The sequence below is a fragment of the Oryctolagus cuniculus genome, chromosome X (assembly GCF_964237555.1).
Source record: "Oryctolagus cuniculus chromosome X, mOryCun1.1, whole genome shotgun sequence".
Lineage (NCBI taxonomy): Eukaryota > Metazoa > Chordata > Mammalia > Lagomorpha > Leporidae > Oryctolagus > Oryctolagus cuniculus.
In genome coordinates, this window is record NC_091453.1 from 71686502 (window position 1) to 71809711 (window position 123210).

Here is a 123210-nt window from a genome sequence, read left to right on the forward strand (position 1 = left end):
ATAAGACTCACATAGATTCCTGACAACTCTCAAGGTAATTGGCACAATGAGAGAGAGAGAGAGAGAGAGAGAGAGAGAGAGCGCTAATTACCACAGTGTGATAGTTCTCAGTTCCAATTTTACACAATAAAGAGAGAAAACAAGAATCCACATCTCACATTAGATTGAAACCTCCATCATAATATGTGAAATATGTGGCTAATTTTTTTCTTTGTCAAAGTAAAGTCTCAGCCAAAGAGGAAGAGACACCTCACAATGACCAGAGACTGACTGTTGTTTTCAACATCCTTCTTCCTTTTCCTTCCCAGAATCTAAGAGCCTTTGCAAGAACTAGAGTTGACCCCAGCCCAACTCAGTGTCTCTTAAGGCTCCAGACCAAGCTTGTCTTGTTCAAGCAGGTAGGTTTGAATGGTATGTGCAGGAGATTGACTATTTTTTCTTGTCAGGCTTTACAACAGAGATGATCTTAAATGGGCAAAAAGGATCTTCTTTTTTTTAAATTTATTTTAACTTTTATTTAATGAATATAAATTTCCAAAGTACAGAATATGGTTTACAATAGCTTCCCCCCCATAACGTCCCTCCCACCCGCAACCCTCCCCTTCTCCACTCCCTCTCTCCTTCCATTCACATCAAGATTCATTTTCGATTCCCTTTATATACAGAAGATCAGTTTAGCATACATTAAGTAAAGATTTCAACAGTTTGCTCCCACACAGAAACATAAAGTGAAAAATACTGTTTGAGTACTAGTTATAGCATTAAATCTCAATGTACAGCACACTAAGGACAGAGATCCTACATGAGGAGTAAGTGCACAGTGACTCCTGTTGTTGACTTAACAACTTGACACTCTTGTTTATGGCATCAGTAATCACCCTAGGCTCTTGTCATGAGCTGCTAAGGTTATGGAAGCCTTTTGAGTTCGCCAACTCTGATCATATTTATACAAGGCCATGGTCAAAGTGGAAGTTCTCTCCTCCCTTCAGAGAAAGGTACCTCCTTCTTTGATGACCCATTCTTTCCACTGGGATCTCACTCGCAGAGATCTTTCATTTAGGTTTTATTTTCCACAGAGTGTCTTGGCTTTCCATGCCTGAAATACTCTCATGAGCATTTCAGCCGGATCCACATGCCTTAAGGGCTGATTATGAGGCCAGAGTGCTGTTAGGACATTTGCCATTCTATGGGTCTGCTGTGTATCTCACTTCCCATGTTGGATCATTCTCTCCCTTTTTGATTCTATCAGCTAGTATTTGCAGACACTAGTCTTGTTTATGTGATCCCTTTGGTTCTTAGTCCTATCATTATGATCAATTGTGAACAGAAATTGATCACTGGGACTAGTGAGATGGCATTGGTACATGCCACCTCAATGGGATTGAATTCGAATACCCTGGTATGTTTCTAACTCTACCATTTGAGGTAAGTCAGCTTGAGCATGTCCCGAATTGCACATCTCTTCCCTCTCTTATTCCCACTCTTATATTTAACAGCGATCATGATGAAAACTCTAAGCAAACTGGGTTTGGAAGGAACATTCCTCAATACAATCAAAGCAATCTATGAAAAACCCACAGCCAACATCCTATTGAATGGGGAAAAGTTGGAAGCATTTCCACTGAGATCTGGTACCAGACAGGGATGCCCACTCTCACCACTGCTATTCAATATAGTTCTGGAAGTTCTAGCCAGAGCTATTAGGCAAGAAAAAGAAATTAAAGGGATACAAATTGGGAAGGAAGAACTCAAACTATCCCTCTTGGCAGATGATATGATTCTTTATTTAGGGGACCCAAAGAACTCTACTAAGAGACTATTGGAACTCATAGAAGAGTTTGGCAAAGTAGCAGGGTATAAAATCAATGCACAAAAATCAACAGCCTTTGTATACACAGACAATGCCATGGCTGAGGAAGAACTTCTAAGATCAATCCCATTCACAATAGCTACAAAAACAATCAAATACCTTGGAATAAACTTAACCAAGGACGTTAAAGATCTCTATGATGAAAATTACAAAACCTTACAGAAAGAAATAGAAGAGGATACCAAGAAATGGAAAAATCTTCCATGCTCATGGATTGGAAGAATCAATATCATCAAAATGTCCATTCTCCCAAAAGCAATTTATAGATTCAATGCGATACCAATCAAGATACCGAAGACCTTCTTCTCAGATCTGGAAAAAATGATGCTGAAATTTATATGGAGACACAGGAGACCTCGAATAGCTAAAGCAATCTTGTACAACAAAAACAAAGCTGGAGGCATCACAATACCAGATTTCAGGACATACTACAGGGCAGTTGTAATCAAAACAGCATGGTTACTGGTACAGAAACAGATGGATAGACCAATGGAACAGAATTGAAACACCAGAAATCAATCCAAACATCTACAGCCAACTCATATTTGATCAAGGATCCAAAACCAATCCCTGGAGTAAGGACAGTCTATTCAATAAATGGTGCTGGGAAAATTGGATTTCCACATGCAGAATCATGAAGCAAGACCCCTTCCTTTCACCTTACACAAAAATTCACTCAACATGGATTAAAGACTTAAATCTACGACCTGACACCATCAAATTATTAGAGAGCATTGGAAAAACCCTGAAAGATATAGGTACCGGCAATGACTTCTTGGAAAACACCCCAGAAGCACAGGCAGTCAAAGCCAAAATTAACATTTGGGATTGCATCAAATTGAGAAGTTTCTGTACTGCAAAAGAAACAGTCAGGAAAGTGAAGAGACAACCGACAGAATGGGAAAATATATTTGCAAACTATGCTACTGATAAAGGGTTGATAACCAGAATCTACAAAGAAATCAAGAAACTCCACAAAAACAAAACAAACAACCCACTTAAGAGATGGGCCAAGGACCTCAATAGACGTTTTACAAAAGAGGAAATCCAAAGGGCCAACAGACACATGAAAAAATGTTCAAGGTCACTAGCAATCAGGGAAATGCAAATCAAAACCACAATGAGGTTCCACCTCACTCCAGTTAGAATGGCTCACATTCAGAAATCTACCAACAATAGATGCTGGAGAGGATGTGGGGAAAAAGGGACACTAACCCACTGTTTGTGGGAATGCAAACTGGTCAAGCCACTATGGAAGTCAGTCTGGAGATTCCTCAGAAACCTGAAGATAACCCTACCATTCGACCCAGCCATCCCACTCCTTGGAATTTACCCAAAGGAAATTAAATTGGCAAACAAAAAAGCTGTCTGAACCTTAATGTTTATTGCAGCTCAATTCACAATAGCTAAGACCTGGAACCAACCCAAATGCCCATCAACAGTAGACTGGATAAAGAAATTATGGGACATGTACTCTATAGAATACTATACAGCAGTCAAAAACAACGAAACCCAGTCATTTGCAACAAGATGAAGGAATTTGGAAAACATCATGCTGAGTGAATTAAGCCGGTCCCAAAGGGACAAATATCATATGTTCTCCCTGATCGGCGACAACTAACTGAGCACCAAAGGGGAAACTTGTTGAAGTGAAATGGACACTATGAGAAACATTGACTTGAAAAAGGATCTTCTTTTAATTTCAGGTTTGGGGAGAGATGGATCCTTGTGCTTACTATATATATTTTTTTCTTCCTCATTCACCAAGACTCTTCAAAGAGATAGAATGCCAGAATAGAAACCCCTTCCCCTGCATATTTTTATCATAAGATCACTAAAAGGTTACTTTCACTGGAGGGTCAAACTTCACCTATGACTGTGTAAAGGGGCAGGAACGAGGGTCTGGGATTATGGGAAGACTGAAGGGGAGAGGGAAGAGGGCTACAAGGGGTGGCAGAGAATCTGGTATAGTCATAAAAGATAGGACAAATCCTTTCTATGATTCCTTTATCTGTCCATTTAAAGAGAGGTTATGGGGCAGGAGGTTATTTGGCACAGTAGTTAAGATGCCACTTGGTATGCCTGCATCCAATATCAGAGTGTCTGGCTTCATGTCCCAGCTCCTCTGCTTCTGATCCAGCTTCCTGCTGGTGTGCACCCTGGGAGGTAACAGATGATGACTCAAGTATTTGGGCCCCTGCCACCCATATGGAAGTTCCTTGACTGAGTTCCAGACTGAGTTTCAGACTGAGTTCCTTGATCCTGGCTTTGACCTGGGTCAGCCCTGGCTGTTGCAGGTATTTTGGGAGTGAGATAGCAGATGCTTGAACAAGACAAGCTTGGTCTTGGAGCCTTGAGAGACACTGAGTTGGGCTGGGGTCAACTCTAGGTCTTGAAAAGGCTCTTAGATTCTAGGAAGGAAAAGGAAGAAGGATGTTGAAAACAGCAGTCAGTCTCTGGTCATTGTGAGGTGTCTCTTTCTCTCTCTCTCTCTCTCTCTCTCTCTCTCTCATTGCCTTTCAAATAAAATGAAAGTATTTTTTAAATAAGGCATTTTTCCTTTCAGTAATAAAATAAAGTGAGACTACACTTGGGAGCTGATGATATGACAAAAACACCATAACAACTAAGCTTCCAGGACTATTAGGCAAACACATATCAGAAATGGCTGCTGGAGGCCAATAGTGTAAAGCCACTGCCTGCAGCGCTGGCATTCCATGTGATCATGGCCACTTCAGATCCAGCTCCCTGCTAATAGCGTGGGAAAAGCAGTGGAACACAGCCCAATTGTTTGGACCCCTGCCACCCATGTGAGAGACCCTGATGAAGCTTTTGGCTTCGGCCTGGCCCAGACCTGGCTTTTGCGGCCATCTGGCAAGTGAACCAGCAGATGGAAGATCTTTGTGTGTATGTGTGTTTGTCTCCCTCTCTCTCTGTAACTCTGTCAAATAAATAAATACATCTTTAAAAAATGGCTGCTGAAGTCCAGGAACTGAAGAGACATTCCCAAATGGGGTCTACATCACAGTTGCTTCCATTTCTATGTGTAACACAGATACATAGGAAGTATCAACATCCAACATAACTATGAGGGCAGGAGGAATGCGTCTTCTCACACTTCTCCCCAGCTCCTCTGTGTGCTTCTCCTGGCATGTTACCAATGGCTTCCCTTTCCATTACATGTACAGTAGTCAGACACGCATACATGTGCACACACATATACAGCTCTCCTGTGTGCTATGGTGTGTGTCTTACATTCACTGACTTGTTGCCCATAAGTTGGCAGTGAATCCCTCATTGAAGCAGTAGTTCAACATAACTTATGATATGCCCTCTTTCAGAAGTCATTTGATAGGTATCTTGGGAAGACTAAAATGGCTTTGTAGCTTTGCCAGGAATAACTCTCTAATGATACACTGAAAGGCACTGGACGGCATAATCTGACACAAGCTAAAAATAAAAATAGACTTAAAGAAGACCTAGAATCTCTGATGCACCAAAGCCACATTAGGCAAGTAAGAAGACTATCATAAGCTTCTGTTTCATCACTGAGAGAATGGGGATAATAATAATTGCACTTTGTAATATAAAGCACTGTTGATTATTTTTCTGCCAAGGGTCAAGGATTTTGCTGAAAGATCCTTCAGACATATCACTTACCTATCTCCCTAGCTAAGACATTGAACTCATTCTTCTCTGCTGAATAGGCTGAGGGATCCTTCACTTGTACATAGGAAACAACACAAGAGACATCTCAAGATTCATTTCAGAATGTAAGAGCCAAAACCTTTTTGTTTTCTAGCATAAAGTAATATTGTGTAGGATGGGGCATGGAATGAAGGTGCTTCAGTGGTGGGGAAGGCCAAGAAAACATAATGAATATCAAAGGATTGATCCAACAAGAAAATCCAACCATAGAAGTTTGCTTTAGTAAATTATAGTATACCTTATACTATGTTGTCATGAAATACTGTTAAGTTTCAAAAACAGAAAAATAAAGTTACATGCTAATATTTGCTTGTTTCTACATTAAGAAACAGTGACACATGAGAAACTAATAAAAGTGGCACATCTGAGGGGTAGTGAGAACTGAACAAAGGTAGAATCAAAAGTTTTCCCTACATGCGTTAACATGTACATACACATGTACATATTAAATGTTCAATGTTGACTACATCACCTATTCAAAACGTTAAATACAATTATTTTTTAAAGCTAGTAGTAATTTTTGTCCCCCTCTAAGTGGCTTTTATTTTCTTCTTTACATCTTTATGCGACCTGTATTTCCCAAATCTTCTATAATAAGTTCATATGTTGCTTATATTAAACAGAAAACAAGTATTAAAAGTAAGGTTAAGCAAGCATGTGGAGACAACGTCTGAAGAAGAGAGGCCTAGGGGGATGAGGCAAAGAGGAGACAGGCTTTATCAATCTTACCTAGGGATGGTCCATGGCTTAGCTCCTTGGAATAATTTACCTCTGGCATACAGGAAGAGATCCATGTAGGTAGGTTCCCTAGCCCCACAACACCCCATATCACTTTTTTTTAACACTCCATTCATTAGCCATCAAAATTTTATCAGATACAGCATCAAATTAAGCAATGGTCACAGGATTAGCAGATTAAACAGAGGATTCCAAGTTAAATTTGAACTTCACAAAAATAATTTGACTATAAAATTACCAAAAATTATTTTGATTCATCTTAAATTCAAATTTAACCATTTTGCTATTGGGTTTCAGTTGTACTGTTTTTACTAAATCTAATTACCCCAGAAGTAGACCCATTGAGCCAGGGATATCAGCCCATAAAGAGCCCTAGAAAGTCATTAGAAATGAAGGAAATACGATTAGAAGGCATTCTTCAATATGCTGCTTGACATGAGAATGAAGATGAAGACAGTGCTCAAGTAGTAAAAATTGAGAGTCAAACTGCCCTCTAAAGAAAGTGGGACCTGTTACTTCTTGAGATTTTTTTTCTTAAGTTTTTAATTCAGTGAGATAAATGCACAGGAAAGTGAGGGCTTTAAATGTGGGAGAAAGAAGTCTAGAAGCTAAATTGGGTCCATACCAGGTAGCGAGCAGGCCAGGAGCCATGTGGAGCAAGCATGCAGGCAGGAAAACAGAGGCAGGGCAGAGGCCAAAAGGCCTCCTGCCTGGAGGCTCAATGCAACAAGGCACAACAAATGTACGCAACTAGGGCAGAGCCCACCGTGTTCCAGGTCTTTTCTTTACTCCCCAAAGGGAGTGGTTATGTAGTCTGATTGGCAGGTGGGCATAAAATTGGGGTCAGGTAGGGGCATAAGATTACACAAGGGGCATGGTGGAGGGCATGGTCATCCAGCTCACAAATATAATCAATTTGATCCTATCTGCCTGCCTATGTCATTCTCCCCTCAGAGACTCCAGACCTTAATCTTAAGGGATGCTGAAGGGTGTAGAATCATCACATCTTCTATAGCTGCTTCCTGCTTATTAGGGGCATAGCGCAGTACCTGCCTGTCCTGGGTCTGGAAGTCTCTGCCTATCTCACCTAACAAACTCATTTTATGAGCTGGAGAATTTATAGTAACCACCAATAGCTGTGTCCCCTGCATGGTCAGTTATTACTCTGAAAAGTCGTTGATCTCTGAAACATATAAGCTTGTCAATCAGCATATGTAAAACTGGAACAAAACCAATTGCACGTGGGGCGTGCCCCTTAAGATAGAAAGAACTTATCTCACTGACTCCCAGATAGTGGTTGGTGATAGGCTAACCTCATGCAGATCATAAACCTATTTGCTTGAGCATGGAGAATTATAATAGAGGAAACCATTAAGGAGTTTCTTGTCAATAATAGTTCCCAGAGAGAATCAAAAGAGGCAGGTACAGCATGTCTGCCTTAAGGTGCAGCAGTCTTGATGTGGTGAAAGCAAATGCTTTACTTATTTTTTTTTTTTTTTTTTGCTTTTGAAGAGGTACTTAAGGTCTCCATTGGCTTACAAGAATAATCAGGTGTCTCTTTTGAGTTTGCCTGTGAAGACTTAACAGGTAGACATTTAATCCTAATTTCACTGAGCTAGCCGTGCTCAGTAGCACCTGGTAAAGTCCCTTCCATTTAAGCTACAACTGATCTGAAGAGGATCTTTTTATTAATGGCTTGCTCAGGAATTCCTAATGTTGGAGCTTTTGTTACTTTAATTCTTTGGAACACCTTTTGTTGCTCCCCTGTCCAGCACAGTGTGTCTGTGACAGAGCCTTTTAAAGCTTCATACAAAAGCTTGAAATCCAAGTCCTAGAATCCGTATTCCACAGAATCCTGCCATTCCCAGAAATATCCTTAGCTGTTTTTTTAGTCTGTAGTGACCCTATAAATAGAATAGCTTCCTTTCTCTTGACTCAGAGAGTACACTCTCCTGGGGTTAGAATATATCCCAAATAATCTACCTCTTGTTTAGAAATCTGAGCTTTTTTTGGAAAGTCCTGTGTCCTCACTTTCCCAGATTCTGGGTTTAGTGGGATGCAGAAGAAATTATCCCTTAAAGGTTTAGCACGCAGTAAGATACACTGAAGCAACTGTCTCATTAGTAGCCCTGAGGCCTGTAACCATTCTGTACTCTCCATTTGACCTTGTATTAAAACATACAAGATGACCGGCGCCGTGGCTCACTAGGCTAATCCTCCGCCTTGCGGCGCTGGCACACCGGATTCTAGTCCCGGTTGGGGCGCCAGATTCTGTCCCGGTTGCCCCTCTTCCAGGCCAGCTCTCTGCTAAGAAACACCTAAGAATGCAGGCAATGGAGTTTGACATTTAGACATAACTAAAACTTATGATACATAAGAATATAACACACTAGAACAAGGTAAATATTTGGGAACAAGTTTTACCATTAATTCTTATACTGTAACTCTTTGAGGACAGAGGTCCTGTATGGGAAGTTAATGCACAGTGACTCCTGTTGTTAATTTAACAATTCACACTCTTATGTATGACATCAATGATCACCTGAGGCTCTTAACATGAACTGCCTAAGCTATGGAAGCCTTTTGAATCCACAAACTTAACCTGTATTAGGACAAGGCCATGAGCAAAGTGGAAGTTCTTTCCTCCCTTCAGAGAAAAGTACCTCCTTCTTTGATGAGCACTTCTTTCCACTGGGGGCTCGCTCAAGGAGTTCCTCCATGTAGGGGCACTTTTCTCATGAGTGTCCTGGCTTTCCACGCCTGAAATGCTCTATGGGCTTTTTATCCAGACCAGAATTTCTTATGGGCTGATTCTGAGATCAGAGTGCTACTTAATGCATATGCCATTCTATGAGTCTGCTGTATGGACTGCTTCCCATGTTGGAGCATTTACTCCTCTTTAATCCTACTTATTATTATTACTAAGCACTTAATCCTAATTATATGATTGCTTTAACACTTATTCCTCCATCTACGCGATCATTTTTAACACTTAATCCTATCTATATGATCACTTTAACCAAACATTCAATAATGACATTTCTCTTTTTAAATTAATTAACAAGATTGTAGGCATATATTTTAAATCCCAAACACCAAATATCAACAGAGATCACCAGATTCTGAAAGCTATTTTCTAGACATATGTTAAGATATTCAGTAGATCTGAAATCATAAAAAATATCCTTCAGACATTTATCTAAGGAAGATATATTGGGGCCGGCGCCATGGCTCACTTGGCTAGTACTCCACCTGCAGCGCCGGCATCCCATATGGGCACTGAGTTCTACTCCTGGTTGCTCCTCTTCCAGTCCAGCTCTTTGCTGTGACCCAGGAGGGCAGTGGAGGATGGCCCAAGTGCTTGGGCCCCTGCACCTGCAGGGGAGACCAGGAGGAAGCACCTGGCTCCTGGCTTCAGGCCAGCGCAGCACTGGCCGTAGCGGCTATTTGGGGAGTGAATCAACAGAAGGAAGACCGTTTTCTCTGTCTCTGTCTCACTGTCTATAACTCTACCTGTAAAAATAAAACTAATAAAAAAGAAGATATACCAATGTCAATAAATGTATAAAATGCTCAACATAATGAATCATCAGGGAAATGCAAATCAAAATCACAATGAGATGTTATTGAGGTGGCTATAATAAAAAGGACATTAAGTAGAACAATAAAATACTAAAAGGGATAAAGTATTAAGTTGTTCATCAACAGACAGGACAAGGGCTGATCAAGTCACTGTTTCTCATAGTGTCCATTTCACTTCAACAGGTTTCCTTTTTGGTGCTCAGTTAGTTGTCACCGATCAGGGAGAACATATGGTATTTCTCCCTTTGGGACTGGTTTATTTCACTCAGCATTAAGTTTTCCAGATTCCTCCATTTTGTTGCAAATGACCGGATTTCATTGTTTTTGACTGCTGTATAGTATTCTATAGAGTACATGTCCCATAATTTCTTTATCCAGTCTACTGTTGATGGGCATTTAGGTTGATTACAGGTCTTAGTTATTGCGAATTGAGCTGCTATAAACATTAAGGTGCAGACAGTTTTTTTGTTTGCCAATTTAATTTGTAATTAATACAAAATTATTCTTAAGTGTTGAAATTTAACTGAAAAGTGATCTCTGTTAAATATAAGAGTGGGAATAAGAGAAGGAGGAGATGTACAATTTGGGACATGCTCAAGCTGACTTGCCCCAAATGGTAGAGTTAGAAACATGCCAGGGGATTCCAATTCAATCCCATCAAGGTGGCATGTACCAATGCCATCTCACTAGTCCAAGCGATCAATTTCTGTTCACAATTGATCATAATGATAGGTCTAAGAGTCAAATGGATCACATAAACAAGACTAGTATCTGCAAATACTAACTGATAGAATAAAAAAGGGAGAGAATGATACAACATGGGAAGTGGGATACACAGCAGACTCATAGAATGACAGATGTCCTAAACAGCACTCTGGCCTCAGAATCAGCCCTTAAGGCATTCGGATCTGGCTGAAGAGCCCATGAGAGTATTTTAGGCAAGGAAAGCAAAGACGCTCTGGCAAAAAATAAATAAATAAATAAATAAATGAAAGATCTCTGCAAGTGAGATCCCAGTGGAAAGAATGGCCCATGAAAGAAGGAGGTACCTTTCTCTGAAGGGAGAAGAGAACTTCCACTTTGACTATGACCTTGTCTAAATATGATCAGAGTCAGTGAACTCAAAAGGCTTCCATAGCCTTGGCAGCTCATGAAAAGAGCCTCGGGTGATTACTGACATTATAAATAAGAGTGTCAATTGTTTTTTTTTTTTTTTTGACAGGCAGAGTTAGACAGTGGTCAACCCCCAAGTGGCCGCCAAGGCCAGAGCATTGTGGTCGGTGCACTGCACCGATCTGAAGCCAGGAGCCAGGTGCCTCCTCCTGGTCTCCCATGCGGGTGCAGGGCCCAAAGAACTGGGCCATCCTCCACTGCACTCCCAGGCCACAGCAGAGAGCTGGACTGGAAGAGCAGCAACTGGGACACAATCTGGCACCCCAACTGGGACTAGAACCCGGGGTGCCAGCGCCGCAGGCAGAGGATTAGCCTATTGAGCTATGGCACCAGCTGTCAATTGTTAAATCAACAACGGGAGTCACTGTGCACTTACTCCCCATGTAGGATTTCTGTCCTTACTGTGTTGTACTATGTGAATTAACGGCATAACTAGTACTCAAACAGTGCTTTATACTTTGTGCTTCTGTGTGGGTGTAAACTCTTGAAATCTTTACTTAGTACATACTAAATTGATCTTCTGTGTATAAAAATAATTGAAAATGAATTTTGATGTGAATGGAATGGGAGAGGGATTGGGAGACGGGATGGTTGTGGGTGGGAGGGAGGTTATTGGGGGGGAAAAAGCCTCTCTAATCCAAAAGTTGTACTTTGGAAATTTATATTTATTAAATAAAGTTTATATATATATAAAAGTTTATATTTATCTATATATAAACTTTTATTTAATAAATATATATTTATATATATATGTCTTTGCCCAGACCAATGTTATAAAGCATTTGCCCTATATTTTCTTCTAATATTTTTAATATCTCAGGTCTCACATTAGCTCTTTGATCTCTTTTGAGGTCCTCTTGTATATGGTTAGATAAAGTTGTCTAGTTCCTTCTGCTTTTGGATACTTAGTTTTCCTAGCACTTTTTCTTAAAGAGACTTTCCTTCTCCCAGTAAGTGTACTTGTTGCCTTTGTCAAAAATTAGTTGGTTGTAAATACATAGGTTTATTTCTTGCATTTCTATTATGTTCCTTTGATCTGTGTGTCTGTTTTAATGCAAGTATCATGCTTTGTGTCTCTACAGCATAATAGTATGTTTTGAAGTAAGGCAACTTTATTATTGTTGTTAAGGATTTCTTTGGCTATTAGAAGTTTTGTGTGTGTGTGTGATTCAGAAAGTAACAGCTCATGGGAGTCTAAGATGGTGGAATAGGGAACATCCTGTGCTAGGCCAGGGATAAATAGGAAAAAAATGTATAGGAAGAGCACTCTCAGGGAGAAATTAGAGAGAAAACTCTATGGAAGGAAGAGAATCGCTGTGGACCTTTGTGGAAGGTGCAGACACACAGCACGAACACAGACATGATGCAGACATGATACAGACACGAATCCAGTAGCCAAGAGCCGGAGAGGATGCCAACTTGGAGACGAAAGTGAAACTAGACTGCATCGACTTCCGGTAATATAGCCAGAGGGGGAGTCTGGTGTGAGTCTGGCCTAGAGTCCTAGGACCTAGAGGGTACCCAAAGACCCAGTGGAAGTAAAACGAGCACGCTTCTCTCACCCCATCCTCACCACAACTGTACCCAGTGCCTACCTGAGCGAGGGTGGGCACCATTTTGAGAACAAGTGGCAGCTGTGGAAGCCCTGGTGTATACACACAGCAACTAACTGAGACAGGATGCCATCTTCTCAGCAGTACTGCAGGCAGCGCCAGGGAGAGGGCAACATTTGGCCAGTGGCTCTTCTGTACATACGTGATCCAGAGTATCTAGCAGAGGGAAATATCTGCATTCCCACACTGATTTTGAGCCTGCCTGAAAGGATTCACAGGAAGTTAGGTACCCATGTAAGACTGTCAGGTGCCCCCAGCCTCCCAGCATACTACAGGCTCCGGTGTTCAAGCAGCCCGGGCAGAGAACCCACAGACAACTAGCATGGGAACCATCTGCCTCTCTGTAGAACAGACAGGCTGGCAATGTGGAGTGGATCCTCTGCACCCAGTGACTGTGGGAGCCTTGTGTGCTGAGACTCTGGGGACTCTATGGCTGTAAGAGAGGGTGCAGGGTGTAGCTGGGTCTCTGGGCAATCATTGTGTGTAGCTCCACACATTTGGAGAACCCTGGTTGCCTTGTGCAGGTCATTGCACCAGGATCTGTGCTCTGAGTGAGGACTGTGCAGATCAATTGTGCAGTTCATATGGCAGTGCAAATGAGTGTTTTACCCACTGGAAGCTAACATAAAAACATTGGTCACCTTGGAGGAGAGGAGGTAAGGGTGTGACCACACGAACAGAGGTGACTATTCCCCATCTTCTGTTAACAAGAGGAGATCTACCATGCCCAACTTGGATGTTACCCTAAATATTGACCCCACCCTGGAGCACTTTGGTTTTTTTTTGTTGTTGGTGGTGGTGGTGGTGGTGTTGTTTTTTTTTTCACTTTTATTTAATAAATATAAATGTCCAAAGTACAGCTTATGGATTACAATGGCATTTCCCCACCATAGCTTCCCTCCCACCTGCAACCCTCCCATCTCCCGCTCCCTCTCCCATTCCATTCACATCAAGATTCATTTTCAATTCTCTTTATATACAGAAGATCAATTTAGTATATATTAAGTAAAGATTTCAACAGTTTGCACCCACACAGAAACACAAAGTCTAAAATACTGTTTGAGTACTAGTTATAGCATTAATTCACATTGAACAACACATTAAGGACAGAGATCCTACATGAGGAGTAAGTGCACAGTGACTCCTGCTGTTGATTTAACAAATTGACACTCTTGTTTATGGCATCAGTAATCACCCTAGGCTCTTGTCATGAGTTGCCAAGGCTATGGGAGCCTTCTGAGTTCTCCAACTCCTATCTTATTTAGACAAGGCCATAGACAAAGTGGAAGTTTTCTCCTCACTTCAGAGAAAGGTACCTCCTCCTTTGATGGCCCATACTTTCCACTGGGATCTCACTCACAGAGATCTTTCATTTAGTTGTGTTTTTTTTGTTTTTGTTTTTGCTTTTTTGCTAGAGCGTCTTGGTTTTCCTTGCCTAAAATACTCTCATAGGCTCTTCAGCCAGATCTGAATGCCTTAAGGGCTGATTCTGAGGCCAGAGTGCTGTTTAGGACATCTGCCCTTCTATGATTCTGTTGTATATCCCGCTTCCCATGTTGGAATTTCTCTCCCTTTTTAATTATATCAGTTAGTATTTGCAGACACTAGTCTTGTTTATGTGATCCCTTTGACTCTTAGACCTATCATTATGATCAAATGTGAACTGAAATTGATCATTTGGACTAGTGAGATGGCATTGGTACATGCCACCTTGATGGGATTGAATTGGAATCCCAGGCATCTTTCTAACTCTACCATTTGGGGCAAGTCAGCTTGAGCATGTCCCGAATTGTACATCTTCTCCCTCTCTTATTCCCACTCTTATATTTAACAGAGATTACTTTTCAGTTAAATTTAAATACCTAAGAATAATTGTGTGTTAATTACAGAGTTCAACCAATAGTATTAAGTAGAACAAAAAAATACTAAAAGGAATAAAGTATTAAGTTGTACACCAACAGTCAGGACAAGGGCTGATCAAGTCATTGTTTCTCATAGTGTCCATTTCACTTCAACAGGTTTCCTTTTTGGTGCTTGGTTAGTTGTCACCAATCAGGGAGAACATATGATATTTGTCCCTTTGGGACTGGCTTATTTCACTCAGCATGATGTTTTCCAGATTCCTCCATTATTTTTTATGTATTTTTATTTTTTCCAAGATTTATTTTTTTCGACTTTTATTTAACACATATAAATTTTCTAAGTACAACTTTTGCATTACAGCGGCTTTTCCCCCCATAACCTCCCTCTCACCGCAACCATCCCATCTCCCATTCCCTCTCTCACCCCATTCTTCATCAAGATTCATTTTCAATTATCTTTATGTACAGAAGATCAATTTAGTATATACTAAGTAAAGATTTCAAGAGTTTGCACCCACACAGATACACAAAATATAAAGTGTTGTTTGAGTAGTAGTTTTACCGTTAATTCACATAGTACAACACATTAAGAACAGAGATCCTACATGGGGAGTAAGTGCACAGTGACTCCAGTTGTTGATTTAACAACTGACACACTTATTTATGATGTCAGTAATCATCCAAGGCTCTTGTCAGTAGCAGGTATTTTTCAAAAAAGGCAATCCAAATGGCCAATAGACACACGAAAAAATGATCAGGATTACTAGCCATTAGGGAAATGCAAATCAAAAGCACAATGCTGTTTCATCTCACCCGCATTAGAATGGTTTTCATACAGAAATCAACAAACAAATGATGGTGAGGATGTGGTGGGAAAGGTACCCTAATCCAGTGTTGGTGGGAATGTAAACTGGTAAAGCCATTGTGAAAGACAGTATAAAATACTTCAGAAAACTGAATACAGATATACCATATGATCCAGCCATCCCACTCCTGGGAATTTACCCAAGGGAAATAAAATCAGCATATGAAAGAGATAACTGTACCTCCATGTTTATTGCAGCTCAATTCACGATAGCTGAGATATGGAATCAATCCAAATGCCCATCAACTGAAGACTATATAAAGAAATTTTGGGGGCTACCGGTGCTGTGGCATAGCTGATAAAGCTGCTGCCTGCACCACTGGCATCCCATATAGGCGCCAGTTCGAATCCCAGCTGCACCTCTTCTGATCCAGCTCTCTCTTATGGCCTGAAAAAGCAGTGGAGGATGTACCAAGTTCTTGGGCCCCTGCACCCACCTGGGATTCCCAGAAGAGGCTCCTCATTCCTGGCTTTGGATTGCTGCAGCTCCAGCCATTGCAGCCATTTTGGGAGTGAACCATCAGATGGAAGACCTCTCTCTCTCTCTCTCTCTCTCTCTGCCTGTGCCTCTGCCTCTCTGTAACTCTGCCTTTCAAATAAATAAATAAATCTTTAAAAAAAGAAATTATGGAATATGTACACCATGGAATACTACATAGCAGTTAAAAAACAAAGATGAAACCTGATCATTTGCAACAAAATGATGAAACTGGGAAACTTCATATTTAGTGAAATAAGCCAGTCCCAAAAGGACCAATACAATATGTTCTCCCTGACCTGTGATAACTTATAGAGCACTTAAAAGGTAATCTATAGCAGTGAATTTGAGAAGCAATGACTTTGAACAGCCCTTGTCTTGACTGCTGAGGAACAGTTTTTTCTCCCATACTATTTGTTGAACTCTTAACATAGAGTTAATGATTTGTGTATAAAGTTAATTGAAAATAGATCTTAGTAAAATATAAGAATGGGAATAGGGGCCAGCGCTGTGGCAGAGCAGATAAAGCTGCCGATTGCAATGCTGGCATCCTATATGGACGCCAGTTCGAGTCCCAGCTGCTCCACTTCCAATCCAGCTCTCTGCTATGGCCTGGGGAAGCAGAAGATCAACTAAGTCCTTGGTCCCCTGCACCCACGTAGGAGACCTGCAAGAAGCTCCTGACTCCTGGCTTCAGATCTGTGCAGCTAAGGATGTTGCGGCCATCTGGGGAGTGACCCAGCAGATGGAAGACCTCTCTCTCTCTCTCTCTCTGCTTCTCTTTAAATCTGTCTTTCAAATAAATAAATAAATATTAAAAATAGGAATAGAAGAGGGAGGAGGTAGAAGGGTGGGAGAGTGGGTAGGAGGGTGGGTACAGTGGGAAAAATCATTGTGTTCCTAAAGTTGTAATTATGAAATTTATGAAGTTTGTATTCCTTAAACAAAAGATTTCTGGAGGGAAAATGCATGTGTTTATGTGTGTGTGATTATGTTCAAAAAGACAAATGTTAACAGTGGTAACTTTCTTAAGTTTTATTAGTTAAGAAATAATTGTTTATGTAATGTGAAAAGAAAATTAATATTATTTGAAAAATAATCCCAGGAAAATTCAGTGTAAAAAATAAACTATTGAGCCACAAAAAGCCACCACAGAAACTTAAATGTATATTACTAATTAAAATAAGCCAATATGTATGAGCCCAAATATACAATATTCTAGAAAGAAGAAACTGTGAATATAACAAGAAGGTTGCCAGGGGTGAGTAGGAATGAAAGGCTGAAGCACAGAGAATTTTTAAGACAATGAAAAAACTCTCAGGGCCAGTGCTCTGGCATAGCAGATAAAGCAGCCACCTGAATCACCAGAATTCCATATGGGCGCCGGTTCAAATCCAGGCTGCTCTACTTCTGATCCAGCCCTTTGTTGTGGCCTGCAAGAGCAGTGGAAGATGGTCCAAGCACTTGTGCCCCTGCACCCATGTGGGAGACCCAGAAGAAGCTCCTAGTTCCTGGCTTTGGGTCAGCACAGCTCTGGCCATTGCAGCCATCTGGAGAGTGAACCAGCAGATGGAAGACTGATCTCTGTCTCTTTCTCTCTCTCTCTCTCTCTCTCTCTCTCTCTCTGTAACTCTGCCTTTCAAATAAATAAAAATAAATAAATCATTTTTAAAAAAAAAGAAAAACTCTCAATGGCACTATTATGATAGATACATACATATCGTTATACATTTGCCCAAATCGATAGAAGATGTATCTCCTAGAGTAAACACTAACGTAAACTATGGACTCAGGGTAATAATCAAGTGCAAATGTAAATACACTGAAAAGAAGAAATGAATCATCCTGTGTTAAGATGCTGACAACTGGCAATGCTATGTATCTCTGGAGGCAGAAAGTATATAGGTTATCTCTATGTTTTCTCAATTTTTCTGTGAACCTAAAACTGCTCTAAAAATAAAGTCTTATGAAAAATAATCCCAGACAGGGGCTGGCACAGTGGCATAATAGTCTAAGCCTCTACCTAAAATGCTGGCATCCTATATGGGTGCCAGGTCTTCCAAGATGCTCCTCTTCTGATCCAACTCTCTTCTAGGGCGTGGAAAAGCAATGGAACATGACCCAAGAGCTTGGGCCCTTGCACATACTTGGGAGACCCAGAAGAAGCTCCTGGCTCTTGGCTTCAGATCAGCTCAGTCCTGGCTGTTGCAGCCATTTAGGTAGTAAACCAACAGATGGAAGACCTGTGTGCGTGTGTGTCTGTGTCTGTGTGTGTGTGTCTCCCTCTCTGTATCTGTAACTCTACCTCACAAATAAACAAATAAAATCTTTTTAAAAGGATTAACTCATATCACTTATAAAAATATAATCCCAGATATAAAAAGAAAGATAATTTATAGTAGTAAAGGAGTTAATGCACCAAATAGACATAAATATTTTAAATGTATGTAATAATATACGTTCAAAATACAAGAAACAAGGGGCCGACACCATGGCTCACTTGGTTAATCCTCTGCTTGTGGCGCCAGCATCCCATATGGGCACCAGGTTCTAGTCCCAGTTGCTCCTCTTCCAGTCCACCTCTCTGCTGTGGCCCAGGAAGGCAGTGGAGGATAGCCCAAGTGCTTGGGTCCCTGCACCCGTATGGGAGACCAGGAGGAAGCTCCTGGCTCCTGCCTTCAGATCGGCACAGCTTCGGCCATAGCGGCCATTTGAGGGGTGAACCAACGGAGGGAAGACCTTTCTCTCTGTCTCTCTTTCTCTCTCTCTCTCTCTGTCTCTCACTAACTCTGTCAACTAAAAAAAAAATCCAAAAAACAAAAAGACAAGAAACAAAACAAGATAAAAGTGAAAAAACAAATCTACTTCATAATTAGACATTTCCACAATCTTCTCTCATAGTAAGTTCAATGAATAGATATAAATTAATTAATGATATATGACATTATCAACATTATTTTCCAGCTTATTCTATTTCACACTTATAGAACACTCAATAAGGGACAAAAAAAGAGCAGAACATGAACTCTTTTCAAGTTCTATGAACTACTGACCAAAGACAAATCATATTAAATCATATTCTGGATCATGGGAAAAATTTTAACAAAGTTAAAGGCACTGAAATAATATAAAGGATGGCTCTGACCATAATGTAATTAACCTAGAAATCAATAGATTGAATGGGGAAAAGCTAGAAGCATTTCCACTAAGATCTGAAGGCTGACAAGTATGTCTATTCTCATGACTTTTAATCAATATAGTTCTGCAAGTATTAGCAAGAGCCATTAAGCAAGAGAAAGAAATTAAAGGCATACAAATAGGAAAAGAGGAAGTCATATTATCACTATTTGCAGATGAAAAGATTATTATATATATGCATATACATACACAAATATATGAACCAAAAGATTCTACCAAGAGAATATTATAACTGCTAAATAAATTCAGCAAAGTAGCAAGATAAAAAAAAACACAAAAAATACACCAACAATGATATTGCTGAGAAAGACCAACAGAGCAATCTGATTCATAATAACAATAAAAAATTAAATGCCTTGGGATAAATTTATTTAAGGATATGAAAAACGTCTATAATAAAAATGACAAAATACAAATGAAAACAACTGAAATAGACACAAAACACTGGAATGGCCTCCAATGTTTATGGATTGGAAAAGTTAATATTATTAAAATGTTGATACTACTCAAAGAAATTTAGAGATTCAGTGCAATGTCCTTCACAGAACTAGAAAAAAATCAAAAAGTTCAAATAGAATCCCAAAGATTCTGAATAACCAAAGCAATCTTGAAAAACAAAAACAAAGCTGTGGTTATCATAATATAAGATGTCAAGACATACTATGGGACATTGTAACCAAAACACCATGGTACTGGCATAAAAATGGGCACACAGACCAATGAAACAGAACAGAAACCCCATAAATAAATCCACGCATCTACAACCAATTTCTCTTCAACAAAGATGCTAACAACACTCCCTGGAGAAAGGACAATCTTCGACAAATGGTGTTGGGAAAAACTCCTTATGCAAAAATCAGCTCAAAATGTATTAAAGATCTAAATGGAAGACCTGAAACTATGAAATACTAGAGGAAAACATACAGCAAGTTCTACTAGATAATGGCATAGGCACTGCTTTTACAGCTATGATCAAAAATCACAGGCAATAAAAGAAAAAATTAGACAAATGGGATTATATCAAACTAGTAAGCTTCTGCACAACAAAGAAAACCATGAACAGAGTGAAGAGATAGCAAATAGAATGGGAGAAAATATTTGCAATCTATACATCTGATAAAGAATTAATATCCACAGCACACAAAAAGCTCAAGAAATTCAACAAAACAGTCCAGCTAAGAAGTGTGCAAAAGATCTGAACAGACAATTTTCCAAAAGAAGAAATACTACGGACCAACAAACACATGAAAAAATATTCACTAGCCAACAGGGATATGTAAATCAAAATTGCAATGAAGTATTGCTTCATGTCAGTTAGAATGGGTATTATTAAAAAGTCAAGAAATATAAATTCTGATGACAATGTGAAGAAAATGGAATCCTAATATACTGCTGGTGAGAGTGCAAATTAGTACACCCATTATGGAAAAAAGTATGGAGATTTCTCTTACCATTTGACCCAGTTATTCTATATCGGGAAATATATCCAAAGAAAATGAAGTCCGCATATGAAGGAAATATCTGAACTCCCATGTTTATCACAGAACTAATCACAATAGCCATGATATGAAGTCAATCTAGATAGCCATCAATGGATGAATGGATACAAAATATGTGTCATATAAACACAAAGGAATATTACTCAACTATAAAAATTGAAATCCTGACATCTACAACAAGATGAATGGAATCGGAGATTATTATAAGTGAAATAAACTAAGCACAAACAAAAAATTGCATGTTTTCTTTCAAATATGGAAATATATAACATCCATGTATATATGATGCTGTATTTGGTATATAGATATTTATAAAAGTTGTCTTCATTGGATTATACCCTTTATATTATAATACATCCTTTCTGTCATTTTATGATCTTTTTCCTGAATCCAATATTATGTTATATATCCACTCCTGAATTTTAAAATAAGTACACGTGTATGAATATAATTTTATATAAATGGCAAATATGCAAAATGTTTAAAATTATTAAATCTTAATGTATTCATTTAATTCTTCTTTATAATTTTCTATATTATTTGAAATGTTTTAAAATAAACCAAACAAAAAAGAAATGAACTCTTATATCAATGAAGCAAAAAGTTTTAAAAAATGCTTAGCAGTTAGATAACAATTGCTAATTTCCCCTGTTCAATTCTAAAACTATGTTTTCTTTTTTTTAACTTTTATTTAATGAATATAAATTTACAAAGTACAGCTTATGGATTACAATGGCTTCCCCCCCACCATAACTCCCTCCCACCCTCAACCCTCCCCTTTCCCACTCCCTCTCCCCTTCCATTCACATCTAGATTCATTTTCGATTCTCTTTATATACAGATCAGTTTAGCATACATTAAGTAAAGATTTCAACAGTTTGCACCCACACAGAAACACAAAGTGAAAAATACTGTTTGAGTACTAGTTATAGCATTAAATCACAATGTACAGCACACTAAGGACAGAGATCCTACATGAGGAGTAAGTGCACAGTGACTCCTGTTGTTGACTTATCAAATTGACACTCTTGTTTATGGCATCAGTAATCACCCTAGGCACTTGTCATGAGTTGCCAAGGCTATGGAAGCCTTTTGAGTTCACTGACTGATCATATTTAGACAAGGCCATGGTCAAAGTGGAAATTCTCTCCTCCCTTCAGAGAAAGGTACCTCCTTCTTTGATGACCTGTTCTTTCCACTGGGATCTCACTCGCAGAGATCTTTCATGTAGGTCATTTTTGTTTTCCAGAGTGTCTTGGCTTTCCATGCCTGAAATACTCTCATGAGCATTTCAGCCGGATCCACATGCCTTAAGGGCTGATTATGAGGCCAGAGTGCTGTTTAGGACATCTGCCATTCTATGATTCTGCTGTGTATCCTGCTTCCCATGTTGGATCATTCTCTCACTTTTTTTATTCTCAGTTAGTATTTTCAAACACTAGTCTTGTTTATGTGATCCCTTTGACTCTTAGTCCTATCATTAGGATCAATTGTGAACAGAAATCGATCACTTGGACTAGTGAGATGGCATTGGTACATGCCACCTTGATGGGATTGAATCCCCTGTAAAACCATGTTTTCTGATGGGCTTCAGGTGCACATCACTAACTACAGTTACATTATGCAGCCCAAACCCTATAATCTGCAAAGATTAAATGGAATTTATCCATTTATCCAAGAAATGTAAGAATGGCTCATCATTTACAAATCAAGAAAGGTAAAAAATTACATCAACAGAATGAACAAAAACAGTATGATCATCTCAAAATTTGTTGAAAAGCATTTTAAAAAGATTTATTTATTTGACAGAGTGACAGGGAGAGGAGAAGAGAGAAAGAGAGAGATTTTCCATCTGCTGGTTCACTCCCCAAATGCCACCAACAGCCAGAGCTTGGCTAGGCTGAAATCAGCTGCCAGGAAATCCATCCAGGTCTCCCACATGGGCCTTCCCAGCTGCCTTCCCAGCTACATTAGCAGGAAGCTGAATTGGAAGCAGAGCAGGCAAGACTTGAACCAGCATTCCAATATGAGATGCCAGTCCACACAGAGCAATAACCCTCTGTAGCACAACGCCAGTTCCCAAAAAAAGCATTTGCTAAGATTCAATATCCCTTCATGATACAAACTCTCAACAAACTAGGTATAGAAGAAACATACCTCAAAATAATAAAGGTTATATGCAACAAACCAACAGCCAATATCATTCCAAATGGGGAAAGGCTCAAGTGTTTTCTCTGAGATCTGGAACAAGACAAAGATGTTCACTTTTCTACTCTTATTCAATACAGATTCGAAGTATTAGCAAGAGCAATTAGGGAAGAAAAATTAATAAAGGACATCAAAATTTTAAAAGAGGAAGTTAAAATATCCACATGTGTAAATGACATGACTTTTTAAAAATTTTCTTTAATTGAGAGGCAGAGAGGCAGAGAGAAAGACGGAGAAGGAAAGCTCCCATCTTCTCACTCACTCTCAAACACTCTCAGAGGGCCTGGGAAGCGCTGAAGCCTGGAGCCTGCAAGGTAACTCAGGTCTTCCAATTGGTGACAGGGGCCCAATCACTTGAGACATCACTGCTACCTCCCAGAATTTGCAGCAGGAAGCTGGAGTCAGGAGAAGAGCTGGTACTCAAACCCAGGCACCCTGATACAGAACATGGGAATCCCAACTGCTTTCTGAACTTAGGTCAAACTCCCATCTTGAAATTATTTTATATATGGAAAAACCTAAACACTGCATCAAAAAGCTGTTAGTATGAATAAATAAGCTTAATAAAGTTGAAGGATGTAAAATCAACATACACTCATAACAATCTTACTGAAATAGAAATCAAGAAAGTAATCATATTTATCAGAAAACAAGAAATTAAATGATCAGAAATAAAAGTGAATAGAGATAAAATATCTTTATAACAAAAATTATTAAGCACTGATGAAAGCACAGAAGACACAAAAATGGAAAGATATCCCACGTTTGTAGATTCAAAGGATTAATATTGTTAAAATGTCTATACTACCCAAAGCAGTACACAGATTCAGTGCATTCCTCATCAAAATAAAAATGACATTCTTTACAAAATTAAAAAAAAAGTATCATTAGATATACATAGAATCACAAAAGACTCAGAATAGCTAAGGAAATCCTGAGGGGAAAAAACTGGATACTTCATGATCCCTGACTTCAAAGCACACTGCAAAACTATAGTAATTAAACAACTATGATTCCTTCATAAAACTGACATACAGATCAAGGGAACATAATAGAGAACTCAAAAATCATGTAGTATACCTATACAACTGAATATTATGCATTCATAAAATAGAATGAAGTCTTGTCATTGCAGGAAAATATATGAAACTGAAGGTGACTGTGAAAACTCAGACAGAATAGTATTATTAGAGGCTGAGAGAGTAGGTGGAAACGAGGCAGAGTTATATAGAAGGAACAAGTTTCTAGTGTTACATAGCATAGTCAGGTGACTATAATTCATAAGTCTTATATATTTTATGAGCAAATAAAGGTAAAGCTGAATAATTTGAAAACAATTCAATTTTTAAGTTGTCAAAAGATGTGGACATTTAACCAGATACTATAAATCTACTTCAGAAAGGTTCATGGACCGTGAAAATAAAACATACTTACTTTGCTGCAAAAATGTTTTTAGATCCATACGTAATCTTTCTTTTTTCTTTTTTCTTTCATTTTTTTGACAGGCAGAGTGGACAGTGAGAGAGAGAGAGACAGACAGAGAGAAAGGTCTTCCTTTGCCGTTGGTTCATCCTCCAATGGCCGCCACGGCGGGCGCATGGCACTGATCCAAAGCCAGGAGCCAGGTGCTTCTCCTGGTCTCCCATGCAGGTGCAGGGCGCAAGGACTTGGGCCATCCTCCACTGCACTCCCTGGCCACAGCAGAGAGCTGGCCTGGAAGAGGGGCAACCGGGACAGAATCCGGCGCCCCTACCGGGACTAGAACCCGGTGTGCCAGCACCACAGGCGGAGGATTAGCCTATTGAGCCACGGTGCTGGCCCATACATAATTTTTCAAATATGCATTTCCTATGAACTTTTTGAAGACATCTCATATATGGGTGAAAAATGAGTACATGAAAATATGATCCACATCATTAGTCATTAGGGAAGTGCAAATTAAAACCAGTGAGATCGATCACTGTACATCTGAAAACAGAAAATACTAGCAAGGACGTGGAACAACTGAAACAATTCTACAATGCTAGTGGGAATGTAAAATGTTATAGGTACTTTACAAGCAGTTTAGCAGGCCGGCACCATGGCTCAATAGGCTAATCCTCCAACTAGCGGCGCCGGCACACCGGGTTCTAGTCCCAGTCGGGGCGCCGGATTCTGCCCTGGTTGCCCCTCTTCCAGGTCAGCTCTCTGCTGTGGCCCGGGAAGGTAGTGGAGGATGGCCCAAGTCCTTGGGCCCTGCACCCCATGGGAGACCAGGAGAAGCACCTGGCTCCTGCCTTCGGATCAGCACGGTGCGCCGGCTGCAGCGCGCCAGCCATGGCGGCCATTGGAGGGTGAACCAAAGGCAAAAGGAAGACCTTTCTCTCTGTCTCTCTCTCTCACTGTCCACTCTGCCTGTCAAAAAAAAAAAAAAAAGAAGTTTAGCAGTTTTCAACATAGCTGAATATATATTGGCCCTATGTCTCACCCCATACCACCTGTAGATATTTACCTAAGTGAAATGCAAACATAAGTTTAGGGGCTGGCGCTGTGGTGTAGTGGGTAAAGCTGCCACCTGCAGTGCTGGCATCCCATATGGGCACCTGTTCAAGTCCCAGCTGCTCCACTTCCAATCCAGCTTTCTGCTATGGCCTGGGAAAGCAAAACAAGATGGCCCAAGGCCTTGGGTCCCTGCACCCGTGTGGGAGACCTGGAAGAAGCTCCTGGCTCCTGGCTTCGGATCAGCACAGCTCTGGCCATTGCAGTTATCTGTGGAGTGAACCAGCGAATGGAAGACCTTCCTCTCTCTCTCTCTCTCTCTCTCTCTCTCTCTCTCTCTCTGTAACTCTGACTTTCAAATAAAAAAATCTTTAAAAAAGAGAAAACATAGGTTTAAATAAAAATTGTACATGAGCTTTAACAGTGGTTTTTATTGATAATCACAATAAACTGGAAACAATCCAAATGTCTTTTAACTAGTAAATGGATTTAAAAAAAAAAAACTAAATAACCACACAATGGAGTACTACAGAAAAATTAAAAGGGCAAACTACTGAACTACTATGATTCTCGAATACTTATGCTGAGTGAAATAAATTATACTCAAAAGGCTGTGTACTCTATGATTCCATTAAAAATTTGACATCAATGTCTGCCAGAAACTGGCGGTGGAAACAGCACAAGGGAATGTAGTAAGGGGAATCGTAAGATTTTTCTGTATCATGATTTTGATGGTATTTACAATACTACATTGTTTTGTTCAAAACAGATCGCATTCATAGAACTTGGTAGGAAATATTAGCCTCAAAATTATGCTTCAAAATTAAAGTTACAAAATATCAGTTAGGTTATTCTTAAAAATTATCAGTAGTATATTTGAAACACCAAAGTTACATGTTAAGATTTTGAGTATTACAGAAAAAAAGGAATGCAATATCAATGAATCTTAGAGAACTGTTTTGACCTCTTTGTTTTGCCACACAAATGCAGTCACTTCTCTACTTGCAGGCATTTACTATTTTGTTTAGTCACCTCTTCCCTCATTTCTCCATTGGTTCAAACTGAACTATCTGTGAACTTCCATGATCAGCAAGAAGCTATGGATCTTTACCTCTCCCCTCAATTCAGGAAGAGAGAAATAGACACACACACACACACACACACACAGAGAGAGAGAGAGAGAGAGAGAGAGAGAGAGAAATAGTAAGAGAGAGAGAGAGCACTTCAGACTCAGTTCCTAGCAAAATGTCTTACAACAGATATTTAATATTCTTGATAATAATCCTGGGCTTCACCAACCCTGCTATCCTTTGCTTACAGAGCAGTATACTGCATCCTCCCCCTTTACTCTTAACCCCATTTTGGTTTGTACACACTCCAAAACCAGGAGATATTCTTACCCATTAGCACTTTTATTATTTAGCATTCTTAATATTTAGCAGCAATAATGAACATTTCCAAACACCAAATTAGCATATATTCGATAAAAGTACACCAGAATACTACCTAGAAAAATATGAAAAGAAAAATACATGTCTTACTAGTATAGCAAAAATAGTAAGGGTTTAATTGTGTAATATTTTCTTTTTTATTTGTAATATTTTACATCTATGAATGCCTGTGAACTAGACAGTTGTGGGAGTATACATGAATGAGCCTATATACCTTAATAATTTAGTTATTATGGAGAGAGGCACTAAGATGCTAGAATACAGAGGGAGCTTACTGCTTTAGTCTAGTGAAAGATAGTTTTAAACATGTGGAAAGTGTGCAATCTTGGGGAAGAGTTAGGGAGAAGACAGGAAAGGAAACTCCACCCAAACTAGAGGGACACTGTGTATCTACATGGAGAAAATGAACATGCACAAGTCAGGACCCCAGCAGCCGAGAGCCTCAGGACCAGCTTTGGAGAGTGGAGGTGAGACCACACTACAGCAGCCCAAGCTACTGGCAATAAAGCTGCAGGAAGAGCCTAGCATGTGTCCAGCTTGGAGCCCTGTGGGGGACAGTATAACTGCCAACCTGGAGGGAATGGGGGCACAGTTCTATCCCCCCAGCCAGCCAGCACTGGTGTCCTGTAACTAGCCAAGAGTGGGCAGTTGCTATTTTGGACAAATGTAACAGACACACCAGCCCATGGCCACGAACCCAGCAAACAGCCAAGAGGAGATGCTGGAGTCAGGTTGGGAGAAATGATAGGGAGCTGTGTGCTCATAACTGTGGGGGACTTATGTATTGGGACTGTGAAAACACTGTGGCTGCATGTGAGGATGCAGGGTGTGGGTGGGTTTTTGGGCAGTCACTGTAGGCAGCTCCACATGCTCAGGGCTCCCTGATTACCTGGTGAAGGTCATTGCTGGGGGACCAGTGCTCACACCAAAGATTGCACAGATCCTTTGTATGGTTCTTAAGGCAGCACAAATGAATATTGTCCACATGGGAGCTAGTGACCAGGCATTGGTCTCCTTGGAGGAGAGGAGGTAAGCATGATCTTATGCCAACAGAGCTGAACAAACCTGCCCTCTGATTAAAAAAAAAAAAAAGGAGCTACACCACACCCAATTTGGGAGTCACCTTGGACACTCCCTTCACTCTGGAGCACTGACCAGAGATCCCTGGTTACACCACGATGTGCCTCCAGGTATTCACTGAAAATGCAGACACTCCACTAAGCCACAGAGGCATAGTCCAAAGATAAAAGCTATCAAGGGGCGGGAGGGGTGGGTAGAATATAAGCCAACTAGTACCTCTACAAATTCCTAAAAATAAATGCAGCAATGCAAGAAACAAGAAAAAGGAAGACAACATGATGCCCCCAAAGGAACACAGCAACACTTCAGTACTAGAATGTGAAAATGAAGAGATTGAAAAAAATGCCAGAAATGGAATTTTAAAAATTGATTGTAGGGCACTCTGGCCTCACAATCAGCCCTTAAGGAATTCATTCTGGCTAAAAAAACCCATGAGATTATTTCAGGCATAGAAAGCAAGACACTCTGGCAAAAAAAATGACCTAAATGAAAGATCTCTGTGAGTGAGATCCCAGCAGAAAGAATGGGTCATCAAAGAAGGAGGTACCTTTCTCTGAAGGGAGGAGAGAACTTCCACTTTGACTATGGCCTTGTCTAGATAAGATCAGAGTTTGCAAACTCAAGAGGCTTCCATAGCCTTGGGAGCTCATGACAAGAGCCTCTGGTGATTACTAATATCATAAATAAGAATGTCAATTGTTAAATCAACAACAGGAGTCACTGCACCTACTCCCCATGTAGAATCTCTGTCCTTAATGTGTTGTACTATGCGAATTAACAGTAAAACTAATACCCAAACAGTACTCTACACTTTGTGTGTCTTTGTGGGTGCAGTCTGTTGAAATCTTTACTTAGTATGTAGTAAGTTGATCTTCTGTATATAAAGATAATTGAAAATGAATCGTGATGAAGAATGGTATGGGAAAGGGAGTGGGAGATGGTATGGTTGCAGGTGGGAGGGAGGTTATGGGGGGAAAAGCCACTATAATTGAAAAGTTGTACTTTGGAAATTTATATTTATTAAATAAAAGTTGAAATAATTGATCGTAGGATTACTTAGAAACAATCAGAGGCAAATCCATGAACTAAAGAAATCTGTACATGATATGAAAGAAAATTTTTCTCATGAAATTGAAATTTTAAGAGAAATCAAAATGAAATATTAAAAATGAAGAATTCAATAGAACAAATAAAAATGTGGTGGAAAGCCTTAACAAACTTGGTGAGGCAGAAGAAAGACTATCTGAGTTAGAAGACAAATCTCTGGAAATTTTATAGTCAGACAAAAAAAGGAGGGAGAAGGAGAAGAAAAAGAAGAAATTAGAAAACTAAAAAACAGTGTTGGAAATTTATGGGATACCATCAAATGACCCAACATACAAGTATTAGGAATTCCTGAAGATGTGGAAAGAGAGGATGGACAAGAAGACCTTTTAATGAAATAATTACAGAAAATTTCCACAATTTGGAGAAAGAAAGAGGCATCTAAGTACAGGAATCACATAGAACTTCTAACAGAAATGTCCAGAAAAGATCTTCAACATCACACATTGTAGTCAAACTCTCCACAGTAAAACATAAAGAGAAGATTCTAAAATGTGCATGAGAGAAATACCGGATTCATTTCAGAGGCTCTCCAATTAGATTCACAGTTAATTTCTCCTGAGAAACCCTACAAGGCTAGGATAGAAAGGTGAGATATATTCCAAGTCTTAAGAGAAAAAAGCTGTCAACCCAGAATATTGTACCCTGCAAAGCTCTCATTTATTCAATTTTTTCAATTATTCCAAAATTCAAATATTTCAAAAAGAAATTGAAATAATTTGTCACCACTCACCCAGCCTTATAAAAGATGTTTAAGGATGTGCTACACACAGAAACAGGGTCATCACTATGAAAGACAGTGAAGGCAGAAGATCGCCCAGTAAAGATACAAAGGAAATCCAAAGTAAACAATAGTAATATTTATGGAAAAATGGCAGAGCCAAGTCGTTACTTCTCAATGAATGTAAATGGCCTCAATTCTCTAGTTAAAATATAGACTTCAAGAGCCTTGGGTGATCACTGATGTCATAAATAAGAGTGTCAGTTGTTGAATCAACAACAGGAGTCACTGTGCACTTGCTCCCCATGTAAGACCTCTGTCCTTAATGTGTTGTACTACAAGAATTAATGGTAAAACTTGTCTTCAAACTGTGCTTTATACTTTATGGTCTGTGTGGGTGCAAATAGTTAAAATCTCTCCTTAGTAAAGAGTTGGTTTTCTGTATATAAAGTCAATTGAAAATGAATCTTAATGGAAAATGGAATGGGAGAGGGAGTGGGAGGTAGGATGGGAGTATGGGTGGGAGGGCAGGAATGAGGGGAAGAAACACTATATCCCTAAAAGCTGTACATATGAAAATTTGTATTCATTAAATAAAAACCTTCAAAAAATATACAGACTGGCTGAATGGATTGTAAAACAAAACCCATCTATTTGCTACATACAGGAAATACATCTCACCAACAAAGATATACACAGACTGAAAGTGAAAGGATGGAAGAAAATATTCCATGCTAACAGAAACCAAAAAAAAGAGCTTGTGTAGCCATCCTAATATCAGACAAAATAGATTTTTAATGCAAAAACTGTTAAAAGAGACAAAGAAGGGCACTATGTAATGATTAGGGGATCAATTCAATAGGAGGATGTAACTATTATAAATACATATGAACCTAATTATAGGGTGCCTGGCTATTTAAAAGAAATGCTAATGGATCTAAAGAGAGAAATAGACTCCAATACAATAGCAGTAGACAGATCAACAAGACAGAAAATTAGCAAGGGAACAACAATTAATCAACACTAGAGACCAAATGGACCTAACGGATATCTACAAAACTTTTCATCCTACAGTTGCAAAAGACACATTCTTCTCACCAGTGCAGGGAACTTTCATTGGGATAGACCACAGGCCAGGCCATAAAGCAAGTCTCAACAAATTCAAAAAAAAATCATGCCATGCATCTTCTCTGACCACAATGGAATGAAGCTGGAAATCAACAACTCAAGAATCTCTAGAACATATGCAAACACATGGAGACTGAACAACATGCTCCTGAATGAAGAAATCAAAAGAGAAATCAAAAAACTATTGAGGAACATTTTTTCATACTATTTGTTGAACTATTTATTTAGTATAGAGTTAATCTTCTGTGTATAAAGTTAATTAAAAATAGATCTTAGTAAAAATAAGAATTTGAATAGGAGAAGTAGTAAGAAGGGTGGGAGTGGGGGTTGGAGGCTGAGTACGGTGGGAAGAATCACTATCATTATGTTCCCAAAGTTGTATTTATGAAATGCATGAAGTTTGTATACCTAAAATAAAAAGTTTCTGGGAGAAAAATAAACCACAACTTGGATCAAACCTAAAAAAATATTTCAATTATTATTTTATTTTTCTCTAATGCCTTACTGCAAGTAATATTAAAATAACAATAAAACTCAGAAATTGTAGACCATTTTTTTTTACTTATCAGACATTCACTTACCAGGAAGTGATAAGATCTCCCTCTTGAGCTACCATGAAGTAGCAAAACAACAATTAAAGAGAACAAGAAAGAAGATACCTACAGAATATTAAGCAAAGAAACTTAAAGACAAATTTAAATGAAAGATTAAACTGGGATTTGATCCACAGTAGCACATACTCTCAATCTATTTCTCTCTATGGACAGATTCCTCAAATAATTATATGAATACAGAATATGACCCTCTAAAAAATCAAGTTATAAGATGGGTAGAGACAAGGGCTACGATAAATTCTTCTTATTTTTACTTCCCTTCACAATAATGGAAGCATTTATTTGTAAATCTAACACAAGACATTAAAAAATGTTTTTTTCTTAAAACACATGTAAAAAGGAGAGAAATAACCTCTTTATGTGCAATAACTGTAAATAAGTGTTGACAATGAAGGTGCTTCAAAGAGCTCATGGAAACTGAAATTTAAAAGTAAGATTATCAGGGCCGGTGCTGTGGCATACCATGTAAAGCTGCAGCCTGCAGTGCTGGCATCCCATAGGCGCTGATTCAAGACCCAGCTGCTCCACTTCTGGTCTAGCTCTCTGCTATGGCCTGGGAAGGCAGTAGAAGATGGCCCAAAGCCTTGGGCCCTTGCACCCGTGTGGGATACTAGAGGAGGCTCCTGGTTCCTGGCTTCAGATCAGCACAGCTCAGGCCGTTGTGGCCATCTGGGGAGTAAGCCAGCAGATGGAAGACACTCTCTCTCTCTCTCTCTCTCTCAATCTCTCTCTCTGCCTCTCCTTCTCTCTGTGTGTAACTGTGACTTTCAAGTAAAATAAATAAATCTTTAAAAAGAAAAGATTATTTACAGGGGCCAGCGCTGTGGCGTAGCAGGCTAATCCTCAGGCTGTGGTGCCAGTACACCATATGGGTGCTGGTTCACATCCCAGCTGCTCCTCTTCCAATCCAGCTCTCTGCTATAGCCTGGGAAAGCAGTAGAAGATGGCCCAAGTCCTTGGGCCTCTGCACTCAAGTGGGAGACCCTGAAGAAGCTCCCAGCTTCTGGCTTCAGATCATCTCAGCTGTGGCAGTTGCGGCCATCTAGGGAGTGAACCAGTGGATGGAAGACCTTTCTCTCTGTCTCTCTTTCTCTCTGTAACTCTACCTCTCAAATAAATTTTTAAAAAGTAAGATAATTTTGATGTATAAATTTTTGAAATCCATGCATGCATGATTTTTTCATTCATGAACATTTTGAATACCCCTTATATTTATTAAAATGTAAGTTGAGAGCAAACAAAAACAAAGTGGCATCTCTTCCATTCCTGCTAAAATATATTGATAGTGTTAAGTATGAAACATTTTAAAATTTTTATTTTGTTTGAGAGGCAGAGAATTGGTGAGAACGAAAGAGCAAGAGAGAGAGAGAGAGAGAGAGAGAGAACAGAGAGTTCCCATTTTCTGGCTAGACCAGAGCAGAAGCAATGACATGGGTTTATAACCCGGGTCTCATATGTGCATGGAAAGAATCTAATCATTCGAGCCACCACCACTGCCTCCCAAGTCCACATTACTAGGACTCTAGAGTCAGCAGCCAGAACAAGAAATCATACCCAGGTAAGAATAATGGCTATTGTTCTTACAGTAGAACCCCGGAATTCCAATTTTCTCAAATCACTAAATAAAACTTGAAATTAGAGTGAGTGCAACTGGAAAAACAAAAGTGGAAACTCCTTACGCATTCTTCCTAAGTAATCCAGAATTAACTCTCCAATATTATATTGATTTAATTTTAATTTGTTCTAAAATAAAATTTAGAGTCAGAGTTATCAGTTCTGTTTTATTAGAAGTATAATATCCTGTGGGATTTCTGGCAAGATGGTGGAATAGGAAGGGAGCACACTGATAGTCCAGAAAGAGACAGTTAATAAAAGTGGAGATACTGCAGGTTCAAGGAAGAGTTGGGGAAGAAACAGCAGAGGAAACTCTTCTGGAACTAGTGATTCACGGTGGACCTGCGTGGAGGGTATGGAAGCCCACAGCTTGGGACACCAGCAGCAGAATCTACACACCAGCACTGGAACGCAAGGTGAGCTGAACCGCAATAGCCCGAGACATCAGTGGGAAAGCGGAAGGAGGAGCCTAGAGGGAACGAGGCTTGAAGCCCCATGGGAGAAAGTTCACCAGGCTAACTAGAGGAGAGAGGGGAAAAAAAGGGACCGGTGCCAACACGAGTTTCTCTCTCTCTACTCACCTCTCAAAGGCGAGCAAGACAAAGAGCAGGCGCCATTTTGGTCACCCGCCCACAGCCAAGCAGAAAAACCTGACTCTGGGGTGGGGGGGGAATAACAGGAGATTAGGACCTAGTGAATGTGTGGAGCTAATGAACTGAGACTGTGAAAAAAAGAGACGGTGGGTGAGAGAACTCACGGAGTTCACATGAGTACTCTCCAGAGATGCTACAATTTGGTAACCTTGGCAACCCAGTGGGAGACTGTAGGAGAATTTGAGCCCACACTGAGGGCAGAACAGATTCCCTGTGTGGTCCTTGGGAAAAGGCAGGCAAATGTTATACCCACAGGAGCCAGAGATCAGAAGCTAACTACATTCAATTCCGCTCAGCTGTGTGAAATTACTTCCCTTCTGAATCAAAAAAAAAAAAAAAAGAAAGAAAGAAAGAGAGAGAGATTTACCACACCTAACCTGGGAGTGTCACCTTTAGCACACCATTAACCCTGAGGAACCAAACAGAGCTCTCTGGCCACAACCATCTCAAGCCTCTAAGGCTCCATCAAAAGCGGACAGTCCACTTAGTACAGTCATAGTATAACAAGAAAAAAACACCACAGGGAGGAAAGAAGAATCCAAAGAATATCTCCACGATGCCAAGCAACAAATGCAGAAACCGAGGAAACAAGAACAAGGAAGACATTATGATGCCCCCAAATGAACAAGACATCCCAAGACAAGATTATGAAGACGATGAGATGGAAGGAATGCAAGATACGGATTTCAAAAAATTTATAAGAACATTTAGAAGCTTTCAAAAACAAATACTTGAGCTACATAAATCCTTACTGGACAGGATAGAAAATCTTTCTCGTGAAAATGAAATCTTTTTTTTATTTTTTATTATTTTTTTTTGACAGGCAGAGTGGACAGTGAGAGAGAGAGACAGAGAGAAAGGTCTTCCTTTGCCGTTGGTTCACCCTCCAATGGCCGCCGCGGCCAGCGCGCTGCGGCCGGCGCACTGCGCTGATCCGATGGCAGGAGCCAGGAGCCAGGTGCTTTTCCTGGTCTCCCATGCGGGTGCAGGGCCCAAGCACCTGGGCCATCCTCCACTGCACTCCCTGGCCACAGCAGAGGGCTGGCCTGGAAGAGGGGCAACCAGGACAGAATCCGGCACCACGACTGGGACTAGAACCTGGTATGCCGGCGCCGCTAGGTGGAGGATTAGCCTAGTGAGCCGCGGCGCTGACCGAAAATGAAATCTTAAAGAGGAATCAAAATGAAACGCAGAAACTAGTAGAACAAGAAAGTGTGATAGCAAAGAGAAATCAAAATGAAATTAAGAACTCAATAGAACAAATGAAAAACACATTAGAGAGCCTTAAAAACAGAGCGAGTGAAGCAGAAGAGAGAATATCAGACTTAGAAGACAGAGCACAGGAAAGTATACAGTCAAACCAAAGAAAAGAAGAGGAAATTAGAAATCTAAAATATATTGTCGGGAATCTTCAGGAAACTATTTAAAAAACCAACATTTGGGATCTAGGAGTTCCTGAAGGCATGGAGAGGGAGAAAGGATTAGAAGGCCTTTTTAGTGAGATACTAGCAGAGAACTTCCCGGGTTTGGAGAAGGACAGAGACATCTAGTACAGGAAGCTCACAGAACCCCTAGTAAACATGACCAAAAGAGATCCTCACCACGACACGTTGTAATCAAACTCACCACAGTGAAACATAAAGAAAAGATTCTAAAATGTGCAAGAGAGAAACGTCAGTTTACTCTCCGAGGATCTCCAATTTGACTCACAGCAGAATTCTCATCAGAAACCCAATAGGCTAGAAGGGAATGGCGAGACATAGCCCAGGTACTAAGAGAGAAAAACTGCCAGCCCAGAATATTATATCCTGCAAAGCTCTCATTTGTGAATGAAGGTGAAATAAAGACCTTTCACAGCAAACAGAAATTGAAAGAATTTGTCGACACTCATCCAGCCCTGCAAAAGATGCTTAAAGATGTGTTATACACAGAAACACAGAAATATAGTCATCAATATGAAAGAAGGCAATGGAAGGAAACCTCACAGCAAAAGATAACAGGAAGTTCAAACCATATATTAGAAAATATCTTTGGGAAATGGCAGGGCAAAGTTACTACTTATCAATAGTCACATTGAATATTAATGGCCTCAACTCTCCAGTTAAAAGACATAGATTGGCTGATTGGGTTAAGGAATAAAACCCATCTATTTGTTGTTTACAAGAAACACATCTTTCCAACAAAGATCCATACAGACTGAAAGTGAAAGGCTGGAAAAAGATATGCCATGCCAACAGAAATAAAAAAAGAGCGGGCGTAGCTATCTTAATATCAGACAAAATAAACTTTAACACAAAAACTGTTAAGAGAGACAAAGAGGGGCACTATATAATGATTGAGGGATCAATTCAACAGGAAGATATAATGATTATCAATGTATATGCACCTAATTTCAGGGCACCAGTTTATTTAAAAGATTTGTTAAGGAACTTAAAGGGACACTTAGACTCCAATAAAATAGTACTGGGGGACTTCAATACTCCACTCTCAGACAGATCAACCGGACAGAAGATCAACAAGGAAACAGTAGATTCAAACAAAACTATAGCCCAAATGGATCTAACAGATATCTACAGAACTTTTCATCCTACACATAAACAATTTAAATTCTTCTCAGCAGTACATGGAACCTACTCTAGGATTGACCATATACTACGCCATAAAGCAAGTCTCATCAAATTCAAAACAATTAGAATCATACGATGCAGCTTGTCAGACCATAAAGGAATGAAGTTGGAAATTAGCAACTCAGGAATCCCTAGAGCATATGCAAACACATGGAGATTGAACAACATGCTCCTGAATGAACACTGGGTCATTCAAGAAATCAAAAGAGAAAGCAAAAACTTTCTGGAAGTAAATGAGGATAACAACACAACATACCAAAACTTATGGGATACAGCAAAAGCAGTGTTAAAAGGAAAGTTTATATCAATAGGTGCCTACATGAAGAAATTGCAAGGCACCAAATAAATGAGCCTTCAATTCATCACAAGGATCTAGAAAATCTGCAGCAAACCAGACCCAAATCTAGTAAGAGAAGAGAAATAATTAAAATCAGAGAAGAAATCAACAGGATTGAATCCAAAAAAAAATTACAAAAAATCAGCCAAACGAGGAGCTGGTTTTTTGAAAAAATAAACAAAATTGACACCCCATTGGCCCAACTAACTAAAAAAAAGAAGAGAAAAGACCCAAATCAATAAAATCAGAGATGAAAAAGGAAACATAATAACAGACACCACAGAAATAAAAGAATCATCAGAAATTACTACAAGGACTTGTATGCCAGCAAACAGGGAAACCTATCAGAAATGGATAGATTCCTGGACACATGCAACCTACCTAAATTGAACCAGGAAGACATCGAAAACCTAAACAAACCCATAATCAAGTCAGAAATTGAAACAGTAATAAAGGCCCCGCCAACAAAGAAAAGCCCAGGACCAGACGGATTCACTGCTGAATTCTACCAAACATTTAAAGAAGAACTAACTCCAATTCTTCTCAAACTATTCAGAACAATCAAAAAAGAGGGAATCCTCCCAAATTCTTTCTATGAAGCCAGCATCACGTTAATCCCTAAGCCAGAAAAAGATGCAGCATTGAAAGAGAATTACAGACCAATATCCCTGATGAACATAGATGCAAAAATCCTCAATAAAATTCTGGCCAATAAAATGCAGCAACACATCACAAAGATCATCCATCCAGACCAAGTGGGATTTATCCCTGGTATGCAGGGATGGTTCAATGTTTGCAAAACAATCAATGTGATACACCACATTAACAGACTGAAGAAAAATCATATGATTATCTCAACAGATGCAGAGAAAGCATTTCATAAAATACAACACCTTTCATGATGAAAACTCTAAGCAAACTTGGTATGAAAGGAACATTTCTCAATACAAACAAAGCAGTTTATGAAAAACCTATGGTCAGCTTCCTATTTAAGGGGGAAAAGTTGGAAGCATTTCCACTGAGATCTGGTACCAGACAGGGATGCCCACTCTCACCGCTGCTATTCAATATAGTTCTGGAGGTTCTAGCCAGAGCTATTAGGCAAGAAAAAGAAATTAAAGGGATACAAATTGGGAAGGAAGAACTTAAACTATCCCTCTTTGCAGATGATATGATTCTTTATTTAGGGGATCCAAAGAACTCTACTAAGAGACTATTGAGACTCATAGAAGAGTTTGGAAAATAGCAGGATATAAAATCAATGCACAAAAACCAACAGCCTTTGTATACACAGGCAATGCCACGGCTGAGGAAGAACTTCTAAGATAATCCCATTCACAATAGCTACCAAAACAATCAAATACCTTGGAATAAACTTAATCAATGATGTCAAAGAACTCTGCCATGAGAATTAAAAAATCTTAAAGAAAGAAATAGAAGAGGATACCAAAAAATGGAAAAATCTTCCATGCTCATGGATTGGAAGAATCAATATCATCAAAATGTCCATTCTCCCAAAAGCAATTTATACATTCAATGCAATACCACTCAAAATACCTAAGACATTCTTCTCAGATCTGGAAAAAATGATGCTGAAATTCACATGGAGACACAGGAGACCTCGAATTGCTAAAGCAATCTTGTACAACAAAAACAAAGCCGGAGGCATCACAATACCAGATTTTAGGACATACTACAGGGCAGTTGTTATCAAAACAGCATGATTCTGGTACAGAAACAGATGGATAGACCAATGGAATAGAATAGTAACACCAGAAATCAATCCAAACATCTACAGCCAACTCATATTTGATCAAGGGTCCAAAACCAATCCCTCGAGTAAGGACAGTCTATTCAATAAGTGGTGCTGGGAAAATTGGATTTCCACATGCAGAAGCATAAAGCAAGACCCCTACCTTTCACCTTACACAAAATCGTCTCAACATGGATTAAAGACTTAAATCTACGACCTGACACCATCAAATTATTAGAGAACATTGGAGAAACGCTTCAAGATATAGGTACTGGCAATGACTTCTTGGAAAAGACCCCAGAGGCACAGCAAGTCAAAGAGAAAATTAACATTTGGACTGCATCAAATTGAGAAGTTTCTGTACTGCAAAAGAAACAGTCAGGAAAGTGAAGAGACAACCGACAGAATGGGAAAAAATATTTGCAAACTATGCAACAGATAAAGGGTTAATAACCAGAATCTACAGAGTTCAAAAAACTCCACAAAAACAAAACAAACAACCCACTTAAGAGATGGGCCAAGGACCTCAACAGACAGTTTTCAAAAGAGAAAATCCAAATGGCCAACAGGCACATGAAAAAATGTTCAGGATCACTAGCAATCAGGGAAATGCAAATCAAAACCACAATGAGGTTTCACCTCACCCTGGTTAGAATGGCTCACATACAGAAATCTACCAACAACAGATGCTGGCGAGGATGTGGGGAAAAAGGGACACTAACCCACTGTTGGTGGGAATGCAAACTAGTAAAGCCACTGTGGAAGTCAGTCTGCAGATTCCTCAGAAACCTGAATATAACCCTACCATACAACCCAGCCATCCCACTCCTTGGAATTTACCCAAAGGAAATTAAATTGGCAAACAAAAAAGTTTCCTGCACCTCAATGTTTATTGCAGCTCAATTCACAATAGCTAAGACCTGGAACCAACCCAAATGCCCATCAACAGTAGACTGGATAAAGAAATTATGGGACATGTACTCTATAGAATACTATACAGCAGTCAAAAACAATGAAATCCTGTCATTTGCAACAAAATGGAGAAATCTGGAAAACATCATGCTGAGTGAATTAAGCCAGTTCCAAAGGGACAAATATCATATGTTCTCCCTGATCAGTGACAACTAACCAACCACAAAAAAAGGAAACCTATTTAAGTGAAATGGACACTATGAGAAACAATGACTTGATCAGCCCTTGTCTTGACTGTTGATGTACAATGTAATACTTTATCCATTTTAGTATTTTTTGTTCTACTTAATACTATTGGTTGAACTCTGTAATTAGCACACAATTATTCTTAGGTGTTTAAATTTAACTAAAAAGTGATCCCTGTTAAATATAAGAGTGGGAATAAGAGAGGGAGAAGATGTACAATTTGGGACATGCTCAATCAGACTTGCCCCAAATGGTGGAGTTAGAAATGTGCCAGGGGATTCCAATACAATCCCATCAAGATGGCATGTACCAACGCCATCTCACTAGTCCAAGTGATCAGTTTCAGTTCACAAATGATCACACTGATAGGTCTAAGAGTCAAAAGGATCACACAGACAAGACTAGTGTCTGCTAATAGTAACTGATCTGTATTATAGATCTTAATAGTCATTTTTAAAGGAAGACATTCAAATGGCTAGAAGGTACATGAAAAGTTGCTCAACATTACTAATCAAAGAAAAATAAACTGAAACCACAGTGAGATATTATTTAACTCCAGTTATATTGAATATTATTTTTAAAAGAAAAAGATAAAAAGTGCTGACAATGATGTGTAGAATAGGGAACACTTGCACACTGTTGGTGGGAATATAAACTAATATAGTATGGTGGTTCTTCAAAAACTAAAAATAGACTACCACATGATACAGAAATTACATTATTGAGTATAAAATCCATGAGAAATGAAATCACTTTGTTAAAGAGACATCTGCACTCTCAAGCTTATTTGCAGCACTAATCACAATAGCTAAGAAATCAAAACAACTTATGTGTTCATCAACTGATTAATGACTAGAGAATATGGCGCTTATATGCAACATAATACTATATAGCCATGAAAGATAATAAAATCTTGTCATTTGTAACAACATAGATAAAACTGGAGGTCCTCATGTAAAATGAAATAAACCAAGCATAGAAAGACAAGTATCACATGATCTCACTCATTTGGGGAATCATAAAAGTTAATCATTTAGAATTTAGGAATACAATAACAGCTACCAAAGACCAGGTAAAGTAATGGGAGGGAGAGAAGAGGAAAATTTGATTAACAATTGACACTTTTTGATCACATAAATAAGACCAAATGTCTGCTAATAATAATTGATTGAATTAAAAAGGAGAGAGCAATCCAACATGGGAAGCAGGACACACAGCAGACTCATAAAATGACAGTGAATTTAACTTTTTCTATATTAACACATAGTTCTTACATAATAATAAAGCACAGTGCTATTTTTAAATCATAAAAAATAAAAAGGCTGGCACAGGCATTTGGCATACTGTTTAAAATGATGTTTAAGATGCTGCTTGGGCCCTTAAGGCATTCGGATATGGCTGAAGAGCCCATGAGAGTATTTTAGGCATGGAAAGCCAAGACACCCTGGAAAAAAAAAAAAGACCTAAATGGAAGATCTCTGTGAGTGAGATCCCAGTGGAAAGAATGGGGCCATCAAAGGAGGTACCTTTCTCTGAAGGGAGGAGAGAACTTCCACTTTGACTATGACCCTGTCGGAATAAGATCGAAGTCGGCGAACTCAGGGGGCTTCCATAACCTTGGCAACTCATGACTAGAGCCTAGGGAGATTACTGACGTCATAAACAAGAGTGTCGGATTGTTGAGTCAACAACAGGAGTCACTGTGTACTTACTTCTCATGTGGGATCTGTCCTTAGTGTGTTGTCCAAAGTGAAGTAATGCTATAACTAGTACTGAAACAGTATTTTACACTTTGTGTTTCTGTGTGAGTACAAACTGATGAAATCTTTACTTAATACGTACTAAATCAATCTTCTGTATATAAAGATAATTGAAAATGAATCTTAATGTGAATGGAATGGGAGAGGGAGAGGGAGATGGGATGGGTGTGAGTGGGAGGGAAAATAAAAAAAATACACAATTACTCTTAGGTGTTTAATTAATGCTATAACTGGTACTCAAATAGTATTTTACACTTTGTGTTTCTGTGTGGGTGCAAACTGGAAATCTTTACTTAATATATGCTAAATTGATCTTCTGTATATAAAGATAATTGAAAATTAATCTTGATGTGAATGGAAGGGGAGAGGGAGTGGGAGAGGGGAGTGTTGTGGGTGGGAGGGAAGTTATTGGTGGGGGGGAGCTCTTGTAATCCATAAGCTGAACTTTGGAAATTTATGTTCATTAAATTTAAAAAAAAAAGATGCTGCTTGGGACACCAGCATCCTATATCAGAGTGCCTGGATTCAAGTCCCTGCTCCACTCCTGGTTTCTCTTTTATGCTAATGCATACCTGGTAGGCAGCAGGTAATGGTTCAGTCTGTTGAATACCTCTCCCTCTCCTTCTCTCTCTCCCCACTCTGCTTTCAAATAAATAAATATCTTTTATACAAAATTTTAATCAAATCATTAGGAAAATCATATTCAATACATAGAAATAATCAGACTATAACAATGCTGCATAGATAGAGGCATTAGAAGTTCCCCGAAACTTAAGTGACTTCTTTCTAACTAAAACTTCAATTTTCAAGTCATCAGGAAGAAAATAGTGGAGGCCTTATTTCCCCTCTCTGAGGCTGAAAAATCGTTTCAATGGTGAGAAGTCACACCACTTTAACAACAAAGATTATATTATCCTCCAATTTAAGTCTGTTCCCCTCTTGTTATTTCTCAAAGATGACAATTTGGAATGGAAGGATTATTGGAAGGAAATACAAAATGAATTACCACTTAGGAGATACACTGAGCAGTGCCTGTCTTAAGCAGACAAAACACTGAATTAAGTTTAAAAAATTGCAACCACACTATTATGCTGAACTAAAATTGCCAGAATGATTACTTTTTTATATAAGACATTACATGTATACTAAAATAAAACTGACCTGTTTCCTATCTTTTCACCTTCAGTAGAAAAGAAATGTTTATCAACTAATGGTAGTTTGAAAAATAATTTTCACAGAAAAGTATTATCTCTATAGAGATCAAAATCTTTTCTGAATATTTAAAATAGATTGAATCATTATATGAGAAACTGCTAAATTTCTTTTATGAGTACTTTTTCAAAAGGAAGACAATTTATTTGGAAGGAATTTCTGGCTGGAAACACTGTTCTTTAATAAAATATTGTTACCCTGAGACTCTCAAAATTACCAGTTTTTAGAGGCCCTCTCCAATGCATGAAGAAGAAATAGGATCTAGCCTCTTAAGAGTTACCTACATGAAGAATGTTCTGATTTGAAAAGAAATTTTGGCTCCCCAGCTACACTGGTAACAAGTCACAACCAAGATCTTTGAATGTAATACAGAATAAGGAAATTCTACATTCATTTTGGGCAGGCTTCCACCTTTTCTAAGAGTCTGTCATTCTTGCAATGGTCTTTAAAACTCAGCCTATAAGTAAATTGATAGTCTTCCTAGTAATAGACCAAACAAATTTGTTCAAATAAATAAATCTTTTAAACTGAAAAAGCATACAATAACTTTAGGTGACTTGATGCGTCTGTTTAATTCCTTGGGGCCCTTTGTGTCTCTAGCCTTAATGCATGTCTATGTAGACTCCTAACTTCTCTCCAGACTATGACCAATAAATGTTCTTGTTTTCGAAGATTGAAGAGCTGTTTAGAAGTTCAAATTTCACCAAGTTACCAGCACTCTTGTATTTTATAACCATAAATGTTTATACAGTTCTTTTAAAGTTTTACGATATAATTTATTTCAACCTCTACAGCCCACATTTGTCAATGTTTCTATATATGTATACCTGCATAAGATATACATGTATGGAAACATTTCATGGTACTCCATAAAATGTACAATTTTTAAATGTGTCAGTCAAAATGAAAAAAAATTTAAAAATTTAAAAATAAAGGATTCTAGTCTTAGAATTAAAATTTTTGTTCAAGATTGTATTACACTAGCATAGCTTATTTACTCAAATGATAAGCCTATAAATAGAGATTGGGGAAGGAATTCAGAGGAATTCGAGAAGGAAAAACTGATGTCATCGACCTTTTATAGTTCTCTAACCCCTGACCCTTGTTCAGTGGTTCTCATAAGAAAACATCTCAATGTTATTTAACAAAACTGTAGACAAACTCTTTAAGTATAACAATAACAGCAAAAAACACTTCTTTACTTAAGTTTCTGAAACATAACTAAGCCATGTATTATCCCTCTTAGAAAAAGGTATTATTTATTTTTTCAGACACATTGTGTTGAGCAAACAGCCTGTGATAAAGGACTATTATTGTCTTGAGTTTTATATACCCACTATAATATTGAACATAGTACTATGTTCGTTTATGTTATTCACTATAAACCTACTATGTGCTAAATACTGAAAGAGGCAATGAGGAAACAAAGATGAAATCACAGTTCTTTCCTTCAAGTTCACAGTCTAATGAGGAAGAAAAACTTACAACAAAATGTGGTGAGTACTATAAGGGGTAATGGAAAGTCTTCCTTGGCACAACATGAGTTAAGATATTCCCCACTCCTTTGTGATACCTTTTGATGAGACAGGTAGATGTTTAGAGGTAAAAATGTAGATCAATACAGCAGTGAGCAACCAAAATGGAAGAGGAAGAATTCAGATAGAAAGTAGTTCTTCCCAGATTAGTATAAGAATAAATGTGAGCCCTTTGGAAGTCAGTCTGGAGATTCCTCAGAAACCTGAAGATAACCCTACCGTTCGACCCAGCCATCCCACTCCTTGGGATTTACCCAAAGGAATTTAAATTGGCAAACAAAAAAGCGGTCTGCACCCTAATGTTTATTGCAGCTCAATTCACAATAGCTAAGACCTGGAACCAACCTAAATGCCCATCAATGATAGACTGCATAAAGAAATTATGGGATATGTACTCTATAGAATACTATACCGCAGTAAGAAACAACGAAATCCAGTCATTTGCAACAAAATGGAGGAATCTGGAACACATCATGCTGAGTGAAATAAGCCAGTCCCAAAGGGACAAATACCATATGTTCTCCCTGATCGGTGACAACTGACTGGACACCAAGAGGGAAACCTGTTGGAGTGAGGTGGACACTATGGGAAATGGTGGCTTGATCAGCATAGCCCTGACTGTTAATGAACAACTTAATACATTATCCCTCTTAGTAGTTTTTTTTTTTTATCTGTTCTACTTAATATGACTGATTTAGTTCTGTAATTGATGCACAGTTATTCTTAAGTGTTGAAATTTAACTGAAATGTGATCCCTGTTGAACATGGGAGTGGGAATGGGAGAGGGAAGAGATGTATAATTTGGGACATGCTCAGGCTGACTTGCCCCAAGTGGTGGAGTTGGAAGCATACCAGAGGATTCCAATTCAATCCCATCGAGGTGGCATGTACCAATGCCTTCTCACTGTTCCAGGTGATCAATTTCAGTTCACAGTTGGTCATGGTGGAGGGACTGGGAGTCAAAGGGAGCACATAAACAAGTCTAGTACCTGCTAACGCTAACCGATGGAGTAAATAAAGGGGAGAGTGATCCAACATGGGAAGTGAGATGCTCAGCAGACTCATAGAATGGCAGATGTCCTAAATAGCACTCTGGCCTCAGAATCAGCCCTAAAGGCATTCGGATCTGGCTGAAAAGCCCATGAGAGTATTGCAGGCATGGAAAGCCAAGACACTCTGGCAAAAGATCTCTGTGAGTGAGATCCCAGTGGAAAGAACAGGTCATCAAAGAAGGAGGTACCTTTCTCTGAAGGGAGGAGAGAACCTCCACTTTGACTATGACCTTGTCTAAACAAGATAAGAGTCGGAGAACTCAGAGGGCTTCCATAGCCTTGGAAACTCATGACTGGAGCATGGGGAGATTACTGATGCCATAGACAGGAGTGTCAATTGGTAAAGTCAACAACAGGAGTCACTGTGCACTTACTCCTCATGTAGGATCTCTGTCCTTAATGTGCTGTGCATTGAGATTTAATGCTATAACGAGTACTCAAACAATATATTTCACTTTGTGTTTCTATGGGGGTGCAAACTGTTGAAATCCTTACTTAATGCATACTAAACTGATCCTCTGTAAAAAAAAAAAAAAAGAAATTATCAATTCCCAACTTGAGTCTCACTGGGATTAAACATGACAATAGGTCTGCTCTGATTTCATCATCATTTAAAAAAAATCATCTATTATTTTTCACTTTATGTTTCTGTGTGGGAGCAAACTGTTGAAATCCATACTTAATGTATACTAAGCTGATCTTCTGTATATTGAGATAATCGAAAATGAATCTTGATGTGAATGGAAGGGGAGAGGGAGTGGGAAAGGGGAGGGTTGTGGGTGGGAGGGACGGTATCGGGGGGAAGCCATTGTAATCCATAAGTCGTACTTTGGAAATTTATATTCATTAAATAAAAGTTAAAAAAAAAGAATAAATGTGAGCCAAAAAACCCTCTCCATCAGAATACATTCACAGACTGAAATATGCAAGGAAATATTGGTCTAATGAGAAGATCTTGTCCTGGGAGTCAGAACACCCAGAATTAAAATCAACTGGTGTCCATCCAAACAGTGAAGCAATCATCAAAAACAGTAAAAAGATAGAGACTAAACAATAAGAAGATTGGGGGGAGGAGGAGAGGAAGAGGAAGAGAAGTGTAATGAGACTACATTGGTAAAAATAAACAAAAACTGAATTTAGACCCTCTAAAATAAATAGATTACTCAACTCTTACTTAATCAGTCAGCAATACCAACAATACCTAGTGGTGTGCTAATACTTTCTGTCTCCTCATTTTTCTAAGAAAGTAGAAGGCTTATCTTTAATCCTTTTATGGGACTTCTAACACTGTAGATAAGTAATATGTGGGGAAATGATGTTCAGATTACCCTCTTAAGTATACAATCATGATTAGAAAAGAAATAGAAATGTATTTTCTTTACTCCCTAGCCATTCTAGTAAGTGTATAATTTTATTGCATACTTAGTATGTATGCAATGAACCACATTGTGGCTTCTCTGAGAATGTATAACTATGAAGTCATATAATAGTAGCATTGGTAGAATTTCAGATATTCCAGCAATGGAAGAATTCTTTCTATGAGTATTACATTCTTTTTTTTAACTTTTATTTAATGAATATAAATTTCCAAAGTACGGCTTATGGATTACAATGGCTTCCCCCCATAACGTCCCTCCCACCCGCAACCCTCCCCTTTCCCATTCCCTCTCCCGTTCCATTCACATGAGGATTCATTTTCAATTCTCTTTATATACAGAAGATAAGTTTAGCATACATTAAGTAAAGATTTCAACAGTTTGCTCGCACACAGAAACATAAAGTGAAAAATAATAGATGATTTTTTAAATGATGATGAAATCAGATCAGACCTATTGTCATGTTTAATCCCAGCGAGAGTCAAGTTGGGAATTGATAATTTCTTCTTTTTTTTTTAACAGAAGATCAGTTTAGTATACATTAAGTAAAGATTTCAACAGTTTGCACCCACATAGAAACACAAAGTGAAATATACTGTTTGAGTACTCGTTATAGCATTAAGCCTCAAAGTACAGCACATTAAGGACAGAGATCCTACATGAGGAGTAAGTGCACAGTGACTCCTGTTGTTGACTTTACAAATTGACACTCCTGTTTATGGCATCAGTAATCTCCCTATGCACCAGTCATGAGTTTCCAAGGCTATGGAAGCCCTCTGAGTTCTCCGACTCTTATCTTGTTTAGACAAGGTCATAGTCAAAGTGGAGGTTCTCTCCTCCCTTCAGAGAAAGGTACCTCCTTCTTTGAAGACCTGTTCTTTCCACTGGGATCTCACACACAGAGATCTTTCATTTAGGTTTTTGTGTGTTTTTTTTTTTTCCAGAGTGTCTTGGCTTTCCATGCCTGAAATACTCTCATGGGCTTTTCAGCCAGATCGGAATACCTTTAGGGCTGATTCTGAGGCCAGAGTGCTGTTTAGGACATCCGCCATTCTATGAGTCTGCTGAGTATCTCGCTTCTCATGTTGGATCACTTTCCCCTTATTTATTCTATCGGTTAGTATTAGCAGGTACTAGACTTGTTTATGTGCTCCCTTTGACTCTTAGTCCTTTCATTACGATCAATTGTGAACTGAAATTGATCACTTGGACTAGTGTGATGGCATTGGTACATGCCACCTTGATGGGATTGAATTGGAGTCCCCTGGTATGTTTCTAACTCTACCATCTGGGGCAAGTCAGCTTGAGCATGTCCCAAATTGTACATCTCTTCCCTCTCTTATTCCCACTCTTATGTTTAACAGGGATCACATTTCAGTTAAATTTCAACACTTAAGAATAACTGTGGATTAATTACAGAATTAAACCAGTCATATTAAGTAGAACAGACAAAAAAACTACTAAGAGGGATAATGTATTAAGTTGTTCATTAACAGTCAGGGCTATGCTGATCAAGTCACCGTTTCTCATTGTGTCCATTTCACTTCAACAGGTTTCCTTTTTGGCGTTCAGTCAGTTGTCACTGATCAGGGAGAACATATGGTATTTGTCCCTTTGGGACTGGCTTATTTCACTCAGCATGATGTGTTCCAGATTCCTCCATTTTGTTGCAAATGACTGGATTTCGTTGTTTCTTACTGCTGTATAGTATTCTATAGAGTACATATCCCATAATTTCTTTATCCAGTCTACCGTTGATGGGCATTTAGCTTGGTTCCAGGTCTTGGTTATTGTCAATTGTGCTGCGATAAACATTAGGGTGCAGACCGCTTTTTTGTTTGCCAATTTAAATTCCTTTGGGTAAATCCCAAGGAGTGGGATGGCTGGGTCGAAGGGTAGGGTTATCTTCAGGTTTCTGAGGAATCTGCAGACTGACTTCCACAGTGGCTTAACCAGTTTGCATTCCCACCAACAGTGGGTTAGTGTCCCTTTTTCCCCACATCCTCGCCAGCATCTGTTGTTGGTAGATTTCTGTATGTGAGCCATTCTAACCAGGGTGAGGTGAAACCTCATTGTGGTTTTGATTTGCATTTCCCTGATTGCTAGTGACCTTGAACATTTTTTCATGTGTCTGTTGGCCCTTTGGATTTCCTCTTTTGTAAAACGTCTATTGAGGTCCTTGGCCCATCTCTTAAGTGGGTTGTTTGTTTTGTTTTTGTGGAGTTTCTTGATCTCTTTGTAGATTCTGGTTATTAACCCTTTATCTGTTGCATAGTTTGCAAATATTTTTTCCCATTCTGTCGGTTGTCTCTTCACTTTCCTGACTGTTTCTTTTGCAGTACAGAAACTTCTCAATTTGATGCAATCCCAATAGTTGATTTTGGCTTTGACTGCCTGTGCCTCCCGGGTCTTTTCCAGAAACTCTTTGCCTGTGCCAATATCTTGAAGGGTTTCTCCAATGTTCTCTAATAACTTGATGGTGTCAGGTCGTAGATTTAGGTCTTTAATCCATGTTGAGTGGATTTTTGTGTAAGGTGTAAGGTAGGGGTCTTGCTTCATACTTCTGCACGTGGAAATCCAGTTTTCCCAGCACCATTTATTGAATAGACTGTATTACATTCTTGACATATGTAGCTCTCAAACATGCAACAAGAAACTTAATTCAGTAATCCTTATAACAGCCAACTAACTCTATTGATGAAAATTTGCACTTCAGAAAATTTTTTCTATTGTAAGTTAAAACCAGTTCCTCTTACATCTACCCTAGTTCTAGCTCTCCTCTAGGAAGCTAGAATCATCACTTTCACTCTGCAATGGACTTGATTTGACTTGTTCATTTCTCTCCCCTTCCAAAGAGTAGTTTTAGACTAGATACTACCATTAAACACAGAAAGCTCAATTTGCCAATCTGTGCAATAAGAATAATCACAAGGATTGCACAAAGTTAAGTAATATAAACAATATCTAATAATCCTTTAAAGTTATGAACCCATTAGAAGAATATCAGTATAAAATTATATGTGGTTATTAAATCTTTAGTTTGAATCCAGACAGCAAAGGAGAAGCTTATGAGATTAGGTTATAAAATTAAAGAAGTAGATTGGACAAACTTCATATTCCTCTTCCTAATATTTGTTCTCAACTCATCAGAATTACATTCCTTTACTCTTCCAAAGAATTCCCCTGATTTTTCTCTCTTGTGTATAATTCAACATTCTCATGATCCAGTTTGATTTTTAACATTCCAAAGAAAATGACTAACATCAAATGAATCCCAAGATTGCTCAGAAATTTTCAACCCAGCCCTAGGCAATAATATACTTTTTAGTTTTTTTTAAGATTTATTTATTTATTTATTTGAAAGGCAGAGCTACAGCGAGGCAGAGGCAGAGAGAGAAAGAGAGAGAGAGAGAGAGGTTTTCCATCTGCTGGTTCACTCCCCCGATGGCCACAACAGGCAGAGATACACCGGTCTGAAACCAAGAGCCAAGAGCTTCTTCCAAGTCTCCTACACAGGTTCAGAGGCTCAAGGACTTGGGCCATCTTCTACTGCTTTCCTAGGCCATAGCAGAGAGCTGTATGGGAAGTGAAGCAGCTGGGACTCAAACTAGCGCCCATATGGGATGCTGGTGCTGCAGACTGCAGCTTTAACCCACTGTGCCACAATGCTGGCACCATATTTTCTTTTATTTTTTAGACCATGATGAAGATTTTTGTACATAGACTCCTAGAGAATATATCATTAATTATATATAATCATTAATTGTATATAATTATATAATTATATCATTAATTAAATTAAAACATCTGAACATCTCCTATATCCTTCCAGTAAAGAAACGGTATCAGTTAGATGTTTCTTAACTCCAAGTAACAAAAGTCCCAATTCAAACTGGCTTAAATAATAAGCAAAGAAGTGCCAGCATCATAGATGGATGTCATTTGGAGTCCTGGCTGCTCATCTTCCAATCCAGCTCTCTGCTATGGCCTAGGAAAACAGCAGAAAATGGACCAAGTGTTTGGGCCCCTGTACCCGCACAGGAGACTCAGAAGAAGCTCCTGACTCCTGGCTTCGGATCAGCTCAGCTCTGGCCATTGCACCTATATCTCCCCTCTCTGATTGAAAGTCTACCTCTCAAATAAATAAATAACCTTTAAAAAATAAGCAAACCAAACTGTTGAAATCTTCAGTTAATGTATGCTAAACTGATCTTCTGTATATAAGGAGAATAGAAAATGAATCTTGATGTGAATGGAAGGGGAGAGGGAGTGGGAAAGGGGAGGGTTGCGGGTGGGAGGGATGTTATGGGGGGGAAGCCAGTGTAATCCATAAGATGTACTTTGGAAATTTATATTCATTAAATAAAAGTTAAAAAAAATAAGCAAACCTATTTCACACAAAAAGGTACCAGAATTCTAGGATTAGTTGACTAAGATTTAAGAATGTCACTAAGAATCTGTTTTGATAAGTACCCATTATACACAGGTATTGAAATGTCACACCTGGAGGGGTTCCAAGATGGTGGAATAGGGAGAGAGCTTACTGATCTAGTCCAGAAGATAGTTTAATAAAAGTGGAGATATTGTAGTCTCAGGGAAGAGTTAGGGGGAAACGGCAGACGAAACTCTTCTGTAATTAGGGGGACTTTGTGGACCTACATGGAGGGCACGGGAGCCCACAGCTCGGGACCCCAGCTGCCCAGAGGCTCCACACCAGTGCTAGAAATAGAGGTGAGATGAAACCACAGTAGCCTGAGACACTGGTGGAAAAACAGTAGGAAGAGCCTAGAGGGAATGAGGCTTGAATCCCCGTGGGGGAAAGTACACCAGCCTAACTAGAGGAGAAAAAAATAAAAGGGACGGTATGGACACAATTCTCTCTTTCCACACACCTTACAAAGGTGAGCGAGACAATACAGCAGGCGCCATTTTGGACATACATAACAGCTGTGCCAGCTCGGGGCTGTGCCTGCTGTCAGCCAAGCAGAAAAACCTAACTCTGGTGGGGAGAAATAACAGAATAAGACCTAGTGAATGTGTGGAGCTTCTGAACTGAAACTGTGAAGAAAAAAAAAAAAAAAAGCTGAGGGTGTGTGGGAGAACTCACAGTGTAGCTGAGACATGAGTAGTCTCAGTGGGAGACAACAAAAACGCCTGAAATCCATGCAGGACATGAAAGAAAATCTCTCTCAAGAAAATTAAATCTTAAGGAGGAATCAAAATGAAATGAAGAATTCAAAAAGAACAAATAAAGAATGCAGTTGACAGCATTAAAAACAGAATCAGTAAAGCAGAAGAGATAATATCAGGCTTAGAAGACAGAGCAAAGGAAAGTATACAGTCAAACCAAAGAAAAGAAGAGGAAATTAGAAATCTAAAAAATATTGTCAGGAATCTACAGGATACTATTAAAAAAAAAAACAACAACATTGTGGTTCTAGGAGTTTCTGAAGGCATGGAGAGAAAGTATTAGAAGGCATTTTTAGCGGGATACTTGCAGAAAACTTGCCAGGTTTAGAGAAAGAAAGAGACATCCAAGTACAGGAAGTACACAGAACTCCCAATAGATATGACCAGAAAAGATCCTAGCCACGACACATTGTAATCAAACTCACCACAGTGAAACATAAAGAAAAGATTCTAAAATGTGCAAGAGAGAAACACCAGATTACTCTCAGAGGATCTCCAATTTGACTCACAGCAAACTTCTCATCAGAAACCTTACAGGCTAGGAGGGAATGGTGAGATATATCCCAAGTACTAAGAGAAAAAAACTGCCAGCCCAGAATATTATATCCTGCAAAGCTCTCATTTGTGAGTGAAGGTGAAATAAAGACCTTTCACAGCAAACAGAAATTGAAAGAATTTTTCACCACTAGTCCAGCCCTGCAAAAGATGCTTAAAGATGTGTTATACACAGAAACACAGAAACACGGTCATCAATATGAAAGAATGTAAAGGAAGAAAACCTCACAGTAAAGGATCACAGGAAGTTCAAAGTATATATTAGAAATATCTTGGGGAAAGAAAAATCTTGGGGAAAATGGCAGGGCAAAGTCATTACTTATCAATAGTCACATTGAAAGTAAATGGCCTCGCCGGCGCCACGGCTCACTAGGCTAATCCTCCGCCTAGCGGCACTGGCACACCGGGTTCAAGTCCCGGTCAGGGAGCCGGATTCTGTCCCGGTTGCCCCTCTTCCAGGCCAGCTCTCTGCTGTGGCCAGGGAGTGCAGTGGAGGTTGGCCCAAGTACTTGGGCCCTGCACCCCATGGGAGACCAGGAGAAGCACCTGGCTCCTGCCATTTGATCAGCGCGGTGCGCCAGCTGCAGCGTGCCGGCTGTGGCGGCCATTGGAGGGTGAACCAACGGTAAAGGAAGACCTTTCTCTCTGTGTCTCTCTCTCACTGTCCACTCTGCATGTCAAAAAAAAAAAAAAAAAGTAAATGGACTCAACTCTCCAGTTAAAAGACACAGACTGGCTGAATGGATTTTTAAAAAATCTATTTGTTGCTTACAAGAAACACAACTTTCCAACAAAGGTGCATGCTGAATGAAAGTGAAAGGTTGTAAAAAGATATTCCATGCCAACAAAAACCAAAAAAGAGCTGGTGTGGCCATCTTAATATCAGACAAAATAGACTTTAACACAAAAACTGTTAAAAGAGACAAAGAGGGGCACTATATAATGATTGAGGGATCAATTCAACAGGAAGATGTAACTATTATAAGCGTATATGCACCTAATTACAGGGCACCGGTTTATTTAAAAGATACGTTAAGGGACTTAAAGGGAGACTTAGATTCCAATACAATAGTATTGAGGGACTTCAATACTCCACTTTGAGCAATGGACAATCAACCAAACAGAAAATCAACAAGGAAACAGCAGATTTAATCGACACTATAGCCCAAATGGATCTAACAGGTATCTACAGAACTTTTCATCCTGTACTTGAAGAATATGCATTCTTCTCAGCAGTGCATGGAACTTTCTCTAGGTTTGACCTACATGTTAGGCCATAAAGCAAGTCTCAACAAATTCAAAAGAATCAAAATCATACCATGCATCTTCTCAGACCACAATACAATGAAGCTGGAAATTAGCAACTCAGGAATCCCTAGAGCAATGCAAACAATTGGAGACTAAACAATATGCTCCTAAATGAACACTGGGTCATAGAAGAAATCAAAAGAGAAATCAAAAACTTTCTGGAAGCAGATGAAAATAACAACGCAACATATCAAAACTTATGGGATATAGCAAAACCAGTGTTAAGAGGAAAATTTATAGCAATAAGTGCCTACATGAAGAAATTGGAAAGACATCAAACAAATGAGCTATCAATGCATCTCAAGGATCTAAAGGGGGCTGGCACAGTGGCTCACTTCATTAATCCTCCACCTGCAGTGCCAGCATCACATATGCGCACCGGTTCTAGTCCCGGTTGCTCCTCTTCCAGTCCAGCCCTCTGCTGTGGCCTGGGAGGGAGCTGGAGGATGGCCCAAGTGCTTGGGCTCCTGCACTACAGCAAACCAAATCCAAAACTAGTGGGATAGAAGAAATAATTAAAATTAGAGAAGAAATCAACAGAATTGAATCCCAAAAATTACAAAATATCAACAAAAGAGCTAGTTTTTTGAAAAAATAAACAAAATTGAAACATCATTGGCCCAACTAACTAAAAAAAAGTAGAGAGAAGACCAAAATAAACAAAATCAGACATTAAAAAAGGAACGTAAAAACAAACACCACAGAAATTACTAAAACTACTTGTGTGCCAGCAAACTGCAAAATCTATCAGAAATGGATAGATTCCTGGACAGATGCAACCTATATACATTGAACAATGAAGACATAGAAAACCTAAACAGACCCATAACCGTGTCAGAAATTCAATCAGTAATAAAGGCCCTCCCAACAAAATAAAAAGTCCAGGAATGGATGGATTCACTGTTGAACTCTGCCAGATATTTAAAGAACTAACTTCGATTCTTCTCAAACTATTCAAAACAACTAAAAGAGAAGGAATCCTCACAAATTCTTTCTATGAAACCAGCATCACCTTAATTCCTAAACCTGCAAAAGATGCGGCAGAGAAAGATAATTACAAACCAATTTTGCTGATGAACATAGACACAAAAATCCTCATTAAAATTCTGCCAAATAGGGGCTGGTGCTGTGGCACAATAGGTTAATCCTCTGCCTGCAGTGCCGGCATCTCTTATGGGCACCAGTTTTAGTACCAGCAGCTCCTCTTCCAATCCAGCTCTCTGCTGTGGCCTGGGAAAGCAGTAGCAGATGGCTGAGGTCCTTGGGCCCTTGCACCTACATGGGAGACTGGGAAGAAGCACCTGGCTCCTGGCTTCAGATCAGTACACCTCCAGCCATTGTGGCCATTTGGAGAGTGAACCAACAGATGGAAGACCTCTCTCTCTCTCTCTCTCTCTCTCTGCCTCTCCTTCTCTCTCTGTGTAACTCTTCCAAATAAATAAATAAATCTTTAAAAAAATTCTGCCCATTAGAATTCAACATCACATCAGAAAGATCATCCATCCAGACCAAGTGGGATTTATCCCTGGTATGCAGGGATGGTTCAACGTTTGCAAATCAATCAATGTGATACACCACATTAACAAACTGCAGAAGAAAAACCATATGATTATCTCAATAGATGCAGAGAAAGCATTTCATAAAATACAACACCTTTCATGATGAAAACTCTAAACGAATTGGGTATAGAAGGAACATTCCTCAACACAATCAAGGCAATTTATGAAAAACCTATGGCTAGCATCATACTGAATGGGAAAAAGTTGGAAACATTTCCACTGAGATCTGGTACCAGACAGGGATGCCCACTCTCACCACTACTATTCAATATAGTTCTGGAAGTTTTAGCCAGAACCATTAGGCCAGAAAAAGAAATTAAAGGGATACAAATTGGGAAGGAAGAAGTCAAAGTATCCCTCTTGGCAGATGATATGATTCTTTATTTAGGGGATCCAAAGAACTCTACTAAGAGACTATTAAAACTCATAGAAGAGTTTGGAAAAGTAACAGGATATAAAATCAATGCACAAAAATCAACAGCTTTTGTATACACAGGCAATGCCACAGCTGACAAAGAACTTCTAAAATCAATCCCATTCACAATAGCTACAAAAACAATCAAATACTTTGGAATAAATTTAACAAAGGATGTCAAATATTTCTACAATGAAAATTACAAAACCTTAAAGAAAGAAATAGAAGAGGATACCAAAAAATGGAAAAATCTTCCATGCTCATGGATTGGAAGAATCAATATCATCAAAATGTCCATTCCCCAAAAAATAATTTATAGATTCAATGCAATACCAATCAAAATACCTAAGACATTCTTCTCAGATCTGGAAAAAAATGATGCTGAAATTCATATGGAGGCACAGGAGACCTCGAATTGCTAAAGCAATCTTGTATAACAAAAACAAAGCCTAAGGCACCACAATACCAGATTTCAGGACATACTACAGGGCAGTTGTAATAGAAACAGCATGGTACTGGTAAAGAAACAGATGGATAGACCAATGGAACAGAATAGAAATGCCAGAAATCAATCCCAGCATCTACAGCCAACTTATATTTGATCAAGGATCCAAAACCAATCCCTCGAGTAAGGACAGTCTATTCAACAAATGGTGATGGGCAAACTGGATTTCCACATGCAGAAGCATGAAGCAAGACCCCTAACTTACACCTTACACAAAAATCCACTCAACATGGATTAAAGATCTAAATCTATGACCTGACACCATCAAATTATTAGAGAACATCAGAGAAACCCTGCAAGATATAGGCACGTGCAAAGAAATCTTGGAAAAGGTCCCAGAGGCACAGCCAGTCAAAGCCAGAATCAACATTTGTGATTACAACAAATTGAGAAGTTTCTGTACTGCAAAAGAAAAAGTCACCAAATTTTAGAGGCAACCGACAAAATGGGAAAAAATATTTTCAAATTATGCAACCGATAAAGGATTAATAAACTGAATCTACAAAGAGATCAAGAAACTCTACAAGAAAACAAGCAACCCATTTAAGAGATAGGCCAAGGACCTCAATAGACAGTTTTCAAAAGAGGAATCCAAAAGCCCAATAGAAACATGAAAAATATTCAGGATCACTAGCCATCAGAAAAATGCAAATCAAAACCACAATGAGGTTTCGCCTCACCCCGGTTAGAATGGCTCACATACAGAAATCTACCAACAACAGATGCTGGCGAGGATGTGAGGAAAAAGGGACAGTAACCCACTTTTGGTGGGAATGCAAACTAGTAAAGCCACTGTGGAAGTCAGTCTGCAGATTCCTCAGAAACCTGAATATAACCCTACCATACAACCCAGCCATCCCACTCCTTGGAATTTACCCAAAGGAAATTAAATTAGCAACTAAAAGAGCTGTCTGCACCTCAATGTTGATTGCAGCTCAATTCACAATAGCTAAGACATGGAATCAACCTTAATGCCCATCAACAGAAGACTGGAAAAAGAAACTATAGGATATGTACTCTATAGAATACTATACAGCAGTCAAAAACAATGAAATCTGGTCATTTGCAACAAAATGGAGGAATCTGGAAAACATCATGCTGAGTGAATTAAGCCAGTTCCAAAGGGGCAAATATCATATGTTCTCCCTGATCAGTGACAACTAACTGAGCACCTAAAAAGAAACCTGTAGAATTGAAACGGACACTATGAGAAACAATGACTTGATCAGCCCTTGTCCTGACTGTTGAGGAACAACTTACTATTTTATTCCTTTTAGTATTTTTTTGTTCTACTTAATACCATTATTTAAACTCTTTAAATAACACACAATTATCCTGGGTGTTTAACTGAAAAGTGATCCCTGTTAAATATAAGGGTGGGAATAAGAGAAGGAGGAGATGCACAGTCTGGCACATGCTCACTCGGACTTACCCCTAATGGTAGAGCTAAAACCATGCCAGGGGTTTCCAAATCAATCCCGTTAAGGTACCATGTACCAATGCCATCTTACTAGTCAACATGATCAGCTTAAGTTCATAATTTATCGTAATGCCAGGATTAAGTGTCAAAGGGATCATATAAACAAGACTAGTGTCTGCTAATAATAACTGATAGAATAAAAAAGGAGAGAATGATCCAACGTGGGAAGCAGGATACACAGCAGACTCATAGAATGGCAGATACCCTAAACAGCACTCTGGCCTCAGAATCAGCCCTTAAGGTATTCGGATCTGGCTAAAAAGCCCATGAGTGTCTCAGGCATGGAAAGCCAAGACACTGTGGGAAAAAAATGACCTAAATGAAAGATCTCTGTGAGTGAGATCCCAGTGGAAAGAACGGGGCATCAAAGAAGGAGGTACCTTTCCCTGAAGGGAGGAGAGAACTTCCACTTTGACCATGGCCTTGTCTAAATAAGGTCAGAGTTTATGAACTCAAGAGGCTTCCATAGCCTTGGCAGCTCATGACAAGAGCCTCAGGTGATTACTGATGTCATAAATAAGAGTGTCAAATCAACAACCAGAGTCACTGTGCAGAGATCCCCATGTAGGATCTCTGTCCTTAATGTGTTGTACTATGTGAATCATAGTAAAACATAGTGAGCACCATGGCTCACTTTGTTAATCCTCTGCCTGTGGCGCCAGCATCCCAATTGGGTGCTGGTTCTAGTCCCAGCTGCTCCTCTTCCTTTCCAGCTCTGCTATAGGCTGGGACAGCAGTAGAAGATGGCCCAAATCCTTGGGCCCCTGTTAATTGTATGTGCATAAAGTTAATTGAAAATAGATCTTAGTTAAAAATAAGGGTGGGAATAGGAGAGGGAGGAGATAGAGGGACAGGATCGTGGGTGGGAGAGTGCGTACAGTGGAAAGAATCACTATGTTCCTTAAGTTTTATTTATGAAATGCATAAAGTTTGTATTCCTTAAATAAAAGGTTCCTGTGGAAAAAAAGAATGGATTCATTCAATGTGGGAAGATCATGGATGATTTTATTGATACTTTATTACTTAGTAATATTCCATATTTTCATAGAACCAAAATAAAATAACATCTATTCAGAAAAAAGAACAGTTAAAATTTATTTAAACTGAAGTATTAGTGACTTCTCAGATCTACATTCCTTCAAACTGTTAGAATATAAGCATAAGTATAGAAGCACTGGTTAAAACAGTATAACTTCAGTTTGCTGAGAGGTAGAAAATCTACCTCCTGAAAATTGAATACAAAGCAATTTTGAAGTATATCTTACACAGAACAAAATTAAAGTAAGGTTGCTCTAGATTTTAAAAACCTATTATTACTTTCTATTTTAGTAACATCATACAGATAGAAATAGCACAGTTATTTAAAACAAAAAAGGAAACTGACATAAAAATTTTATTATTCTAATTGTTTTCTTTAAAAATGGATGCTTAATTATCAATAAATAAATCAAAGTATATTTTATTTATGTAGGATACATTTTGATTGTAATTTAATTACCATGACATGAATTCTAAGAAAATTACTTCAATACAGAATTATTCTCAGCTGCATGTACAGTTTTTTTTAACTTTTATTTAATGAATATAAATTTACAAAGTACAGCTTATGGATTACAATGGCTTCCCCCCCATAACGTCCCTCCCACCCGCAACCCTCCCCTTTCCCACTCCCTCTCCCCTTCTATTCATATCAAGATTCATTTTCGATTCTTTTTATATACAGAAGATCAGTTTAGCATACATTAAGTAAAGATTTCAACAGTTTGCTCCCACACAGAAACACAAAGTGAAAAATACTGTTTGAGTACTAGTTATAGCATTAAACCACAATGTACAGCACACTAAGGACAGAGATCCTACATGAGGAGTAAGTGCACAGTGACTCCTGTTGTTGACTTAACAAATTGACACTCTTGTTTATGGCATCAGTAATCACCCTAGGCTCTTCTCATGAGCTGCCAAGGCTATGGAAGCCTTTTGAGTTCACCGACTCTGATCATATTTATACAAGGCCATGGTCAAAGTGGAAGTTCTCTCCTCCCTTCAGAGAAAGGTACCTCCTTCTTTGATGACCCATTCTTTCCACTGGGATATCACTCGCAGAGATCTTTCATTTAGTTTTTTTTTCCCCAGAGTGTCTTGGCTTTCCATGCCTGAAATATTCTCATGGGCTTTTCAGCCAGATCCACGTGCCTTAAGGGCTGATTCTGAGGCTAGAGTGCTGTTTAGGACATCTGCCATTCTATGGGTCTGCTGTGTATCTCACTTCCCATGTTGGATCGTTCTCTCCCTTTTTGATTCTATCAGCTAGTATTTGCAGACACTAGTCTTGTTTATGTGCTCCCTTTGGCTCTTAGTCCTATCATTATGATCAATTGTGAACAGAAATTGATCACTGGGACTAGTGAGATGGCATTGGTACATGCCACCTTGATGGGATTGAATTGGAATCCCCTGGTATGTTTCTAATTCTACTGTTTGAGGTAAGTCAGCTTGAGCATGTCCCGAATTGCACATCTCCTCCATCTCTTATTCCCACTCTTATATTTAACAGCAATCACTTTTCAGTTAAGTTTCAGCACTTAAGAATAATTGTGTATTGATTACAGTATTCAACCAAAAGTATTAAGTAGAACAAACAAAAAAAATACTAAGAGGGATAACATATTAAGTTGCTCATCAACAGTCAGGGTGAAGGCTGATCAAGTCACCGTTTCTCATAGTGTTCATTTCACTTTAACAGGTTTCCTTTTTGGTGCTCAGTTAGTTGTCACCTATCAGGGAGAACAAGTGGTATTTGTCCCTTGCATGTACAGTTAATCAAGTAAGTAGGCGACCATACTTTTAACATTATATTACTGGACATTTTATTTTAAATAAAATAATGCTTACATAATTACCTCTTCTCATTTATTATTTGGTTTTATATTTAAGTTCACCAGGTGATCAATAATTAGAGGATCTTTTCAATATTTCATATGCATTTGCACATAAAATATTACATTTTAAAGGAGCATGTATAGTATAGGTTCTAGAAACATAAGTTACAACAAACGTTTTTTAAAGATTTTATTTATTTATTTGAGAGGTAGAGTCACAGATAGTGAGAGGGAGAGACAGAGAGAAAGGTCTTCCGTCCGCTGGTTCACTCCTCAAGCAGTCACCATGGCCGGAGCTTCACCAATCCGAAGCCAGGAGTCAGGAGCCTCCTCCAGGTCTCCCACACAGGTGCAGGGGCCCAAGGACTTGGGCCATCTTCCACTGCCTTCCCAGGCCATAGAAGAGAACTGGATGTGAAGAGGAGCAGCTGGGACTAGAACCAGTGCCCATGTGGAATGCCAGCGCCACAGGTGGAGGATTAACCTACTGCGCCACAGCAACAGACCCGCAACAAACATTTAAATAGCAGTACTAAATACAGTATTAATTTCTTGAAGAAAATAAATTGCACAAAATGAAGTTAATGGCTGTATTTTTATTGGTGTACCAAAATAGGTCCTCTAATTTTAAATAGTAGAAATTAATAAGCTTCTGCATAGCAAAAGAAACACTCATCAGAGTGAAGAGGCAACCAACAGAATGGGACAAAATATTTGTAAGATACACATCTGACAAAAGATTAACAACCAAAATATATAAGAAGCTCAAGAAATATAAAACCAACAAAACAAACAATCCAGTTAAGAAATATGTAAAGGGAGCTCCCTGCTCAACAGAGCTGGAGAGGCAGCAGATGATAGCCTGAGTATATGGGCCCCTAACAATCATGTGGTAGACCTGGATGGAGTTCCAACCTCCAGGTTTCAGCCTGGCCCAGCCCTGGCCATTGTGGTCATTTGGAGAATGAACCAGCATATGAAAATTTCTCTCTGTGTGTCTCTCCCTTTCTCTCTGTTGCTCTGCTTTTCCAATCAATAAATGAATAAATATTTTATAAAAATAATAAGAAATGCCCAGAGTTTCTAAGAGAATATCTCAGGAAAAAAATACAAATAGTCAGCAAACACATGAGAAAAATATTCAGTGTCATTAGGCATCAAGGAAACGAAAATCAAAGCCACAATAAAATATCATCTCACTGCAGTTTGAATGGCTGTTATCCAAAAGTTTAAAAAAAAAAAAAAAAACACAAGCGGCCAGCGCCGTGGCTCACTTGCTTAATCCTCTGCCTGCGGTGCCTGCATCCCATATGGGCGCCGGGTTCTAGTCCCGGTTGCTCCTCTTCCAGTCCAGCTCTCTGCTGTGGCCTGGGAGGGCAGTGGAGGATGGCCCAAGTGTTTGGGCCCTGTACTCGCATGGGAGACCAGAAGCACCTGGCTCCTGGCTTCGTATCAGCGCAGCACTGGCCGTGGTGGCCATTTGGGGAGTGAACCAATGGAAGGAAGACCTTTCTCTCTGTCTCTCTCATTGTCTAACTGTATCTATAAAAAAAAGAGGGGGGGCTGGTACTATTGTGCAGCAGGTTGAAGCCCCTGCCTGCAGCCATTTGGGGAATGAACCTGTGTGTGTGTGTCTCAAATACTCTGCCTTTCAAATAAATAAATGTTTTTCAGAAATGAAAGTAAAAGCATATTATCAATAATGTAACAATTACCCTTGAAAACATTGTGATTAATCAAGTTAAATTATTTAAGGACAGCATTTTCACCTCACCATGTGTAAAGTAAGCATTTAAAACAGTGTTCTAATAAATATTTCTTGCTGAAAGCAACCAAAGAAAGAAAGAAAAAACATGAATAGAAGTGCTGGATGTTTGGATAACATAAGAGATAAAAAGGAGAAAAGACATCTCTAAATAAAAGAGAAGCTAAGAGGAGCTCATTTCATTTCTTCCCTAATTTTCCTCAGGGCTAACCCTACTGTGCTGACAGTTTTAGAGTTACCGTCACACATTTGACAGACAGGCCATACCACCAAGAAGACATTCACCGACTGGCAGAGATATTTCTATCCTTTTTTTCTTCTTTAAAAAGACCACTGAATGGCTCTCCTGAATATCTAAGTTTAACAAAACCATCTGTTGTACTCTTTAAAGTCAGAAAGGAAGCAGCATTTATGTAATATGGGGCAATTATTTGTATAAAATATTATCAGCACTTCCTTCTTAAAACAGGAAGGAAGAGGAGGACTGACAGTTATGAACTCAAAATGAGTAAAATGAGAAGGCATTTTTATCTCGGGAACAAAAAGACAGACTCTTACCTAGAGCTATTATGTGGAGTTTTCATGCTGACAGCTTTGGTTTTTGCCTATTATGTTGGAGTCAGTACAGCCTGGAAATCAAATAGTTATCAGATTCTGTAATTGATCATTTGGAGATCAATGTGGGCATTAGCATGATTTCCAGGGAAGGAGGATGCCTATTATACCTTGGAACAAGAGAAAAAGTTCAACATTCTCTAATAAGAGCACTCCACAGCCAACACTAAGCTGGTAACAAATAATAATGTCAAAATTCTATAATGCATTCTTATTTCCAAAGTGCTTCTTCAGACCTCTTAAGTATGGCCCCTATGTTAAGAGACAAAAAAAAAGCAATCAGTTTGTGTGACTAAACACAAGATAAACCTTCACTCTTCCTATGAAATGTACTGTATTTTCCTTTTTTCCCTGTTTCTACTAGTTTCTATAAGGAAAATATTCACCTAATCACTAACTACACATTTGAACCCCCTGAACCCGCACCCTCCCCACACACCCACAGAATTTGACCACTTTTTTGTGAATGGATGAGAAAGAAACTGTTAGGCCCAACTTCATGGAAACAAATTAACAAATCTGTAAACTAACAAAGTGAATTTGGGATTGATCCACAGAGGCATAACTCAGATCAGAAATGATGAAACTAAACAAGCTGAGTCGTCTGCTCCATAACTACATCAATTATATTTCTAGGGAGCAGCTTAGCTCCATGAAACACATACCATCTTTTGTGCTCTCCTGAGTCCATAAGGAAAAACATCTTCATTTTTGTTAGTGTGTTTTGGTCAAGGGCAAAAGCCTAGGTTAGGCTTCAACTGACAAGTGGTGAGAGCCTCTGGGCAGAACAGGAATTCACATATAAGGAGATCATATTAAGAAGAGCAATTCTGACCACTTGTAAGCAAAAGTAAAAGAAATCAGAAAAATATAAAGTGGAAAGGCTACAGAACTATCTTTAAAAAATCACAAATGTATTTTGCATTCAAATTTTGTGCAATATTGCCTGAGCACTCACTTGTATAAACCACCAATCTAGCTAGGCTAAGATGCAAGAAGGTTCTTCAAATTCCATAAAGAAGTCATTCTTTTGGACAGTGTCTTAATTCCAGGATCATAACTGAAATACAAATAAATCTGAGAGAACAAGTATCACAATGTGAATAAAAATAAAGCTACATTTATTAAGAACATAATTTGTGCCAAGAACCACTATATTTAAATGTCATAACAACTCCAAGGGATAGTGTAATAATTGTCCCCCATTTTGCAGGCCAGCAATCTGAGGAGCCAAAAGGACGAATTGTTTTTTCAAGATTACAAGTAATAAATGGTGAAAAAAGATTCATCCTAGATCTGTCCACCTCCAGAGTTTCAAAGCACCAGCCTCCCAAAAAACTTTTAAAGGAGGTCATTGAAAATACACTGTTTGAGTAAAGCCACTGCCTGCAGTGCTGGCAACCCATATGGGCAGCAGTTTGAGTCCAGGCTTCTCCACTTCCAATGCAGCTCTCTGCTATGGCGTGGGAAAGCAGTAAAAGATGACCTAAGACTTTGGGCCCCTGCACCCATGTGAGAGACTTAGAAGAAGCTTCCAGCTCCTGGCTTCATATCGGCCCAACTCTGGCCATTGAGGTCATCTGGGGAGTGAACCACAGATGGAAGACCTCTCTCTCTCTCTCTCTCTGTGCCTCTGCTTCTCTGTAACTCTTCCTTTCAGTTAAATAAATCATAAAAAAAATTTTAAAAAAGAAAGAAAACACACTATTTGCTTCAGAATGTTTTGCCCAAGACTACTTTTGTTTGTATTTTTTGAAAGCCAGGGTGTCTCAACAAAAGAGGTAAGGCTAGACTCAAATCAAGTACTTAAAATCAGTTTCCTTTCTTAGCTAGAGTATTAGCTGGTTCCTACTAAGATAAAGGACATATGCCAGAACAACTTCTGAGCATGTCTCTGGATGATTTCCCATGTTACTAGGAAATAACAATGAGATTGTTTTTATAGCTATTTACAGGTCACATTGATTTCCAGTGAAGTGACTAGGAAACATCACTATCTCTTTTAGGCATTTTGATTACAAATGGGAAAATTGAAGCTCAGAAAAATTCAAGTGTTCTTTCTCAGGAAACACTAGAAGTGATGGATCCACAATTACCCTGGGTCTTGGGATTTCAGTTTCAAGTCAAATGAATGTTTTCACTTTACCTTCACTTTACCTTTAGAGCATTCCAGTGGCTAAGAAAGGTTTATAAATAGTACTTCAAAAATCCCCTAAGCTTAGTTTTTAAGCCATTCATACACACACGCACATACACACACACACACACTCACATTAATCCCATACAAATACACCTAGCATATGTGGCTATTGTCTACAACTTAACTCCAGATATAAAAGTGGGCCTTTGCAACTCCATCCTCAATGGCAATAATTCCCTGTTCTAAGAATGTAACACCCTTTGGGGCTGGTGCTACTACGCAGCAGGTTAAGCCTCTGCCTGTAGCACCAGCATCCCATATGGGTGCCAGTTTGAGTCCCGGCTGCTCCACTTCCAATCCAGGTCCCTGCTAATGTGACTAGGAAAGCAGTGGAGGATGGCCCAAGTCCCTGGGCCCCTGCACCCACGTGGGACACCTGGAAGAAGCTCCTGGCTCCTGGATTCGGATCAGCACAGCTCCAGCAGTTGCAGCCAGTTGGGGAGTGAACCAGTGGGTGGAACACCTCTCTGTGTGTCTCTGTCTCTCTATCTCTGTCTCTCTGTCTCTCTCTCTCTGTTACTCAGCCTTTCAAATAAATCTTAAAAAAAAGAACAGGATCTCAATTTTTCTCAAAGTTACTCAGTTTTCTCTCTCTCAAAATAAAAAAAAATAATTACTTACAAGAAGTCCTACAATGTTTTGAGTTAAAGAGGGCACTTAGGAGGGGAGAAAGATGGATAAACAGACAATGTAATAATTATTATTTCACAATACTTCACAGTGCATAAAGTTCTTTTCATAGTTCTTATTTGATTTTTCAATTCTGTGAAAAAGGCAGAGCTGATATAACTATCATTTTTCCAATAAAAACACTAAGATTCAGAATGATAGAATAATTTATCCAAGGATGGCAAAATAAATTCATGTTTACAGAGCCTCTCTGGACTCAGTTCTTCATCTGTAGTATGAGGGGTTGGGCTAGACCTATTTACTCTGCAAATCAAACAAAGAAACACTACAATTAATTTGTATCACAAGTTTCCTCATGTGCAGAATGAAAAGACACAGATTTTCTCCTGCTCCAACATTCTACCAGAATCTGCAAGATTCTAGAATGCATCCAAGCTTCAGGGCAAGCTGAAACTGTACCAGGCTCTGTGTCTCCCAAACCTGCCTGGTGAGTGGCAGTGGAAGATTTACTCAATATAATCTCAACATCCCCTCATACCTTTCATGTACCTACCTGCACAAGAAGTTAGTCATTACCCAAACCCTACCATTGTATAATCCAAGGTATGCTTTTCACATCCAATTCTCCTAATTCATAGTGGATGATTTCTCCTACAAGAGTCAGTCCTTGAGCCACTTCTCCTTTAGTGGCTCTTAATTTAAAGGCGTCTAAAAGAGTATGCTCATCATGAGCTGCACTTAAAAGCATTTCAGGATTATGCTAGGAAATTCAAGTAGCAAGAGACTTGAAGAGCTACAGTCTTCCACTTTCACCAGGAATTTATGACACAGTGTCTTCTCAAATTTTTTTCGTTCATTGTCCTTGAGGGAAAAAAAAAACAAAACACACTTTTAAGTAGTTGTAGGTAATCTCTCTAAGTGAAAATAGTCCTAACTCTTGTAGGTCTTTGCTCAATTCTTCTATTGCTGGTCCTCTCTTGAAGCAAAAGATGAGATGGAAACAAACCAATCAGCCCTGGTTCCTAGATTTAGAGGCTAATAATAGGTTCTCTGACCACACACCCACATGGCAGACTCTCTCACCTCAACTGCCAAAATGATCTATCAATTCTGCCCTCTTCCCTATCTGCAGCCATCTCCAGCTGAATTCAGGGGCAAACACTAAGTAGGGAGAAGTACAACTGGAGTTCATCATAATTACAATATCTTCCATTTTTATAACTATTTTTCTTTTCATTGCACATTTGTGTATATTTTCTCTTTGGGTCCTGTCAGGGGAAAAAGTGCTGTACAAATCCATGCAAAGGATCTCCCTCATCCATGACAAATAGATTCTCCCCCCCAAAAAAAGACTTCACAGTGTACCTCAATCATTCTCACAGATGCACACTGAGATAGACATCAATACATAGGGGGGTAGAAATCAACCTGCTTGCACTTGATTCGGAGTCCAGAAACAGATTCTTTTCCCAACGTGGCACTTAATTATATGACATTGTATTAGTGATACACTCTACCTCGAATTAGGTATTAATTTTAATATCTGTTCTACATCTGCACTACTCAATGACATAGCCATATGTAGATATGGCTGAAATGTGGCAACTGAAATGTGGCTGGTCTGATGGGAGGACGTAATTTTTCTTATTAATATACAGTTAAGTTTAAGTAACTACATGATGTTATCACATTGGAAATCACAGAATAATGTAAAGGCTTAGATGATCTATAACATCTCTTCCAGGTAGTCTATGTTATTCTGTTCTACAAGGTTCATTCGAATTCATCCAGAGTGCCCCTACCTCACTAGAAATAAGAACCCAGAGTTATGTTATATCCATGGTACAGACCCTGGAACAGGAAGAGAAAAAGTAGCGCGACTCCTAGTATTTCCATGTCCAGATATTTTTTAATTCCTTCCAGGTTTCTTTTTTTTTTTTTAATTTTTTGACAGGCAGAGTGGACAGTGAGAAAGAGAGACAGAGAGAAAGGTCTTCCTTTTTGCCGTTGGTTCACCCTCCAATGGCTGCCGCGGCCGCCGTGCTGCAGCCGGCACACCGCGCTGATCTGATGGCAGGAGCCAGGTGCTTATCCTGGTCTCCCATGGGGTGCAGGGCCCAAGTACTTGGGCCATCCTCCACTGCACTCCCTGGCCACAGCAGAGAGCTGGCCTGGAAGAGGGGCAACCGGGACAGAATCCGGAGCCCCGACCGGGACTAGAACCCAGTGTGCCGGCGCCGCTAGGCGGAGGATCAGCCTAGTGAGCTGCGGCGCCAGCCTCCAGGTTTCTATAAGCTGAAACCCAAAGGTCCCAGTCTCTGAATAAGTATATTTGTGTGTATGCAATAGTATATCAACAGTATTTATCCATCCTTCAAAAATACCATTAGTATTGACTATGGAACAATTTCAGTCCTGGAAGGGAAAAATATGACTCTTTTTGATATTGTGGTAAAATTTAATAGATCTCGAGAGTAGCTTCCTTCTTTCAGGTCTCACGTTCCTCATCTGTTATATGTGAAGTTATGCTAGATTTACTTATTCAACAAGCCAAACAAGGAAATAAGCTAACAGCTGGGGACACAGTGGTGAATCAGACATGGCATACTCTCAAGAATTCAATTTATTAAAAAGTCTAAACAATATGAATTTTCAAGGCCCTTTTCATCTCTGATTCCATATGGCTCATAGCTAATATGTGAATGCTATATGACTGAAAATTCCTTAATCTTCTACCTAAGTTCTATTTCATTAAGACATATTAGCCAAAACTGATCTTCTGTATATAAAGAGAATTGAAAATGAATCTTGATGTGAATGGAAGGGGAGAGGGAGCGGGAAAGGGGAGGGTTGCGGGTGGGAGGGATGTTATGGGGGGGGGAGCCATTGTAATCCATAAGCTGTACTTTGGAAATTTATATTCATTAAATAAAAGTTTAAAAAAAAAGACATATTAGCCATCTAAATATTTACTCAATATTGTCCTCTTTTTTCCTTCAGCATTCCTTATTTGGTTTTCTCTACTTCAATAAGAACTTCAAGAGTCTGGGAAAATGGCCACCGCTGCAGCTCACTTGGCTAATCCTCCGCCTGCGGCGCTGGCACTCCGGGTTCTAGTCCCAGTTGAGGCGCCGGATTCTGTCCTGGTTGCTCCTCTTCCAGTCCAGCTCTCTGCTGTGGCCCAGGAAGGCAGTGGAGGATGGCCCAAGTGCTTGGGCCCTGCACCCACATGGGAGACCAGGAGGAAGCACCTGGCTCCTGGCTTCAGATCAGCGCAGCTGCCGGCTATAGCAGCCATTTGGGGAGTAAAGCAACGGAAGGAAGACCTTTCTTTCTGTCTCTCTCTCTCTCACTGTCTAACTCTGCCTGTCAAAAAAAAAGAGTCTGGGAAAATAGAAAGAATAAAGAGATGGCAGCATAGAGGTATCAGTTGAGCCCTTCACCCTTTCCTGAAATAATAGAAAATGTAAAGATAGGTATGTAATGAAAATGGATGGAGAAAAATAAAGGAAAGAGAGGTGAGGAAGGGAGACAAGGAATTTGATGTCAATTATACAAAATATGGTATAAATTTATGCAACTTTATGAGGAAAAGACCCATTTAAGGTTGAGAGGGGTACTGTCCTTCACATTCAGGAACTGGAAAGTAGCTGAGGAAGGAAATAAGTAGGGAAGCACATGGAACCTCCACAGGGTATTCCGTCTCTGCTGTAGCTACAGTAATGCAGTCTTAAAGCTAGAAGATCTAACCCTTTTCTCTTCTCTTCTCTTCACTACTTACATATGAATTAGCCTTCTACCACAATTCAAAATGACTCTAACGTTTCTAACTGGAGAGGAAGTGATAATTCACTCTCTATCTCCTTTTTTAAGATTCCTAAAGCTCTCTGGGGATCCAAACTCTATTGAAGAAATACTGGTTAGAGTGTCTGCATAGTTAGTAAAATTCCTCAGGGGAGTATTATAAATTCTGATCTTGAACCCAAGAGTTATCTCCCCCTTTAATGTGGCTGGATGGTCTTTTCCCCAACCATCACTACCAGCATCACAAAAAAGGATTCTGTGAAAAGAAATGAGAATTCCAGGGGCCTTAGTGCCTTGGCCCCAGTGTTAGCTATGAGGTAATTCTGGTGCCCAAACAGGCAAAGGTTGAACAAATCACTTACCCCTGCTACAGGTAGCAGGCAAGAAAGTTATTGCCGGACTCACATTTTAAGGGTACCTCAAATCAGTTGTTAGTTATGAAGCCATGTTTACAATGTGTTTAAATGAATATATTTATACACACATGCATACAGAACCTTCTTAATAAAGTCCATATAATTGCTGTAAACAAATCATAACATGGTCTTATTCATTTAGTTTTTTTTTTTCTTAATGGAGAATGGGACTGGGAATGGGAGAGGGAGGAGATGGGGTAGGAGTGGGAGTAGGAGGGCGTGTATGGCAGGAAGAATCATTTAGTTTTTAACATCAAGTTTTTAACCAACCACGCTCTAATCAGCACAGACCTGCCTGCCCTGTTCCTACTCTCCAAAAGCCAAACTGAGCAATTTACAGTTCCAACATCTCAGAGAATAGACAAAGGCCAAAAGTACTTATCTGATCCTTAAATTCCTAACACAAGACCACTGACAGAAGTCCAGTCATTCTAGACCATTCTTATTGGATAAGGGGGAAAAATCGCATTTAGTCTAATGGAGGCACTTCATTGTTGTGGGGATTAGAAGAAATCAAGTTCAAACCAAGGCCCTTATCTTCTAGAACATAAAGCACCAGAGAGAAAAAGGTTTTATAGAACGTGGATATAGCCACAAATGTCATAAAGGAGAAAGAAAGAGGGAGAAATATGAAATTTATCTTGTTTAAGATCAAGTTTCACATAATGCCAGATCTATTAGCATATACCGGCAAGATTATTTTTCCCCACCTACAAATAATCAAACCATCCCCTGCAGCCATAAAAATCAGAAAGAACTAAGTTGGACAGAGCATACTCCTCCATGCTTCCCATCTCAGAGCAGCTGCGTGATTTCCTAAGGATTCTAATGCTGGAGCTAGAGACAAAAGCTCAACTACACACACAATCTGAAAATCAGTTTCTATTCTTCCTCCCTGTGTCCCTTCCCCTCCCCCACTCTGCACCAGAGAAGCTAAACTCCAGTGCACTTTGAACATCCTGAGGACTACTCTGAAAGAGGAAGAATCTGTGTGTATTGGCTAGCAAATGTGCCTCTCCCTTCTTGAAAATAGCAGCAAGCCAGTTTGCCTAAATAGACCCTCAATGCTTCTAGGACCATTCAGGGTATCCAGATTCACTTTGCAGCTGGTTAAAGAAGGTTAGCTCTCCACAGGACTGGTAGATTGAATTTATTGAAGACTTGGATCTTGCTTCTGAGAACAAACACCAGAAAGACTCTAAACTACATGGAAGTTAGCAGGTAAGGAGATTCTGTATTTCAGTGCTGGAATCAGGAGGGTGTGTAGTAAAATTATGCTGATGAAAGATTTTAGCAAATTTCCAGGAGTTTTGAGATGCCTAGCTTGCCTTGCTTGCTTTAAATTAGTCAACCAGTATAAATTCTTTCTGCTTTATTTCTTGGCCAGAATTTTGATAATCCATTCTGTCAGCAAGTATTGCTCAATGTTTCTGCTAGGGGCTCAATGTGGCAAAATACAAAGGAGGTACTCTCCAAGTCTCCAGCACTTTTGCAATTAAGCCAGAAGTAAAAGGCATATTTTAAAATTGTATTTTAAGGGCTCAATGGAGTTTCCGTAACGTAGTGGCAGTTTCCTACAATATGGAAAGAAAATATATGGTGATTGCTGAAGGCAAATTAAACAGCAAGGAATAATCTAATGTTTTCATAAGGTAGTTTCACATTCATATCCCACTTGAATTTCTCAACATCCTGTAATTTAGAGAGGGTATGTGTTACTCCATGAGGAAATAAACTCAGAGAGGTTAAGAAATATTCTTGAAAAACATTCTGCAACTAGAAATTGGCCAGTTCTGAATAGAAAGTACAAAAGAAAGCTCTCTCAACTACAAATGAATATAAGGAAATTTCAAGATCTACTTTGTAATTTATACATATCTGACGTAGGTCAGGTTTACACAGAATCAAAAATTCATACATTTTAATAAGGATCTTTGACCAGAAGCATTTTTGTACTTAACAAAAGGGCTGCCTTTCTGGGTAAACAAATGGGTTGGTGTGCTCCCCCTCCTCGGTTCAATGGTTTTGCCTGCCAGTGTTCTCATTGTTTTGAAACCTAGACAGAGGCAACAATACCATGCATTCACAGGTGATTAATTGAAAAGAAAATGTAACTAGTCATGAACTTGTTTGTGTGTTATTTTAAATTCAAAAATATTTATGTTTTACAATGTATTATAAAATACAATAGATTGTATTGTATTATATATATAAGTGAAGTTTATTTTAAATATTTTAAAATAGCTATCATAACAATTCATAATCACTCAAAATATTATCTTTTTGTTTTACTATTAATGCTCCAATTCAAACTAAAAGCTACCTGTGTCTACATGGTCAATAAATGCCCTCAAGTGCTATATTTACATCAATCACCTTAAGAAAAGAAATATCTATTTCCCAAGGCCCCTAAATATTTATATCCGCCAATCAATTCCTGCAAATAAAATAAGTCAGAATGGGAATCCCGACAGAACAGTAGGCTAAAGAAAGTTTAAAGATTAAGTCTAGGCTTAACCTAGCATATTAATGCCTTCCTAAGCCAGTATCATCAATTCTCATTTTCCACTACTTTCTCCCTCCTACCTTTAGTCAACCTTTTGATGCATTTAGGACCTCTGCTTATTTATTTGAGATAAAAGCAAGATACTTCCATGGTACAAAGAATTGTAAATGTGTCTTCACAGCATCATTGGCTGATAATAAGAGACACTAAAAGGAAGACATTTATTCTTAAGATACATACCCAACCTTGTGAATTTGATGCTATGAAGGGTAACTATCATAATCTCTCAATTAACATATCTCTATACAACTTCTACTTTGATTCGTTTTGTTGTTTCCTATTGAAAAATCTCAAATTTATTGCGATTGAGCCAGACAAGTGTTGATCAAGCTCAATACAGTATGTGGCACAAAGTGAGGCAAGGCATGGCCTCTGCCCTTATGGCATTGACAACATAGGTAGAGATATAAAACCTACAGAATGTAAAAATATGAGTGAGTAAATTAATGTCATTTTTTAATGGCAAAAGAGCTCAGAGAATAAAGACAGCAGTGGGATGGGCTTAATGAAGAAGGGTTCACAGAGGACACAAAAATGAGATAGGACTAGGATAAGGAACCATGCTGAGCACATTTGCCCTGCACATAGTAGGTGGCCAATATGTGTTGTTTGGATTTGATTCTAGTCACAGAAATAATGTAAGCAATATATTGTATCAGGAAGTGAGCTTGGTAACCTATAGGGTACACCAACAAGCCTGCACTGGCTAGGGTAAAGGAATAGGGTTGGGAAGTGAAAATAAATTTGCATGGAAATTTGAGACAAGACTATTAAACATTTAATTTTAGGCGCTTTCTAATGGGAGACTATCAGCAAACTTTAAATAAGTGAGGACATAGTGGAAAAACATTCTGAACAGATGAATTTGAAAAATTTTCATCAGCTAAACTACATTTAGGGAAAACTAGAGACAAAAAGAGCATTTAAATGGTGTAAGTTAATGAGACTCCTGGTAGGTTGATGAAGGTAGAAGTGGAATGAGAAACTACGTTGTGTGGGTATGGGTGTGAGTGTGGGTGTGGGTGTGGGTGTGGGTGTGGGTGCAAACTGTTGAAATTTTTACTTAGTATAGAGTTGGTCTTCTGCATATAAAGTTAATTAAAATGAATCTTAATGAAGAATGGGATGGAGAGGATGTAGGAGGTGGGATGGGAGTGGGGGTGGGAGAGTGTATGGGGGGAAAACCACCATATTCCTAAATTTGTACCTATGAAATTTGCATCATTAAATAAAAGTTTTAAAAAATAAAAAAAGAATAGATGGAAGTTGGTGAGTGATTAGATGCAGGCAGCATGAGAGGAATAAGTTAGAGACGTCTCTGAAATTTTGTACTAGTGGAATCTTGGCAGTGATGTTAGTACTGTTCAAAGGAATAAGTAGCTTGGGGATGGAAGTGTGGGTTGTGGAACATGATGAGTTCTGGTATTGCCCTATTGCATTTTGAAGTAGTAGCAAGAATTCCAAGGACAAATAAATGATGGGTAGTTAGAAAATAATGACCCTGAATGTGAGTTACAGGTAAAAGGTGGAGGGCAATATTGTATCTGGAATCATAGAATAACCAAGGCCATAAAAATGGCTTAGTTTAGAGAAAGGAAATCAAAGAGATGACCAAGGACTGAAGTTTGGGTGGTGCTATACTTTCAGGAAAGAGGAAGAGGATCCAGAGAATTAAGAGCCACATAAATACAATTCTTTTTCTCCTCAAAAGATATCAAGAGTCTTGAAGGAAGGTGCTGGGCTATTTATTCTTTAAGCTTCTCCTATCCAACAATAACTAACACAATACCTCAAACACATCATGGATACTCAATCAACGGTAAGCTATTCTAACATAAGCAGGCATGGGGAACTTTTGCTTCAAGTTGTGCTCCAGCTTGAATGCTGTCATAAATTCTTTACGACCTAACAATGGCTGCCATATACTATTTTGTTTCACAGATTTCGATGAGAACAGATCTAGGCCTGAATAACTGGAAGGTCATCCTTGCTTTGACATTTTTTCATCTGTGTGTTTTCTAACAAGTTACTGAACATCAGTATTTCTTGATTCCTTCAAGTATCAAATGTAGTATGAGCTGATAGACACATTATCCAAATCTGCTATAATAATAAATATGAAAACAACTTGAAATGCCAAACCACCACACAAAGGGTTTTGTTTAAAGCTGATTTATTCCAGGAGAATAAAACATAAGAAAATGGATTGTATGTGAAAGTACTATGTCAATCTACTTTCTGCTCCCTGCATTATATATTATATCTAGGCCACCAGCCCCACAATACTTGTGCATATCTCAATGTGAATTCTAAAAGAAACAAAATATTTAAAACTAGTATTTAAAAAGTATTTCTATGAAATACTTCATTCATTAACTATTATAAGAGCACTCACAAAGGTCATAGAAAAGCAGAATTAAAAGACAAATTGGGGCAGGCATTTGGTCCAGTGGTTATGACATCGACTGGTTAAAATGTATTTGTCCCATACCAGAGTACTCTGACTCCTAATTCTAGATTCCTGTTAATGTGGATCCTTGGAAGCAGCAGGCGATGATTCAAGTGGGTGGGTCCCTGCTACCATGTGGGAGACCTAAATTGAGCTCCCAGATCCCAGTTTTGCCCCAGCCTATTTCTGGTCATAGTGGGAATTTAGGGAGGAAGCCAATGGATAGTCTGTTTCTCTCTCTCTCTTTCTTAGTCTCTTGGTCTCTCTCTGTGTCTCTTTCTTCTGTTTGTGTGTGTGTGTGTGTGTGTGTGTCTATCCACCTCTAATATACAAAAAAGCATTTGAAATCTATGCATGTTTTTTCATTATATTCATTTTCCATAAATCTTTTGAAAGTCCCTAATACTTCCATTAAGACCATCAATTATTAGGATTAAATGAAAAGGATCAAAATAAAAATTTTACACCAAGTTCTGAATGTAATACAGTATTACACTACTTTGTCATAAAGCCAATTACACAGCCACAGATTTGATTATACAAAGGTATATACAGATCATGTGTTTCTCCTTAAAATATAAAGACCTAAATCACTTTTATCCCTAACTGAAGTGTTATTTGGGTTTCAGGCTATATGAACATCTATGTAATATAATTTGAAGATCAGTTAAAAAGCTTTTCCAGTTCAATGAAGCATTAAAAAAAAAACTCCTAAGAAACACATTTATACTAATCAACCCTATTAAAGAAATGGATTTCTGGGTCAGAGTGTCAGTTTCTGATTTGCAGTGAGAAAATACAACTTCTAACAAGCCCAATTGATTCATAATATGTAATGACATGTCCTCATCCCTACACAAAAGGAAATAAAGGAAGTTATTAATCGGATTAATCTGATTAAACACATTCATCTTAAATCCATTAATTTATGTTACAATTCCATTGCTAAAACACCTTCAAATGGCTACTACTTTTGCCTTTAACAATTGTTCACAGGTTAGTAGAGAAAGCACTATTTAAACATAAGTTTAGTTTCACAAAACTCCTTCTATCCCATTCCACTTATCCTTTCATAATCTCTCCCTTCTTTGTGTCCCACCTGTCATTCCTCTGGATTGAGTGGATGCATACAGGAGAAAAAAGAGAGAAAATTCTTAAAAATTTTGCAAGAAGTCAATCAGGGGAAGGTTCTTGTAGAAATAAGGAGAGTCAAAACAGAAGGGTAAAGATAGGCCTTGGCTTTTTAACATGTCATTGGTTTTCCTTTTGATAAGTAAAATGTTATTATCTTATTTAGAGTGCTTGTGGAATGAATACAACACAGACATTTGGGCTCCTACTCAAATGTAAGCAATGGAAAAGCACTTGAAATCTATATATGGAGTCCCCTAGCTCTTTCAGGCTTTCTTTTATTTTCCATAAATCCCTTTTCCATAAAAAAGAAAAAAAATCCAGTTCAGAATCACATTTTGAGATGTCTAAGGTATAAGAGTTACTAAGATTTCTCATCTATCAGATTGATAGCCTTTTTTTAAAAGATTTTATCTATTTTATTTGAGAAGTAGAGTTACAGACAGTGAGAAGTGGAGACAGAGAGAGAGGTCTTCCGTCTGCTGGTTCACTCCCCAAATGACTGCAATGGCCAGAGCTGCGCCAGGAGCCAGGAGCTTCCTCCGGTCTCCCACACGGGTGCAGGGGCCCAAGGACTTGGGCCGTCTTCTACTGTTTTCCCATGCCATAGCAGAGGGCTGGATTGGAAGTGGAGCAGCCGGGACTGGAACCGGTGCCCATATGGGATGCCTGCGCCGCAGGCGGAGGATTAGCCTACTGCGACACCGCGCTGGCCCCTGATAGCCTTTGTTTTTACAAAGAGTTGTCTGTCTTAAGAATTCAATATGCCAAGTCGAATTGGGCTAACAATAATAACACTCAAACATCTCTAATATGTCTTATGTACTTATTCCAAAGTTCCTAGGAAGACTCTAGGCCTCAGAAGATACTAAAAGATGCTTTTCATTCCAAATTGGTTACCCTTTATGCTTAATCTGAATTTGAATTCTTATTTAAGACAATGGATCTTCAATAAAAAGCAATATCCTAGAGAACAATTATCTTGCTTCTGAGATCAGTACACATTATATACATGTATTGAAATGCTCTACTGTAGCCCATAAATATGTACAATTATTGTTAATAAAAAGTTTTTTAAAATAAATAAATGCCCAAAAGTTAGAGGTAGGCCTCCTTAGGCTGTGATCAATGGCCTCAGAACTTCAGGGGAGTCCACATTGCCAATAATTAAGTAGAGACTTACACAGAATGGAAGGAAGATGGTAGGCTTTCTAGTTAGCACTTTATAAAAAGTTAAAAAATACTTGGGCGTTCTTTAAAGTATTTGTATAACCCAAACTAAAGGTGGAAATATGCTTCCATCCAGCACCCACACCCATACTCATGCACTCTTCAAGGTATCTATTCCCTTTCTGTAACTTGAATTTCCCCTTAGATTTGGCCTTATGCATCATTTTTATCAGATCACATAGGATAAAACATTTATTGCACAGTAATATGCAAGTGGATGTACTATGTCAGTATCTATAAACAACTAGGCTTGTAGTAATGCAACACTCTAAGGTACTTTTGAGCTTCACAGTGTCCTGTGTTTGGATTCCAACTGTCTGGCAACAGGATGACCTGATTTCTTCTCCTCTTAGGGAGAATATGCTACTACCGAGGAACCATCTGAGAATTATCCATAATGCAGTTTAGCTCCCCTTAGTTTTTCAAGCATATTGCTTGAAAGCATATTGCTTGAAATACATATTTTCAAGCATATTGCTTGAAATACAAATTAAGAAAGCTACTTATTAGAATGATAGGGATACAGTGATGACAGAAATTTTTCTGATCCGCTACCTCAAAAACAATCCTTTATTACCACAGAGCAAAGCCACTTGGATCATTACTACAAGCCTAGTTGTTTATAGATTAAGTCCCCCTAAAGGATGAGTAGATTTTCTCCAGTCAATATCCAATCACTCAATAAACACTTGTGACATGGTTTTCTATTTTTAAAGCACTGTAATAAGCTAGATCAGGAAAAAGAAAAGACTCTGGTTTTTTCTCCTGCATTAGGGAAGTTCACAATTTACTGATGGAGACAACATTTCTATGTGTTAAAAAATACAATATAAGGTACTGACTGCCATATTATTGGCAAAGATGATAAACATATTAGAAGTTCCAAGAGGGAGATGAGTGTGGGATATTGCAGTCAAAGTAGGTGTTGAGATACTAGAACCTAAACTCAGCCTAGTATGAGTAAGAAGGGGAATGATAAAAATGTATATTTTATTGTGCTTTACTGTTTACAAAACACTCATATTTGTTGAGTTTTCTATTTATTAATATATGCATTCGAAAAATGCTATTGAGTGCCTGTTGTATTAAAAGATCAATACTAGATTATCCCTAACCTCCCTGAGCTCGGATTTATAGAATGAACAACACTTTTATCTTTTTTCATTTTATAATAATGGACTACATGCAGAGGAGGAAAAAGAGCATTGGAGATTTGACCAAAGAAAGGTGGGGCTTCACTGAGCTGTACCCTTATAAAATCTAGGTTTCCTGTATCTTGCTGCTGCTTAGCAGATATGGAGGAATTATCTGCCTTAAAAGGCAGTCTCAAGTTCTAGCTTACCCCACTTCCTCTCTTGCTTCAGCATTATTCTGTTCACCCCCACTTCTGTTCGCAACTCTCCAACACACAGAGATCACCCAGTGCACACTAGCATTTATTAGAAAGGTAAAGGAAGTTTGGGGAGCTCAACTTAATATGACCATAAAGCTACATCTGCATACTGATTTAATCTTTCCGTCTCTCTTGTTGGTTCAATTTGAAAACGTACATAATCAGCCTCACCCAGACTCCATAAGTCACACACACCCTTGGGTCCTTGGATTCTCACCAGTCTCTGACTTTTAAATAAGAAAAATAAGAAAGGAAGGAGGAGTGAGGGATGGTAGAGGGGGAAGTATCAGTATGCTCTTAAAACTGCATTATGACATATATGAAATTTGTTCCCTTAAATAAAAAAATTCAAAAACACATAAAACCATACAGCTACTCTTCTAAAGTTGCCTAATTAGGAAAGGAAGAGAGAAAAAATAAAGCACACTTGCTGCCATTAATGGATTCTGTCTAAATGGATGTGGAAGACATGTAAGCAAAAAGAGTAACTGCAGCACTGTAATAAATGAGATAATCAAATCATGCATATGATAACATTCACAGAGAGCAACAATTTCAATCTGAATCTTAAAGTACAAGTTGACTTCAAAAACTTCATGGAAAATAGAATGAAAAGACAAACTTATTTTTGTGCAAAAATAAATTTGAAACCCTTGTGTAATTTTTTTCATGATACACATTTTCTATGGACTATCTGAAGTCCCCTCATAAAAGTCCACATTCATCTCTAGCTATATAAAAGTAAAATAGGATGCATAGTTTAAGTATCTTCAAGTAGCTGCAGCATGATGAGATAAGGATTCTGAACTAAGTTGCCTTAAAAGCGAGGATCAGGAAGTATTACAAAACAAAAGTCAACAAAACTTGATGAAGGATAAGATAAGGGAGGGGTGGGGTCAAAGATGACCGCCAGATTCTATGTCTAAGTGATGAGAAATTATTAGTATTAATGAAAACAAACAAAAAAAGGAAAAATCAGTTGCTTTTTAATATTTATTTTCATTATATATAAAAGCCAGAGAGACAGACAGAAAGAGATCTTCCATTGGCTGTCTAACTCCCCAAATGCCTGCAACAGCTGGGACAAGGCCAAGCTGAAGCCAGGCGTCATGGGTGGCAGGGACCCAAGTACTTGAGCCATCGCCTGCTGCCTCCCAAGGTGCACATTAGTAGGAAGCTGCAATCAGAAACGGAGCCAGGAGGTCAGTGCTGTAGTGCAGCAATTTAAGCCACCATCTACAATGCTGGCATCCCATATGGCTGCCAGATCAAGACTCAGCTACTCCAATTCCAATTCAATTCCCACCTAGGAAAAAGAATAGAAAATGGCCCAAGTGTTTGGGCCCCTGCCACCCATGTGAGAAACCCAACTGAAGCTCCAGGCTCCTGACTTGATTTGAGTTATCCACACAAAAGTGCTATTTTTAAACCATAAAAATTGATAAACACTCCAAGAAAAAGGAAAAAGCTAAGAACTGAGGACAAAACATTGTCATTTCTTGGCAGATCTTGGCTTTACTGATGTCCTCAAATGACTATTTGAAAAACATGTCATTGATGTAAAGAAATCAAAATGAAGAACTGGTTTGTTAGTCATAATCCCTGATTCTAGTCCAAGTCCTGTCACTAACTATGTGCTTTTGAGCAAGTCATCACTAGCCCACTTCCATCTCTAGGTTTCAGTTTTTTCATATGTAAAAGTTTGTTGAACAGGATTTTGAAGATTGCTTCTGGCTCAAACTGGCACCTACAGAAAACATCTTCTACTAACCTGGATCAATTATATAATTTCCTTAAAAGAAAACAACATAAAAGCTTACTAGCCATTCATTGTGTTCTAGATATATAAGCAAAGTATTGTGCTAACCACTGTAGAGGAAGAGTGGATAAGTTTAAGAGTTAGAAGTAAATTAAAAGATGTGAAGATATAGTCCCTGCTTTCTAGAATTGTACAATCCAGTTGAACCTACTGCTCACTTTCAACTGATTCATAGTGAATCAAACTTCATCTGTCAGACTTACATATAATCTTAGTTGGATGAGGAACAAAAAGCTTGCTGGATATGATTTGTTCCCCCAAAGCTTCATATGCTGGAAGGTTGATCCCTAATGTAATAGTACCTACTGGAAGGTAATTAGGTCATGGGGCACCATGCTTGGAGGGGTTTAATGTAGTTCTCACAGGACCAGGTGAGTGCTCACAAGAACAGATTGTTACAAAGCAATTTGCTTGGCCCCTTCTTCACACAGCCATTTCCCTTTCTGCTTCTCTACCACATTGTGACACATCCATGGGAACCTCTACCAGATGCTGCTTAGACTTCATAGCCATTAGAATCAAGAGTAAAATAAAACTTTACTCTCTATAAAGTACCTGTACATGGATATTTTGTCATAGCAACATAAAAGGATAATGACACAGCTTAAATTTAACTCTCATACAAATTTTGCTTAATTTTTGGCTTTGCTAGAATATTTTCAAAAAAAAAATCCTTGTTACTGGGGCCAGTGTTGTGGCACAGTGAGTTAAGCTGTTGCTTTTAACACCAGCATCCCATATCAGAGTGCTGGTTCAAGTCCCAGATTCTCCATTTCCCATCCAGTTTCTTGCTAATGCATCTGGGAAAGCAGTGGAAGATGGTCCAAGTACTTGGGCTTCTGCTACCCATGTGGTGACCCCAGTGCAGTGCTGTTTTTAACATAAGGCCTAGCCCAGACCTGGGTGTTGCAGCCATTTAGGGAATGAACCAGCAGATGAAAGATCTCTGTTTCTTCCTCTCTCTACTGCTCTTCTAAAATAAATAAATAAAATCCTGTTACTTCTTTGAGAGCTTCACCAAAGAAAAAATAAGAAATAAATATAATAAGTGAACCATAATGAGTTAGTATAATTCAACACATTTTTCCCACAGAAGCCTTTTAGTTAATGAATACAAATTTCATAAGTACAACTTCAGGAATATAGTGATTCTTCCCACCATAGCCGCCCTACTACTTCCACTCCCACCCCATCTCCTCCTCCCTCTCCCATTCCCAGTTCCATTCTCCATTAAGATTCATTTTCAATTAACTTTATACACAGAAGACCAACACTATACTAAGTAAAGATTTCAACAATTTTCACACAAAAAAATGTTTGAGAACAATTTTTACAGTTAATTCTCATAGTACAATTCATTGAGGACAGAGCTCCTGCATGGGAAGTTAGTGCACAGTGATTCCTGTTGTTAATTTAACAATTGACACTCTTATGTGTGACATCAGTAATCACCCAAGGCTCTTGACATGAGCTGCCAAGGCTATGGAAGCCTCCTGAGTTCACAAACTCCGACCTTATTTAGACAAGGCCATAATCAAAGTGGAAGTTCTCTCCTCCCTTCAGAAAAAAGTATATCCTTCTTTGATGGCCTCTTCTTTCCACTGGGGTCTCACTCACAGAGATCCTTCATGTAGGACATTTTTTGCCACAGTGTCTTGGCTTTCCATGCCTGAAATGCTCTCATGGGCTTTTGAGCCAGACCACAATGCCTTAAGGGCTGATTCTGAGGTCAGAGTGCTATTTAGAATGATTGCCATTCTGAGTCTGCTGTGTGGACTGCTTCCCATGTTGGAACATTCTCTTTTTTAATTCTAACAATTATTATTGCCAGACACTTTATATTATTTATATGATCTCTTTAACACTTAATCCTATCTCTATGATCAATTTAGCACTTAATATGATAGTTTAACACTTAAGATGGCATTCTTACCACCCAGTTTAATGGGATTTGGGGTCCCATGGCAAGTTTATTTTTCTATAAGCACTAAAATATTGTATTTTGCCATTCTCTGCATAATTCCAGACACATATTAAGCTCCAATTAAAGATTAGACTTTACCATGATGCTTGATATAATTTTTACATTTATTGATCTGTAACCATATATCTGATGTATTGCTATGTTAGCAAAAGCAGAAGACTACCAAAGAAAATATACAAGGAAACCTTCTAATATATACAACCCACACATACATTCACAGAGTTTTGAAGGCTATTTAAAAAATGGTTTCACTGATTATTGTGATGGGTATGGATACTTCCCATTCATTTTTTGTGTTGTTTACCTGGATTTTCAAATTGTAGACAATACATACAAATTTTTATTTACTTACTTGCAAATATTCATTTGAAAGACACACAGAGAGGAATAAGGGGGTGGGGAGTGGCACTGTGGTGTAGTGGGTAAAGGTGCTGCCTGCAGTGCCAAGTCTCAGCTACTCCACTCCCAATCCAGCTCTCTGCTATGGCCTGGGAAAGCAGTAGAAGATGGCCCAAATCCTTGGGCCCTTGCACCCACATGGGAGACCCAGAAGAAGCTCCTTACTCATGGCTTCGGATCAGCACAGCTCCGGCCATTGTGGCCAATTTGGGAGTAAACCAGAGGATGGAAATCCCCTCTCCCTCTCCCTCTCCCTCTCCCTCTCCCTCTCCCTCTCCCTCTCCCTCTCCCTCTCCCTCTCCCTCTGTGTAACACTGACTTTCAAGTAAATAAATAAATCTTAAAAGGGGGGGGGGTATAGATACCATCTACTGGTTCACTCCACAATGACCAGGGATGAGCCTGGGTCAAAAATGATTGGGGAACACAATACAAGTTCCCTACATGGATGGCAAGAACTCAAGTACCTGAGCCATTACCTCTGACTCCCAGGGTCTGAATTGGAGGGAAGCTGGTCAGGAATTGAGGCTGGGAAATGAACTTAGGTACTCTGATGTGGGCACAGTGTCTTAGGAGCTAGATTGAACATCTACCCCAAAATGTTTATTTATTATTTACTTCTTTAACTGAAAGACTAAAAAATAACCACAGTCATTCCAAAAGACTGCGAATTGGGTCAATGTTTATTTTTCTAGATTTAATCAAATAAAATTTTGCTTTTTTCTCATTGTTATGCATTTTTATTTCCTTCTTTTTTGACAACATTTGGTGATTCCACTTATTCCAGGCATAAAGATTATTCACTTAGGCCAGCGCCACGGCTCAACAGGCTAATCCTCCGCCTAGCGGTGCTGGCACACTGGGTTCTAGTCCCAGTCGGGGCACCGGATTATGTCCCGGTTGCCCCTCTTCCAGGCCAGCTCTCTGCTGTGGCCCGGGAAGGCAGTGGAGGATGGCCCAAGTACTTGGGCCCTGCACCCCATGGGAGACCAGGAGAAGCATCTGTCTCCTGCCTTCGGATCAGCACGATGCGCCGGCTGCAGCGCACCAGCCGTGGCGGCCATTGGAGGGTGAACCAACGGCAAAAGGAAGACCTTTCTCTCTGTCTCTCTCTCTCTCACTATCCACTCTGCCTGTCAAAAAAAAAAAAAAAAGATTATTCACTTACACCCGTATAAAGTAATCAAACTCTACAAGAGATAAAAGCCATTTCAAAATACAGTCATGGGCCGGCGCCACAGCTCACTAGGCTAATTCTCCACCTAGCGGCGCCGGCACACCGGGTTCTAGTCCCGGTCGGGGCACCGGATTCTGTCCCAGTTGTCCCTCTTCCAGGCCAGCTCTCTGCTGTGGCCCAGGAAGGCAGTGGAGGATGGCCCAAGTGCTCGGGCCCTGCACCCCATGGGAGACCAGGAGAAGCACCTGGCTCTTGCCTTCGGATCAGCGCGGTGCGCCGGCCACAGCACTCCAGCCGTGGCTGCCATTGGAGGGTGAACCAATGGCAAAGGAAGACCTTTCTCTCTGTCTCTCTCTCTCACTATCCACTCTGCCTGTCAAAAAAAAAATACAGTCATGAATTTTTATTGTCAGAATTCAAGTATGACTTCAACATTTCAGATAAACAGCAGATTTTTAATACAAAATATTTTCATACTATTGTGGAACTCTGACTATGAAAACCTCGAGAATGGTCCTCTGTATTATACCATAGAGAACAGAGCTGAGAGAAAAGATGAATGGCTGTGAACAGCTTCCCATGTGTATCTAACTACAAGTGCACTGGAATATTTTTAATCTGTCATTGTCTACTCTCTATTATCTCCTATCTAATGACTGAATGAATCATATAATTTAAGATGCAGTCATCAACTCTATATTTATTCACACAAGTGAGATGAGAAAGCTTGTCTATATTCAGAAATAATTTACTGAAAGATGTCTTTATAAAGTGCCTGTTAGATAAATGGAGGGGGGGAAACCTGGCTTTTATTCTTTGTGTAGTTTATTATGATTTATAAATACTATGGAAAATATATATGAGAGCATGAATAGGAAAGTGACATATGGCAATGTAATAGCAGAATATGCTAGTATTTTTAACCTAAAATGCGATGTCTGTTAAAAATTTTAAGCTTCTATTTTCAATTTACTTTTTTAATGTAAAACTTAATTTAGCAAATGAAAACAGAGTATAGCATGTAAATATTGATTTACTCCAAATATGTTTCATAAATGTTCAAAGCTTAGATTAAGGAAAAATGCCTAAAATACAAATATATTTAGCTCCACTAAATATTCCAATATCATATCACAAGTAGAGTTGTTTTAACAAGGTCCTATATAAAATTTATGCTACATATCAGCAACTCTGGAAAACAAAGATATTCATTACAGAAAAGGAAGTAAATCTTAAATAGATTGCCAGAGTTATTCATGCCCAACATGTGAAACCTCAAAGAAATTTATCAAGGGAGCACAATAATGCGTAATCATATTTGTCTTGGCAAGAAATCACAGAATTGTTTTGCTGTTGCTATGGCACTAATGTGTGCAACATTTTATGCTATAATGTTTTCTGCCACACATGCTATAAATGAAATAGGCAATCTGTATATACTTTTAAATCCATGAAATATTTTCACACAAGTATCCCAGTCTGAAACTTTTTAAACATCTCATTGAGGGAATTATTACTGTAGCAGGAGGGAACTAAATTATGTGAAGCATCCCCTATGTGCCAAGAAGTATATCTATGCTTGGTTAATTCCAATAATTACCCTGCATGGAAACTATCATTGTATCAATTCTTCAGGTAAAAGGGAGAGGTGTGATTTGTCTAACCCTACCTGGTTTCTATGCAGGTGAAATAGGCTTAAAACAATGTTCCAATGCAAAACCCAGGCTCTCTGTCCATCCCTAACTCTGACAAAATTTCAGCTCATACTTTACCTTGACCCCTTAAAATACTGTAATTCACAAAAGAGTAAGTGAAAATCTCAATGCATATGCTTCCTTGGATCACTACGAGTTTTCTTAGAATTTCCCTATCCATATATGTAATTTCCTCTGAAGTTGCCATGGGAATTAAACATGGCAATTTACATCTGTAAGAGTTGCTACTCATTATGAAATGCCTAGATTTTCGGAATTGTCATCATTCTTACCAGTTTCATTCAGTGAATGCTTCTGCTAAGCAACAGTGTGCTTTTACATGATGGGCTACACTGGGTAGTACAGGTTGATGAAAAACCTCTTCCTCTCTGAATAAAACTGGAGTCTTATAAACTATTCCTATCACTACCTTCTCTTTCTTTTTGGCATAAGGAATTACCTCTGGTTAACTGAGATCACACAAACCAGATAAAATGATGCCTGAGTTTAGATTAAAGAAAATATTACTTTCAGGACTAGTGCCGTGGCATAGACGGTTAAGCCTCTGCCTACTGTGCTGGCAACCTATACGGGCACCAGTTCGAGTCCCCAGCTGCTCACTTTCAATCCAGCTCTTTGCTAATGAGTCTAATAAATCACAGGAAAATGGCCCAAGTTCTTGGGTCCCTGAACCCGCATGGGAGACTGGAAGAAGCTTCTGGCTCCAGGCTTTTGACCACTGTGGCCATTTAGGGAATGAACCAGCAGATGGAAGATGGATCTCTCTCTTTCTCTCTCTCTCTCTCTATCTCCCTCCATCCCTCCCTCCCTCCCTCTCTCCCCATCCCTACAAATTTCATAGGTACAGCTTTAGGAATATAGTGGTTCTTCCCACCACATCTGCCCTCTCACCCCAACTCCCATCACACCTCCTAATCTCTCTCCCATCCCATTCTTCATTAAGATTTGCTTTTAATTAAATTTATATACAGAAGAGCAACTCTATACTAAGTAAAGATCTCAACAGTTTGCACCCACCCACATACACAAAGTATAAAGTACTGTTTAAGCACAGGTTTTACAGTTAATTCTCATAGTACAACACATTGAGGACAGAGGTCCTACATGGGGAGTAAGTAAGTGCATAGTAACTCCTGTTGTTGATTTAACAATTAACACCCTATTGATGACATCAATGATCACCTGAGGATCTTGACATGATCATGGCAAGTTTTTAAACTGTACCCTGGGATCGGCGCTGTGGCACATTGGGTTAACACCCTGTCCTAAAGCGCCAGCATCCCATATGGGTACCGGTTCGAGACCCAGCTGCTCCACTTCCGATCCAGCTCTCTGCTATGGCCTGGGAAAACAGTAGAAGATGGCCCAAGTCCTTGGCCCCTGCACCCGCATGGGAGGCCAGGAAGAAGCTCCTGGCTCCTGGCTTCGGATTGGCATAGCTCCAGCCGTTGCGGCCAATTGGGGAGTGAAACATCAGATGGAAGACCTCTCTCTCTCTCTCTACCTCTCCTCTCTCTGTGTAACTCTTTCAAATAAATCAATCAATCTATTAAAAAATGAAAAAATAAACTGTACTCTTAGAATTAAGTCTGTAGGAATGTATGCAAACTATACAGATTTACAGTTACAAACTTCCTCCTCCCTCTCTTATTCCCACTCTTATTTTTTACTGGGATCTATTTTCTTTTTGTGTGTGTGTGTGTTTTTTTTTATTTAGTAAATATAAATTTCTAAATTACAGTTTATGGATTACATTGGCTCCCCCCCCCATAATTTCCCTCCCACTCGCACCCCTCCCATCTCCGGCTCCCTCTCCCATTCCATTCACATCAAGATTCATTTTCAATTCTCTTTATATACAGAAGATCGATTTAGTATATATTAAGTAAAGATTTCATCAGTTTGCACCCACACAGAAACACGAAGTGTTTCAGTACTAGTTATAGCATTACTTCACATTGGACAACACATTAAGGACAGATCCCGCATGAGAAGTAAGTACACAGTGACTCCTGTTGTTGACTTAACAATTTGACACTCTTGTTTATGGCGTCAGTAATCTCCCTAGGCTCTAGTCATGAGTTGCCAAGGCTATGTAAGCCTTTTGAGTTCGCTGACTTCGATCTTATTCCGCCAGGGTCATAGTCAAAGTGGAAGTTCTCTCCTCCCTTCAGAGAAAGGTACCTCCTTTGATGGCCCCATTCTTTCCACTGGGATCTCACTCGCGGAGATCCTTCATTTAGGTCTTCTTTTTTTTTTCCAGAGTGTCTTGGCTTTCCATGCCTAAAATACTCTCATGGGCTCTTCAGCCACATCCGAATGCCTTAAGGGCTGATTCTGAGGCCAGAGTTCTGTTTAGGACATCTGCCATTCTATGAGTCTGTTGTGTATCCCGCTTCCCATGATGGATTGTTCTCTCCCTTTTTGTGCGATCTATTTTCAATTGACTTTATACACATATGATTAACTCTATGTTAAGTAAAGAGTTCAACCAATAGTATTAAGAAGAAAAAAAAGGGGGCCTGGAGCGTGGCTCACTCGGTTAATCCTCCGCCTGCAGTGCCAGCATCCCATATGGGCGCTGGTTCTAATCCTGCTTGCTCCTCTTCCAGTCCAGCTCTCTGCAGTGGCCCGGGAGAGCAGTGGAAGATGGCCCAAGTGCTTGGGCCCCTGCACCCACATGGGAGACCAGGAGAAGGCTCCTGGCTCCTGGCTTCGGATCGGTGCAGCGCCAGCCATGGTGGCCATTTGGGGGGTGAACCAACAGAAGGACGACCTGTCTCTCTCTCTCTGTCTGTAACTCTACCTGTCAAATAAATAAATAAATAAATAATCTAAAAAAAAAGACTTCCTCAACAGTCAAGACAAGGGCTGTTCAAGTCATTGCTTCTCAAAGTGTCAATTTTACTTCTACAGATGTCCTTTTAGGTGCTCTAATAGTTATCACAGATCAGGAAGAACATGTGATATTTGTCCCTTTGTGACTGATTTATTTCACTAAATATGATGTTTTCCAGATTCATCCATTTTGTTGCAAATGACCGGATTTCATTTATTTTTTGACGCTGTGTAGTATTCCATAGATTACACATCCCATAATTTATCTAGTCTTCCGTTGATGAGCATTTAGGTTGATTTCATGTCTAAGCTATTGTGAATTGAGCTGCAATAAACATGGGGGTGCAGATCACTCCTTTATTTGCTGATTTCATTTCCCTTGGATAAATTCCCAGAAGTGGGATAGCTGGGTCATGTGGTATGGTTATATTCAGATTTCTGAAGTATCTCCAAACTGTTTTCCATAGTGGTTTTACCAGTTTACATTCCTACCAACAGTAGATTAGGGTACCTTTTTCCCCACATCCTCGCCAGCATTTGTTATTTGTTGATTTCTGTATGAAAGCCATTCTAACTGGGGTGAGGCTTAACCTCATTGTCAGCACATTTATTGGGTTCAAAGGATAGTTCTCCTTGCTAGGTTCTGCAGAAACTGTTCATATTAATTAGATCTGATCTTTGTCCTCAAAATGTCTATAATTCAATGGTACATATTGGGAAAATACACAAATTACTCAAAAAATTAAAAATAAGAAGTAGAAACACAAAATAAGTAGAAACAGCAAGTTGAATTCTGTGGTTGACCTCTCTGATCAACTGGTCTTGAAGGTTCTAACATTCTGAGAACATCCTATACTTCCTTCTCCTAACTCCTCCTTCAATAGCTCACCTTTCTTTTCATAATATTTATGTATTTATTTGAAAGGCAGGCACTATTCTTGTTTATATGATCCCTTTGGTTCTTAGTCCTATCATTATGATCAATTGTGAACAGAAATTGATCACTGGGACTAGTGAGATGGCATCGGTACGTGCCACCTTGATGGGATTGAATTGGAATCCCCTGGTATGTTTCTAACTCTACCGTTGGAGGTAAGTCAGTTTGAGCATGTCCCGAATTGCACATCTCTTCCCTCTCTTATTCCCACTCTTATATTTAACGACAATCACTTTTCAGTTAAGTTTCAGCACTTAAGAATAATTGTGTGTTGATTACAGTATTCAACCAAAAGTATTAAGTAGAACAAACAAAAAAAATGCTAAGAGGGATAACATATCAAGTTGCTCATCAACAGTCAGGGTGAGGGCTGATCAAGTCACCGTTTCTCATCGTGTTCATTTCACTTTAACTCAGGGGACTTCCATAGCCTTGGCAGCTCATGACAAGAGCCTAGGGTGATTACTGAGGCCATAAACAAGAGTGTCAATTTGTTAAGTCAACAACAGGAGTCACTGTGCACTTACTCCTCATGTAGGATCTCTGTCCTTAGTGTGCTGTACATTGTGGTTTAATGCTATAACTAGTACTCAAACAGTATTTTTCACTTTGTGTTTCTGTGTGGGAGCAAACTGTTGAAATCTTTACTTAATGTATGCTAAACTGATCTTCTGTATATAAAGAGAATCGAAAATGAATCTTGATGTGAATGGAAAGGGAGAGGGAGTGGGAAAGGGGAGGGTTGCGAGTGGGAGGGACGTTATGGGAGGGAAGCCATTGTAATCCATAAGCTGTACTTTGGAAATTTATATTCATTAAATAAAAGTTAAAAAAAAAGAAAAAAGAAGAAAGGCAGGGTGAGAGTGAAAGTGAAAGGGGGGGATTAATCTTCCATCGACTGGTTCACTCCTCAAATGCCCACAAAAGCCAGGGACCTTAACCCATTGCACCACAGCACCTGCCCCACCTCTGACCATTTTAGCAAACATTTCCTCACTGTTAGTAAATTCTTCTACATCCTAAACCTTTTAGAATAATTATCCCTCCCTATCCTTTCTTTAAGTGAAATTGGGTCCTTCTCATCAAATGTTAAACTGATTATTTTTTACATCCTATCTTCTATCAGATAATCTGTTATCTGTCTTCTGTATCCCTGGTATCACTTCTACCATAATACAAAAAGTCAATCATCCATGTTACCCTCTAATCTTCCATATTAACAGCATCACCTATTGACTTGTTAGCATTTTTTCCTAATTCACTGAAAATTTTGACATTTGGCTGAGTCTTCCTTTCTATCCTGAATCCTGATATTGGTAAACTTCATCTTTCATGTGATTAACTAACCCAGCAAAATTACTTCAAATGTTCTTGACCACCTGATCTTGAATAATCCCCATTTATATTCCACCCTGGTTACTCATTCCACGGCTACACTTGGGGCCTTCTTTGTCATCAGAGAACTGAAATTTTGAATTTCAGTATATCACACTCTGACCACAGCTGCTAGACTTTCAGTTCTCTCATTTCCCTGTAACCACAATACCGTTTTCCACATTTCAGTGAAAATCAAGTCCTTTGGTCCTTCCCTTTCTTCTCCAATCTATTAAACTTCTCTTTTAACCATTCTTTTGATAGCATTCTTAACTTCCTTACCCAACTGTTCTTCCATAATACTTGCTCTATGACCCCAGCCATAGATCAATTTAAGCATTCACATTTTTCTCCTACACTTAGGGTGCTTGCTGAGCACTGGAGTAAATCACACAATCATGAAGATTGGGACGTTTAAAAATCCATACTCTCAAATTTCCATTAGCCTTTTAGTCCCTTCTTGGTAATATTCCTCTCCAGTTCCTCAGGGCCACTATTCAGACCTTCATCCTTCTTTAGAAGAGCTGAACCACACTGCAGCTCGCTTAATCTCAGAAGAAAACATTCTCTCTTACTTCATCAAGGAAATCAGGAATCTCGGGGATGAGCAACCTCTATCTTTGTCACAATGGTTCCCCTTTCCCTTACATGTCAATATTCTTCTCACACTCTGCATCCCTTAATAGCTCTGCATTTCCAAGAGGATAAATTCAAATGATCTGAAATGGCAAACATGACCCTTTATGATCCAGTTCCTATATTTCTTTTCAACCTAAAACATCCCATACTACAATCACACACCAGACACAAATACACATACATGCATATACATATACCTTTCACCTTACATTTCAGCCATTTAAAGCTCTTCTTTAAATATGCCATGCCTTGCTCATTCTATCTGCCTCCCTGGCCCACAATTCTCCTCTCCATCTGCCCTAGCCTTCTACCTTTCATGAAGCCTTTTCTAATAATACACTAATTATTTCCACTCTCTGTATCAATTATGTACTTCCATTGAAATAGCCAACTGTAATGATGCAATGCATTACATTTGTTAAAATGTCTATGTTCAAATTACTCTTAGGTGTCTAAACCCAACTGAAAATTGATCCCTGTTAAAAATAAGAGTGGGAATAAGAGAGGGAGGAGATGTACAGTTCAGCACATGCTAGCTCAGACTTACCCCTAAGGGTAAAGCTAGAAACTTGCCATGGGACTCCAAATCCCATTAAGTTGGCAGGTACCAATGCCATCTTCTAGCTACAGTGATCAGCTTAAGTTCATAACTGATCATAAAGATAGGATTAAGTATCAAAGGGATCACATAAATAAGACTAGTGTCTGCTAATACTAACTGATAGAATTAAAAAGGAGAGAACGATCCAACATGGGAAGCAGGATACGCAGCAGACTCATAGAATGACAGATGTCCTAAACAGCACTCTGGACTCAGAATCAGTCCTTAAGGCATTCATATCTGGCTAAAAAGTCCATGAAAGTTTCTCAGGCATGGAAAGCCAAGACACTGTGGCAAAAAAAATGAGTTAAATGAAAGATTTCTGTGAGTGAGATCTCGGTGGAAAGAAGGGGTCATCAAAGAAGGAGATACCTTTCTCTGAAGGGAGGAGAGAACTTCCACTTTGACTATGTCCTTGTCTAAATAAGATCAGAGTTTGTGAACTCAGGAAGCTTCCATAGCCTTGGCAGCTCATGTCAAGAGCCTCGGGTGATTACTGATGTTATAAATAAGAGTGTCAATTGTTAGATCAACAATGGAGTCAATGTGCACTTGCTCCCCATGTAGGACCTCTGTCCTTAATGTGTTGTACCATGAAAATTAATTGTAAAACTAGTCTTCAAACAGTACTTTATACTTTGTGTGTCAGTGTGGGTGCAAACTGTTGAAATCTTTACTTAGCATAGAGTTGATCTTCTGTATATAAAGATAATCAAAAATGAATCTTAAGAATGGGATGGGAGAAGGAGTAGGAGGTGGGATGGGAGTTGGGGTGGGAAGGTGGTTTTGGGGGGAAGAACCACTATATTCCTAAAGCTGTACCTATGAAATTTATATTTATTAAATAAAAGCATTCTAAAAATTACATATTTACTGATCAATTATTTCACAAGTAGTTGGTGGCGAGATAGGGAGGTTTTTCTAATGGGAGAAGGAATAGGAGATGGGATGGTTTGCAGGTGGGAGTGTGGTTATGGGGGGAAGAACCACTATAATCCAAAAGTTATACTTTTGAAATTTATATTATATAAATAAACGTTAAAAAATGTGCTTCCCTCTAGTAGATTTTATATATATTTAAATAAATATATAAATATATATAAAATGTTTTATATAAAATAATAAAATTTTATATAAAAATAAATTTTTGTATAAAATGATAAAAATATATATTAAAATATATATAAAATGTTATCTAAGCAGGGCTTGGTCTTGTTTTCCAAAGACATAGAACAGAAATGACAAGTTAAGAGGTTCCCTTGGGGCCCATGCCATGGCTTACTAGGCTAATCCTCCGCCTGCGGTGCCGGCATCCCGGGTTCTAGTCCTGGTCGCGGCGCCGGATTCTGTCCCGGTTGCTCCTCTTCCAGTCCAGCTCTCTGCTGTGGCCTGGGAGTGCAGTGGAGGATGGCCCAGGTCCTTGGGCCCTGCACCCGCATGGGAGACCAGGAGGAGGCACCTGGCTCCTGGCTTCGGATCGGCGCAGCATGCCAGCCGCAACACACCAGCCATAGCGGCCACTTGGGGGTGAACCGGCGGAAAAGGGAAGACCTTTCTCTCTCTCTCTCTCTCTCTCTCTCTCACTGTCTAACTCTGCCTATCAAAAAAAAAAAAAAAAAGATAAAGATGTTCCCTTGGGACCGGCATTGCAGCGTAGCAGGTAAAGCTACTGCTTGCGATGTCGACATCTTATATGGGCACCGGTTTGAGTCCTGGCTGCTCCACTTCCAATCCAACTTCCTGCTAATGTGTGTAGAAAAGCATCAGAAAATGGCCAAATCCTCGAGTCCCTGCACCCACGAAGGAGACCCAGTAGAAACTCCTGTTTCCTGGCTTTGGTCTTGCCCGGCTCTGGCCATTGTGGCCATTTGAGGAGTAAACCAACAAATGGAAGATGCCTCTCTGTTTCTCCCTTTCTCTCTCTGTAACTTGGCTTTCAAATAAATAAAACTTAAAAAAGAGGTTCCCTTAATATAACTAGTATATCACAGTAGAACATGGGACAGTAATGTTTTTATGTAGGAGGTAATATGACATTGTCTTACAGGTGGTTAAAATTACATCTGGTAATGATGACAATAAAGGGCATTTCATAGATGGAAACATGACCTGGGCAAAGGAAAAGAAACCAAAGGAGGGATGGAGCTAATCATGGAGTCATATTTTATAGCAAACAATGGAGAGGTGAGTCTATAAAGTTAGGATGGAATATTATTACAGTCTTGAATAGTTGTCCGAGTTCAATTAATAGGTCACTGGAGACTTTTGAGAGGGAAATGATATGATTAGAACTGTGCTTTAAGAAGATTAAATCTGCATAAGTGATAAGAATAGATTGAACAGAAGAGAAAGATGGAAATTTAAAAGAAAATTGCCATTTCTAATATTGAGTGAAAAGTATTCCCAAGTTATAATAAAAAAGATAACAAAGAAGTGGATCAATCTTAGGCATTTGTGCAGTCCTCTGTACAACACTTTATTCAACTGCTATGATTTGGACAAGTATACAAATTTCTCATGGGTCAGTGTTTATTGAAAGGCCCTGTGGAATCTGAAACTTAAATACTGGTGTAGTGAAAATAGCACTGAACTATGAGTCAGGCATCCTTTTTCTGCTGCTGTACATTACTTTCAGCAATCATTTTATCTTTCTGGGTCAGGAGGGAGTGGGTTCGGGCATATGTTCTCTAAACATATTTTCAGGGTTAACATTTTGTAAAACTAAGTCATTTAATCCCAGAGACTTCTATAGTGACTACTGGTAGCTTCCTTCTACTAAGAAGCTATGTTTGAGAATTGTTTTTATTATCCTAACATATACTTCCTTTTACTGACTTGTTTACAGTGCCTTGGTTCATCTTAGAGTTGTGTGTAAATATAACTTTCATTTTGTCCTATGACTCAGTCTGTGATCATGTTTGGTCTCAAATCTTTATAAAGGCCTGAACACTAGGACACTGATAAATCACTCTTTGTCCTTCCATTTCTTATTCTAAAAAGTGCCCAGGTAACCCAGGAAGAAATTTTTCAAAGAATTAAATACATCTTAGAGAAGTGTTTGGTATTATGCTGATAAATTTACAGTATGGAATGGGAATTTAGCTCCGCAGTTAATCGACCTCTTGGGATGCCTATATCCCACATTGTAGTGACTAGTTTGAGTCTTGGCTCCTGTACTTCTGATCCAACTTCCTGCTAATGTTTAGCCTAGAGAAGCAGTAGATGATGGCTCAATATCTGGGTCCCTGCCACTCATGTGGAAGACCTGGATGGAGTTCCAGGGTCACAGCTTTGGCCCGGCCCAATTCCAGCTCTTGTGGCTATTTGAGGAGTGAATCAGAAGATGGAAGATCTCTCTCTCTCTCTCCTGTGTGTATGTGTGTGTGTGTGTGTGTGTGTTTAAACTTTCATACTTCTGGAAAAGGGACTTATTTGTTTGGGTTATTAAGGTTCCAAAGATCCAAAATGGTCCACATTAGGGAAGAGATACACTTTCCTAGGAATCAAAGCCTGTTAAAACTTTACAATGTAGGTTGTAGGCATCAGTTGAGATATGGATGGATGGATCACTAGTCCTGGAATCCTGAAGCCGTATGATCAAGCAGGATAGGCACCTCATAAAACAGAAGATTAAAAACTAAGAAAGATGACTTTAGGAGTTTGTCTCTTAAAAGACCTAAAGAATGTTGGCTCTTCTGATAGAACAAGAGATGCCATGACTTGTAAAACAAAAGGGGTACCACAAAGAAGGACTTGTGAACACTGACAAATGGGGCAACTTTAAATCATGAAGTTATTACTTAGCTTATAAACTACTGTCAGATCTAGAACTACTGTATTGCCTTCAGAGGGCCTGGTCAAGCCTATATCCTGAATACAGCTGATACATTAAAAGAGTAATTGAAATTTTTCCTCAGATTCAAATCTCTTGTATCACAAAACAATGAAGATCTCACAGAAGGGAATCGATTTGCCCAAGAAATATTAATCATCCATCAGATCCAAATCTTCTGCCTACTAGTTCTACAAATTTTCTATCATGCTCATATTTTTTCATGCAATTATTCCCTCTAATTTTGATAAAACATCACCAACATGATAAAGGAAATGGGTTACTCAAAAATTTTTTTGACAGGCAGAATGGACAGTGAGAGAGAGAGAAAGGTCTTCCTTTGCCGTTGGTTCACCCTCCAATGGCCGCCGCGGCCGGCGCGCTGCGGCCGGCGCACCGCGCTGATCCGATGGCAGGAGCCAGGTACTTCTCCTGGTCTCCCATGTGGGTGCAGGGCCCAAGCACTTGGGCCATCCTCCACTGAACTCCCTGGCCACAGCAGAGAGCTGGCCTGGAAGAGGGGCAACCCGGACAGAATCCAGCTCCCCAACTGGGACTAGAACCCGGTGTGCCGGCGCCGCTAGTTGGAGGATTAGCCTAGTGAGCCGCGGCGCCGGCCTGGGTTATTCAAAATTGATTTACAATCCTTAAAATGCACTGTAATATGTACAGCAGGAAAAACAAAAAGAATAAGACTTGTTTATTGCCCTTTCAGTCTGACGGAGTGGGGTGGGAATATATGTTGAAGTTTAAGTTGAACAACCACAGAGATGACCACTACAAAGTGATAAATAAAATTTGTCCAAAAAAAAGTACAAACAAAATACTGCAGTACTGTAAAGGAAAGAAAACCAAAATAATTTTAAAACCAACAAATTGGAAGGCCTAAAATAAATGATAAATTCCTGGACACATATAACTTATCAAAGTTTAAGCATGAAGATAAAAAAAGCTTAAACAGATCAATAATGAGTAATGAGATTAAGTCAATAATAAAAAGTCTCCCAACAAAGAATAGCCCATAAAGAGATTGATTCATTGGTAAATTCTACTACACATTTAAAGAACTAATACCAATTCTTAAACTATTCCAAAGACTTGGAAGGGAGGGAAATCTTCCAAATTCTTTGGAAGCCATCATTACCCTGATACAAAAAAAAACAGAGAACGACACAGCAGAAAAAGAAAAATAGAGATTAATATCCCTGATGAACATGAATGCAAAAATTTCCAACAAATACTAGCAACTTGGGCCGGCGCCGTGGCTCACTTGGTTAATCCTCCGCCTGTAGCGCCGGCATCCCATATGGGAGCCAGGTTCTAGTCCCAGTTGTGCCTCTTCCAGTCCAGCTCTCTGCTGTGGCCCAGGAAGGCAGTGGAGGATGGACCAAGTGCTTGGGCCCCTGCACCCGCATGGGAGACCCAAAGGAAGCACCTGGCTCCTGGCTTTGGATCAGCGTAACTCCGGCCGTAGCGGCCATTTGGGGGGTGAACCAACGGAAGACCTTTCTCTCTGTCTCTCTCACTGTCTGTAATTTTATCTGTCAAATTAAAAAAAAATACTAGCAACTCAAATTCAACAATACATCAAGAAGATGATATACCATGACCAAGTGGGACTTATCCTAAGGATTAAAGGATAGTCCAACATATGCAATTCAAAAGCATATGTATCACATCAACAGAATGAAAAGTAAGAATAATGTGACCATCTCAACAGATGCAGAAAAGCACTGGATAAAACTACTTACTTTCACAATAAAACTTCTGAACAAATCAGGTATAGAAGAAATATACTTCAAAATAATAAAGGCTATATGTGGTTAAAAACAATCCAACATCATATTTAATGCAAAACAGCAGAATTCCTTTAAGATCTAGAGCAAGATAAGGATGCCTCCTTTCATGACCTTATTACAATACAGTAATAAAAGTCCTAGAGCAATTATACAAGAGTAAGAAAAGGCATACAAATAGAAAGAGAAATCAAGTTAACCATGGTTGCAGATTACATGACTCTGTATGTAGGAAAACCTAAAGACTATACCAAAAGACCTAAGAACTGCCAAACAGATTTAGTAAAGTTGCAAGATACCAATTAAACAAACAAACAAAAAAAGCCAGGAGCATGTTTAAACACCAATGACAAATTTGTTAAAGAAATCATGAAGTCATTCCATTTAAAATAGTTACCAAAAAATTCTACCAAGAAAATGAAAGACCTCACCATGAAAATTACAAAACACTTAAGAAACTGCAGAGGGGCTGGTGCTGTGGCATAGCAGGTAAAACTGCCACCTACAGTGCTGGCATCCTATATGGGTGCCAGTTCGAATTTCAGCTGCTCCACTTCCAATCCAGCTCTCTGCTATGGCCTGGGGAAGCAGTAGAGGATGGCCCAAGTCCTTAGGCTCCTGCACCCTTGTCAGAGACCCAGAAGAAGCTCCTGGTTCCTGGCTTCAGATCAGCCCAGCTCCGGCTGCTGTGACCATTTGGGGAGTGAACCAGCAGATAGAAAATTTCTCTCTCTCTCTCTCTCTCTCCCTCAGCCTCGGCCTCTCTGTAACTCTGCCTTTCAAATAAATAAATAAATCTTAAAAAAAGAAAGAAACTGAAGGAAGTATACAAAGAATGAAGGATGTCCATGTTCATGCATTGGAAGAATTAATATTGTTAAAATGTCCGTACTACAAAGCAATTTACAACTTCGATGAAATTCCTATTAAAATAACAATGTCACTCTTCACAGAAATGGAAAAAAAATTCTTAAGTTCCTATAGAACCAAGAAGATGTCAAATGGTAAAAGGAAGTTTGAATAAAAAAGAAGGCACCACAATAACTGATCTCAATACATACAAAGCTATAGTAAACAAGACAGCATAATTCTAAGTGTTATATAGATGATATGGATAGGATTAAGTGTTAAAGTGATCATATAAATAGGATCAAGTGTTTTATCAATCATATAAATAGGAATAAGTGTTTGGTAGTAGTAATAGACAGAATTTAAAAGGAGTGAATGCTCCAACATGGGAAGTAGCCCATACAGCAGATTCATAGAATAACAATCACCTTAAGCAGAACTCTGACCTCAGAATCATTCTGGTTTGGCTGAAAAGCCCAGGGGAGTATATTTCAGGCATGGAAAGCCAAGACATTGTGGCAAAAATGTTCTACATGAAAGAACTCTGTGGGCAAGACCCCAGTGGAAAGAAGTGACCAACAAAGAGGGATGTACTAGGGCCGGCGCCATGGCACACTAGGTTAATCCTCCGCCTGCGGTGCCAGCATCCCATATGGGCACCTGGTTCTAGTCCCAGTTCTCCTCTTCCAGTCCAGCTCTCTTCTGTGGCCTGGGATAGCAGTGGAGGATGGCCCAAGTGCTTGGGCCTCTGAACCCACATGGGAGACCAGGAAGAAACTCCTGGCTCCTGGCTTCAGATCAGCATAGCTCCGGCCGTTGCAGTCATTTGGGAGGTGAACCAATGGAAGGAAGACCTTGCTTTCTCTCTCTCTCTCACTGTCTGTAAACTCACCTTGTCAAATAAATAAAAAAAGAGAAAGATGTACTTTCCTCTGAAGGGAGGAGAGAGCTTCCACTTTGCCTATGGCCTTGTCCAAATACTGATGAGTTTGTGGATTCAAACGGCTTCTATAGCTTAGGCGGCTCATGTCAAGAGCCTTGGGTGATCACTGATATAATACATAAGAGTATTAATTGTTAAATAAACAACAGGAGTCACTGTGCACTAACTTCCCATGCAGGACCTCTGTCCTCAAAGGGACATTTTGAGACTTAATAGTAAAACTTGTTCTCAAAGAATTACTTCATTTTGGTGTATTAAGTGGAAGGTATTCTTATGTTACATAAATTAGTTATGTCTAAATGCTCATAAAAGATGCATCATTCTTGAGTTCTTCTTTAAAGCTAATAAAGTTTCTTAAAAAAAAAAAAAGCGAAATTACCATCGAGATGCAATGACTTTAAACAGCCCTTGTCTGGACTGCTGAGGAACAGATTTTGTTCTTGGCTTTTTTCGTGTTTTTTGTTTTGTTTCTTTCTTTTTCTTTTTTTTCCTATTATGAAGTGCTGAACTGTTTACCTAGAACAGAGTTAATCTTCTGTGTATAAGGTTAGAAGAAAATAGATCTTAGTAAAAACAGGACTGGGAATGAGAGAGGGAGGGGGAGGAGGAGGAGGAGGGCAGATACAGTGGGAAGAATTACTATGTTCCTAAAGTTGCATTTATGAAATGCATAAAAATAAATAAAAATTCTTTTTTTAATTTTAAAAAAAGACAGCATAGTACCAGCATACAATTGTCACAGACCAATGGAACGGAATAGAGAACTCAGAAATAAATTTTTGCACCTACAGCTAACTGACTCTCAACAAAAGCATGACAAACATACATTAAAGAAAGAGAATTTCTTCATTAAGTAATGTTATGAAAACTGGATATCCATATGTGGAAGAATGAAGCTAGATCTCTACCTCTAATCCTATACAAAAATCAATTTGGGGCCAGCATTGTAGCACAGCAGGTTAAGCAGCCACCTGTGGTGCCAGCATCCCATATGGGTGCCAGTTTGTGTCCCAGCTGCTCCACTTCCAATTCAGCTCTCTGCTAATGCATCTGGGAAAGCAGCAGAAGACGGCCCAATTCCTTGGTCTCCTGCCACCCATGTGAGAGACCCAGATGGCATTCGAGGCTCCTGGCTGCAGACTGGTCATTGTGGCCATTTGGGGAATGAACCAATGGATGGAAGATCTCTGTCTGTCTGTCTCTCTCTCTCTCTCTGCCTTTCAAGTAAATAAATAAATCTTTAAATAAAAAAGTTTTTTTTACTTTTTTTTTGAAATTTAAAGAAAAACTTTATTGAAGATCTGAAAAACAATTCCTAAAAGATCAACTTTTCCAGAAAACTGTAGCTACACAATGCATTGCGTCTATTGTGTTAAAACGTGCATTAGACACAAATACAAAAACCATGAAACAAGCCACCATTCTTCAACAATTTGAGCAAAGATAAAATGCCTAAGGAACCACATGGATGACTTGCCAAGGATGGGCTCTTTACTTTAAGCACCATTAAAAAAAAAAAAAAAGAGCACAAATGGATGAGTGTGTTCAGTTATATACACTGAATTGAACCTTTGGCACTAAGAATCAGAGCATCTTGTCATATAGCATTAACACATATTATAAAAGTGCGTAGTGTCAAAGGAATAGAACCACCAGCATTCAAAAGCAGCTTTGTCGACTAGGCAATAAAACACTCTACAGCATGTCCCTCTGTTGTCCACCACTGAATACACTGGTAGCAACTTTGAAATGAAAAAGTAAGAAAAGAAAAAAAGGAGCTGCAACCCCTTTTATTTTCTCTGTTCAAAATCAAACAGAAAACAAACATCAATTCTGTTATACACTAACATCTTCAAAGTACATCTGCGAAGAAGAATGTGGATTCCATTTTGGAGGATTATGCAAATTACAAGAAATCTCGTGGAAACACAGATAATAAGGAATACGCTGTTAATGAAGTTGTGGCAGGGATAAAAGAATACTTCAACGTAATGCTGGGCACTCAGCTGCTCTATAAATTTGAGAGACCACAGTACGCTGAAATCCTCGCAGATCATCCTGACGCACCAATGTCCCAGGTGTATGGAGCGCCACATCTACTGCGATTATTTGTGCGAATTGGAGCGATGTTGGCTTATACACCTCTGGATGAGAAGAGCCTTGCTTTGTTACTGAATTATCTTCATGATTTCCTAAAGTACCTGGCAAAGAATTCAGCAACTTTGTTTAGCGCCAGTGATTATGAAGTGGCTCCCCCTGAGTACCACCGGAAAGCTGTGTGAGAGGTGGCACACTCACTCACTCAATATTGGTATCTCTGTAAACACATTTTTGTTTTTAGTCCTTCTCTTGTACAAATGATGTACTTTTTTTACTTTTTTTAAAGATTTATTTATTTATTTTAAAGGCAGAGTTACAGAGAGGCAGAGGCAGAGAGAAAAGAATATGCAATATGGGGAGCTGGCATTTAGTTTAACAGTTAAGACACCCGCATTCCACATCAAATGACTGGATTCAAATCTCAGCTCTAAAACTGTTGAAATCTTTACTTAATGTATGCTAAACTGATCTTCTGTATATAAAGAGAATCGAAAATGAATCTTGATGTGAATGGAAGGGGAGAGGGAGTGGGAAAGGGGAGGGTTGTGGGTGGGAGGGACGTTATGGGGGGGAAGCCATTGTAATCCATAAGCTGTACTTTGGAAATTTATATTCATTAAATAAAAGTTAAAAAAAATCTCAGCTCTAACTCTTGAATCTAGTTTTCTGCCAATGCAGACCCTGGGAGACAGGAGTGTGGCACACATAATTGAGTTCCTGTCTCCCATATGGATGACCTGCATTGCAATTCTGGCTCCCGGCTTTGCTCCTCATCCAGCTCTGACCATAGCAGTCATTTGGCAAAACGAACCAGTGAAGAGAATCTATCTCACTCGCTCACTTGCTCTGTTGCTCTCTCGCTCTCTGTCCATCTCAAATAATAAATAAAAATTTAAAAACAAAAACAATATTATATACACATACACAAAGGAACATTATTCAGCCATAAAAAGAATGAAACCCTGACATTTGCAGCAAAATCAATGGAATAGGCACACATTATGTTAAGTGAAATAGGCCTGGCACAGAAAGACAAATGCCACATGTTCTCTCTTATATGTGGAAACTAAAAAGTTGATCTGAAATTAGAATACTGATTACTAGAAGCTGCAAAGGGTGGCAAGGTGAGAAAGAACGGGGTGGTAGGGTTGGATAAGGAGTACGAAAACACAGAAGTATTAAGTTCTAGTGCTCCAAATCACAGTATGGTGGCTACAGTTCATAACAACGTACTATATATTTCATGAAGAACTAGAAGACAGGACATCAAAGGATCCAAACATAAAGAAATGATAAGTAGATGGAAATGTCAATTACCCTGATCTGATAAGTATACATGGTATATAAGCATTGAAACACCACACTGAACTCTATAAATATGAACAATAATTATGTGTCAATTTAAAGAATATGAAATTGGGTTGAGGGGATAAAGAATAGATTTTGCTTGCCTATAAACACAAATGAGAGATTATCATTTCATTTAATTGACAATATCAGCTTAGGCACATTTCTGGATCATCAGCTCAACTTGGACCACACCACACAATGATAAAGTTGAATGGTATATAAGTTGGGACTTAAAATTTTTAGACTATCTCTAGGCTTTCTCATTTATCTTCTTGACTAGAGCTTGTCCAGGTCACATAATCAATATAGAATAAGGGCTAAGGGCTGATGGAGAAAAAGTACTCTTTTCCTTACATGAATAGATATTCCATAAATATTTGTTGACCACACCTAAATTAAACTTAATATGACCAAAATAAAAGATCTGAGTAACTCCTGAATCAAACAATTGAAATCAAAATCATATATCTACACTTTGTCACTTTAGCTTCACCAACCCAATCACCCAAATAAGAATGGTAAAGTCTAATACTGGCAGAAACTCCTGTAAGAAAAGAGTCATTGGTGCTGGTACCATGGCTCACTTAGTTAATCCTCCGCCTGTGGCACCGGCACCCCATATGGGCGCCGGGTTCTAGTCCCGGTTGCTCCTCTTCCAGTCCAGCTCTCTGCTGTGGCCCAGGAAAGCAGTGGAGGATGGCCCAAGTGCTTAGGCTCCTGCACCCACATGGGAGACCCAAAGGAAGCACCTGGCTCCTGGCTTTGGATCGGCGTAGCTCCTGCCGTAAAGGCCATTTCAGGGGTGAACCAATGGAAGGAAGACCTTTCCCTCTGTCTCTCTCTCACTGTCTAACTCTATCTGTGAAATTAATTTTTAAAAAAAGGAAAGAGTCATTAATGAAACTGAAAAGAGAAGAGGCAGGAGTGAAAGTATTAAGTGCAGCCATGTACAAAGCTGAAAATTTCTAAATGAACCACAGATGATCCCTTAGAATCACAAACCTGAAAAAACACTATGCTGTTGCCCAAACAATGTGACATTTATTCACTCATGCATGTAAAAATTAGGCTTAACTATAATTGCACAGCCATCATAGAAATATATAATTAGTCCATTAGGCTGATAATATATATTTCTTATAAATAGGTCTTTAAAATTAATAAACTTTCTTTCTTGTTCCACACTAGGGAGAAATACAAGTTTCATCTAAACACAAAACCATGAAAGCCAAAGTTTGTCTTCTCAATAAGTAAGATGAATGGAATCATACAATTTCAGAATCACTGAGCATTAAGTCAGTACATCATTTTTTTCAGTGTTCACAAACACAGTTTTATTTGACATGCCATGCCCGTTCATTACAATATTGTTACAGTTGCTTTCTTTCCAGGGAATGAGTTGAGTAATTGCAATGGAGACCCTCAGATCTATAAAGCCTAAAACATTTGCTATCAGATTATTTACAGAACAAGTTTGCCATCCATTCATGAGATGATGTACATTTGTAATTCATTTTTTGCTATTATCAATAAAGTTGCAGCAGACACCCTTTCATATTTTTATTTCCATAGTCTTTATAAAATTTACACTCCAAAATGTGATACTTGATAGACACCTTTGCTCTGAATTCTCTCCAATATTTCACAGTTTTTCATCTTTTAAATTGATGTAGAGATACCCAGGACAAGCTAAACAAACTGCCTGGTTAGAAACATATAAAAGCCAATTCTGAGTAACTCCTCATCTGCAACCCATATTTCACCCAGACAGTACTAAGTTACCTATGTCAAATCCTTATCTGGGGGGGGGCAGGTGGATGCAAACTGCAATATTAGCTTTAGGTTCAAGTTCCTACTTTAGAAACCAGACTACACTTCATGTTTTTGCATTTTTATTTTCCTTTTGACTTCCTTTTCTTCAGTAGTGTTCCTTCAAAAAGTTCAATCATGTTTCACTTGGTCAGAATAAACAGGAGGAATGGCTTTATTTTCTTGGTACTTGGACCACACATAAAAGAAAATGACCAGTCTCTGAGAATGCTCCAGACAAGAATGAAGGTTCTCATAGAACAACAAAAATTTAGAAGAAAAGTGTTCAGGTTGACTTCAAGAATGCCGTTCTCTGCTCTTTTCTTTCAGAGTCATTATACTTTGTTAAATTATTGGATAATGGAAGAAAAGAAAACACATATTCATGAAAAGCTAACTATATAAAGTTTTAAAACACTTGACCTTAGAAAATATATCATGTATGCCAAAAGTAATGATATAAATAATAAATGTCATTGTGAGTTCATAGTCTTTTTTAAGATTTATTTTATGTATTTGAAAGGCAGAGTTATACAGAGGGAGGGAGGGAGGGAAGGAGGTACAGGGAGGGAGAGAGAGAGAGAGAGAGAGAGAGATCTTCCATATGCTAATTCATTCCCCAAATGGCCACAAGGGCTGGGGCTGGGCCAGGACCTTCTTCTAGGTCTCCCATGTGGGTGCAGGAGCCCAAAGACTTGGGCCATTAGCTTTCCCACTGCTTTCTCCACTGCTGGATCTCCACTTTTCTCCACTGTTTTCCCAGGCCATTAGCAGGGAGCTGTGTCAGAAATACATCATCCAGGACAAGAACCAGTGGCCATATGGGATGCCAGCATTGTAGGCAGTGCCTTAATCTGCTATGCCACTGGCCCCCTAGTTCATGATCTTTTAAGTCGTGAATCCTTCAAGAAAAACTGTTCCAAAACCATCCACACAAAGATACTTGGTATTTTTAATGTTCTAATTCTTATTCTTAGCAAACTATATCCTTGGATATGAACTTCCAAATTATTCCTCCTTTGGATTTTATAACAAGCTGCTTAGAAGATAATATAGGGGAAATACTATGGTTTCATAAAATAGGGATGCTTTACAATGCTGTATTCATCTTTAGATAAAGCAGTAAATACTTGAACTAGCCATGGCCTTTATCCCAAGTTTCTCCCTTGAAACGTATAAAAGTTTGGATGGAAAAGAAGGAGGTGTAGAATCTCTCAGTAAAGCTTTGATGTTCCATCACACACTCTGGATCACTCTTTAGGACAGAGAAGTTCCCATGATCCTCTGAATTTCTTTTAAGTTTGTTAACTTCCTTTTCAATCTTTTGATTTCAGTTTGGGCTTCCTCTGATATTACAGCATAAGAAGCATTAACCATCATAAGGAACATTTTTGAAGGATACTTCAGTGCTACGAATAGGTATGGCTCCATTTTTAAGATGAACCTTATATTTTCAACTTGCAACTACTTTAACAAAGTAACTCCATCACCTGGAGTAAAATTAAATCAACTTAGTTTATGTTTATTGCTACCTTTTTTTTATTTGACAGCTACAGTTAGACAGCGAGAGAATGAGAGACAGAAAGGACTTCCTTCCATTGGTTCACCCCCAAAATGGCAGCTACGGCCGGAGCTACACAGATCCAAAGCCAGGAGCCAGGTGCTTCTCCTGGTTTCCCATGAGGGTGCAGGGGCCCAAGCACTTGGGCCATCCTCCACTGCCTTCCGGGGCCACAGCAGAGAGCTGGACTGGAAGAGGAGCAACCAGGACTAGAACCTGGCGCCCATATGGGGTGCCGGTGCCACAGGTGGAGGATTAACCAAGTGAGCCACTGCACCTGCCCCTATTTTAACCTCTTATTGATCAATTAGTGACCCACTTGTTTTGCACTAAGATAGTTTTCACTATACTGTGTGAATATTGTAACCTCTCCACTCCTTGAGTTATCACTCCTCTCTCCCACCAGACTGCAAGCTGCTTAACTGCAGAGATGAGTTTTTAGGGATCATAGCTTTCCAAAGGAACTTTCTGTACCCATCTAGTTGCAGTCATATTATTGGAGGATCACAATAAATCCTATATAAATGAATTAAATACTGTTTCAGACAAGTAAAGCCATCACTGATGAAATGAATGGTGTGTACTAAATGATCTAAACCCCTCTAGAATTCATTTCTGGTTAGAAAGTTTTACAGTATACTTTTTATGGCCTACTATAAGTCACTGATTTGATTTCGTTGTAAATAAACATTTGAATTTAAATATCAGAATTTATAGAAAAGCTTATCTTGGTCTTCTATAAAGGCCGGGAAGTTTAGAAATGGGACAGAGATCATATGTTTCTCAACTTACCAGTTTTGTTTGACATCTTTTATTCAAAAATCTGAGAATTTCAAGTTTATTTATAACGTATAACAGACAAATAAATGATTACTTTATGTCAATGATATGAGGGCTTACGTTCCTTAGTACTTTAGAAAGCAACTTCACAGTAACTTCAGACTCTGAGACTGGAAAGATTTTAGATTATATTGGAATGGGATGATTCCAAAAGGATTTACATGATAAATTATACCTTCCAAAGCCCAACTTGCTCTGTCCTTTATTTACTTATTCACTGAACAGTCATTGAGCATTTATGTGGCCCTCTATGGGATACTTTCTTATATATAAATCAGATCATCTAGGAGGGAACGTAACACATTTGTACAAACACTTGATTTCCAAAATAGGATTCAAGTCCCCTAGAAACTCAACAAAGAAATTGCTTTGAATGTAGGGTAGGAGAAGGCTTAATCAAGAAGGTATAATTTGGGCTGAAAGGTGTTATTGCATACATGTAGATGGAGGAAAGCGCATTTCTAGTAGAAGAAATAGCATGAGAAAAAGACAGCAAGGTAATAAAACTTCTGGCACATGTGTCTGGTATAGAAAAACAGTTGTTTCCTTTAACTACAGTGTTTGTAAAGAAGAGAAGTGAAAGATAAATTGCAGCCTAACTGTAGGGAGCCTTAAGGTTTAAAGATCACACCAAGAAGTCCATATTTTATCCCAAAGGCACTCAGGAAACATTGAAGGGTTTTTCTGGCAGGGGGGTGGGTGGAGAGGAATATTTAACAACATGAGAAAAATCTGTGAAATATTATAAATAAAGAAGTAAAAAAACAGGGGCTGGCACTGTGGCGTAGCGGGTAAAGCTGCTACCTACAGTGCCAGCCTCCCATTTGGGTGCCGGTTCTTGTCCTAGCTGCTCCACTTCTGATACAGCTCTCTGCTGTGGTCTAGGAAAGCAGTAGAGGATAGCTCAAGTTCTTGGACCCCTGTACCCACACGGGAGACCCATAAGAAGCTCCTGGCTCCTGGCTCCTGGCTCAGATCGGCTCAGCTCTGGCCCTTGTGGCTGACTGGGGAGTGAGCCAGCAGATGGAAGACTGTCTCTTTTTTTCTCTCTCTTTCTCTCTCTCTCTCTCTTCTCTCTCTCTCTCTCTCTCATTCTGCCTCCCTGTAACTCTGCCTTTCAAATAAATAAATAAATATTTTTTAAAAAAAGAATTAAAAACCATATTACAAAATGGTAAATACAGCATGATGCATATTAGATAAAAACACATAGAGATATTTACATGTACACACACAATATACACATGGCAAAGATAAGCACCAGAATGTTATCAGTACTTAGCTTTTTCTAGATTATGAGTTTATAGATGGCTTTTATGATAGCAGAATAAAAACAATATATTTTTTAAAAGAGGAGACAATAAATTTTTTTTCCAATAAGGCTGACTGGATTCCCTATCTGGTCCTTTTATTGAAAAGGGATAGAACAAAGAAAATCCTCTTCTTAGATGTATTGCCAAGCTGGTAGATATACACAGAAGTCTAAAATAAAGTCAAAGTGGAAATCCAGGTAGATAAGCAACTACTAAAATGTCTTTCACTCTGAGGGAAATGCCAAATTCTAATGAATTCAGTTTCATTTTAGTAATCATACAAAGTTGATGCTGTCATGTGATGAAGGTTTTAAAGTTACTACATGACATAATTTGAAGCTACAATTAATGTGTGGAAAGTTATTTGTCACAAGACAGATTGAGGGCTGATGCTGGTAGGAAGAGCTGTTAATAATTATCTAATGCCTTTCACGTGTGGTTCTTTGAAAATCAATATGAATCAGAAGATGAAAGGGTGGTTTCCAGGGGCTTGAGAGATGTTCAAATGATGTAAAACTTCAGTTATAAGATGAATAATAAGATGAATAAGTTCTGACTATAGTGAATAACAATTTATTGTATACTTGAAATTAGCTATGAAACTAGGCCTTAACCATTCTCATCACACACCAAAAATGGTAAATATGTGAGATGATAGATGTGTTAATTAATTTGACTGTGATACTCATTTCACAATGTACACCTAAATAATCATCCCATTGTGAAGTGATTGGGTTAATCATTATCATTTCACAATGTCTGTGTATGTCAAGCCATCACGTTGTACATCACATTGTGCCTGTACATCAAGTACATGCAACTTTTGTCATCTGTACCTCCATAAAGCTGGAAAAAGAAAGGTCCATATCAAAAATCTCAACAGCACCATCTAGTGCCTTGCAGAATAATATTGCCCAATTTGGAGAAAACACCCAATAAAGGACTAACAAAAAAGACTGGATTAACTTTAGACAGTGTTCCTTCCTTCCACAACTGCATCTGAGTTCACAGAAACAATAGTGAAAGAGGCAAGTAACTAGAAATAATGCAGAGGTTAAGAATAGTGGTCTCATTTTTCTCTGTGGCCTCAGAACTATTCCTTTTCAGTTTTTTAAATACTATACCAACAGTTCTTGGTAAAAATAATAATAATAATAAATTTATTTAACGAAAGAATAAATGAAACAACTGGGATAACTAGACTCATGGATGACACATCCTCAACAACAAATGTAATTATTAGTAGCTTTAAACCAGAAAAGTCATCTCTCACCTGCAACCACTGCCGTAGCTGTTTCTATATCCATGGTACAGGAACAAGATCAGTCCACTCTACTGCTGGCAGTTCTTGCATGCTAGAGCAGACTTTCCACCTTATAAACTCCAACCCCTCTCTTACCAGGGAGCAGGAGTCACGTGAAAGGCGAACAAATCAGATTTTCATCAAATATCACCTGCCATATTACATATTGATGACTTGCTGCCACCTTCACAAATAAGAGGAACATCTCAAAGAACACTAAACAAAACACCACTTCTACATGATCTCATTCCTAGGTCTTTATGATCAGAGCTTGCTGACTGCTCTGGTCGATAAAGCTGAATTAGGCTAGACAAGTAACAACTTCTTACTACAGGAGAAATAGCTTAAGGTTTTGAGTATAAGTCTAGGAAGACTATAAAAATAAATAGCTACAATTTCCTCACCCAAAAAGTAAATTGAGTACTTGTACCACATCTTTCCTCCAAACCTTAAATTATAGCATATATTTTAGAAATGGATTTCACCTCTCTGTGAGTTTTTTGCCACCATTAAAATAATAACACAGCTTCTAAGATTTCTCTAAATAAAGTCAACCACTGCCTAGATTGAGAACCTCCTACATGGGAAAGAGTTTCATTAATAATAAATTAGAGTATTTTCCTTAGGTGTAAACAGCACCCTGCAGATCGTATCTACAAGGCCCTCTTCTTAAGAGAACCAAGCATTTTTATCCAGATTTTACTCTCTGAAGAATTCAAAGGTCTTAAAATAGGTGATTAGATAAACAGATGATAGAAAAGTCATATATATGAAACTATTATCTGTAAAGCTTTTCTATAATTGAAGAACAAACTCATTTAAAATGAAAAATTATGGGAAAGTACCAGGGAAGTATGGCTTTTGCCTAGATATCGAAGGTTAAGAGGAGGTTCATCAGGCAAACATGGATGAAAAAGGAGGGAAAAGTTTTCTGGGTGATAGAGGATCCAAATCCTTCTGGAGACAAGATGTGGTTGAATTCCTCCTCGTCACCTCAGTATCCTTGCTTCCTACTGTAGTCAAAAAATATACAGAGTGACTCCATGAAATTCAAAATTTAGTATTCCCTATAATTTATGGTGTAGCAGAAACTCATGAAATGTCTTTTTATATTTCATTATATATTACAGGCTCCAGGAAAAAATTCCTAGAGAAACATGGACGAAGCCAGAAATCTGACAGTATCTTCTGCCAGTAATAACACATGCCATGACACTATTGATGACTTCCGTAATCAAGTGTATTCCACCTTGTACTCTATGATCTCCGTTGTGGGCTTCTTTGGAAATAGCTTTGTGCTCTATGTCCTCATAAAAACATATCATGAGAAATCAGCCTTCCAAGTATACATGATTAACTTAGCAATAGCAGATCTACTTTGTGTGTGCACACTGCCTCTCCGTGTAGTCTATTATGTTCACAAAGGAATTTGGTTCTTTGGTGACTTTTTGTGCCGCCTCAGTACCTATGCCTTGTATGTCAATCTCTATTGCAGCATCTTCTTCATGACAGCCATGAGCTTTTTCCGCTGTGTTGCAATTGTTTTCCCAGTCCAGAATATTAATTTGGTCACACAGAAAAAAGCCAGGTTTGTGTGTTTTGGAATTTGGATTTTTGTAATTTTGAGCAGTTCTCCATTTTTAATGGCCAAATCTTACAAAGATGAGAAAAATAATACAAAGTGCTTTGAGCCTCCTCAGAACAATGAAGCTAAAAAACATGTGATTGTCTTGCATTATGTGTCATTATTTATTGGCTTCATCATTCCTTTTGTTATTATAATTGTTTGTTACACAATGATCATTCTGACCTTACTAAAAAATTCAATGAAGAAAAATTTTTCAAGTCGTAAAAAGGCTATAGGAATGATCATAGTTGTTACAACTGCCTTTTTAATCAGCTTCATGCCATATCATATTCAACGCACCATCCACCTTCATTTTTTGCACAATGAAACGAAATCCTGTGATTCTGTCCTTAGAATGCAGAAATCAGTGGTCATAACCTTGTCTCTGGCAGCATCAAATTGTTGCTTTGACCCCCTCCTATATTTCTTTTCAGGGGGGAACTTTAGAAGAAGGCTCTCTACATTTAGAAAGCATTCTTTGTCCAGCATGACTTATGTACCCAAGAAGAAGCCCTCCTTGCCAGAAAAAGGAGAAGAAATATGTAAAGAATAAAATCCCCCAGTATAACCTAATGAAGAGTTTTCAAAACAAGTTTCTTTTTTCAAATCATTTATGATAATAAATTTTCATTAGTAATTTACAAATGCTTACTCTGTGCCTATAAATCTATCTCATTTATGCATCCACAGTATCAAATACTTAAAAGTATTCTAAATGTTTAAAAATCAGTCCACAACTAAGAACTGAGTGATAAACAGTTTTTTGACCATTCAACAGAAATTGGGGAATATTTGTGTCTTTGCCCTGTAAAACATGAGTCTGAGATCAAGGCTTTCCTTCTCAAATAAAAGCTTTACAAAGGATAAGAACTAGAATTGTAAGATATAAAATTAGCAAATAGTTCTCAATCATCCTAACATATCCTTTGTATGCATAGCATCAGATGAGAACTAGAGATGACTCAGAAGCTACATAAAATGCACTTTCAGTCTCACAATTTGTAGTACTGACTGTCTATGAAACTAGGGCCATTTATTCCAGAAGAGAACGTACAAGTGCTAAGAAGAAAGTAGTATTTAGCCAAGTAGCTCTAAATGTTGAATCTGGAGACTGAGGATGATAAACCTATCAGAAGCCAGTTTGTCTCCAATTTTCTTCTCCCCCTGCTCAGACCATCCAAAATAATAGTGGAGTTTTTGTTGTTCGCTTAAGTTCCTATAGGGAACTTAATAATAGGGAACGCATATAATTCTTCCTTAAGAACCCAGACAACTGACACTCCCATATATGAACAAAAGTAATTACAAATTTATGTGAAGAAGAAGAAAAGGTGTTTACTTTTTCACATGCCTGTTACTGTGATCAGAATATTAACTAGAATTGATTTTGGAAGAAAATTTTGAATGTCCATGTTATAAATTCTTTTAAGACGTGCAAATGTTTTTCTATATGTGTATAACTATGTGTAAGAGACTTTGCTATATATATGCATTTATGAGTGAAAGTTAATTATTACATTTATTATTGTTTCTTACTTTTCACTTTTTTATTGGCATCTTGGCAGGAATATCAAGGCTATGTTTACAGTGCTTTGTATATTATAGTGGAAGCTTTGTTCTTAAAACAGCAACAACAACTTGCTTATAGCTGAAATATAATATTCATGGGGAAGCTTTTGCTGATGATTTGTCTGTTTCTTAACTTTGCATCTCAAAAGGCTAATTATTTTAAGGGGAATAATGGTGAAGGAAAAGGAAAAGTATGTGAGGAGAAGTGATATCTGAATCTGCCATATGTATATTTCTATTTCACTTCTAATGATGCAGTCCCTCAAAAAAAAATCACAAAATACAGAGAAACATGACCTCAAACACATAGTAAAGACTGCTGCACATTTATTTTTTGTTTAATGTACCTGAGACTTGGAAGTACCTATACTTTTACTTTATATGACCTTTCACTTGATTGAGACAAAATTAAATACAATATTTATCATAAAGTTTAGGCCTCATTTTTCATTTACTAGACCTTCTACTCTTCAGCAAACAGCATAGTATGTTAAAAAAGCACAATGTTGAAAGATAGAAGACCTATATGCTAACCTGGTCTCTATTACTTAATAATTGTGTTATCTTAAGCAAGTAACAAATTCTGATACTCAGCTTATTCATTTTTAAAGGGAGATAATAATAATTGTCCTGCCTTTCTTACAGGGCATTTGTGAAACTCAAATGAGACCAGTTATGTTAAAGTCCACCTTAAAAATATATATTCATAGGGTAGACATCTGGCGCAGCTGTTAAAATGCCACTTGGGACACCCACACCCCATATTGGAGTGCTTGGTCACAAGTCCTGGCTCTGCTCCCAATTCTAGCTTCCTGATAATGCTGACTCTGGAAGGCAGCAAGTGACGGCTCAAGTGGCTGGGTCCTTGCCACTCACGTGAGACGTGTATTGAGTTCCCAGCTTTTGGCTTCAGCCTGGACCAGCCCCAGCTGTTGAAGACATTTGAGGAATGAACCAGCAGATGGTAAATCTCTACCTCTTTGTCTCTCTTCCTTTTAAACATATAAATAAAATTTTAAATATAATTTTAAAGTATTTAATGATGACCATTACTTAAATGCATTGAATCATATTTATCACACAGATTCTCAATTGTGAAAGAATTAGAACAAAATATGGGCACATAAAAAGAATTCTGTTGTTTAGCCCTACTTCCAGGCTTTTGCCCTTGTCCTAATTGCCACTGATAGCCCCACTTCCTGCCATATAGAAGCATACTATAAAAACTTCAATTACCTGTAAGCCTACCATGAATTTGTTCTTCTTTTATGTCTTATATATTCTTAATCTATACCACACTGCTTAGCACTTAAATTTTCCCAATTTCTCCATGTGTGCATTAACCCTCAAAGTGGAGTTTTGTAGAATTATCAATTCCTTGAGGTAAACAATTATATCTCTAAATGGTATTAACATTTAGTAAGCTCTAATTATCTATTATACTATTTTAAGTGCTTTACCTGTATCAATGTATTTAATGTTTATAACTTCCCAGCAAGGTACATATACCATTATTATCCTTGTTTTACTGAATTAAAAACTGAATCATAAATAGGTTAAATAACTTTCCCGGGCCAGCGCTGCAGCTCACTAGGCTAATCCTCCGCCTTGCGGCGCCGGCACACTGGGTTCTAGTCCCGGTCGGGGCGCCGGATTCTGTCCCGATTGCCCCTCTTCCAGGCCAGCTCTCTGCTGTGGCCAGGGAGTGCAGTGGAGGATGGCCCAAGTGCTTGGGCCCTGCACCCCATGGGAGATCAGGAGAAGCACCTGGCTCCTGCCTTCGGATCAACGCAATGCACCGGCCGCGGTGGCCATTGGAGGGTGAACCAAAGGCAAAAAGGAAGACCTTTCTCTCTCTCTCACTGTCCACTCTGCCTGAAAAAAAAAAAAAAAAAAAAAAAAAAACCAACTTCCCCAATGTTAGACAGCTAGTAAGCAAAAGAACCAGGTTTCAAACCCAGTCAGTCTAATTTATGTCCCATGTTGTTTTTTTTTAAAGATTTATTTATTTATTTATCTATCTATTTATTTATTTGAAAGCAGAATTACACAGAGGCGGAGACAGAGAGAGAAGTCCTCCATCCACTGGTTCACTCCCCAGATGGCTGCAATGGCTGGAGCTGCACCAATCCAAAGTCAGGAGACAGGAGCTTCTTCCGAGTCTCCCACATGGGTGGAGGGGCCCAAGGACTTGGGCCATCTTCCACTGCTTTCCCAGGCCATAGCAGAGAGCTGGATCGGAAGTGGAGCAGCCAGGACTTGAACCGGCGCCCAAATGGGATGCCGACATTGTAGGCAGTGGCTTTACCCACCATGCCACAGCGCCCCCCTCCATGTTCTTAAACTAGTATATTACCCTGCTATTTCATGTTAGTCAGTACAAAGTTTCAGGTTTGTAACATTAATAGCATCTGTACATTTTGTTCATATTTTAAAACACTGTATTTAAGCCAGCGCCACGGCTCAATAGGCTAATCCTCTGCCTAGCGGCGCCGGCACACCAGGTTCTAGTCCCGGTCGGGGCGCCGGATTCTGTCCCGGTTGCCCCTCTTCCAGGCCAGCTCTCTGCTGTGGCCCGGGAGTGCAGTGGAAGATGGCCCAATTGCTTGGGCCCTGCACCCCATGGGAGACCAGGATAAGCACCTGGCTCCTGCCTTCAGATCAGCGCGGTGCGCCGGCCGCAGCGCGCCGGCTGCGGCGGCCATTGGAGGGTGAACCAACGGCAAAGGAAGACCTTTCTCTCTGTCTCTCTCTCTCACTGTCCACTCTGCCTGTATTAAAAAAAAAAAAAAAACCACTGTATTTATACACTTAAAATTTTGTTAAGAGGATAAATCTCACATTACCCGTTCTTGCCACAATAAAAGAGTAAAAGCAAGAACTTATTTCTGTTAGATTTATTTATTCATTTTAAAACAAAGCTTAATTAAACTACATGTCTAAATTTTTAAATTATGGGGCCAGCATCTCATATGAACACTGGTTTGACTCCCAGCTGCTCTGCTTTTGCTCCAGCTCTCTGCTAGACAAGGCAATGGAAGATGGCCCAAATACTTGGGCCCCCATGTGGGAGACCATCCATGTGGGAGATCCAGATGCCACCCACATGCCACTCATGTGGGAGACCCAGATAGAGTTCTTGGCTCCTGGTTTCAGCCTGCTCCATTCCTGACCATTGTAGCCATGTGTGGTAAATAATATTTTTAAAAAAAAAATATTGTGAAGCAGGTACTGTGGCACAACAGGTTAAAGCCATGGTCTGCAGTGCCAGCATCCCATGTGGATGGCAGTTCAAGTCCCAGCTGCTCCACTTCCAATCCAACTCTCTGCTAAGGCCTGGAAAAGGAGTAGAAGATGGCCCAAGTCCTTGGGCCCCTGCACCTACGTGGGAGACCTGGAAGAAGCTCCAGGCTCCTGGCTTCAGATAGGCCCAGCTCCAGCTGTTGCAGCCATTTGGGGAGTGAACCATCTGATGGAAGACCTCTCTCTCTCTCTCTCTCTCTCTCTCTCTCTCCACCTTTCAAATAAATAAATAAATGTTTTAAAAAAGAATATGTGTTGTATCCTAGAATGTTACATTAGAAGGACCTTCCTATTTGTATTTCCTAATGGGGATATGATACTCTGTGGCTTTAACATGCTGCAGTCTTCACATACATTCCTCTGGCCTCCAACACTCCTCAGCCACCCAAACGTTCCTTCATTATGCACTTAACTTCTTATTTCATTCAGCCTGTATGGTTTGTGTATCTTTTTAATAAGATTTTATTTATTTCAAAAAGTTAAAGAGAGAGAGAGAGAGAAAGAGGTCATCCACCCACTGGCTCACTCCCCAAATGTCTGCAACAGCCAGGGCTAGGCCAGGCCAAAGCCAGAGGCTGGAACTCCACCTGGGTCTCCCATATAAGTAGCAAGAGCCCAGACACTTTGCGCCATCATTCACAGCCTTCCCAGGCTCATTAGCAGTGAGATGGATAGGAACCCAAGCATCCAGGATAGTAATCTGCACTCATATGTGATGCTTGCATCACAAGTGGTAGCTTAACCCACTGTACCACAACACCCCCAGTATTGTAAAAAAAAAAAAAGTATGTCAGGGGCACATATCGTGATATAAAGGGTTAAGCTGCTGCTTGGGACACCCACACCCTATATTAGAGTACTTGGCTGGTGTCCTGACTACTCATCTTCCTTCCAACTTCTTGCTAATGCATCTGGGAGTCTGTGGACGATGGCTCAAATACTTGAGCTCCTTCCACCCAGGTGGGAAACCTCGATGGCTCTTTTCTTAGACCTATTCTCAGCCCACCTGTTGCAGGTATTTGGTGAGTGAACAAGCAAAAGGAAGATATCCTCATTTTATCTCTCTCGCTCTCTCTCTCTCTCTCTCTCTCTCTCTCTCCCATTCAAATTAAAATATAAGTAAGTCTTGGGGCTGGTGGTGTGGCATAGTAGGTAAAGCCGCCATCTGCAGTGCCGGCATCCCATATGGGCGCCAGTTCTAGTCCCGGCTGCTCCACTTCTGATCCAGCTCTCTGCTATGGCCTGGGAAAGCAGTAGAAGGCAGCCCAAGTCCTTGGGCCCCTGCACGCACGTGGGAGACCTGGCTCCTGGCTTCGAATCAGTGCACCTCCAGCCATTGCGGCCTGTTGGGGAATGAACCAGCAGGTGGAAGACCCTTCTCTCTCTCTCTCTCTCTCTCTCTCTCTCTGTTTCTCCTTCTCTCTCTGTGTAACTCTAACTTTTAAGTAAATAAATAAATCTTTTTTTAAAAAAGGTTAAGTAAAACTGAATGAGAAATTTAAAATAAATAAAAATAAGTACGTCTTTAAGAAATTCAGGGGGCCAGCATTGTGGCGTAGTGAGTTAAGCCACAGCTTGCAACCTCAGCATCCCATATGGGCATTGGTTCGTGTCCCATCTGTTCCACTTCCATTCTAGCTCCCTGCTAATGTGCCCGGGAATGACCCAAGTGCTTGGGCCCCTGCATCCACGTTAGAGACCCAAACTAGGCTCCTAGCTTCAGCCTGGCCTAGTCCTGGCTGCTATGCCATTTGGGAAGTGAACCAGCAAACGGAAGCTCTCTCTTTCTCCCTCTTTATCTCTCCTTGTCTCTGTAACTTTGCCTTTCAAATAAATAAATAAAATCTTTAAAAAATCAATTCAGATATTAAAAAGATACTCTGCATTTTAGCCTCCAGAATAAATACAAATGGTTTTGTATACTCATCTCAGACTGTAAACTTTGGTTTTCTTGGTTGCCAAAATCCTCTGGCTTTTCACTCTAGTGACATAATTTTGCATTTCCATCCAACTTTTAATTAGCTTCTTAAGATAATTAAATATATCTGGGGCCAGCACTGTGGTGCAGCAGGTTAACGCCCTGGTCTGAAACACTGGCATCCCATATGGGCACCGGTTCGAGACCCAGCTGCTCCACTTCCAATCCAGCTCTCTCCTATGGCCTGGGATAGCAGTAGAAGTAGGAAGATTACAAAAAAGGTAGAAAGAAAAGCACTATAATGAAAATACAAAACAAGTACCAAAATTGCAATAGTTAGACCTTATCTATCAATAATCACCTTAAATGCACACAGATTAAATACTTCAACTAAAAGATACAAAGTGACAAAATGGATTTTAAACAAAATAAGTCCCAACTATACGCTGTTTACAAGAAACTCTGAGGATATATATATACTGAATTTGAAAGAAAGTAATAAAATATTCCATGCAAATTGAACCCAAGAAAGCAGTAGTCACCATACTTAGATTAGATAAAATAGATTTTAAATCAAAGGCAGTAAAAAGAATCAAGAAAGATCATTAGATAATGATAAAGGTTCAACCTAGCTAGAGGAAATATATATATATATATATACATATATATATATACACACACACACACACACAATATTGGAGCATCCAAATATGCAAAGAAAATAGTAACAGACTTGAAGGGGAAATAAACTCCAATATGGGGGCTGGCACTGTGGGGTAGCAGGTAATACCACAGCCTGCAGTGCTGGGATCCCATATAGTCACTGGTTCAAGTCCTGGCTGCTCCACTTCCGATCCAGCTCTCTGCTATGGACTAGGAAAACAGTAAAAGATGGCCCAAGTCCTTGGGTCCCTGCCCCCATGTGGGAGACCCGGAAGAAGCTCCTGGTTCCTGGCTTTGGATTAGCGTAGCTTTGGCCATTGCAGCCAATTGGGGAGTCAACCAGTGCATGGAAGATCTCTCTCTCTCTCTCTCTCTCTCTCTCTGTGTGTGTGTGTGTGTAACTCTGACTTTCAAATAAATAAATAAATCTTAAAAAAACAATTTCAGTACAATAATAGTAGGAGACTTTAATACACCACTTTCAGAAATGGAAAGAGTATCCAGACAGAAAATCAGCAGAGAAAGAACACTGTCATGATGCACCCTACATCAGTTGGATCTAACAGAAACACAAAACATTCTCTGCAACACTCACAGAATAGGTAGTCTTCTCAAAAGCACAGGAACATTCTCCAGGATAGATCAAATGATAGGTCACAAGTCTCTAGAAATTTTAAAAAAATGGAAATCATATACAGCTTATTTTCTGACCACAATACAGTAAAAGAAAACTTTGGAAACTACATTACACAAGTTATTCTTGAACAACAAATGGATCAAGGAAAATATTAAGGAAAAAATTTTAAGAATTTTAAATAAATGAAAATGGAAACACAATACATGAAAATCTATAAGATAAATTAAAAGCAGTACTAAAAATTAAGTTTGTAGCCATCAATACCTGCACCAAAAAAGCAGAAATCTGGAGTGGTCATTTGTCCTAGCAGTTAAAATGGAGCTTGGAACATCCACATCCCATATCAGAGTACATGGGTTTGAATCCCAGCCCCACTCTCATTTTCAGCTTTTTGTTAATGTGCATGCTGGGAGGCAGCAGATAATAGCTCAAGTAGTCAGGTACCTGCCACTCAAATGGGAGACTCAGTTTTGAGTTTCCAGCTCCCAGCTTCAGCCTGGCCCAGCCTAAGCTGTTGTAGGGATTTGGGGAGAAAACCGCCAGATGGGAGCTAGTTCTCCTAATAATTTTCATATCCCCTACCTCTTTCTCTCTCTCCCTCCCTTCCTCCCTCTTGAATAAATATTTCAAAAGCACAAAGATATGAAATAAACACCTTTTTGTTGCATCTCAAAAAGCCAGAAAAGCATAAACCAAAAATTGTAGAATGAAAGAAATAATAAAACTGAAAGCAGAAACAGAATACATAGACACTTTTGAAAAATTTTATTTATTTGAAAGGCAGAGTTAAAGAGAGAGAGAGATGCAGAGACAGATAAACAAATCTTCCATCCACTGGTTCACTCCCCAAATGGCCGCAATGACCAGAGCTGGGACAATTGGAAGTCAGGAGTCAGGAGCATTTTCTGGGTCTCCCATGTGGGTGCAGGAACCCAAATACTCAGACCATCTTTCATTGCTTTCCCAAGCACAATAGCAGGGAGCTAGATAGGAAGTGGAGCAGCCGAGACTCAAACTGGTGCCCATATGGGATGCAGCACCAGCCTTACCCACTATTTTACCCACTACACTACAGCGCTGCTCCAATCACTTCAGCTTTTAAAAACAATATTCTAGATTGATTTGGATATGCAGGCAAGGGGAGAGGGTAGAATAAGAGAACATCATGGTTTCTACTCAGGTGACTGAGCAAATGAAGTCCCTTTAGAAGGGGAAAGGAACATTTGGTCTAGCAGTGAAAATGCCAGTTAGGATGCCCACAGCCCCTTTCAGAGTGCCTAATTTTGAGTCCCAGATCTGCCACCCAATTCCAGCTTCCTGCTAATGTGCACCCTGGAGGCAGCAGGTAATGGCTAATATGGCGGGATCCCTGCCACCCAAATATGAAACGTAGATTGACTTTTGGGCTCCTCGCTTCTACCTGGCCCAACCCAGGCTTTTGCAGGCACTTGGAGAGTGACCTAACCCAATGGGAGTTCTTTGTCTCTGTTTCTCAAAACAAAAAACAGATAAGTCGGGGGAAGAAGAGGCAAGAGGTAAGTATGTATTTACATAAAATTATCATTTCTATTTTATTTTCTAAAATTTATTTATTTGAAAGGCAGGGTGACTGAGAGAGGGATAGACACAGACAGATCTTCCATCTGCTTTTTCACTTCCCAATGTCAACAACAGCCAAGACTGGGTCCAGTGAAAGCCAGGAACTCTGACTTGGCAGGAACCCAAGTACTTGGGCCATCATCTGCTTTTTCCCAGGTATATTATCAGGAACCTGGATCAGAAGTAAAGGCCGGACTCTTGAGAGAAAGAGAAAGGGGATGAGAAGGACCTTGCAACCAGCTTCAGTTACCTGGACAGCAGAAGCAGCCCTGGTTCCTCTATGAAGTGCCTAGATGAAGCTACAACTTCCGCAACAAGTGTACTGCCATCTTGAGAAGGCCGGGGCCATCTTTCTCTGAATAAAGTCTGAGGATTTCTTTGGTTGCTGTGCATGCCCTGAGGCATGCCACTGATGGCAGAAGTGCTGTTTTTGCTGTGTGTCTGGGGTTAGCAATGGGGTGGAGATTGGCTTAACTGTTTTCCTTAGCATTCTCATCTTTCCATAGGTGTCAGGGAGTTCTGTTTCAAGAATATACTTAGGAGGGTTTTAGATTGGTAAGAAAGTCAAGTAGGTTGACTGATCCTAGCCATCTAGAAGTATATTTAAAGTAGTTTCTCTAGGAGTGTAACCTCCCAGTTCTCCTAGAGGGTGTGGGTCTTTGGTGACCCATGTGGCCTCATAAGTTCAGTATGCAAACTTTGTTGAACCTTATTAGGAGCTAGGCACTGAAGGCACACAGGAAAATAGACATGTGTGCCTTGCCTTGAGGAAGTGTACAGCCCAGTGGGGTAGCAGATGAATAAATTACACACACTGTTTTATGTGTTATAGAAGCAAACATCAAGTTTGGAGTGTGCAGGGAACTAGAACTGTGGTGCTTCAACACTATCTAGGGAAGGATTCTGGAAAGAGATACTATGTGAAAGAAATTGTACTGGTTTTGGATTGAATTACGAGAAGAGTCAATAGAGTTCTGCTTCTTTTAATGCACTTAAAAAGCTCCCAGATTAAAAATCCTCAAGTAAAAATAAAACTGAAAAAAAAGAGATAATGGCCAAAAATTTTCCACGTCTTGGAAATGAAATGATCATCTAGATTTATAAAGCTCAAAGGATTCCAAGTAAGTTGGGCCCAAAGGAGATTACACTGAGATGTAGTAAAATCAAATTGTCAAAAATTAAAGACAAAGAGAATTTTTAAACATCAAGAGAAAAGCAACTCAAAGAAATTGCCATGAGACCATCAGCATATTATTTAGGAAGAACCTTGCAGGCAGGGCAGAGGGGAGTAGGAAAACATATTCGGGGGTGGGGGGGAACACCAACCAAGAACACTATACCAGCAAGTTTCCTTCAGAATTGACAGAGAACCACTTCCCAGACAAACAAAAATTGAGGTAGTTCCACACCACTAGAACTGCCTTAAAAGAAATGCTAAAGAGAGTTCTTCAAGTGGAAATTAATGGACACTAAGCAGTAACACAAAAATATATGAGAATATAAAACTCACTGGTAATGGCAAATGTATAGAAATACGCAGAATACTGTGAAACTGAAAGAGGCATCTGTAAATCTATTTTAATCCAATAATAAATGTTAAAAGACAAAGATAATAAGAATAATTGTAATAGGGCTGGCATTGTGACACAAGAGATGAAGCTGCACCTGCAATGCCAGCATTTCCAAATGAGTACTTGTTCAAGTCCCAGCTGCTCCACTTCCAAATGACTCCCTGATAACACACCTGGGAAATCAATGGAAGATGGTCTAAGTGTTTGGTCTAAGTAACCGTGTAATATTTTAACAGAGATTTGATAGAGAGATGAAAGTAATTAAACAAAATCAAGCAGAAATCTCTCATCTGAAAAAGTACACTAACTGAAATGAACAAGATGATACAAGGTATCAATAGCAGAATATATTAAACATAAGAATAGCTGCGCATGAAGATAGACACTTTGAAAATACACCATTGGGGATCAATGGCAACTAAACGAGCATCTAAAATGATACCCATTGAAGTGAAATGGACACTATGAGAGACAATGACATGAGCAGCCCTTGTCTAGACTGTTGAGGAACAACTTACTATTTTATTCCTTTTAGTATTTTTGTTGTTGTTGTTGTTGCTCTGTTTGTTTGCTCTACACAAGACCACTGGTTGAACTCTGTAATCAA

At 39.1% G+C, this 123210-nt stretch overlaps 2 protein-coding genes across 4 annotated transcripts; both read left to right on the forward strand.

Moving 5' to 3' along the window:
• The first annotated feature begins 27117 nt into the window (after positions 1-27117).
• On the forward strand, positions 27118-101722 carry LOC103351946 (mortality factor 4-like protein 1). Its single transcript, XM_051827364.2, has 3 exons — positions 27118-27190; positions 63932-64091; positions 101299-101722. The coding sequence occupies exons 1-3, from the start codon at positions 27118-27120 to the stop codon at positions 101720-101722; spliced, it is 657 nt and encodes a 218-aa protein (XP_051683324.2).
• CYSLTR1 (cysteinyl leukotriene receptor 1) lies at positions 70537-113015 on the forward strand. 3 transcript variants are annotated; one of them, XM_051827362.2, is made up of 4 exons: positions 70725-70989; positions 73982-74153; positions 106034-106118; positions 110847-113015. In XM_051827362.2, the coding sequence occupies exon 4, from the start codon at positions 110874-110876 to the stop codon at positions 111894-111896; it is 1023 nt and encodes a 340-aa protein (XP_051683322.1). In that variant the 5' UTR covers positions 70725-70989; positions 73982-74153; positions 106034-106118; positions 110847-110873; the 3' UTR covers positions 111897-113015. The 3 variants fall into 3 exon arrangements, with proteins under 3 accessions (XP_008271179.1, XP_051683322.1, XP_051683323.1); XM_051827363.2 differs by lacking the exon at positions 73982-74153 and adding an exon at positions 94068-94204 and having other exon boundaries at positions 70730-70989; XM_008272957.4 differs by lacking the exon at positions 73982-74153 and having other exon boundaries at positions 70537-70989.
• Positions 113016-123210: the final 10195 nt, after the last annotated feature.

Bases quoted from the DNA above. Each gene is read 5' to 3' on its own strand.
- LOC103351946 (XM_051827364.2), top strand. From the start codon at position 27,118: ATGGAGAAAATGAACATGCACAAGTCAGGACCCCAGCAGCCGAGAGCC. The intron at 27,191-63,931 runs GTGAGACCACAC...CCCATTTTGCAG, and splicing joins ACCAGCTTTGGAGAGTGGAG to GCCAGCAATCTGAGGAGCCA. The intron at 64,092-101,298 runs GTAAAGCCACTG...ACATCTTCAAAG, and splicing joins ATTGAAAATACACTGTTTGA to TACATCTGCGAAGAAGAATG.
- CYSLTR1 (XM_008272957.4), top strand. From the start codon at position 110,874: ATGGACGAAGCCAGAAATCTGACAGTATCTTCTGCCAGTAATAACACA.